Source organism: Bos indicus, chromosome 3, assembly GCF_029378745.1.
Source record: "Bos indicus isolate NIAB-ARS_2022 breed Sahiwal x Tharparkar chromosome 3, NIAB-ARS_B.indTharparkar_mat_pri_1.0, whole genome shotgun sequence".
Taxonomy (NCBI): domain Eukaryota; kingdom Metazoa; phylum Chordata; class Mammalia; order Artiodactyla; family Bovidae; genus Bos; species Bos indicus.
In genome coordinates this window covers 52,655,690-52,799,868 of record NC_091762.1, presented here as the reverse complement: position 1 = coordinate 52,799,868, position 144,179 = coordinate 52,655,690, and the positions used below count along the sequence as shown (strand labels likewise).

The 144,179-nt window shown below is 36.2% G+C and overlaps 1 protein-coding gene and 1 long non-coding RNA gene across 27 annotated transcripts in view; both read right to left on the bottom strand.

The window, feature by feature from the left end:
* Positions 1 to 35,441: 35,441 nt before the first annotated feature.
* On the bottom strand, positions 35,442 to 132,105 carry ZNF644 (zinc finger protein 644). Of its 26 annotated transcripts, none has more exons than XM_070786137.1 (9): positions 130,428 to 131,087; positions 99,160 to 122,286; positions 96,902 to 98,479; positions 94,444 to 94,504; positions 55,226 to 58,263; positions 54,439 to 55,044; positions 52,426 to 52,548; positions 37,938 to 38,040; positions 35,442 to 37,145 (listed from the first exon to the last, which is right to left on the bottom strand). In XM_070786137.1, the coding sequence occupies exons 4-9, from the start codon at positions 94,485 to 94,487 to the stop codon at positions 36,953 to 36,955; spliced, it is 4,107 nt and encodes a 1,368-aa protein (XP_070642238.1). In that variant the 5' UTR covers positions 94,488 to 94,504; positions 96,902 to 98,479; positions 99,160 to 122,286; positions 130,428 to 131,087; the 3' UTR covers positions 35,442 to 36,952. The 26 variants fall into 26 exon arrangements, with proteins under 26 accessions (XP_070642238.1, XP_070642240.1, XP_070642236.1 ...); XM_070786139.1 differs by having other exon boundaries at positions 130,970 to 130,984; XM_070786135.1 differs by lacking the exon at positions 130,428 to 131,087 and having other exon boundaries at positions 96,902 to 97,025; positions 99,160 to 99,214; positions 100,919 to 128,158.
* Positions 132,106 to 135,884: 3,779 nt separating this feature from the next.
* Positions 135,885 to 144,179, bottom strand: part of LOC139179997 (uncharacterized) — a 14,702-nt gene continuing 6,407 nt past the window's right edge. The window contains exons 2-3 of the long non-coding RNA XR_011564312.1: positions 136,895 to 136,976; positions 135,885 to 136,030 (exon numbers count right to left, since the gene is read on the bottom strand). This is a non-coding gene — a long non-coding RNA (uncharacterized lncRNA). The remainder of the gene's footprint in view (positions 136,031 to 136,894; positions 136,977 to 144,179) is intronic.

Genomic DNA, 144,179 nt, shown 5'->3' with positions numbered 1-144,179 from the left:
CAAGATCAATGTTAAGAAGCATTTTTGCCAATGTTTTCTTCTAATAGCTTCATAATTTCAGGTCTTAAAAGTATTTAACCCATTTGAATTGATTTTTGTATTTGATGTGAAATGTCCAATTTCATTCTTCTGAATGTGGATATTTATTCTCCACACCACTTACTAAAGAGATTATCATTTCTGCATTGTGTATACTCGGCACATTTGTTGAAGATTAACTGACCATAAATGTGTGCACTTATTTCTGGGCTCTTTATCCTTTTCTGTTGGTTTACATGTCTGTTTTTATGCCAACACTGTTTTGATTACTGTAGATTCATAATATATTTTTAAAGCAAAGCAGTGTGATACCTCTGGCTTTTTTCTTCTTGCTTCTTCTGCATCTATTGAGATGATAGTGTGGTTTTCACCTTTTATTCTATTAATGTGTTTTATCACATTTATTGATTTTCATTAAGTGGAAACATCCTTATATTCCAGGGATAAATCCTATTTGATCATGGCGTATAATCCTTCTAATGTGATATTGAATTCTGTTTGCTAGTACTTTGTCAAGGATTTTGCATCTATATTCATCAGGGATATTGGTTTAATTTTCTTTTCTTGTGACATTTTTGTCTGACTTTGCTATCATGATGCTGGCTTCATAAAATGAGTTTGGTAGTGTTTCCTCTTTAATTTTTGGAAGAGTTTAGGAAGGATTGGTTATTAATTCTTTGAATGTTGGCAAAATTCACCTATGAAACCATCTGTCCTGTGGTTTTGTTTGATGACTGATTCAATCTTCATATTTGTTATTGGTTCAGTCTTGATAGGTTTATGTTTCTAGGAATTTATCCATTTTCCCTAGGTTACCCAATTTATTGACATATGATGGCTCATAACAATCTCTTGATTTTTGAGACATGCACTATGATGTCTCTCTTTCACTTCTGATTTTGAGTAGTCTTTTCTCTTGGTCTACCTAAGGGTTTGTCAGTTTTACCTTTTCAAAAAGTAATTCTTAGTTTTGTTGATTTTTTTCCTATTCTTTTTTTAAATTTCTTCTGTAATACTTATTTTCTTTCTTCTGCTAACACTGGGCTTAATTTGTTCTTTTTCAAGCTCTTGGAGGCATAAACCTGGGTTGAGATGTTTTTCCTTATTTAATGTGAGTGTTCATTGCTATAAACATCTTAGTGCTGCTTTTCTGCACTTTCTAAGTTTTGGTATGTTTTCATTTTTGTTTATCTTGGATATTTTAAAGAATTCCCTTTTGACTGCATCTCACCATAGGTTCTTCAAGAATGTATTGTTTAGTTTTCTTGTACTTTTGAATTTTCTTGTAGTTTTATTCCATTGTGCTTAGAAATGATACTTGGTATGATTTTAATCTTTTTAAGTTTGTTAAAACTTTTTTGTGATCTTTTTGGGCCATCTATCTAGGAGAATGTTCCATGTGTACTTGAGAAAAACATACATTCTTCTACCATTGTCAGAAAAGTTATGTATATACATCCTGTTAAGTTCATTTTTTCTACAGTATTGTTCAGTTTCTGTTTTTTAACTGATTTTCTGTCTGGATGTTCTATCCGTTATAGAAAGTGGGGTACTGAAGTCTCTTACAGCTATGGCATTGCTCTCAATTTCTCCATTTAGATCTGTCAATATTATATTTATTTGAGTGTCCCGATATGCTTAAAATTGTTGTATCTTCCTTTGAATTGACCCTTTTATCATTATATAATGACATTCTTTGTCTCTAGAGACAGATTTGGACTTAAAAGTCTTATTCTGTCTGATATAAGTACAGTCAACTTATGCTTTCTTTTGGTTACCACTTGTATGGAATATCTTTTTCCATCTCTTCACTTTCACTTATTTGTGCCCTTGAATTCAAAGTAAATTTCTTGTAAACAACATATGGTTGGATCTAATTTTTTAAGAAATCCATTCAGCCACTCTATTTCTTCTGATTGGGGAGTTTAATCCATTTGCATTTATAGATAGGAAAGGACTTACTTTTTGACATTTGTTGTCTTATAATTATTTTATCATTTTTTTCTCTTGCTGTCTTCTTTTGTATTTCATTTTGTGTGTTTTACATTTCATAGGCTTTGATTCCTTTTTCTTTTGAGTAGCTTCTACAGGTATTTTCTTTGTGGTTACCATGGGGTTTACATAAAATATAGTCTATTTTAAGCTGATAACTTCAATTGCATGCCACAACCCTACATTTTTGCCTTTCTTTTCTCTGCACTGTATGCTCTCGATATCACATCTTACATCTATTTACCTTATGTAGAAGGATTTTGCCAAATGCTCTTTCTGCATCCATTAAGATGAACATGTGTTTTTCCTCCTTTATTCTATTAATATTGTGCAATACATAATTTTCATATTTTGAATCAACTTTCCATTCCTAGCAGAAATGCCACTTAGTCATGATGTATAATCCTTTTATATGCTGCTGGATGAGGTTAGGAAGTATTTTGTTGAGGATTTTCACATCTATAAGAAAACTGTTCTTTAATTTTTTCTTATCATGTCTTTGGCCTTGCTATTAGGATACTTCTGGCCTCACAGAATGTGTTATGAAGTATTTCCTCTTTTCCTTTTTTTGGAAGAGTTTGAAATAGATGCAAATTCTTCTGTAGACATGTGGAAGAATCCAACAGAGAGGCCATCTAGTCTTGGGCTTTTCTTTGTTGCAATTTTTTGATTACAGACTCTCTTTACTTTTTACAGGTCTATTCAGGATTTCTGTTTCTTCCAGAATCAGTTTTGGTTGCTAGGAACTTAACCATTTCATCTAGTTGCCTAATTTGTTGGCATGCCTATAGTATTCCCCTATATCCTCTTTATTTCTGTAAGGTATGTAGTAATGCTTTCTTTTTCGTTTTGACTTCAGTAATATGTCTTGTTTTTCTCGACTTATCTGGAGTTTTATCAATTTTGTTGGTTTTCTTCAAAGATACAACTTTTAGTTATGCAGATTTTACCTACTGTATTTCTATTATTTATTTCATTAATTCTCCATTTCCATTATTTCCTTCTGTATGCCTACTTTGGGTTTTCTTTTTCTAGTTCCTTAAGACAGAGGTTAGGTTATTGATTTGAGATCTTTCTTCGTTTTTTAATGTAGACATGTATAGTTACACTTTACTTTTTACTACTTATGCTTTTGTTGCATTCCACGACATTTGTATTTTGTGGTTTCATTTCTGCGTATCTCAAAGTATTTTATAATTTCCCTGTGATTTTTGTCTTTGACCCGTTGGTTCTTTGTGTGTGCTCAGTTACTCAGTTGTGTCTGAGTCTTTGCAAACCCATGGACTGTAGCACACCAGGCTCTTCTGTCCATGGAATTTTTCAGACAAGAATACTAGAGTGGGTTGCCATTTCCTACTCCAGGGAATCTTCCCCCATAGGGACTGAACCCACGTCTCTTGTGTCTCCTGTATTGGCATGTGAATTATTTGCCACTGTGCCACCAGAGCAGCTTAGAAATGTTAATTTTCATATATTTGTAAACTTCACAGGTTTTTTCCTATTACTGATTTCTACTGAATATGATTCATTCTTCTAGCTGAATGTTGTTGAGCCATTCCACTAAAATTTTATTATTGCACCTTTCAACTGCAGAATTACTTTTTTATAATTTCTATTAATACCCTTCATTTGTGAGACATCATTTTCACACTTTTCTTTAGTTCTTTAAATGTAGTTTCATTTGAACACATTTTTAAAAGCTGATTTGATGTTTCTGTTGAGAAAGTTCAATATGTGGGCTTCTTCTGGACACTTTCTATTGATTACTGTTCTTCTGAGCAGTTAGTTATCCTTTTTTATTTCCTGACATGCCTCATCATTTGTTTTTTTGAAAACTGGCAGTGTTGAATATTATAATGTGGCAAATCTGGTAATCAGATTCTCTCTCTTTCCTTAGGGTCTGTTATTATTTGCTTAGTGACTTGTCTGAACTAATCTAGTAAAGCTATACTCTCTGTTGTGTGATGCCACTGATATTCTGCTTGTTTAGTTTAGTGGTCAGATGGTAACTGCACTCAGATTTCCTTAAATGCCTGCAACCACAAAGTATTGGTCTTTGCTGAGAGGCTGTGTGTGTTGAGGATAACTTCAGGACTCAATCAAGCAGTTTACAACTCTGCCTCAGCCTTCACGTTCTGCTTGTGCAGTCTCCAGATCAGCCAGAAGTGATAGCCTAGGGTCTTCTTGGGTGTTCCTGAGCATGCACACAGCCCTATGCATGTGTGGCCTTCTAGATTTCCAGAAACATGTCAACAGCTTTCAAAAACCCTTCTGGACATGGCATTCCCCAGCCTTTTCTTCCAAGCTTTTTCATTAATACACTGTTTGTCTGAACTGTTATCACCACTGTCTGAATCAACTAAAAGCTTTGCCTATACATATTTCAACAAACATCACCAGTGTAGCAAATCTAGCACTGCTCAAGCTCTGAGTCAAGTTAGAAGCTTGTATCTAACTAAGTAACCAGACAGTTCAAATAATGACAGTTCTCTGGGAATGGAGTCTGTTTTTCTTCCTGAGTTACCTGGAATGTGGGCTATTGCTTTCAAGGCTGCTGCTGAGCTGAAGAATGGGTAGATACGGTGATACAGTTTCCACCAGGCTCCTTCTTGAGACACAAATTCTTGGACTGGGTGATAAATGGTGATAGCCAACACTTTGGAAGAACGTCCAGAATATATGGAAAGGCTACATGATGGTGTTCAAGGCAACCCCAGCCAAAGTTCAAGCTGCCAGCCAGTATTAACCACCAGACATGTGAGTGAATTGAGACTTCAGTAGCTTTGCCACTGAGGAGCCCCAGCTAACACTAACTGGAGAAGGGGTGAGTGTTCCCTGACTGAGCCCTGCTCAAAGTGACATTTCAAGGCTAAAAACAATGCTTTATTATGTATTTATTTAATAAAAATGATATATGTTTAAGGTGTACAACTTGGTGTTTTGAAATACATATACATAATAAAGTGATTACTACAGTCAAGCTAATTAACATGTCCATTTCTTCATATAGTTACTTTTCCCTGTGGTCAGAGCACCTGAAATCAACTTTTGTGGCAAATTTACAGTATTCAATACAGTAATAACTATAGTCATCATATGGTACATTAGCTCTCCAGACTCATTCACCCTACATCACTGCAACTTTTTAGTCTTTGGCCAACATCTCCCCATTTCCCCCACCTCTACCATTGTTCTCCACTCTGCTTCCATGAATTAAACTTTTTTAGGTTCTACACATAAGTGAGATCATGTGGCATTTTTCTTTCTGTGTCTGACTTATTTCAGTTAGTATAATGTTCTCCTTTCATCCATGCTGTTGCAAATGGCAACATTTTTGTATCACAATAACATTTATATATCACAACTTCGTTATCCATTCACCCATCAAGAACGCTCATGTTTTGTTTCCATATCTTGGCTGTTGTGAATAATGCTGTGATCAAGATGGAAGTGCAGATATCTCTTTATGACACTGATTTTATTTCCTTCTGATATACTGCCCAGAAGATGCATAGCTAAATCATATGGTCGTTCTACTGTTAATTTTTAAAGGAACCTTTATATTGTTTTCCAATGGAATCAACAACTTGATGGACATGAGTTTGAGCAAGCTCAGGAGTTGGTGATAGACAGTGAAGCCTGGCGTGCTGCAGTCCATGGGGTCACATAGAGTCGGACACAACTGAGCAACTGAACTGAAATTAACTGATACTGCTTTCTTTAATGGCTGTACCTATTTACATTCTAACCAACACTGTACAAGCATCCCTTTTCTTTACATCCTTACCAACACTCATGTTGATAATAGCCATCCTATCAGGTGTGAGGTGACAGATATCTCATTGTGATTTTTACTTGCATTTTCCTGACAATAAGGATGGTAAACACCTTTTCATGTACCTTTTGGCCATTTGTATGTCTTTTTTAGGGAAATATCTATTCATACTCTTTGCCCATTTTAATCAGGTTGTTTGTTGCCATTGAGATATATAATCAGTGTTCTTGTTTTAAACCATTAAATCTTTTAGTGGCTAATACAACTATAGATATTTGGGATTCACCCAGGGACCTAAAAGAGATGTGCTGCTATAACCAAAAACCTAAATTTTGGTAGTGGCTTTGGGTGGGAGTGTTAATAAAAGACAAAATAACTTCAAAGACAGTCCTAGTGGAAAGCTGATGACCCTCAAGGATGCTGCAGTGAGGAACTAAAACAAAGCGAGAAATGTTATTGGAAACTAAAGAAAAGGGGATATTTGCTGTATAGTGCTAAAAGTTTACTCTCAGTAACACAGACCAGGAAACACACATAGTAAACTGGATGTCCTAGCTAAGAAGATTTCAAGGTAAAGTGTTCAAGTTGCTGCTTGGGTTCTTCTGGCTGCTTCCAGTAAAATGCAAGAGGAGAGCAAAAAGCTAAAGAATGATCTTAACTATACAATAACAAAGATGGGCTCAATAAAGGACAGAAATGGTATGGACCTGACAGAAGCAGAAGATATTAAGAAAAGCTGGCAAGAATACACAGAACTGTACAAAAAAGAGCTTCATAACCCAGTTAATCACGATGGTGTGATCACTCACCTAGAGCCAGACATCCTGGAATGTGAAGTCAAGTGGGGCTTAGAAAGCATCACTATGAACAAAGCTAGTGGAGGTGATGGAATCTCAGTTGAGCTATTTCAAATCCTAAAAGATGATGCTGTGAAAGTGCTGCACTCAATATGTCAGCAAATTTGGAAAACTCAGCAGTGGCCACAGGACTGGAGAAGGTCAGTTTCATTCCAATCCCAAAGAAAGGAAATGCCAAAGAATGCTCAAACTACTGCACAATTGCACTCATCTCACACACTAGTAAAGTAATGCTCAAAATTCTCCAAGCCAGGCTTCAGCAATACATGAACTTCCAGAATACGTGCAATACGAGCAATACGTGAACTTTCAGAAGTTCAAGCTTGTTTTAGAAAAGGCAGAGGAACCAGAGATCAAATTGCCAACATCCAGTGGATCATCAAAAAAGCAAGAGAGTTCAGGAAAAACATCTATTTCTGCTTTATTGACTGTGCCAAAGCCTTTGACTGTGTGGATCACAATAAACTGTGGAAAATTCTGAAAGAGATGGGAATACCAGACTACCTGCCCTGCCTCTTGAGAAACCTGTATGAAGGTCAGGAAGCAACAGTTAGAACTGCACATGGAACAACAGACTGGTTCCAAATTGGGAAAGGCCATATATTGTCACCCTGCTTATTTAACTTATATGCAGAGTACATCATGAGAAATGCTGGGCTAGATGAAGTACAAGCTGGAATCAAGATTGCCAGGAGAAGTATCAATAACCTCAGATATGCAGATAACACCACCCTTATGGAAGAAAGAGAAGAACTAAAGAGCCTCTTGATGAAAGTGAAAGAGAAGAGTGAAAAAGTTGGCTTAAAGCTAAACATTCAGAAAACAACAATCACGGCAGCTGGTCCCATCACTTCATGGCAAATAGATGGGGAAACAGTGGAAACAGTGTCAGACTTTATTTTGGGGGGCTCCAACATCACTGCAGATGGTGACTGCAGCCATGAAATTAAAAGATGCTTACTCCTTGGAAGGAAAGTTATGACCAACCTAGACAGCATATTAAAAAGCAGAGACATTATTTTGCCAACAAAGGTCCATCTAGTCAAGGCTATGGTTTTTCCAGTGGTCATGTATGGATGTGATAGTTGGACTATAAAGCAAGCTGAGTGCTGAAGAACTGATGCTTTTGAACTGTGGTGTTGGAGAAGACTCTTGAGAGTCCCTTGGACTACAAGGAGATTCAACCATTCCATCCTAAAGGAAATCAGTCCTGGGCGTTCATTGGAAGGACTGATGTTGAAGCTGAAACTCCAATACTTTGGCCACCTGATGCGAAGAGTTGACTCATTTGAAAAGACCCTAATGCTGGGAAAGATTGAGGGCAGGAGGAGAAGGGGATGACAGAGGATGAGATGGTTGGATGTTATCACCAACTCAATGGACATGGGTTTGGGTAGGCTCCGGGATTTGGTGATGGACAGGGAGGCCTGGAGTGCTGCAGTTCATGGGGTTGCAAAGAGTTGGACATGACTGAGAGACTGAACTGAACTGAATACAGTAACAAGGGCATGTTGTAAAAAATAAATCTGCTAATCATTTTCAGATTTTCCAGATGTAAATATTGCTAAAATTAAGAAGTGACTTCTGGGCAGAATTTAAACCTGGGGTGCTATCAGGAAAATATGATATAAATTGCAGCTCAGCATATAAGACTTTTGATAAAACCACAGAAAGGCTTAAATGATGTTTCAAACAGACAACAAAAATCCTTCAAATAAGAGTGTACCACAAGCACAGACCCTCTCTGTTAAAAAATAGGTCTTTAAAGCATCTCATAGTCATTGTTCCATGGGAGACTTTTAAGAAGTCCAAGGCAGAAAATAGCTTCTTGTGACATGATTTGTGAGTGCTGCTTTTGTATAATGGATTGACTCATTACAATTTGAAAGAAAATGTGTGGACCCCTGAACTAGTAAGAGCAGGAAGCAGGGTAGGAAATCTACCCAGCTGCATTATGAATCATTTCTTATGTGTAAGAAAGGATTACTCTTAAGTTCAAGAAGATACCCCCCCAAAAAATCCAGTGGGAAAAGTCCAAGAACTGTGTAGAATCATTCCCATGTAGTATGACTAAGCTCTAATGAAGAAAGAACACGTGCCCTGCTGGATTTCAGAATGGCTACCAAGCAATGGTTAGAGGCTGCAATCACAGAAAGCTAACCAAAATGATCACATGGATCAAAGCCTTGTGTAACTCAATGAAGCTATGAGCCATGCCGTGCAGGGCCATCCAAGATGGACAGGTAATGGTGGATTCTGACAAAATGTGATACACTGAAGAAGAGAATGGCAAACCACTTCAGTATTCTTGCCTCGAGAACCGTGAACAGTATGAAAAGGCAAAAAATATGACACCAGATGATGAGTCCCCTAGGTCAGTAGATGTCCAATATACTACTGGGGAAGAGTGGAGAAATAGCTCCAGAAAGAATGAAGAGTCTGGGCCAGAGCAGAAACAATGCTCAGCTGTGGATGTGTCTAGTGGCAAAAGTAAAGTCTGATGCTGTAAGACTAATGTTGCATAGGAACCTGGGATGTTAGGTCCATGAATCAAGGTAAACTGGACTGGTCAAGCAGGAGATGGCAAGAATGAACATCGACATTTTAGGAATCAGTGAACTAAAGTGGACAGGAATGGGCAAATTAAATTCAGATGTCTCTTATATCTATTACTGTGGGTAAGAATCCCTTAAAGAACTGGAGAAGCCCTCACAGTCAACAAAAGAATCCAAAACGCAGTACATGGGGGAAATCTCAATAATGGCAGAATGATCTCGGTTTGTTTCCAAGGCAAACCATTCAACATTACAGTAACCCAAGCCTATGCCCCAACCACTTATGCCAAAGAAGCGGAATGGTTCTATGAAGACCTGCAAGTTTCTAGAACTAACACCAAAAAAGGATGTCTTTTTCATCATAGAGGATTGGAATTCAAAAGTAGAAGTCAAGAGATACCTGGAGTCACAGGCAAGTTAGGCCTTGGAGTACAGAATGAAGCAGGGCAAAAGCTAAGAGTGTTTTGTCAAGAGAACAAACTTTGTCATAGCAAACATCCTTTTCCAACAACACTGGATGACTCTACACATGGATATCACCAGATGGTCAATACTGAAATCAGACTGATTATATTCTTAGCAGCCAAAAACAGAAAAGTTCTATACAGTCAGCAAAAGCAAGGCCTGATGTGGACTGTGGCTCAGATCATAAACTCCTTATTGCAAAATTCAGGCTTAAATTGAAGAAGTAGGAAAAATCACCAGACCATTCAGGTGTGACCCAAATCTAATCCCTTTATGATTATATACTGGGGGTGATGAACAGATTCAAGGGACTAGATCTGGTAAATGCAGTGCCTGAAGAACTACGGAAGGAGGTTTCTAACACTGTATGGGATGCAATGACCAAATTCCAAAGAAAAAGAAATGCAAGAAAATAAAATGGTTGTCTGAGGAGGCCTGACAAATAGCTGAGAAAAAGAGGTAAAAGGTAAAGGAGGAAGGGAAACATACACCCAACTGAATGCATAGTTCTAGAGAATAGCAAGGAGAGATAAGAAAGCCTTAAGTGAACAAAGTAAAGAAATAGAAGAAAACAATAGAATGGGAAGGATCTCTTCAAGAAAATTGGAGATATCAAGAGAACATTTCATGCAAAGATGAGCACAATAAAGGATAAAGACGGTAAGGACCTAACAGAAGCAGAAGAGATTAAGAAGAGGTGGCAAGAATATACAGAAGAACTATACAAAAAAAGATCTTATTGACTCAGATAACCACGATGGTGTTATCACTCACCTAGAGCCAGATATCCTGGAGTATGAAGTTAAGTGGACCTTGGGAAGTATTACTATGAACAAAGCTAGTGAAGGTGAAGGAATTCCAGCTGAGTGATTTCAAATCCCAGAAGACAATGCTGTTAAAGTGCTGCATGCAATATGCCAGCAAATTTGGAAAACTCAGCAGTGGCCATAGGACTGGAAAAGGTCAGTTTTCATTCTTATCCCAAAGAAAGGTAATGCCAAAGAATGTTCAAACTACATTACAATTGCGCTCATTTCATATGCTAGACAGTAATTCTCAAAATCCTTCAAGCTAGGCTTCCACAGTACATAAACAAAAAAATTCCAGATGTACAAGCTGGATTTAGAACCAAAGATTAAATTGCCAACATCTGTTGGATCATAGAAAAAGCAAGGGAATTCCAGAAAAACATCTACTTCATTAACTATGCTAATGCCTTTGACTATGTGGATCACAACAAACTGTGGAAAATTCTTAAAGAGATGGGAATACCAGACCATCTTAGTTGTCTCCTCAGAAACCTGTATGCAGGTCAAGAAACAACAGTTAGAACCAGACATGGAATAATGGGCCAGTTCCAAATTGGGAAAGGAGTTCATCAACACTGTACATTGTCACCCTGCTTATTTTACTTATATGCAGAGTATACCATGTGAAATGCTGGGTTGGATGTATCACAGGCTGGAATCAAGACTGCTGGAGAAATATCAACCTCGCTAATGGCAGAAAGTGAAGGGGAACTAAAGAGCCTCTTGATGAAGGTAAAAGAGGAGAGGTTAAAAAGCTGGCCTAAAGCTCAACATTCAAAAACTAAGATCATGGCATCTGGTCCCATCACTTCATGGCAAGTAGATGGGGAAAAAGATGGCAGATGGGATCTCTGATCTTCTTGGATGGCAGATTTTATCTTCTTGGGCTCAAAAATCACTAAGGACCATGACTGTAGCCATGAAATAAAAATGTTTGCTCCTTGGAAGAAAAGCTATGACAAACCCAGACAACATATCAAAAAGCAGAGACATCACTTTGCTGACAAAAGTGCATATAGTCAAAGCTATGATTTTTCCAGCAGTCATGTATGGATCTGAGAGTTGGACCATAAAGAAGAGTGAGTGCTTTAGAATTAATGCTTTCAAACTGTGGTGCTGGAGAAGACTACTGAGAGTCCATTGGACAAGCAGGGAGATCAAACCAGTCAATCCTAAAGGAAATCAACCTTGAATATTCACTGGAAGGACTGATGCTGAAGCTACAACACTTTGCCAACCTGATGTGAAGAGCCAACTCGCTAGAAAAGACCCTCATGCTGGGAAAGATTGAGAGCAAGAGAAGGGGGCGACAGAGGATAAGATGATTGGATGGCATTACTGACTCAATGGATGTGAGTTTGAGCGAACTCTGGAAGACAGTGAAGGACAGGGAAGCCTGGAGTGCTGCAGTTGATGGGGTCGCAAAGAGTCGGACACAACTTAGCAGCTGAACAACAACAGAACAATAATGTCTGTGTTCCTCCTGTTTTCTCTTTTTGAATGGGAGGGTCTATAGTTATCCTGCCCCATCACTGTAACGTTGATGGGAATGGGAAAGATCACTTTTCAGCTCACAAGTTTTCAGAGCTGTACTTAGGGAACCACATTCAAAGAGCCTTGTCTGCCTCTGGTTCTGACTTAGGTGACAAAATCCTGAACCTGAACCTCATCCTGACATTGTAATAAGATGAAAGGCTTTGGGGGAGTTCTAAAGAATGATGAAGATATTTTACAAGCAGTAGGAATGAAGTAACTTGTGACACACTGTGTAAATCCTCTCCCCTTGAATATGGACCATCTTTAGTGACTCACTTCTAATGAACAGAGTAAGATAGAATGCTGATGTGTAGCTTCGACTTCTGAGGCTAGGTTAGAGAAAATGATTACAGTATCTACCCGTTTCTCTTTTGGAATTCTTGCTCTTGTAATGTAGCCGTATTTTAAAAAATCACAGGTTATAGGGTGAGGCCTTATGCAGTATTTGGTCAACAGGGTTGGCAATGGTTCCAGCTGATACCTACTATCAACTGCCAGACAAGTGATTGATAACTCACAGGTATTTAATGGTTTCTACCGTTAATGAAGACACTGTAGCAAAGGTATTAATAGAAAGTAAACTGGTGGTGACTGAGAGTAAGAGAAGACAAGAATATTGAACTGAATATATTAAGTAGAAATTTTCCATTTCTTTACCTGGAAATGAAAGGTTAACATTATATTTTCTTTTGTTAGTGTAACTGAAGAACTGACTTAAATTTAACTAATTTAAGCTTCAACCGTCATATGTGGCTGGTAGCCATTATATTGGACACTGAAGCATTATACAATTGTTTTTTTCTGGGCCCCAAAATACTATGGTTTTAAAATAGTTTGATACTGTTGTTATTAACAGGTTTGTGATGTTAGATTTCCTTCATTCACTTTATTAGTTTGGAAGCTCTACAAAGGAATAGTTGGCAGAATTTTGTACTCCTATGAGTGAAATGCCAAGAAAAGTAGTTACCATTTTTTGAGTACCTATAATGATCTAGGCACTCTCTTACATATTCTTTTTAATCTTCACAATGACTTTCTAAAGGAGGAGTTATCATTAATTACTTTTCAGATGATGAAACTGAAGTAGTTAATCTGAAGATAAGAAATGAAGTTAACAAAAAGAAAACAATACTGAGGTGGGTTTGATTAACAAAGCACAGATTTTTTGCCTTCCATCACATACTAAACTTCAGCAAAACCTGGATTTGAAACTTGTTTGTTTGGCATACTGTTTATGACACTGGAGAAGTTATTCAAGCTCTAGGAATATACCTCTATTTGTTACTCTATAAAATTAGAATGACTCCATGTCATAGGAGCACTATAAGGAGGGTTATGTAAACTGTCAAGTACTTTATAAATACATATCTTTAACAGAACTATTCTAAGGAATTAGTGTGTTTTCATAGTATTTTCTCATATTTTTGAAAAATATAGTTTTTCCCTTTTTACCCAATAAAAATGCCATTAAGATACCATTTTGCCTCTCCCTTTATCATCAGATTATCCTTAAATTATATAGAAAAAATTATGTACTTCTACTCAATATTCCTTTCAAATGGTAAGCCTACTTTCCTATGTTTACAACCAAAAAGTACCCTTCATTATTTTCTGTGGTCTTTTATGATCTGTTAGCAAACACAAAAGTTAGTCTAAATGATCCAGAAATCATGGATGAAAAATGACAGGAGTCCACATGCCACTTGTGCCCAGGGATGGACCAGGGCAGGCTGGCACAGCCAAGCCCAGCCCTTGGTTGCCTGCAGACACCCATGAAACTGTCAGGTGGCAGAGGACCTGTGGATGGCATCACAGGTCAAGGCTACATTGTGGGTGGGAAAGTCCACAGCCCAGAAGGTTTTGCACCATCAGTGCAAAAAGACTAATACTCACCAGCACGTGACCATTCTTATCTATTCTATAGCTAGAATTTTAAAAATGAAAAACACTGCTTGGTGTTATATTTCTTTGGGGTTAATAGAAAATACTTGCTTAACTAGACTTGCTTTCTCTCTCTCTCCAAAAAAAAAAAAAAAAACCTTGCAAACTTGCAGTTTTCTTATATCATCCCTGGGTATAGCATTTTGAATTAGAATTTTTTCAAATTGAAGAACTGACTATAGTGTTTTTAAAAAATTTATTTTGGATTATTGTCTTTCTAGCACCCTACTACTAGTAAGTCATGGAATATTTTAGAGTGTTTTTTACATATTTTACAAATTTACCCTGTGTCCAATAGTTTTTCGTTTTAAGTTGAACCACACGCAATGATCATTTTTGCAGGTCACAGATCCTGAGTAGCATAATTTTTGTATGGCTCCACCTGATTACACCATGAGTAAGAAGTGATCTTCTCTTCTTAGATAAATGGGTTACATTAGTATTTGGTAGAAACAATTTTCTTCCATATTTCTACCTTCTGATGCGTCCCCCTGGTTCACCCCAATTTAGTATTTAATTTTTCTTAGGATCTCTCTGTCTCTTCCCGTTCCTTACCCCATGTAATTTAATTATAAATGGGTTTCTGGTAGTTTCAAAGCTTACAAAGGTAATTTCCACCACTGAAAGTAAGCAATTATTTTTCCTTTTCCTTCTTGATCACTGGGCTGAGATGTTAAAGAAAGTCCTTAAGAAACCAGGACAACTTAAACTAGCATCCATCCTGCAGAGGATATAAATGCTCTTTCATTCTCCACACACTGCCATCTGGTGGTTCTATACACAAACCATACCGTTTGCTCTGGCTTCTGTTTGTAACACAGAAGAGAGAAAGTCACAACAGGGGCTCCAGATTTGGTTCTCCCTGGAGACTGGGGCTACCCTGGTGGCTAGTGCCTGCATTTAGCCAGAGCGAGCCTGGTGCGCTACAGTCCATGGAGTCGTGATGGAGACAGATACGACTTAGCAACTAAACACATGTTTGAAAATCATGTATCTACACCTACACATCCCAGCAGAGGCCCAAGCCTGACCATGCATCCCAGAAATCAGGGGAAAAGATTTTTCTTGGAAAAACTCTAGTGAGGATATTTTGGACTGTGAGACCATGACACTGAGCAGATTTCTGGGAATATCTGATTCCTTTAAAGAGCTTTTCACTTCCTAACAACATCCTCTGAAGATTTGGAGAGTACAGATATCCCAGAGGAACACCTAGGTTGTCAGTACATCCCTTGTCCTCAAGGAGAGTCACTGCTTCATCATGTTCCAAAGTTCATTGGTAACAGTGTCACTTGAATCAGGGAGCCCATCACCAGTCCCAGTAAGATGATTAAGGAGCATTATGGTTTCCCCAATAACTTTTCATTCATATGTGGAGCTTACAACTCTAGATGTCAAAGGTACCTTAGCTATTTTCTAGTACCACAGAGTGGACTGAGCAGGAGGTCTGACTGTAAGATTTATAGAAAGCTTTACTGTGAAGCTTCAAAATAATGTAATTCATAACTCACTTCTCCCGTTGATTTTTTTTAATATCAGAGGAGAAAAAGTACCTAATGTTACAGCAAATGATTAGGAGGTGCTCTGTAATTTTTTCATTTGGCTCATTTTCCTTGGGCACAGACTGAAATATTGAATTAGAGTGTCTTAATGTGTTGACTGAAGTTTGCTTTTCTTTTGCATCTTCCCTCTCCTTTTCCTAATCCTTTTCTACAATGTCACACTGTCAGTGACATGTGATGTCAGCTATATGAGAATCAGCCAATGAATCCAATTCATTATTAACCCACAGCAATGGAGGAGAACTGTGCTAACTCATAGCAATTACGATGACTGCGTCACACTGTCATTAACTGTTACTGTTGGAGAAAAATTAGTGAAGAAATAAACCCTGAGTATGACCTTAGACATGTGGTATATCAAGTTTGTTGACTTAGGGATGTGTTGATCAACTGGGATTGAGTTATTATATACACTAAAAAACAACCAGCCAAAAACAAAAGCCAACCAACCAGCCAAACCTAAGAAGAAAAGTCTTATTAGGACCATGGTAATGACTTATTTAAACTTAAAAGTCTCTCCCAGTGATAAATGAAAGGAACTAAGAACTTCATAGTCTAAATATGTGTGAGCATTTCCAAATCTTGACCACCGTGAGTCAAATAATAATCTTAATTCATTTTGACAGACTCCATAATGCCTCACCACAGAAAGCACCTATCACCTACTTACTGAATACATACATGCTAATCACTGGTAGAGGCCCTGAGACTGGACAATGACATTTTGTTACTAATGTTGTTCAGCATTATGTAGCGGGAGGTACATACATGCAAAAAGTTCATTCACTGTAAGTGGCAATGTGTTATTATCAACATTACCACTAATTTATTAACCGTATCATGATTGGAACTACTGTGTCCTAAGAATCCATCTGCTTTCTCCCCTAATAGTCAGGGGAAGTTTTTGGCAATTTGCCAAATGGTTTCCGCTTTTTAAATACACAGTGCAGAATTTATAAGTAAGTGTGAATATATTTTATGGGTAGGAACCCAAGCCATTTGGGCATTTTGGCACTGGGGAAGCTAATGCCGTTTTGTTTTACAAGAAATCTTTTACAGAGAGATTCAAGATAAGAGATACATGTATCCTGGGGTTACAAAGATATGCACAGGTCTGGGAATAAAGATAGGAGGTGGGCCATGAACTGATATTTTAATGTAATATATAGTTCTACTGTTTCAAAAATAAGCAAATGGAGACTGCTGTCAAATGTTTGTTTCCAGTCAGTTTTTCTATCAAATGGTAAGCAGTGTTTCTCAGTGTGTTATCAGCCTTTTTAACACCCAAAATATTAAAATCCAAAATAAAACATGCCTCAAAATTATTTTTCTGATCTGAAGGAACACTTACTGCCCCTAAGCATTTGTTCTGTTGACTTGTAAATATTTCATTTTCTGATTATAAAAGCCAGAACATATAAGGAACTGGGTAATATTAGTACAAAGGGCATTATGGGGAAATCTGTTAAATATTAAAGTGTTTAGGACTCAAGTCACAGCTCTCAGATGGAGGAGAAGCCATATGCTAGGTCTGCTTTTAGAGCATTTGTCACAAGGTGGAACAGAGAAGTTCTACTTGATAATGACAATGATGGCTGTCATTAAATGACACAAACTGATGCTTCTGAACTTCTGTGCTCTACATGCATTTGACAAGGATCACAGGTCTGATGGAGCAATGATCAATGATTCTGCACATCTCTTCCCAACTTTGCTGACACTGATGTCAATCTGGTAGCTGGCAATTGGCTATGGTGGAACATACATTATAGAAATTGGCAAATGCTACAAATCAGACACCTGTGTACTCCTGCCTTCCCTAGCAACACACACACTCCTTGTGAGGAAAACCAGATATTTTAACTAGCACACCACTGCACAGGGCTAAAACTTTTTGAACATGTTATTCTTATGTTGAATCTGTGATTCTATAGGCACAGGAGGTATATGATTTTTAATGAGTTGTGTGAAGTTCCAAAATTCTAATCTAAAATACCACAGATATCTTCCTGTATCTATTCCAGCAGAAACAGTTCAATCTCAGTCAGGGCAACCTAGTTCTCAGGATTCTAGTTGCCCAGGACCCAAGCCCTCAGTGTAATTCACGTGGCATTGGTCTACTGCCCTAGGATTCTCAGAGTCTTTAAGATAGACAATATTCTGGAAGTCGAAGGCTGTACTATGAATAACACTGACAGTTTGATTAGAAACATTCTGTTGATGCCAAATGTTTGTTTGAAAACTTTCTCTAGAAGGCTGTTCTACAAACTGTATACAGATCATAGTTGCTAATGAGACTCTGACTCAGTTCAAAATTATGTTAAATGACAAAGCTAAAAATGCAAACTCCTATGCTATCCAAAAGCAGAATGTTTTCAGAGAGCTTAATTAGCTAAATGCTGTTATTATGTAGATCTATGAAAGAGTTAGTCGCTCAGTCGTGTCCGACTCTGCGACTTCATGGACTGTAGCCCACCAGGTTTATTTCCATGAAATTCTCCAGGCAAGAAATACTGGAGTGGGTTGCCATTCTCTTTTCCAGGGGATCTTCCCGATCTGGAGATCAAAAACACATCTCTTGTTTCCCCTGCATTCCCAAGTGGGTTCTTTCCCACTAGGGCTACCTGGGAAGTCTATGTCTCATTTGTGTGGCTTTGTATTTTTATGCTTTTATCTTATGTTATTTGGTATTTGCGTTGAGAAAGTCTCCAGTTCAGAGACTTCCTACTTCTTGCATTAATTCATCACATCTCTTTCCACCAGGCTACTTACATCACAAACAATAACTATTTGGGGATAGACAGTAGATAGTAATAACTTTTTTTTTTTAAGCCAAGTAGTAACTTTTGAAGAGAATAAGATTCCTTCAGTACCCCACCTTCAATGATCAATATTCTTTCTTATTCTCTGCCCAGATCCTTCACGCTGAAGCTTATGCTCATTTCTTATTATTTGAAACTCGGGAGAAAAAGAGCAGCTAGTTCGTCACCATCTTCCCTAGAGTGACCTTTAATATTCAGATGTGGTTTACATTCAAGACAGAAGCTTACAGTCCAGTATCAGACTGTCCGAATAGGTTTCATTCTTTAAAAATGTTAACACTGCTATTTCCCAGCCTGGTGCTCTTTTAAATGAGTTTATGAATTAAGGATTTTTTTACCTAGCCTAAGTTCAGTGTTTACCAGACTATGAAGTCTAAGAGACTATAGACATTTGAAATGTAACATTATGAGGCTTTTCTGCCACCTTCAACACCTCACTGCCCTTCAGGTCAATTCTTGAAACATGAAATATTATCAGTGCTGTAGCCCTGAAGAGGTCTAGCTTAAGTAGGCTTTCCCAGGATTTTACATTATTTCTTACCTTATTAGTCATGTGCTCTATTTCCACTGTAAGTTTCTAATTAACAGTTTACATGAACTTTGCATTAATATTAATATTTCTTCTTTCTCACATCATTTAAAATTTCTGCTCCTCATTTATAAAGATATGCTTTTCCTTCTTTGAATTTCCTGTGTCTAAATAATGCTATCTTATTTCCTGTTATATCTATTAATTGCACCTCAGTTCCTAAGTAAAGTTTTCTCATATTATTCCGACAAAGGGTTGTACTGGGGTAGCCAAAAAGTTCATTTGGGTTTTTCTGTAAGATGTTACAGAAAAATCTGAGTGAACTTTTTGGCCAACTCTATAGTTTTATATAACTTTGTGAGGAAAAAATGGTTACTTTTAGTTATTTTTAGTTCCAATTTGCCCATAATGCTCTTGCTTTAGCATTTATCTTTGTCAGAGAGGATGCCACAGACCATCAAAAAGTCTTGAGTATTAACTAGGGATCTGTAGAGTTGGGGTGCTTTTTAAATAATAGGAGAGGCTACAATATAGTCTCCTTCCCTCCCAAGAATCAGTTAAAAAAAAAAAAAAAAATTAGCAGTCTGAGGAATGCCAAAGATGCACTTAAAAGAAAAATACTTTCTGTAGGCAAATCATACTGTTTCTCCTGAAATGTGAACTATTTCCAAAGTAATACAGAATAAAAGAAGCCCAGTAAACTCTCTCAGAGACTGAAAAAACTGGATCTGATTACCTTTATTCTGGAACATGCCTGAAACTGAAGTTGAAAATATAAACTAAAAAGTCAAAATTTTTGAGCAATTTTTCTTCAGTGGTGCTCATTTGGCACACTTCCCAGAAGCTTGTGACAGGGAACAGAAACTCTTAATTTTTGGAACGTTCTGCTCAAACTCTTGTATTAGAGGATCAGATTACCTAGTCACAAACTGATTCTTTTTCATTTGACATTTTACCATATAGAGAATGAATTTTAAAGACACATTTAATTGGCTTCTCTATTTAAACTGAAATCTGTATTGCGTGAAACTGTGGCTTTGACAAAGTAATCAAAATCAGTATATGTTTATAGGCCTACCCAGAAGACTTATTTTAATAATTTCTACAACATTGTTTACAGAATACAAAATTAGGGTCATGTCCAGCCTTTGTTATGAGAAGAGGATGTGCTCATGTTTAAGTAAATTTGGTGCATCCCACCGGGTTATGTGTCATTCAGTGAAATGTGCTCACTGAGTCAGGGGCCAGATGGTGGATGCAGAAGTCTTTTGCTAGACTACATCTCTATAGAAGATGATGTCACACTGGACTTGGTGACCAGGCTGACACTGAATGCAACTCAGTCACGGTATTTAAATCACATTAAGATTCTCTTTTATTTATGGCTCTCGTTGTGATTTTTGTCTGGCTTTATGTCTAATTGCTAGCCTCCATGTGGTGATAGGATACGTTATCAGTTCTGCCTTTATCTTTGCCAAAATGAACTCTGCAAACCTTTCTGAGGTAAAAATCATTTACCTCGGGGGAAAAATCATTACATAAAACTACAGTTCAGCATAAAGTTAAATAAAAGGACACTATACTCTATAAGCTATATTTCATATTCTTGATACTGTTGAGGCTATTTTATTAGTGTTAGCATGGATACTTTCTGTTATAACTACAAAATTTTAGAGGTAGAAGGACAAGAGATCATATAGTCCAATCTAGTGACTAAAAACAATATGAATTCAGGGTTTTGTGTTTGCTAAAGTAGGGAACAACTCAGGTCTAAAGATCAAGTTACAATACTTGATTTGTACTTTTTTCGCTACTCCCAACTTCCTTCCTCCAACCACTAACTTCAAATATGCCTTCGACATTGTCATTGTCATTTCACCATCATCAACTGACCACAGTGGGAAATACCATCCATTTTTTTATTTAGGCTATGGAGAAAGGTATTCTGTCTTCACAGTACTGTTATTTCTTCTGGTCAAGGGAAAACTGTATTTATTCAGTAAAAGTAAACATTAACTGAAGTTGTATTTGTCATCTGAGTGTTTCTAATAGTGTTACAGAATCAGAGAATTATGTGAAAATTAGTGGAAATGTGGAGAAACAGAGCTACTCTTGAAACTTAAGTTCTCTTTCTTCTTGCATCAGTTTTAACAATCTCCCTCCCACCCCCAGAATACCTCCCTTGCCCTCAGTCTGTAAGGAAGCAAAGTTTGTGTTTTTTTTTCTTGTTGGCTCTTCAAGCATATCCACTGGATTGAGTTTGAAACTGCTCTAAACAAAGTTTCCTTCCTTACACTCCCTAATGCTAGTTTTACTCTCTGATCTTCACTTTCAGAAATTAGACTCTGACCTGTTCAGCCTCGTCAAACCTCTTATTATTTTTTCTATGGATTCTACTCAATCCATAATTCATCTGGAGTATTTCTTAGTATAAATATGATTTTGTCCTCATCCACAGTACTGGCATCAACATGAAGGACCTGTTATAAGGATTAATATTTACATTTAACACACGTAAAAAGACCTTTCTTATATTAAGAAGTGGCAGCAGCCAACATAGATACAACTGGAGTCATCACAGTTGTATCTATGATCAAGCTGTATCAAGTCAAAGCTTTGGCCAAAATACTTTATTTACTAAAAGTAATTAGGACAAAGCTCTAAGACAGATATCTAGTTTAAAGATCAACTCACCCCAAAGAATACAGTATTTAACACTTCTAAGTCAAATCTCTATCAAGTTATACATTTTCTTTAGAACCAAAGAGGTAAATGTTTCAGATATTATCCCTAAAGGATCAATGGGGTTTGTTCATCAAGTTTAGGCCAGTGTGGCAAAATTATTCAGCTTTGTGTTTTCTAAGAAATAAAACTTCCACAGTGAATAGACATCACTTGGGAAATGATTGCATTTTCTCCCTAGGGACTGTGGCTGACTCTGCAACCTGTATCACCCAGGAAAAAAAGGGAAAAGTCAATCATAAGGATGGTTTCCCCTTGCCAGTTACAGTTTAGCAAAGGGCATGTGACCTTGGCCATTTCTGTCAAGGAGAATGAGGTTAGTCAGCCAGAGTGTTTCTGATGTTCCTTTGTTCTTAACTTAAAAACTTAACTGCTCTTGAGGCTTTAGTATTTAAAAATTTCTAAATCAGTAGTTATTTACAAAATATCCATACCAGATGTTTATCTAAATTCTTCCCTCTCAAAGATGACGTAAGACGTAACAAATAAATAGTGGATTACAAGCGATTATCTGAGCATGACGTTCTGCAGAGAGGACAACTCAAACAAAGAAATCAGGATCAGAAAGTCTTTTCTACAACTCCCTTTCCATGAACCCAACTCCGGTTCCTGTTTGGCATACAATGAACTTCTACCAGAGAGAGGCAGCCTTGAGCCCTTTATCAACAAACTTGGGTGCAGTGTAAAAGAGAAATGCAAAGCAAAAAGAAATTTTTAAAAAGGGTTAAAGCCTCAAGATCACAAGGGAGTGAGAGCCCTCAGCCTAAAAACAATTAATTTTAAACTTAAGGTTACATGAAAAACTCTACCTTAAACCACCACAGCCCAGCAGCCTCAACTATTACCACGACCACTCAAGAAGAATGAGGACTGAGGTGGGTTGTGGTCATTCTTGGAAACTCGAGTATGATGCTAACGTGTCTGACAACTGGGATTTAGAATATACTTTGGTTTGGTCTTAATAGTTAAAGAGCACAGGCTCTGATGCCAGACTGCCTGGAACTCAATTCTAGCTTCACTACTTGCCAGCTGTTGGGAAAGGAAGCTCTTCATGCTTTCTTTTCATTGTAAAAGATGATATTCTCTACTTCATTTTCTACTTTGCTATGACAATAAAATAAGATTAATATATGTGAAATATTTGGAACACTGCCTGGCACATAGCAAGTGCATGATAAATGTTATCATGATTATTGTATCTGGCTCTGACAAGGAGTTTTGCTTTAAAAGGAAAAGTAGAAATGGCTAGTAGACAAAAGAGGGTTTTTTTTAAAGATAGGGAGAAAAAAAACATGAAGTGTGGAAAGCTGGTTTAATTAGGGTTGGGATTTTGCCAAGAGAATATACAAAGTGAGAGAGGGACAAGGGATGAGTGATTACAAGAGTGATCTTGATAAATGACTGAGGAATAAAATTTGGGTAAGCACTAAGGGGTAACAAGAGGGGTAGTAGATGGAGAGACTGAGAATCAAATAAAAAGGTGGTAAAATCAGATTTTAGGCCCTGGTGGGGCTGAGGTATTACAGAGTCAGAGTTCATGAGAGAATAAAATTGGAAGGCAAGAAATGGTAATTCACAGAGTAGGAATACTGATACCAACTGCAGGCAGTTGGTAAAGAATCTACCTGCAATGCAAGAGACCCCAGTTTGATTCCTGGGTTGGGAAGATACACTGGAGAAGGGATAGGCTATCCATTCTAGTATTCTTGGGCTTCCCCTGTGGCTCAGGTGGTAAAGAATCAGCCTGCAATGTGGGAGACCTGGGTTTGATCCCTGGGTTGGGAAGATCCCCTGGAGAAGGAAAAGGCTACTCACTCTAGTATTCTGGCCTAGAGAAATCCATGGACTGTATAGTCCATGGGGTTGCAAAGAGTCAGACACAACTGAAAGACTTTCACTTCACTTTCAGGAATACTGAAACAGAAAAAAAAAAACAGAGCTGCGGTATGGACATAGAAAAGTTTAGGGTATGATCATGCAAGTGTGAGACTGAAATAGCAAAGGATAACTCATTACAGAGATCTTATGATCTTACATGCCTAATCGTGGCACAGAAGGGTCCTACATGAACCCAAATCTCCATTATTTCTCTAATGTTATCTCCTACTTCCCACTTGCTTTTGTCCAAACATAACTGGCCTTCCTGTGTTCCTGCAGCACACTGAACATGCTCTCATTCAGTCTTTGCACCTGTTTCTCCCTCAGCCCATACACTTTCCCTACCTCCCTCATTTTCTTCAGCAATTTGCTCTAACGTCACTTTCTCACGGACTGTAAGAGTGTTGCAGAGACTGACCTGCAGCTAAAAACCTTCAAGACTATGGCATACTGGGGGACTGGTAACTGCGACAGGGAGGAGGAGTGAGTAGTACAGTCTGATGGCGTGAGCTTCCCAGCTAGGGAGTTTTGAGAGAGAGAGTGAGAGAGAAAGCAAAGTCTAGAAGTAGCAATGAAGAACAAAGAAGATCAGACCTTTCTTCCCTCTGAAGAGTTAGATAAAATATGAAATTTATTGGAAGATCTTTTATAAGGTAAGCCCTGACTAAATCTATTCACTTCTTTAGTATATACTGCATTTTGTTTATATTTTTTAATTCAGTAGACCATCCAGAAAATGGGTCATGAGGACAAAATAAAACTTACTGTTGTGCCAATATTACCATTTAGAACCCTTTGATTTTACCAGTAATGACGTGAGGCACTGATTTGTGTACTCTATGTCACATAGCAGACTGTGCACTCTACTAGAGCTCCTAATTACCAATTCACAGAGCCATACTGGCTTTAGTCCCATGGAGAAAGCATCGCCTGTTGTGTTGTGAGAAGAGGAAATACAATAGTACCTGATGTCTAATAGAGAAAACGTATGTTCAGAATTACATATGCAAGAACATAAGTTTTTCCCATCTTCTCAGTGAATAGCCTTAATTCCTTTTTGTATTGGCCTTCTGGGTGAGAAGTGGTCTCATGATCTATGGATCTTCCAAAGGTCTTGCAAATATAAAATAATAGCACAGGTCTTGAAAAACCATGTTCACATAATATTTTTCACCTTTGGTAAATAATGCTCCAGTTCTGAAATGGCCCCAACAGGTATTTCAAATTAGCAGCTTGGTCACTTTGAGCAAACAGAAATGAATAACAATAAATGTCACTCCCTTATAACAATCAAATAAAAAATTAAAAAGCAGAATATAAAATGTTAATCACACATAAAAAATTTACTCATTTTAATCATCTATGTCTTAAATTAACTCCTAAAAAATGTTTTCATTCCTTATCTATTTCCATTTATCTTCATGAAGTGTTTATATATATATATAGTGACTGCAGTGAATATAAAGCACTGTTCCCCTTTTCTGGAAGAACTGACTTATTCATTATACACAGAAGAGAAAAATTTGAGGGAGCTAAAAAGAACAGTTTTCTGAAGCAGAAGTACCATGTCTTGTAATATGATTTCATAACGGTTTAGGGAAGTAACATTCCAGTTCAATTTGCATGAACTGTTCTATCAATCAAAAAAGGACTTTCATATAGAACTCTCTCTTCCAAACTGTATTATACTGAAAAGTTTACCAGTGACAAAAATTACTGGGGAAGAGATCTAGGGGAATCAAGAAAGTTATATATGCAATAATTTATGGATTAACTTCTGAAGTTTGGATCAAATATGTATTACAGGATCCTCTATTTCCTAAAAACTGACATAATGAAAAAATTTAAAGTACTGGAAAAGAAGAAAGTATATTTTGATTAATCATAAATTATGTGTAATTCCTGGAAAAAATACCAGAAGGTAAATGGAATCTGACTGAAGGAGGAAATATTAAGCCAGACTATGCATGGGAAGACAGTTACAAAAGGTGGCAAGGACTCCAGATGTTGGGATCCTTTTAAGGGAGAGGCATGATCTTGCTCTACAATACCAAAAAAGAAACAAAGTTTACACTTCTAGAAGACTTGATACTGGTCATAGTATTTCTCTATAATCACTAGAAACAGGCTGAATTTATAGAACATTTGCTGAAAGACTAACAAGAAACGTGAAACGTAAATGAGCAAACAAGCAAAGAATTACCAAATATTCGAGGGAAACCAACACCACAAAAGGGCATCAAACTCAACAGACAGAACTAAATCCCTAAGAAAACAATCAATAGGGTGAAAAGAGTCTTAAAAACGTGTACAATTAATATCCTTAGAAGGCAAAGAGGAAATCACAACCATGAGACAAAGAGGCCTTAGAACAAATAAAGATCTTAGAAAAAATAAGTATAAAAACAAACACACCAAGACACCAAACCTTAAAACAACTCAACAGATAGGCCAAGTAACAGAATGAACATAGCTTTATAGTCAGTGTGTTGCAAGAAGGAGCTAAGGAATTCTCCCAGGGCACAGTGTAAAAAAAAACAAGGGGATAAAAAATGTAAAAGAAAAAGTAAGAGACACACAAGATAGATTTTGACGTTGTAATATCTGCCCTAAAGAAGTTAAATCATGATAAAAATATATAATATATGTAAAAAATTCTGTACCCCAAAGGCCAGGTATTATACATTATTTTCAGACACAAGAGAAATTGGTTAAAAAGAAAATCAAAGTTTAAATGTACAATAATAAACAACAGGGATAACTTTATATACTGAGAAATACAGAGATAGGTAGATAGATAAAAAGCCTTCAGCAAGTTTAATTAAAGAAAAACAATAAAGTAGAAGTAAACACTGGAAATTCCCTGGAGGTCCAGAATTAGGACTTGGTGCTTTCACTGCTGTGGCCTTGTTTCATTTACTAGTCAGGGAACTAAGATCTCACAAGCTGTACTACACAGCAAAAAAGAAGAGTAAATGTTAGGAATATGAGTAAACAACGACAGATATGGGGACTAAATAACTTGTAAGAAATATTGTTGTTGTTTAGTTGCTAAGTTGTGTCCGACTCTTCACGACCCCATGAACTATAGCCCACCAGGCTCCTCTGTCTATGAGATTTTCTAGGCAACAATACTGGAGTGGATTGCTATTTCCTTCTGTACTGTATTTTCCTGATGCAAGGATCGAACTTGCTTTTCCTGAATTAGCAGACAGATTCTTTACTGCTGAGCCACCAGGGAAGCTCTGCATGAAATATACTATGTACAAACTATTCCAAATTTTTAGAAAATCTATAAGAAATGTATACTCCTTTAAGAAAAACAAAACTAAAATTGGCTCAAAGGGAGAGAAAAAAACCTAACAACCTTTGATTATAAACAAAACAGTAAAAGGAGTCAAAATATCTCTCTCTCAAAAGTTAACAGCTCATATGAGTTTATGAATAAGTACTATCAAATTCTTAAGAAATCAATATTGTCTGTTATGAAAACTCTTTCAGAGTATAGGCAAATTTAAACTTCCCAACTCATTTTATGAGGTTAACATAACTTGGATACCAAATCCAGAAAAATACAGCAGAAGAAAAGTAAAGGCTAATATCACTAATACACATGAAAAAATTCTTCAATGACACAAAAGCAAATCAAATTCCTAGTATTAAGCAACATGTCATGACTAAGGAGAAATTTAAGGATGGTCCAATGTTTAAAAGCCTATTAATAAATTTTATTGACATCAATAAATTAAAGAAAAAAAATCACATGATTTTCTACATATCAACAAAGGCAGAAGAAACAGAACAAAAGTCCATTTTTTATAAAATAAAATAAAATAAAAAAAATACACATAGGAATTCCCTGGTGGTCCAGTGAATATGACTCAGTTGCTTTCATTGCTTTGGCCTGGGTTGAATCCCTGATCAGGGAACTAAGATCCCACAAGTCATGTGGCACAGCCAAAAACACAAACAAACAAAACCACATAAAAACTCTTATCCAATAAGAAACAAATTGTTTTTAACTCAATAAACTGTGTCTAAAAGAAACTTCCAGGAAAATTATATTTAACGATAAAAGAAAAGTACTCCAGTTACAATCAGGAATATGAGAAATGCCAGCTATCACCATTAATGTTCACTGTTGTACTGGAAATCCTTGACAAAGGATAAATATTTGAAAGCAAGAGATAAATGTCACAATTTACAGATATTACAACTGGCAACTTAGAAATTTCAAGAGAACTAATTAAAAAAATATTAGAGATATGTAACAGAGTTGAGCAATGTGGAAAGATATGAATAAGACTGCCGTACACAGAATCAATAATTTCCCTTTACACCAGCAATTTCAATAAGAAAAATGTGAGAAAAATCCATTCACAGTAGCAACAAAAACAAATATATAGAAATAAAATCTTTAACATACAATTCTTTACAAAGAAATGGTAAGACTACTGTAAGACATAAAAAAATGAAGATAACTGGAAAAATATACCATATTCTTAAAAAGGAAGTCTCATGTTTTCCCATTTCCACAAATTCTTTCTACAACGGGGAAAAGAGGGGAGAAAGGATAAATTGAGAGATTGAGATTAACATATATACCCTGCTGCTAAGTCGCTTCAGTCGTGTCCAACTCTGTGCAACCCCATAGACAGTAGCCCACCAGGCTCCCCCATCCGTGGGATTCTCCAGGCAAGAACACTGGAGTGGGTTGCCATTTCCTTCTCCAATATATACCCTACTATATATAAAATAGATAACTAATAAACATCTATTGTACAGCACAGGGAACTCTACTCAGTACTCTGTAATGACCTATATGTGAATAGAATCTAAAAATGAGTAGATATATGTATATGTATAACTGATTCACTTTGTTGTACAGCAGAAACTAACACAACATTGTAAATCAACTATACTCTAATAAAAATTAACTAAAAATAAACTCAGTGCAGTTCTAGGTAAAATCTCAGGGTTCAAACAGAATTTGATGAACTAATTCTAAAATACATCTGGAAAAGAAAATCTCTTTAGAATAGCCAAATTTTATTTTTAAGAGGAAAAAAAGGGAAATGTACCCCTTAAGAAATTTAAATTTTCTTTAAAATAATAGCTTACTCACTTAATCATTCAATGAATAGTGACTGGATGCATAATATTTATCAGGACTCTTCTAGGAAAGCAGAAGTGAGCAAAACCTATAAAATACCTGCACTTAAAACTTATTTTATATTCTGATTCTGATAACGGTAGCCTAAATAATCTGGATAAATTCTCTCTCACTGGGGTCAACTAAGAAAGTTGAATAGAAAAAAAAAAGTCATATAAGCATTAAAGAAGTGTCGAGATAAAAAAGAATTACCATGCCAAACTCGAAGAGGAGACAAGAAAGTCAAGAGTATTACCCAATAATGAAAATTTTTATTCCTGCCCTGAAGACACGTCCTATATGGACGAGAGAGTTATGAAACTAAGTCACACATTCAATGGCCTTGGGCTAGGAAAATAAAACTATATTCACAGGGTAAAAGGTGAAACCAGCAGTATGCAAACCTTTCTATAACCTTCCCATGACACAGCTCTTACAACCTGACTTTGAGTCATCTGGATAGGCCAGAGAAATGCAAACCTTGAACCTGGACTAAGGTGTTCTAAACTGGCAGTATCTCGAGGCACCTGACAGGAGTAAATGAAAACCCTATGAGGGACAATACCAGACTTCAACATAGCTCTATAATAGTTTCCAAATATAATGTTCACTGTGTTGTTAAACATGAAGGCACACAAGAAAACAAGACACCATGAACAAGAAATAGAAAAGGCAACTATCAATAATCTTGGATCCATAATTATTTTATATTCTGGAATTATCAGAGGCAGAAGATAAAAGCAATCATGTAGACCATATTCAAAGATAAAATATCCAAGTAGGATACTAGAAACAATAGAAAAGCATATCTGAAAAAAAACAACAGAAATTCTACATCTGAAAAAAAATCATAACCAAAATTAAGATCTCAGTGGATGAGATTTAACAGTAACTGAGAAAATCAGTAAGCTGGAAGATAAATTAAAAGAAGTGATCTAGAATATAACACCAAAATATGAAGATAAAAGTAGGGAAGAGAAGATAAAAAATCCAGAGGATGCAGTGAGAAGGATTTAACACACATTAATTGGAGTTCCAGAAGAATAAGGGAGCTAGAAAGTGAGGCAGAAAAAATAACTTTATAGACAAGGTCTAGGAAATTTCCAGAAGCCCAGCAGAGTTCCCAAACTTGGCAATAACAAAAGGCATTCCCAACAGGACATCTCATAGTAAAAACTTTAGAAAACTAAAGATAAAGATCTTGAAAGCAGCTAAAAAAAATATAGGACAGGTTATTTTAAAATGAGTAACAGATGAACTTGCAAGAATGAGGCAGAAAATAGTGGATGATAACTTCAATATGCAGGGGGAAAATAACTGCCACTTTAGATAGAATTCTATAGCCAATAAAAATATCCCTCAAGAATTAAGAGAACATACACATCTTTAAACAGGAACATTCAAAAGGATGTATCTAATTATAAGAACTGTTTATCAACAGTCACTATAATTGCAACTGGAAAAATAGACTGACGAAGTAGAAGATACCTACAACACATAATAACCTAAGAATTAATGGAATTCCTAAGTATCAATATGAAATAATACAGATACTCCAACAGAAAAAAACGGGCAATTTGTCAACTTATTTCTCAAAAGAGGAAAAATAAACAAACATAAAAAAGGTTATTATTCAATCTGATAGAAATTTGGGGAACGTAAATTAAATTCACAATGAAATATCATTAACACTCACCAACTGGCAAAAATTTAAGTTTGACAATTGTATCACTGAAGACAGGGAGGAACAAGAACTCTTATGAACTCCTCATGAGAGTATAAATGTGTACAATCATCTTGGAAAACAGGCTGGCTTTGTCTAAGAGGCATATACTCTATGATCAAAAAACTCTACTCTTTGGCATATACCACCCTAGAGAAACTTGCAGATGTTTAAAAGACAGACAAGAATGTTCGTTCACAGCTTCACAGCTTTTAAAAGTCAAGAAACACGCAAAGACAACCTTAATGTTTACCAATAATAAAATGAATAATTAAATGGTGTCATATAAAGATATGTAATAATATACAACAAAATGAATAAACTACAGCTATGGGAAAAATAAAGATGAATTCCAAAGATAACATTAACCAAAGGGAACAAGTCACAAAAGAATACATATAGTATTAATTCCACTTCTGTAAAAGAAAAAAAAAACATGCAAAACTAAACTATATGCATTCCTAGATATCAACTTGTATATTAGAAAAGTCAGAATAACAGGAATGGGAGGGGGTGAATTTAATTGGGATGGAGAACTGGGAGTGCTGTCAATGTTCTACATTCTGTTCTTGTGGTGATTAAAATGGCTTTCCAGGTGGCTCTGTGGCAAAGAATCTGTATCTTTAAATGTTCATATGCTTAGGACTTTACATCAAAAAGTAATCTGGCAAGACATGTCAATGTATGGCAATACCACTACAATATTGCAAAGTAATTAGCCTCCAATTAAAATAAATAAATTTATATTAAAAAAAAGAAAACCTGGCCTATTAGATTTATAGTTCAACTTTCCAAATTTTACTTAAAATGTGTAGTTGAGTAGTCAACTTTGACTTGCAAGTTATATGAGGCATTGAAATATTCAAGAGAATTTAAGGTTCTGCATATTTATTAAGTTTATTTTATTTATAAAATATATTTATGTACTTAAGAAGGTTTTAAATCAGGGTACCAAGATTATCAAAACATAACCAATATATTGACTTTATAAATGAAATTTTAAAATTTTTTTAAGTTTTAAGTTATAAATAGGACTAAACATTATCTAAAAGCTCCTTACTTAAAGTATTTGTTGAAATCTGCCAATCAATAGAAAAATAAAAATCAGAGGATGACTTTAATAGTTTAAGAAAGAACTAATTCTCTAGGTTTATATCTTTAAGAAATCAAATACTAGTTTTAAAAAACAAATAATTATCTATTTTACCAATTTGTTCAGAAGAGGCAAAACTTCACACTATCTCTTCTTTCTACCATATTAAAAAAATCTATGTCAGAAAATTTTTGGGAATTTGCCTAAATTGTAATAAAAATATAAACCACTTGACAGTTGATATGGCAACACATAATACTTTCAAAATAGCTATTCTTTACTTCTGGAGGCGGGGTGAAGGGGTGGTGGTGGTGGTTGTGGTGGTCATGGCCCAATTTGAGTATCTGAGAAGTGCTGTGGAACTTACAGAAGAACTATATTGATACACAGACAAGCTTTTGGAATAAATAATAATCAAATATCTCTTGAAAGACTATGGAGTATAAGGGCACTTACACTCCCTATTATACCGCTGGTCTACTATAAAATCAGAGTTGAAGTAATTTTAAACACATCATCTAGTAGATCATATTCGCATATATTCTTATTATTTTAAATCAGAAAGTTAATGCCTTTGTGATAAAAAATTCACTTCCTTTGTTTTCATTTGTCACTTAAAGATGAACAAGATACTACTTTTTACCAAAATAAGCAAAGTTTTAAAGACTACAATGGCAAGGACAAGAGGAATTGTAAGCCATACTCATAAGCTGCAGGTAGGAGCATAAAGTTATATGGCCCTTCTGTACAACAATTTGGAACATTCATATATAAAACCTCAAATATGTGAGCCATATCCAACTCTTTAATCTACCAATTCTACTACTAGAAATTCATCGTAAAAATAATTTTGGATGTGTATAGTGTACAATGCACTATAGGAATGTTGATCAGAAGCACTCTTCATAATACCAAAGTCCTAGAGACAACATAAAATGATCAACAATGGAGGTGCAATAATATGTGGTACAATGGTACATTACGCAAAAATTTAAAGCATACTTAGGAATAATACTTAGTGGTATGAAAATGCTTATGGATCTACAGCTTGGAGAATAAATAAATGGTTAATTTCTACACAGCATGATCATGATTTCATGTTTTTTTAAAAAGGAATAGTCTATAAAACAGAAAAACAAGACTAGAATAGAAATATGACAAATTTTTAATGTGGAGAATGTAAAAAACTTTGTCTAAAACTTTAATAACAAGGAAAAACTCTGTAACATTAGAGTATAACCACTCTGTTCATCTTGACTTCTGACTTAATTTAAGAATGAGGTATCAATTAAATTTTACTTATTACTGTTCTCTACCTAAGCAATTAAAAATATTCAATTATTTGTCATCAAAGTAATCAAGAAAGAACAACGTTGTACCTATGTCTATAATATAGGCTAAAGAATCAAGAAATCAGTTATGAGCTATTGACTAAACATCAGTAACTGGCCCTCAAAAAACACCCACCAAATTCCCATTGTTGAAACAAATTGGATAGCTACCTTCCATACCAGGGGTGAATGCTAATTATAGTTCATGGTTTGAAATATTATTGATGTTGACTAGTTTTTGTCTCATAGAAGTGTTGCATCTGGTGTGATATAAATAAATATTTGGTCTTTGTCCCTGGTTCCTGGCACATATCTCCTAAAACTCTCAAGATCTCCAGGGTGATCAAAGTGTCTTTTAAATGCTAATGACATGAGAGGTGGCTGGGGGCCCCCAGATAGCTTCAGAATGGGAGTGGGTCACCAGAAAGACCAAGGCATGAGGATTAGAGGGTTGGAGTTTTCTGTCCCACCACCTCCCGAAACCACCAGGGAGAGGAAAGGAGCTAGAGACTAAGTTAATCACCAATGGCCAATTATTTAATCAATAAAGCCTAACAATGAAACCTCCATGATAACCCCACTAAGGGATGAGCTACTAGGTTGGTGAACACATCAAGGTGCTGGTAGGGTGGTACACCCAGAAAGTGCATAGAAGCTCCATGCCACCTTCCTTCCTAGCATACCTTGCCCTATGCATCTCTTCCATTTCACTGTTCCTGAGTTATGTTCTTTATAATAAACTGGTAATGTCAAGTCTTTTTCTGAGTTCTGTGAGCCATTCTAGCAAATTATCAAACCTGAAGAGTCAGTCATGGCAACCTTTGATTTATAGCCAGTCGTCTCAAGTATGGGTGACCCGATATTTGTGACTGGCATCTGAAGTGTGGGCAGTCTTTTGGGACTGACCCCTTTAACCTGCGGAGTCTGACATTAACTCCAGGTAATTAATGTCAGAATTGACTTAAACTATTGGACACCCAACTATTGTTTGGAGAATCAAAGAACTGGTTGTTGGTGGTGGAAAATGCTCAAGATCAAGTATCAGAGATTAGTCTATACAATGCAGCACTTATATTTCAAATAAACTTGGGAAAATGGGATACTGGGGTGGATACATTATAATAATTACATTTATAACTACACTGAAACAATAAGACAAGAGAAAGAAACATTAACAAGCTGTTAAAAGTATCAGATTGACCAAAAAGTTTTCTGGCTTTCTGTAAGATCTTATGGAAAAATCCAAATGAACTTTTTGGTCAATCCAATAAATGTGTTTGAGTAGTAGTACCACAATTTTTTTACCCATTTTTCATTTTTTCATTTTCTAAATATTTCTAAAATGAGCAGATATTACACTTTCTTAGTAAGAAAAAAAAAATCAAAGCTATATTTTGGATCAGTATGTTTCAACTGTACAGTCCCTGAGAGGTTATATGTATGTCCTTTAAAAAAATCTATCTAATTAAATTGAAATCTAAAATAGAGATATTAGCTATGCCATGGTTCTAATCTATTCTAAAGAAGCATAGTGGAAAATACTAATTTGAAAGGTTAACTTTTTTCATTTTAATGCTATTAAATAAATCAATACTATTTAAAAAAAGAAAAAGAAGCTCAAATATCTTAGGCAATGATAAAATAACTGTAAAAGACAATTTGGCAATACTGAATACTGAAGTAGCACATGCTTTAACATGAAAGTCTATCATATAACTTAAAACAACATTTCATAATTTTTTAGTGGAAGCCAAACGAAAATATATCATTAACTTTCTAGTTGCCAAATGAAAGGTGAACTGTGCTCCCCAAGAAATTAAAAAATTTCTGTAACCCAAGTATCTTTATTATGAGAAATGTTCTTTGTTTAATTTACTTTTCAGGAATCTCTCTGGCTTACTGTTTCCAATTTGAATTACTATATTTGATAATTTAATTCTTTCTTACATCCTGAAGAAACATTGTTTTAAAAATAGTTTAATGTAAAAAATTTAATCTGTTTGCTTATGAAAGCTGTGGTCAAACTACCTATTCTACTTGTATTTCTATAGCTTGACAGCTGGTTTAATAAAATCAAACAAAGAACTATAAAAATTAGAGTTGAAAGGGGCTCTGGTGATTGCTAGTCTTCCTGCCAGGATTCTTTTTTTCTTAATTTCTGAATTACTTACTTAATTAATTAAGTGTTCAGATACTTAACTTCTGAACACTACTTACTATGCAGTAGTATGACTTCCAATTTAAAAAATATATTCTATTTGAATATAGAATATATTTATATCAATGAAACCTAATACAAGAATACTGGTAAAAACAGACTTGGTATATTTTCAGTCAAAAGTTAAGAAATTTGATGTTTTAGTTAGACTCATCATTATAGAGACACACACAGTTTCTATTACATCTTTGGCAAAATGAAAATAATTTTATACAAATACTTTTTCCTATCTATTATATACTCCAGGGATCAGGAGACCATTGGTTGGGAATGATTCATTTAGTTCAATTTCCTAATTTTACATATCAAGTGTGTGAATAAAGTAACCAGCTATGTATAAACAACATAAATCAAATGAAACACAACCTCAAGTGGACAATTTCTACCAATGATAAAAGTAAGAATGTTTCACACTATAGACATTATAATTTTCTTAAGTCTTTTTTTATTTAGAGATTTTTCTGGTAAGGAGATATATCATAGGAAAGCAATTTCACTGGCAGTGAGGTATGTATATATACTCTACCAAAATACTCCTTATTTTAACTGCTTTTAACTTTATTTACATACGAAGAAAAGTATCAATGCATATCCTTGTTTCAACTATAGTATTAGCCATACTACATGAAATAAAATGAAATGGTGCTTGCATACAAAAACTGTTATTTGTAAAGGAATCTGATTTCAGATTAAAAGAACTAATCTGTTTTTGGAAGGAATTTAAAAGGAGAATCACAATTTATCATGACCAAGACATCTGCACCATATTTTCCATTCCTCACAGCACATTTATTTCAGTAATTCCATTAAGTCGGTTCTTAGCATGAGCAATAGTGTTACACGATTTTCGTACATATAATCACATCCAAAACAAGTTCTAAAATTTAAATTGTAAACATTCTCATCATATGTAGAAATATTTCGATTGGTGTATTAAGTTTTGTTAACTGATCAAATTTGGAAGAGACTATAAATGAGAAAGCCTATTCTAAACCGTGTAGTGAGCATTGTTTATTAATTACATTTCTACAACGTTAAATAAAGAGGCAAACCTGTCCTGTAAGCATGTCAAATTTTAGGTAAAACATTAAAAAGAAACAAATCTGTTAACAAAAGGATGTCTTGCAATAAAGAATATTAGACTTTTTTAAAATCTATTATGATACAAAAATGTAAAGGGTAAATAGCATCTTTGTTGACAAAGTAGGAGGTAGCATGGATGCACCACTTTATTGTCTGAGAAATGCAACTGGAGTAAAGAATATTTCCTTACCACAAATAATTTCCAGGACTATGTACATATTTCTTTTAGAAATACTTGTTTAAACAAATCTCCCTCCACTTTTTAGTATAAAAAAAAAAACCGTTCCATGTGATTTAAAAAAAACACTTACACGTCTAGATAGAATAGTACTCTGCCCTATTTGAGTGAACAGTCTCAAACTATGAAGTACATGATATTTAATGCCCTAAGTTGAGTAAATTTAGTTAGCAGTTCCTGGTATTATACAAAACACTAAATATATACAAACAAAATATAATATCTTATTTTTCAATACAAGTCTTGTGGGGAATAAACAGAACCTTGATTCTGGTAACACTGCAGAAAACATAATTTTCCAATTAGTCTGTCTTTATCCATGTGCAACAGTTTATTAATAACTGCTTACATGTATTGATCTTTCATTGAGTGAACACAGTTAACTGACTAAATGTAGTAAACCTTAGAAACCTCTTCCATCCTATATAAAATATAGAGACTACTTACTGTTTGAAGTACTCAATTTGCTCTGATGTCACTGTCATTCACTTTTCCCCATTTTCCTGCTTTAGTATTTATAAATGGATAATTTAATGTGGCTTTGAAAAAAAAAGACAAAGAATTTCAAATTTACATCCAATTCAAATTTTCTATTTAAAAGGTTTTCTTGTTCTATGAAGCTGCTTCTGCCATTAGTAGAGAAAATGAAGTTTCTGTAATGGAGGCAGGCTTTTTGAGTAGTGATGTGACTTCCACCATGCCAGCTCCAGTCCGTGGAAGATTAGCGTTTACAATGTGTCGTTGTAAGTGCTTAATCCAGTCTTCCTGAACAGACAATGGTCCACGAAAGACTAGGCCACAAAACCTACAGAAGAAGTTGATAACAGTTCTCTTAACATGACCAATTCCATTTAACAGTTCTCTTAACATAACCAATTCCCTTTATTTAAAACCAATTCCCCCCTCCCAAAAAACCCAATTCACATAAAATTCATAAACACAAAGGGCAAACTTTATACTGAAGATAGTACTAGACAACAGTTTCTAAATACTTGTGAGGTCAAAATGATTAAATGTAATATTAAAACTGCCAATTCATACTAACTCTAGTAATACCTGCAGAGATGGGAACATTACTATGAAAATTAATTAAAAGGTCTTAACACCTACACATCTTAATTCCAAAATGCACTACTTTTTTTTTTTTTTCAAAAGAAAAAAATGCACTCTTTAATTTAGAATTCCTTAAACTGCATGAGGATGAGTATGGAAGGAGGTGTGAATGAGTCTGTATATCTACACTCAGAAGTACAAGTGGAGAGAAAATATACTTCCAATAAGCAGGAACTCAAGACAATTTGAAAAACATCAAATTAAAGGAAACAAAGAACACGAATAAAACACAACAAAAAAAGCCACTTTTACAAATCACAATATCATAGAGGCCCTTAGCTAATATAAAAAACTTGATTAGTTGTTGAAGTACAGCATATTATGAGCCATATAAGATTTTAAGTCTGTCTCTGAAAGTTCATTTGTAACTTGATTTTTGAGAATGCACCTTCAGTCAAAAATTAAAAATTTCAAACAAAATAACTAGTACGTCTCAAAGCAAAATCTGAAGAAACTGAGCAGATTAGGTAATATAGGCATATACCTGCATCGGAGAATGTAAACCTCGTCAGCACCATGAGGTAATGTTAAAAGTTTCTTCTTGCTTCCGGATCTTGACCTTGATTTCTTTTGCTTACAATCTAAGGCTAAAAAGGGGAAGAAAAAGACTTAACATTTCTTACATATTCTAAGTACACATACATACAGATACTTCTTGGGAGGTCAGACCATCTAAATCAAGTTAGAAAATGTCTGCATTCATTTGTAGTCCCTGAATCATGCACTACCTTGCAGCTGGTTCTCTAATAGCAGTAATATTATCAGCATATACACTTCTTGTACTCATTTTTCAAATAATGCTTAACCATACCAAATCAGAACTGAAAGGATAAAACTAAAATAACTTGAAATTACTAAAGTGGTCAATTACCACAGCAATGGCAATCTTTTCTCTTACAATCATATATACATTATTTTAACATCTGGTTAAATCTTACTTCCAGGAAAACTATAACATCTTATATAAGATCATCAAGTTTGCATTTGATTAGTTCTCCATTAATCAGATTTCACATACTTTGAAAACTTAGTAAAAAGTTCAATGCAATTCATTTTGAATTTTACAATAGCTCTTAAAATTATAAGCTAGCCCTACATTTGAAAGGACAAAGAATGCTCAACTTTCATTTTTAAACTCAATCTGTATTGTATATACAAGCATATGTTCTATTTTACTAGAAAAATAGATCCAGATTATCTCACATAAGTTAACAAATGGACCACAAATTAAATGATGACTATTTGTTACATTATTTTCTATTTTAAAAATGTGATTAAAAAGGGGAAAAAGAGATTTTTATGTTAAAGTGCATCAAAATTCTAGTGCTAACTGTTCTTGAAATTTCTGTTACTTGACTTCTCCTTTAATCATTTATTTTAAAAAATCTAATTTAATAAAGAAAAAAGATTTTTTTTTAATAGGTAGGAACAGATGGGACATAACATTTTATTCTTTAAATACAACTACACCATTCCTTTGAACAAAGTGATGATAGTATTCCAGGGTGCTGCTGGTCAATTAGCAGGAAGAGATGGTAAGAATTTATCTCTAGGGGCCCAAGGGGGAAGGGAAACAAATGTAACAGAAGAGTTGTCCAAATGAATTTTCTTCTGTTAACCTGTCATGTGAAATGCCCCGGAAAAATTCTAGGGAAGAGAGAATAGGAACTGGATATTCAATGATTGTGTGAAATGAGTTTTCCAAGTCCAGGTTCCAAAAGAACAGATGCTACTATTACAAAACCAGTAAATAGACTACTGTTTCTTACAGTAGTCAAGTGGCAATGCTAAAAGAAATGTCACATAGAAAATTAAAAACCATGAGAAGCCTAAATCTCATTCAAGCCACTGTCTTTTGCTTCCTGTCACTTGCCTCTTTAAAAGAAAAATCTAGGTGTCACAGTCTTTCTCTGTTTATCCTCAGAAGAAGAATCTAGTAAGTAAAGAACTACAGGAATTCAAGTTAAGTATTTAAGAATGGCTGCTTCAAAGCTAAACAACCAACATCTGGAACAGAAAAACCTTACAAGGTTCTCATTAGTTAGCTCATTCAAGAGCCTGGCACATGGTAGGAACTGAATGAATACTTCTGCAACGAAAAATAAAGAAAAACCCAGTAATTTAACCTTTGACATTTAAACAGCATATGAACATAAATTTGTTCTACCACTGTGTAATATATACTATAGTTCCTGTAGAACACTTCTGCATCATTTGTTTAAATGAGCATGTTGCTAGCAGTCACACTTTTCTTCACTTGCCAGTCTAGCTTGCATGTAGAAACTAGGTTCTTCACAACCAGTAGAAAGAATGAGGTAACACATAGTCTCTAATCAGCACATTTTTCTTCGTAGTTGCTTCGGTGAGCAACTTGAATTTAGGTGAATTTCAAAGAAATTCATACACCACAAGAGTTTAAGGAACTCAAAAAGGGCTAAGTGCTACTAGATGTCAGCTCCTCTTTTCCTATGTATAAGGTAAACCACACACAATCCCTGTCTCTGTTACATGGAACAGGGGAACCATTTGGTGTATCATGAGATTACAGACAGAATCTTTGATGAGCTTCCTGTGTTGTCAAAATTGCCACACTGTATTCAAATTTTTTCTAAAATGTAAATAAATTACTGTCAGATACAAATAAAATATATTGTAACCATCCTTTATTTGTTTACAGAGTGCCATAATGTTGGGTGTGTAAAGCAAATTGAGGGAGAGGGAGAGAGGGTGATGGGGAAGTATGTAAAAGAATGATTTACCAGTCAGTTATAAAACATTTAAATTACATTTAGATGCTGTGATACGTTAAAAAAATGGAACTGGAAATATTTACTCAGAGGTGTAGAAATGTTTTTGACTTTAACAGAGGGAAACAAGAATTTTTCTGATTTTTTATATTATATGAATTCTAGAAACTCTGAAGTTTAAGCTGTCTTATGAATGATCAGATCTAAATTTTAAATGAGAATACCATAGTTTTTGTTGTAATTAATATTTGAAGGTATTATGACTTCAGAAAGTAGGACAACTCTGTCAGCATATGATTGAGAATCTCTAGTACTTAAGAGTTCTAAATAAGTTTAGGGAATAACAAGTATTGAGAATCCTTGGAAACTTGTCCATAAAGTTAAAATGTTAAAAACCAGAGGCCTCTGGTAATTACACTTAAATATCTCTATTATCTTAACATCTCCATCATCACTTTAAAATTTCTTATCCCCTGAAATGTCATTTATGTTAGAACATAAAATATGAATACATTTAACAGGAACATTTTTTTTTCTAATAACAACATCCAACTGTCACCCTTACAATACTGCCCAAAATTTTAGAAAAATATGTAAGAATATTTAACATATTATAAATATGCACACAAAAGGGACATCTATATGGTAATCTCTACATTAAAAAGATGATTAACACAAAATGTTCCACTAAATGAAAAAGATGATGTACAAACAAGACAATTACACAAATGTTCTCAAAACAGATTTTATTACCTCAAGGGAAAAGCCATTTCATTCTGGACTGTACCAGAAATCATTAGAACATTAAAACAACATCACTAACAGAAGTCAGTTTTAGTATTAAGGGCTCATCAATATTTCTGACAAACAAACTAAAAGTTTATTGAAGTTATTTATATGAATAATCTGCCATAGATAGTGTTATACTAATACAAAGGCTTTCTTTACAATTTTATTTGCCCTTATTTGTTACTGTCAAAAACCAAACCAGACATATACCGTTTTTCTCTTTCAAAGTATTTTAAATCTAGCATTGTTTGTATACTTGAAATTTACAAAAAATACTAAATTAGTTTTGGAAATTCTTAATTTTTTTCTCCTTGAGTATAACTGCTTCTTCAGAAATGAATAAACCCAATCACTCAAATCTTCCTATTTAGGGTGGCAGATAATGTTTGAAGTGATCAATTTTAACCATTAGACTGTAAAAAAAAAAAAAAAAAAAAACACTTTGCAGTTATCTGATTTATAAAGGATCCACATTGCTATTGGTAGTAATATTTTACTTTTAAGAAGAATAAATTGAGTTGAGCTGTAAGGCCATATAAATATTTTTTAGAATACACCTTTCAGTAAAACAGCTAGCTGTTATAAATAGGAATGAGACAGAAATACAACAGACTATGAGCCCTCAAAAAAGAACATCCAACTGCTATACTGCAAACTACAACAGTTGTGTCTAAAGAACCAAACCGGATCAGTGAAAAGCAAATCAATAAACAATATGATAAATTCAAGCCTGCTTTCTGAGACAGCTTTATACACAGCTTTGTACACAGATTAGCTTTATATACAGAAGAAAAGTAATTTACTTTGGGTTCTAACATAAGTCCTTTTGCCACTTCTACCTTTCTGCCCATTATATACATAATTGCTTCAGTAAATTTCATTTTCTTTTTAATTCACTACACAAATGACCTCAAAGAATGAAGTTTTTTTCTTAAAAACATCTGAAGCCTCTATGGTAAAGAACTAACACTGTAACTAAATTAACATTCATCACCAAAATATTGTTATCTGCTATCATCCTTCCCTACCCATTTAGTCAAAAGCCCTATTTCATCTGTTTTGTTCCTACCTGATTGTTGCCATATTTAGGGTAAAGTCAAACCTAATACAAGGGCCACATTACACACATCCAGAATAAGAGGCATTCTAGAGTGTGTGTATATATATATATACACACACACACACACACACACACACATATATCCCTTCTAGAGAAAATTTCTTCTCCATCTAGTTGATCTGTATAAGGTGGGCAGGCCAATGGTAGCTATGAGCTCATTCAGGAAAACAGCAGGGATTAAAATGACATGAACAGATAAGTCAACATTCCTGGCACCATTAACAAGCTGATGATGGAGGTAATGCCAGTGGTGATGTGGGAAGAAAATACATATGTTCCAAGAGGCGCAGAGGTGTGAGATGAATAAACAAACTCAATTCTAGTTGCTGCCATTATCCTTCAAGGCCCATAAGCCCCAAGCACACAAAAGACTGTGCAATCAGCATTTTCTTCCCCTCAGCCCCAACTAAGGGGGTGAAGAGAAACATTTTAGCTTGTATAAAATAAGGATGTGGGTTTGGGGAAATCATTTGTTGAGAACCTAAATTGTTTTTTTTCAGTGTATACTTTTCTCTTTGCAAAAAGTACTTATAAGACAGACTTCGTGTACAACTTGTGCAGTCACATAGCATCCCAAACATGGTTTAATGCTCTGTTATTACAGTCTTGATATTCCTAATAATTTCTGAACATGAAGTACTATAATTTCATTTTGTACTGTATCTTGCAAATTATGTAGCCAGTTCTAGATCCTGAGTAGCAACTACCCCAAATGAGAAAGGCTAACCTCAGTTCCACCTCTTGATCTCTTGGCCCATAAAAAAAAAAAAAATACCTATTAAGAGAAAAAACTGTTAAATCCCACTCTCTGTAGCCCATTAAAAATGGAAAGGACGTCCCTACTCCCAACACCAACTCTTTGGTCCTACCTACCAAAAACAAACCATAAATAAACCAGTGCCATAAACAAACCAGTCATTATTCCCAAAATGTACATATAAAGCAGCTTAAGTAGTTCATTGTTATGAAAGCAATGTTCCCCTTCCAACTGGAATTAAACATATATAATTCACAACTAGCAACCTCAGAAGTATATTTTCACCATCATTCTCCCTTGATATTTTCACTCTAAAACTGGATTTATTTTTAGTGCCCTAAGTTACTTCCATTAATTTTTAAAGTTTCCATTCTCAATAATGAAAAACAGTAACTAACCTAGGATCACAGAGCAATTATGGCAAAGTTAATTAGGTACTACACAATTTAACATTTTACTTGGAAGAGGATGAAGTGAAAAATATTTGAAAAACTGATTTCCTTTCCTTCAAGTTTATGGCTTAGTATCAGTCTAGAGGATTCAGGTGGCTTGAGTTTGCCCTACAAAGTACGAGGCTGTATTAATATTAATGGTAGCAACAGCCTTATGTGCTTGGTTCAGAGAAGTTATCTACTTGGGACGAGAAAAAGTACATATATTCAGTATCTAGAAACCTCTGCTATTTCAAAGTAGAGGGAATGACTAGTAAAATAATATTTGAGTATTATCAGTGCAAAGGGGAAAGTAAACATAAATATGAAACTTTATCACACATTTTTATAGACAGAAATTGCAGGCAGACTAGTCTTGCTGCTAAGTCACCTCAGTTGTGTCCGACTCTGTGCGACCCCATAGACGGCAGCCCACCAGGCTCCCCTGTCCCTGGGATTCTCCAGGCCAGAACACTGGAGGGGGTTGTCATTTCCTTCTCCAATGCATGAAAGTGAACAGTGAAAGTGAAGTCGCTCAGTCGTGTCTGACTGTTTGCGACCCCATGGACTGCAGCCTACCAGGCTCCCCTGTCCATGTGATTTTCCAGGCAAGAGTCCTGGAGTGGGTTCTTTCTAGGTTGCAAAAAGCTAAAAGCTAATAATACCCAGGTACAAATTGTTTATTGTTTAGTTAAGAGTAAACAGGAAAGCAAATATATTTTACCTCTCTGTGGTAAAAGATAAGAAAAAAACCTTAAAATTTCTCCTTAAGGTAGGTTGGATTTGCATGCTGTTTTACTAAACACAATAGGCACTTAATATCAATCTCTTATCTAAGACTAAGACATACCTAAAATTGGAATAAACATTAAAATAGATAATGACAAATCTGTTCTAAATCACGTTTAGAATCACCTGAATACAATCCCATTCCCTGGTCTCTAAAAGTGTCAGTATTTCCAAATTATCATTTCATATTTATTGGAATTAAGTGATTGTTCCTGTAAAAATGAGTTAAGTAAGGAAATGACCTTATTTAAAACTTTGTTAAATTATCTTTACTATAATCATGTTCAAATAGAGCTCAGAATAATTATAATAGTAAATCTAAATGTCACCAATCCACAATCTCAATAGATCTTTTAGCTTTTTATCATTTTGAAGTATTTTTTACACTCCAGCCAAAATCTAAACTATTATCAAACACAGTGTTGACTAGGTAATTTCTAGTTTAACTAACTTCTAGCTAAGGCCACAATTAAACACACTGCTGGACACAAGAATTAACCTTATTCCTCAAACTCCAGACACAACAAAGAAACAGTAAACCTCACTTTTCCACTTCTTACTTTAGTGAGGGACCACCAGTCTCAACAAGCCATCCTCTTGCTCTAACCTCCAAAAGAGAAAATCTGTGTATTATTTTACTATTTCCATAAAACCACTTAAAGTAGATTTATCTACAGTTTACGTCTGGCCAGGAACATACAGTGTTATTATAAAATCTACTACATTTTAATTCATATTCATATTATAAACAGCATTCAAGAGATTTATGTTAGAATAGAAATCATAGCAAACATAACATGAGAACTGAGGTTATAAAGATATCAGACAAGTTTAAAAATTCAAACATAAAAACTGTCAGATCCAGATTAAATCAACTGTTAAGAAAAATCAAAACTCAGAAAATGAGTAAGCCACAGAACTGACAGGAATGCTAGGAGACTAGTTAGGACTTTTATGAAAAACAAGATATTGGTCAAAAAAGATTATCAGTCAAACAGAGTTCCTAAACTGTATAACCTATGACCAGTAAAAAAGCAGGCATCATAAAACAGAAATATTTTATGCTGCTGCTGCTAAGTCGCTTCAGTCGTGTCCGACTCTGTGCAACCCCACAGACAGCAGCCCTCCAGGCTCCCATTTTATGCTATAATAATACAAAACTCTTAGGCTCCATTCTCCTAAAAACAAATGTACTGGTTCAGTTAAGTGTGATTGTTTGCTTTGTTAACAGTAGACAGCTAGATAATGATGTGTTACTAGATAAATGATGGCCAGAGAATGAAGGTTATCCTTCTCTTACCGAACTCCCCAGTAGCAGATTCATTAACTGTACTGGTATAACCATCTTCTCAATAACAAAGCTTACAACTCTGAGCCATCTCCATCTTTCCTCTTACTCTTCTAACTCTAAATAATCTGCCAAGTTCTACTTAATTAAATTCCACAATCTTATCCATGCATTTTTATTTCTCCTTTACTTTCCAACTGCCATTATCCTGAATCAGGACTCTTAAAATGAACTCATCTACAATTTCTCCACTTCCCCACCAAATCCTTTAATTTTTATTTAAAAAGGAGTTTTAAAAGTTTCACACAAATTCGTTTAAAAAAGTCTTTACTGGCTGCTCAACAAAACTAATTCCAACACTATGGGTTAGCATTCTATATTATCCTTTACCTGTCCAACTCTATTCCCTTTTTCTGTTTATTTCTGTTTATTTTCTGTATGTTTATTTAAAATACCTGTTTCTGGGTATTTTAAATAAACATCTCACACAGTTCCAAGTTGTTTCTTTGCAGGTATGCTCCTTCCCTTCCCCAACTCCCATTTCCGTTTCAGTTAACAATCTTTCAAGGTCCAAATCAGATGCAATTTTCAAAAGCCCTGCTTGGCCCTAGTCTAGTTGAAAGGAACTTCTTCATCTGAACTTCCTCAAGTATTTCATGTACACTTATAACTTGGCACTTAACATGTGTTTTACTTATACCATACTGTAACATCCAATTTATCTCTTTAGTACTTAGCATAATACACAAACCACCTTTAAGAAAATGTTAATTGAGTTAGTGAATAAATCAGCCAATCACCTTTTCGCATTGTGGGCAAATAGCCCAATTTTTGCTGGCCTATGGAACAATTAGCATCCATTAAGGTGATTCTAAATACTCAAATAATTAAATTATACTCAGGCCGAAATAAGAATAACCGTTTAGAAACACCACCATCGCAAAGTGGTTAGGATGAAATCAACTTTGACACTAGTCTTCCATTACCTAGAAAATTTTCTCAACTTGAACAATTCACTATGTGGCTAATCCTAAATAAATCATACATTACTGTGCAGACAAATATACAGATATATACCCTTAATGAAGAGTAGTACCGCAGAGATAAATTATAGCCAGGAAATTACAGAAATCCATCTTTCAGTGTCATGAGGAACACTTTTTTTAAAACAGAAATTGGAACATGTCATTTCCTTATTTAAAATATTCTTCAGTGACTTCTTAACATTTTTAGCAAGCACTCAAAGTATCAAACCCCACCTTTCTGGCATTATCATCTTCCCAAACACCTATAACTAATTCTCCCAAAAGAAAAACTCCTGAATTCCAAATTCCATCCCTTTATCCCATACTATGTTGTTCTCTTTACCTGGAATGTCCTACACTTCATCTCTTCTTCCTCAATCTACTCAGCCTTCACACTCAGGGTCTAGCTGAAACCTCACAAAGCCTTCTGTAACAGTGTAATTTGTCCTTGTCCTACCAGATCACCATCATTATGTTTCTGCAGTTGGAGTCCAAGTTCTTTATAGCTTCAGAGCTAGCACAGTCCTGGTACAAAAGTTAATGACTAAAATTTTTATTGAATGAATATGACTGCTGATTTTTTTTACCCATATTAAACATTATATACCAGCATGAACTATCCTTTCTTTTTTTCTTTTTCTTTCTTTTTGAGGCTCTATCTAACAATGAAACAAACAGTAAAGGCATCAAGGAAAAACAAACCCAATTTAATTCCCAGCTCCCCTTGAAAGGAGGCCTAGACTAAAGAACTTGAACTCCTACAGAACATGAAGTAACATACGACCCACTGGTTTGCTTAAAAGTGGATGGCATGAATAATAAAAATGACTTTACTAAAAAAGAATGTAGATACATTACATTAGTGGTATTGACTGAAAGGACTGAGTATAAATTCAAGTTATTTTTTTCCTCATTGGAAAAGTGATTCTTTAATTATAATGATGAGTCTGTTGTTGTAGAACAGCAACGATCATGCTTTATTTTCACAATGTTATCATGGGAAGTATTCTGAAGATAATGAAATGAAGCTTTCCTCCCAAATATCTGCATATGTAAAACTATTTTTCTTGCATTAATTTTAAGTATCTAGAAATTCCCAATTTATTAATACTTTAAATGCTAAAGGTGAGAAGTTGATTAAAAAACATGATCTACAGATAAACATTTGAATATGAGTAAAGAAAATTCACTTGCTGCCACAGAGGAGTGTTATGATTTCCAAACTACTATTATTGTTGATTCTAATCAGTATTAGTTTCTAAACGAGACACTTAAGAGAAGTGTTTTCAGTCTGTGGGTAGTGGCTTCTCACTGGGTAGAAATCAATTCACTGGGTCATGACCAGTATTAATTTTTAATGAGAAAGAATACAACAGAAAATATCAGAGTACATCAAACTCAATTCAGGTGAGTGAATGAGTGAACAAGTATATATATGTATGAATGTATATATGTATGAATATATAGGGTCAAGATGTAAAATGGAATTCCAATAAAAATACTGAGTATCACTGTTGTGTTTTCTTCTTTTTAGGAGATGACAGATTGCTGTTACCACAGAAAAGCATCATACAAACATGCATTCATCTTAGATATATTTCCTTTCACAACATTCTCTCTACCTGAACTCCAATTATTTTCCTTTCTTTATCTGTCAAAAATTCACTTTTACTTTGACCTCAAAAATGTTTTACTTCCAAATACAGATTAAGTTGACACAATTCACTTTATCTTGAATAATTTCAAATATTAAAAATTTTAATAACCAGAGTGACCCTATAATTTATTGTGCAATCCAGTACACTTATGAGTGAAAGAGGCACTATTACTCAGTCACTGTTAGTAGCTTAGTAAATATACCGTTTCAAATACTGCCAATATAAAAAAGATACCATTTAACTAATTAAAAGATTATTAAACACAAAAGCCAATAAAGTAAAAAAGTCCAAAACCATTTAAAATAAATTGCATGAAATTTCTAATTTTTAATGAAAATTAATAATGTTCTTATTAGACTATACAAAAAATCAACCAGGAAAAAAATCTCTACGGACATGTAGAACAATCTATAGAGAACAAAACCTGAAAAAGAAGTCTACCAATAATAGTACAGTCTATATTAACTGGAAAAAATTACTGAATAAGAAGTATATCTTGAATTTACCCACTCCAGTACTCTTGCCTGGAAAATCCCATGGGCGGAGGAGCCTGGTAGGCTGCAGTTCATGGGGTCGCTAGAGTCGGACACGACTGAGCGACTTCACTTTCACTTTTCACTTTCATGTATTGGAGAAGGAAATGGCAACCCACTCCAGTGTTCTTGCCTGGAGAATCCCAGGGATGGGGGAGCCTGGTGGGCTGCCATCTATGGGGTTGCACAGAGTCAGACACGACTGAAGCGACTTAGCAGCAGCAGCAGGATATAAAGTAACCCTTTAGAAATAGCCTCTTTAGACAAAAATCCACTAAAAAACAGTAAAACAGCTTCATGAATGATTATTCACAACTGAAGGCACATGGAAATCATTAACAATTTATTTGAACCTGCCCAATTGATGATAAACTAGGTCAATTCTGGGCAAAATTTAAATCTGTGAAGTTTACTCCTTTTTGACAACTGAACTCTGTTCCTAGTATGCCTACTTCTTTCATGTCCTTAATTTCCAAACTTTCCTACCTTCTTCATTATTTCCTTTTACTTAAATTAGGATTTATATCTGTGATCATTGAAATGAGTTTGGTGTTACATAATTCTGGCATCTTGTAACTGTTTTACACACACACACACACACACACACACACACACACACACACACACACACACACACACACACAAAGACTTCTTAGGGCTCCAGATTCCCCCAGTTCTGTATTCTTTGCACTTCATTTTTAGTTGGCATCTCCTCTTTCTTAGTTTTTACCAGAGGAAGGGCCCATGGATGAAAACCTTCAATGGTTATCATCTATATATAAAGCCTACATATAGAAAATATTTTATCTATGGATGATAAAATACATGTTTCTGGGATGGGGGTCAGAGTGAAGTCTCAAAAATGTCAATAACCACCTCCCCAAAAGAATAAAGAACTATCACATTAGAAGTATTTGAGTCATCAGTAAATAAATTTTTGAGAAACAGAGGAGCATCCTTTTCATTCTCTTCAGGATAGTTGGAATATTTCTCTTTCTCAAAAAGCCACCAGTTCCCAGAGACAAGGCCAGGAGCTGGTGGCTTCTAAGAAGGCTTGGGAGTTTATTCTACTAAAGGAATCAAAGCATGCCTTGATCATTTCATCAAGGATCTATGGTTTTTCTTCCAAAGTAGGCCACATAATTAAAAATACACATCAATCAAATCTGCTTGGACTAGGAGAACAGAGGTTTCAGTTCTACTTATTTTCCCTTTATGTTGTTTCAATTTTGTGATATACCTGGATTAAGGTAAATTAAAAAAAATTGATTCTGTAGTTTATTCCTCAAAACAGCATCTACGTATTCTTAAAAAATAATGCCTTTTACTTATATAAATTGATGAATGCCTTACTTACTCAGCGGAACCCTCAGGATAATAGGCTGGGACCATTATTTTATACCAGTGAAACTGATATGGAAGAAGAGAATAAGTATGTGGAGTTTATAAATGTAATACAGAATTCTCCACTTAGAACACAAAAAACAGTAATAAAGCTGATAAAAACTTCTTATTGGCATGAATAAGCAGCAAAAATATCTTCTATGTAGCTCTACTGGTCAAGATTTTTAAAAGCAGGGGAAATGTTTCAGAATTTCCAAGGGACCATGGGATTTTTATATTTTTTAAGAGTGGATGGGGGCTGTGGAAAATACCACCTTCCTTCATCTTTTCATTTCCCTTCTCTTTGCCCTTGGACTGCCTAATACACACTTTTATATTTTTAACACTTCTGATGGATATTTTGGTTAGTATTTAATAACATTTAAACATAGCATCCCCTTTCCTGATGCCCACAAAAATGTATCCCCATTCATCTTGTATTTTTTCCCAACTAATGAAATTTTTTAGATGATAAAGTGTTCATGAGAATGCACCCTCGGTCAATGGAAGGTTATGATCAGTTATTTATTAGCAATTAATACTATGTTCTGAAGGATTTTCAGATGAGATAAAGGCATTTTTTAATGGACTACAAAATCTAGACTGGAGAGACTCCCCCCGACCTCCATTTTTTGGAGGTGAATATTTATGTAATGTGCCCAAACAGTCAGAATGGAACATTTTCTAAAGTCATCTGAAATCTAATGCAGGCCTAACTCATTTCTTGGGATAGGCCTGTATTAGATTGCATGTTCTCTCTTTCTTTTTTTCCTTTCTTTCTTGATCATACCATGCAGCTTGCAGGATCTCAGTTCTTCAACCAAGAACTGAACCTGAGTCATGGCAGTAAAGCCCAGATTCCTAACCACTAGGCCATCAGGGAACTACTCTCCCTGCTCCTTCTAATTAGACTCTTCACCAGAATACTCCTCACCTTGAACCCAACTTCACTTTTAGGATTTTCCATTGCTGTCACTCTGTATATGGTAAGTAACAGTGATTAAAAACAAAGACCTCGGGATAACACAGCCTTGATTGAAATTTCAAGTCTGCTATCAGCCGCATAAGTTTTGGACAACTTGCTTAAGTTCTCTAAATCTCTAGTTTCCTATAAAATACAGATCATTACAACACGTACAACTAAAATGGTGGTTGTGAAGATTAAATGTTATGCATGTAAGTTGCATGCAGCATACTGTCTAATGCATAGAAGTGTTCAATATAAATTAGTGGCTATGATAACAATAATGATTTCCTGCTTCTACAGCCTCTTATTTTTACTGTCCCCTGCCTCTAATGTCTGCAATCACCTTTCAAGACTGATGAAGCTAGAAGTAACTAAAATGTCACAGTATGAGGACTAATCCAGTAAAGTAAAGCTCACTCTACTTCCCTCCTTTTAATATAAATGGTCAGTAGTCACCCCAAGTCAGTGATATATTAAGTCAGGATAAAGCAAAGAAGCAGAAGAAAGACACTAGTGTGACTACAAGTGCTTCTTTGGTGGCAAGAACATACTGAATGTAAGCCATAGGAAGACATGAGGAAGAATAAAAAAAGCTGGATAAACAACTAGAAGAAAGCAGAAGGCAGTGATCTAAAAGAGCAAGAGAAAAAGCCTGGAAAGAGATTTTTAGGCAAAAGGATTTATGTAGATCTATTTAGAAAAGAGAGTATTTTAAGATGTCAGAGAGATGGAGTTTGCTAAAGCAAGGTTGCTTGAAAGGCTACAAACAAAATGAGCAAGGCATTCCATAGGATTTAAGAAGCAGTATTACATATGAGTAAGCTAATAAAATTTTCACAAGCTAGCCATATGAAAAGGTATCTGCAAGGTTGGGCTAACCAACCAAAAATAACACAGAAATGTGCATGGTAACATTTATGTGCATAGCTATATTTATTAATGCTAAATATAGCTTAGGGGCATTAAATGAAAAATTTATTCAGTCATAAACACAGGCCATTATTAAGGCTAGCCCCTTCAAAAAGTTGATCTATAGATTAATGAAGACTTGTTCATTTGCTTATTTTTCTAATCTAGCTACGTATCTGAAATTTCACTATAATATCCTTGCCAAATAAAGCATTTCCCTAAGCTAGAATTCTTTTTTACCAAAGAGAGGTGTCTTACTAGAATCTACTAACAAAAATAAATGTAAAAATATTATAATTTAAAAATCAATAAAAAGAATGTAGACTCAAAAGTTTCCACACCTCTATTGGGTTACTTTTTCCTCAAATCAAGCCAATAAGAGCTAAATGAAAAAAAATAAATTAATTAAAATTATATCCAATAGTTTACAAGTTGCTGAAATTTAATGTGTGTTCAGACTCAACTGCTGCTTACAAAAGAAAGCTATAAATATCATCTGAACTAGCACCAGTCTGGTGAGGGAAAAAAAAGTGTATTGTATCAAACAGACTTGCTGTGTTATCTGTTCAAACATACCTGTACCAGTCAAAAGTCCAGCACTCTTCTTTCGTGCATAAGCGCGTAAGTGGTTGGACAGGCTAACAGCACTTGTAAACGTCGTATTGCAATGCACACATGTTCTAAGCTTCACAGGCATACCTATCATTCAAAAGAAAACTATAATCCAGTTCTCACTTCAAAAAGTGAAATTTTCTTAGGTAAAAGCGTGAAGAAAAGTACCACAATAAAGATGGTTTTAAAAAACGTTCAATGAATTAGCTTAAGATATGGAGGGGAAATTAAGTTAACTATTATTAGTTTGTAGTTAGTATTTAGAGGCAACCCATGCTCTTTTGGAAAGGGAGAAGAGGAGTTGTCTTGAACCCCTGAGTATCTTTGGATTTAATACCTATTATCACTTTCTTGCAGATTTCTGTGTTACGCAGATCATTTCCTAAACCTAAAATACAATCCTGTGATTTGAATTGCACAGTTCTGTTGAGAAGTTTCAAAGTTTACAACATTATCAATAAAAAAAAAAAAATTAAAAAGTCTAGTTGACAAAGTGGTAATTAAAGTGTTTTACCCACAAAACCGTAAAAGGCTCAATACTAAATTAGGCTTTCTGATGAAGGCTGGGAGAAAAGGTGGTAAAACACACCACTGAACAGCTGTTAGACACAACATTTTATTCAGGGCATTTTATGTTCATTACTCTGAATGCGCAATCAATAATGAAAGTTAATGATCTGAAGTTTTTTCCTAAAATCTTTGTGCTAAATAAATGATCAACAAGCTAACATCTCAGTCATCACAGTAAAGAAAACATGTTGAAGCAATAAGAAACTCCTATCTTCTCAGACAGCCCTCACGCTCCCAACACATTTCAACTGGTTTTTTTCAACAAATATTGTGATAGCCACAGATACACTTTCCCCTCTCTGAAGTGTACTACACCTTGGCCAACATAACTGCCGCATCTTGCTTACATTTTATCCCTCTGAAAAATGTTGAAATATTAGCTTTGAAAAGACTCTCTTTGTACAAAAGAAAGACCCCTATTAACCAGAAGCCCATACAAGATAAATTGTTTTTCAGACCACTTACGATTCAAGACAATCTTTCCTCAAATCAAATCTGCATTACAAATATTTAGAATATCCCAATGTCTGCCCAAAGTAAACAAATCAACATTATAGTAATTTTATTCATTATTAATTCACTGACAAGTTACTTTTACCTTCAACCTAGGGCTAAAATTATGGTATCATCTAAACTCATCTTCAGCATCCTTAACATCCAAAAGAAACCCATACAGACACAACATTTCTCTAGTCTAAAACCAGACTTAGCAATACCAAATAAAGCTTGGCAACTTTATCTGCCACATCATTTGCCAACTCATACAAAATATTCCTTTGAAAAGGAAAAACTATGGGTGCACAACCATTAGGTTAAACCATCTGTTCTGTTCAAATAGAACGTGTTGTTAAAATCTAAAATCCCAAATAAATGTTTTATACTCACAACAGTCCTCCAAAACCAAACTATCTCACAATACAAGGAGGAATTAGAGAGGGAGGAAGTTTCTTTGGGTTAATGGCAACACACGACAAACACCAATCCATTCTGTTTGTTTGACCTACGCAGGAGGAAAACCTGGACAACTACAATCTTGAAAACAAAAATCACTCTGGAGCACTGGCAAAAATATGACAGCCTTTTCAGTAACACTATGCTTCTGAACAATGTCAACCTCCCATCCAAAGAACCATCACCCGTCCATGACAAATTTTATTTTTATTGATCAGTTTTTTGTTTTTGCTTTTGTTCTCACCTTGCACTGTGACCAAGAAATGAGGCACAGAGACTCCAATGCTGATGAACATCAACTGATGATTTATCTAGAAATAACAGTGTAACCAATCTCTGTTCTGCAAAAAAGCAGCTTAAATAAAGGATTCTGAGAAAGTATTTTATATACATGTTCCACTAAGGTAAACATAATTGTGTTTAAGTTATGTAAGATAGTCATAAATGTCCTCTTACCTGAGTGCATAGTGAAGTCCATTTTTTGTGGCTGATACATCAATGGACTATCTTCATTTAGTGGAAGAACACATTTCTGAACAAACCTCTTTCTTGCAGTTTGATTATGGATCTTTTGAGGAGAAACAGAAGAATTCTTTTCTTCTCCCATCCTTTTATTTTTAAGCAGTTCTATGAGTGTAAGAGACTGATTCTTTTTTCCACTGGGCAGTTCTGGTTTAGTTTCATCATATTCATTTAAGAAACTCAGCCCTTCTTCCTCTGATGCAGACACTGATAAAGCTTCAGTCTTTAGGCCATTACGGTATGCTTCAAGAGGTATAACATTTTGAGATAGAAAGTCATCACTCGATGCAAGTTTTTGAGCTACAAATGGTCGAGGAATAATACGACGACTGTTCAATGCCTTTAAGATTTTTTCATATTTTTCTTCATTTTGCATCATCTCATTCAGAACACAGATTGGAGATTTGTGAGCATCCCACTTGGTCTTTCCAAGTCTTTTCAGGTGGCCTCTAACATGATTTGATAATCCAATTTTAGTATCAAACCAACCACCACAGAGCTGACAAGTGTGTTCAGAAGTGGTTTCAGACTTCTCTATAGCTAAAAAAAAATTTTTAAGAGTAATATCAGAATTTTTTTATAAATTGAACTCCTCAAAACAAATTAACTCTGAAATACGAAATTATGTGATTCTAATGAAGGTCAAATTTGAGCAAAACCTTCAAATCCTTTGAATTCGAATATGGACATACTAGCCCAAATTATCCACGTGAAAACTTACCTTTTCTAACTCGCTTAATAGGTGTTCCTGTGCCAGTTCTTTTGAAATGCTGCATTTTGTCACTTGTGGCTATTTGTTCTGGTGATACAACATGGCGGGCTTCATAGCTTAATCCTGCTCTGTGAAGATGTCCCCTGACATGATTTGACAACCCAACACCTGTTTCAAATGTTGCTGGGCAGTAAGGACACGATTTCTTCTCAAGAGACAAATCAGTCCAGTGAAAAACAGAACTATGCTTTGACAATGCAGTTTCTGCATTTTCTAAATGCTGAGGATCATGAATCTCATGCAAAAAGTTATTGGTTCCACCATCTTCATAATATTCAAAATAAAAGCCATCATTCTGATCATAACTAAGTGTAGCATTTTCCCCAGACTGTTGACCTTCCACCTTGCTTTTAAATAGAGGGAATATGTTTACATGTTCTTGATTAATATCATGATAGGTTTCATCTTCTATAGTCTGTGTAGTGTAGTCACCTAGCTCAACATTGTCCCAGGAACTTTCATCTTCTGTTTCATAGCTATCTTTCTTTTCGGTAGAATTAAGTTTTTGCAAAACAACAACGGTCATCTTATGCAAGAAATCTGGATAGCTATCCAAGTCTTCTCCTCCAACAGAACTTTCCTTCTTAGATTCCTTAACTACTCTCTTTACAGCTACACGCCTGTGGTCTTTGAAGCCTTCTGGCCTTTTGGTGTCAGAGTTATGAGGGTCTGAAATAAAACTATTGTTGTGAGAATTACTTGATGAAAACAGATGTAAAGAATTTAATGAACTAGCTTCCTCTTTTTTGAAATGCAGAGGATATGATTCACCTGATTTTTTGATCATTCTGTAGTTTTCATATTTATGTCTATATAAATAGTTGCTATTTGCCTTGGCATTAGATTTTTCTTTTGCTGTCTGATGGAAATACTTAGGTTTTTGGTCAATGCTGCTTTTAATCATAACAGTCTTGTGAGGAGAACTGTTTTGACTGCACACATTTACACCTGACTGGGCAATGCTTTTCCGAGCCTTTTGTATTCTGTGTGGCCGTTTATGGAATTTTGAAAAATTACTTGATTGTGAGGATGATCCAAATGTTCGCTTTACATCTTGTTTTAAAGCAGAGTTCTTTGGAAATGTTGTTGACTGTTGTTTAGTTAATGGTTTAGAACTATCAGTATCTATAGGTTCTTCAATTATGTCACTTTTTCTTTTATCAAGCCCAAGAGGACTGCCAAATGAATCAATGCATGATGATGAATGCAAGTATTCCATGTGTTTTTTAAAAATACTCTTGACTGAAGTAGTAAAAGGACACATCTTACATATATAGGTAGCCGATTTTTTGGATGATCCTATAATGGGGTCTTTCATGAATGCTTTTTTGTGTGTTTTTCTCTGGACTACATCAGAACTGACAATAGGGCATTTTACCACTGCTCCATGGGCAATTCCTCGATGGCATTCCAGCTCATTTTCTGTCACTGCCATAAAGTTACACTCTTCACAGCAGTAGTACCTTTTATCTTTTTCATGGGTTTTAGCATGTTGCACAAATGTTTTAGGGCAATTGGTACCAAACACACACTGAGGGCATTGTAATCGTGCACTTCTTCCTTCATCCTGAAGTTCTTTCAATTCACGTATTTCCTCCATCAATTTCTGTCTTCTTTCTTGGTGAATAATCATATGCTTTAGCAGTGAGTTACGATCTCGAAATGTCCGTCCACATTCTCTACAAGCATATGGCCTTGGGACATTAAGATGACGAAAGTGACTATTCCCATCTAAATGATACATCATATGCCTGTGGAGATGCTTTTTCTCCCTAAAATTCACATTGCACTTTGTACAGGGGTAGAATGATGGCTCTTCGGTGCTAAAAGTAACAGGTGACTCGGAATCACTTTCTTCACATTTCTTTTTTAAGGTATTTGAAAGAAAAGTGCTAGTATGAACAGGTGAACTGTCTTCTCCACACTTATCTGAGTTAAAAATTAGATGTTGAAAAGTATCCACGGATTCCAAGTCTTCATCAGCTGATTCAGGTTTCACTTGTGATAATGCATATGTCCGTGAGTCTATTGCTTGCACATCTTCATTCTGTTCCATAAAGTCTACTTCTAGCATTTTTGACTTATTGGGTACACAGTTAGAATCACTAAAGCAATCTTCGGTATAACGAGTTATCTTGCTTACATCCATTTTTCGCTTTCTCTTTTTTTCCAGACCTACTTTAGAGTGAACTGGAGCTTTATCTACTGTGTCGTCATTAGTTATAAGAAATTGAATGAACTCTTTTTGGGGATCCCAGTTTGTATCATTGTCTGACCTAAATTCATCTGTACCTGAGGAAATTCCTGTTAATGTACTGACACAATCATTTTTTACCAATAAATCTTCACTATCCTCACCCACCTCTACTTGATTTATTAAAGTGCTATCTGACTTTATACCACTCCCTACTGAATTCTGAATGTCACAACCAATTGAAGCAGAGGTAGGTAGTTTTTTAATGGAATGGGTTGGATTCTTAGCATGTGCTACATCTGATAATAAAAATAAAACTTGATGTTGACTTGCTTTCTGTGGTGTAGACAGCTGAAGATCGGCTGCCACCTTCAAACCTGAACAAGATTCTGTTGTTGGCTGATCCACAGGCTGTCCAGTGGTTAACGAAACACTGCCTTTATTCATATTGGAAGTCTTAGTTAAGGAGGAGTGTGAAACTGGTCCATTAACAGCAGCTCCCTTAGGCAAAATAAAGTTTTCACTAGAAACAGTAGGAGCACCAGCATGTATAAACAGAGTAGACTGGCCTCCACTTAAGGCTTTTTCAGATTTGTCCTTTGACAGTTCTTCAGGCAAAGTGAATGTATTGTTTTTCTGAAATGATGCTTGACAATCTTTTGGTTTATGAACTCCACTCTCTTTGTCTGATATAAAACTGTTGTCATCTAGGAGTTCTTCTTTAGCACCAGTAACATCGGTGTTTATCTTCAAATCATCCATATTGTTGGTAAGCCCATTTAACACATTTAGTCTAGAAAATGGAAAAAAAAATTTTAGATTTGCATGAAAGAAAGATTATCCTTAGAACGCATGGAGAGTTGAAAGTACACATTTTCAGTCGCTTAATTCTACTCATTATATTAAGACCCTAATAATTTTTCAAGAATGAAGAAACACTTGAAGAAACTGAAAGATTTTTAGTGTTGCAGAGGTTAATTTTTCCTTTGAATTAGGCAACAACACCCCCCAAACTGTATATATACAAAATGTGTAGAGCAAAGCAACATAAACACACACACACAGACACACACACACACAGACACACACAATATAAATGAATATGCTACAGACTGAAAAAAAATCTAAAATCTTATATATGAGATTGTTAATAAAAAGAAAATTATCTTACCTAAGTAAATTTACTGTGGACATTCTACACTAGAGAATAATGTAAAGTGTTACATATTACACAAAAGTAAAACTTTTGTCACTTAAAACTCCATAAAGGTAACAAAACAACAATCAGTAAAGAAGCTTACTTGAATGTACTTATGTGCTATCAACAACAATGACTAATGTATGAAACTGTATTTTTTAATTTAAAATAAGACTGTTCTGCTCTCAGTATTTCACATTCTCCTAAAATTCTACTAATTTAAAAAACATTTCATTCACTGGGTTTCATTCTATCCTTATGTAAATTATCCTTCATTCTAAATTTGTAAAGTTAAAATCAAGAAGCTTTATGCTTCTTTAAACTTTCATAACTTGAGTCCCCAAATTCAAAGCATTCCCTAATAGGAAGCTATCCCATTTTATGATCTGACAGTCTACTGCAATGATCTAAAAGTTGTTACTCTAATCTGAAAACATCATAAATGTATGGTAAATTCTTCCATTTATTTCATATAAAATGTAGATAATATTTTCGAGGCATTTAAAAAAAAATTTCTAATTGAAGGATAATTGCTTTACAGAATTTTGTTGTTTTCTGTCATACATCAACAAGAATCAGCCATAGGTACTAAATGCTTTTGATAATATATTTAACTGTTATGAGAGGACAGCAGAATATTTTAAAAGAAGACTTCTGAAAGTTTGGAAGACAAACATTCAATGGCTATAAATACTGCCCCCACTATTAAGAATTTCCTTGTAGTCTGTTCTTATTTTGCTTTTAGAAATGGTCACACTATATAGCCATTACCTTGGAAGAATGTAAGCTCTTTGAGGGTAGGGATAGTGAACTCTTAGAACCTAACAAGATACTTGGCATAGGTGCTCAGGAATATTTGTTGAATAAAGCACTAATGTGGTAAATGAATAAAAGCACAACTGCAAAATCAATTCAAAAGTTTCTGAAAACTAGTTTTCTTCTTATGAAATTTGGGTATCTCATTTAAATATTGGAAATTCCATCAAGTTTCTGATTTCTTAACTCAGCAGTTATAGCAAGGCTTTCAAAATATCTAATAATCATCAAGTGCAATTTACAAACCTGCTATTTGGCAACCCCACATATTTAATTATTTGAAGTACTGGCATAATATTCCATATTTCTTTTCCTTTTGCACCTAGTATTAAGTATAATTTATTAATGTTACAAATATTTATTGAGCCCCTACTATGTGCCACACACTGCTCTAGTAATAGGGGTTCAGTAGCAAACGTGCCAAACAAAGTTCCTGCTCTCATATAAAGAATAAAGTCTATCTTTTTCTTTTATAGTATTCTTATTTGTATAATGAGTAATTTTATTTAGAACAGCAGGAGCTTTAATTGCTATTTAGAAATGAAAACATTTTCAATAAAGTTTATTATTTCTAATTTATTTTATATACCAAATATATATTCTGTAAAACATTAAATCTAGTTAAAGAATCAAAGAACTGCTTCTAAGTATTTTCTTCTTATTTCACAACTTAAAGCAGCTCTTATAAATATGACCTTATACCTTCCACAAGATATGTTCTTTAATACAACAAATACTACAAATATCTTTCTTTGGCATTATCACTTATACCAACAATTATTTTTCTGACCTTCATAGGTCTTAGAATTCTGTTTTGAGATTGGCAAATTTCCACAGTAATAAAAACAGACTTCAAATAAGATCATATTCAATGATATCACTCCAAAATGGTGCTAATGCAGCACCCAGCAGGAGTTTCCACATCACATACACAGAAGTTAAAAATGGACAGCACATAAACATGTGTTAGGAAGGAGTGTGCAAATGTCAATGAAAAGGAAAGCAAATCATAATGCTATACTACTACTCATTAATGATGTTTCTTATTAAGTAGAAAAAGTAAAACGCCCAAATAGGAACAACCACATAAATCAGAAATGGACAACAAATCTTTCTTTTTAAAAAATTAGCCTGTAAGACACTTACTTTCTATTCCAACTTATTATAATCATAGAGGTAGACAAATATATGCTCAGTCAATCTGAAAGCCTATATTAGCTTTTCTCAACAGGAAGCAACGTTGCTAACAAAGTGGTAAATTCAGTGTTAATGAGTGGCTTCACTGTTACCACCTCAGAGGTAAAACCTTCCATGTTCCACGTTCCACCCATCTGTTCTGGTGTTAGAGGTTCAGAGATGGAACAGACGTTTCCCATTTAAAGCAACTTCACTGGTACCGCCTGAACAGCAGGGTGACAAACTATGAGAATATCCATGTCGGCTTGGAGATTGCATTCTCATTACTAGAATGGCTTTATAAGAGCTTCCATAAATTGGAAGATATCAAAGTGTTTTGCTCAAAAACAGAGTATATATGTATAACAAATTTTTTAACATACAAAATACATGTGGTAAAAGAAAAGATAAAATTGAATATTGTGAAAATATAAAAAGAGGTCTTTAACAATCAAAGTTTTCTTTTACATCTACTTAGTGAAATGTACCTTACTTGTCTCCAATAGACTATCTCTGCTCAGAAATAGAGGAGTCATTCTTTTTAAGAAAAAAATTTTATTAGTACATTAATATTAAAAATCACATCAGTCTAAAAATATGCTATAAGAAACTGAATAAGTAAGCTAGTATTTTAGCAACCATAAAAAATCTTCTTGGCTTAATTTTCAGAATATATTTCTAAAAATGAAAAGATACATTCAAGATACATTTTTTCTTAACAGCATTCAAGACTCAAAGCTATTGCACTGAGATACAATAAAGAATAATGGATCATCAATATGTGTTGCACTGATCCAGAATTTTGACATCATAAATTATTTCCCTACATTCAGGACATTTATGGAGGAGAATCCAGGCAAGAAAACATTTTTTGACCTATAAACTAATTTCACACACTCTCAAACAGATTTTTCAACAATCTCTATACAGTTAAATACATACAACAGAGTTATAAATACCAGCTTATGTCAACATAACAAAGGGACATATCTGAAGGTAGGCATTATTCATTAAGTTTAAAAAAAGAGAAACTACTAAATTAAAATAAACAAATTAATGTTATATTGTTTGGCCTCTCTAAATTTCAATGAAATTGCTGTATCAATTAGAATCTTTTTATTAAATGTTTAAATACTATCACTGTGTCCTCCTCCATGTAATCACATAACTATAGAATTTTTCTTTTAACTGAACTGTAAACTGTTATTTAAAAAATTCACACACTTAATGAAAAGCTGCAAATGGAATTTTAAATCTACATAAAACACATTTCAGGTTCTAGGAAATCATAATGAGTTCTACAGCTATAACTGCCTGTAGTTATATACTACTAAGAGCATTAAAAAAAAAAGTACAAAGGTCAGATCTGTCTTCAAGATGACAGATCATCACTTATATGCCTCAAGCTAGACTTATTGTCTCAGAAATCTCAAACATCAGTATTTTTGCAAACTATCAGCACTTGCTATAACACCCTCACTACACTACATCTTGAGGTTACTACAGAAGAAATGAGGTGATAATTGCATATTAACATAATTATTCTGTAATCCCTCTGAGCAAGCTTCCTAGGTCACTCAGTAATTCAGATTAGATACAACCTTCCTGTCATCAAATCTATGCTGTCCACTTTCTGTTCATGAATAATTCTTTTTTTGATAGAAAATTAGCTTAATTTCATTCTTTTATGTACATTATTAATTGTATTTATTGTAAGTAGGTTAATATTTTGTGGGTACTTATTACATAATGCCAACCTTTGTCATGAAGTATGATTTCTCACAAAATACAGTACAATTTGCCCTCATTTCTACATTAGTTCATTAATAACTATATTGCATAGCTATAAATAAATTATAATGTTGCCCATTAGCTGAGTTACAGTTAGGATCTGTCAGATTTTTACAAATCCCATGTTCATTGAAATTATCCTTGAGAACACATGACAACTTCAGTTAGACATACATGAGGTTGGGTCAACTGTCATTCTAACTCCATAACAAATCTCAGTTAACTGAAACATTAGACCTAAAATTACTTCAGTATTTAAGCCAGATATACTATACACAATATACAAATATTTTATATATATATATATATATATATACACACACACACACACATATATATATATACACCTGTCTCACCTAGTGTACAATCAAGTGAAGACAGAGTGTACTGTATATAACCATATCATCCAGGTAGTATCCTAAGTGGGATGTCACATTGAGAGGAAACTCTCAAAAAAAATAGTGAACATTCATAAGGGTATCCAGCATATAACATAATGAATGCAGAGAAAACTTGGTATGTTTAACCAATTTGCCAATACAATTAACAATCTTCAAATGTTTTAAGGTTTGGCATATAGAAGGAATAATATATAATCAATATGCTTGAATCATAAAGATGTGGTTTTATCTCAAGATTAAGAAGTAGAAACAGGATTTCAAACATTCAGCATTTTAAATGGCTGTTAAGAGTGAATTGAATGACTCAGCAGGCTAGATTATTTGTCAGAACACTGTGGAAGGAAACATGGCATTGGAGATGGGACAAGATGTTTTCTAAGGCCCTTTCTTATATATACTATGCATGTTTAATGTTTGGTTATTACACTATTAACACTTTACATTATTTGAAATAATGAGCTAAAAACAAAAGTTAAATATATACTGCTGTTGCTAATTCACTTCAGTCGTTTCCGACTCTATCCGACCCCATAGTCGGCAGCCCACCAGGCTCCCCCGTCCCTGGGATTCTCCAGGCAAGAACCCTGGAGTGGGTTGCCATTCCCTCCTCCAATGCATGAAAGTGAAAAGTGAAGGTGAAGTCACTCAGTCGTGTCTGACTCCTAGCGACTCCATGGACTGCAGCCTACTAGGCTCTCTGTCCATGGGATTTTCCAGGCAAGAATACTGGAGTGGGGTGCCATTACCTTCTCCTACTGAACTTTAAAAATATTCTCTAAATTCAAAATTACCTGAAATAATCAAGTTACCTTGCAATATGTTGATAAGCTGATTCTTCAACAATGAATTATGGCATTAAATGACTAGCACATTGAGGTCACAGAGCTATATGCATCATGAAAACTCCACTTACAGAGGTATTTTCTATTGACATCACCAAAAATAAAAAACACTGGTTACATAATGCTTTCTTGACAGCAGCATGTGGCACTGCCATGACAAACTAATGATCTAATTCTACCACCTAACACAAAATTACACTGAACTTGTTGAAGAGTTATGTTCCTGATACCATGTATTATCCTCATTATTTAATAGGAAGATGTTACAAATAGTAAGGTACTAAGCCATAAACACGTAATAATACAAAACAATTCTTATAGCAAAGTACACTAAATATTACACATAGCTTGACACATCTCAAGAAGCTGCTATATGGCAAACTGAAGCAGGTTTATGCAAGGAGGATAAAAGAAGAGGGCCCACAAAGGTGTAACTTTAACAACCTGGTAAAATCATATAATAATGAGAAGCAAGAGTAGTAGAAAAAAATGCACATTCACTAATAAAAGATTAATTCTGTAATGAGGAATTCTGCAACCGGAAGAGGCAAGGTAATAAACTGCAGCTGCAACCAAAGGAGAGCATTAAGTCATATTCAGCACAGAATGACTGTCATGTTTTTGAGCTTTCATATATAGTTAGAACAAGGTAAGTCATCATCTCAGTTTTGACAGGGTAAAGGACACACATATTCACATAGCTCCAACAAGAACAAGTCATGTCTTTTTAAAAATTAACATGAGCAAGTTCCTTCATATGACTTTCAAACCAATCAAACTTTTGACCACAGTTTTATATTAATAGTTAACAGCAGTCAAAAATGCATCAATGCCACACTACTAGATAATGTGTCAACTCTGTCCTCCACCAAAAGAGTGTTAAACTGCCATAAATCATTTTATTTCAGGTCTTTCAGTATTCTTCAGTCTATGATGAGCTTCCTATTTCTGCTTAATTTTGAGATATTTTATAAACCCACCATATCCAATAAGTGCAAAAGAAGTACAAGTGTTAGAAATCCTAGGAAGACAGACATACAATTATAAGAAGTGAAAATATAGATAATAAAAAAATACCCAAAGTGGTAAGATTAGTATTATAGATGCATATGGAATGCTTCAGAAAAGAATTCTTCAAGGGCAAAGAGAAATTTACCATTAAAAAGTTACTGTGCCTACACATTTGACAACAATCAGCAAGAGACAAGGAACATGAGAAAGGAAATTTTTGAGGACAGAATCATAATCAATGTCAGATGTCTTTTTGTTTAGTGGTTATTAGAAAAGGCTAGGAATTTGTTCAAAAACTCAAAAATTAAGAATATTCTGGACTTCCGTGGTGATACAGTGGATAAGAATCCACCTACTAGTGCAGGGGACATGGTCCAAGAAGATCCCACATGACGCATAACAAGTAGGCCCATGCGCCACAACTACTTAGGCTGTGCTCTAGAGCCCAAAACCCACAACCTACTGAGCCTGAATGCCAAAACTACTGAAGTCTGTGCACTCTAGTGCTCCAGAACTACTGAGCCTGCACGCTGCAACTACTAAACTCCTGAGCCTAGAGCCTGTGCTCTGCATCAAGAAGCCACTGCAATGAGAACCCTGCACACTGCAACCAAGAGTAGCCCCACTCACTACTGCTAGAGGAAAGTCTGCATGCAGCAAGGAAGACCCAGGGCAACCAAAACAAAAAAATAATAATAATAAAGACAAATAAGATAGAATGTTCTAAGGGCTGCTGTTGAAACTTCTACTCTAGTCACATACGACTCTACAGGATTAATGTCCACTGAAGTAAGCACATCAAAGTTAGTGACATGACTGCAAATGCAAACAACTGTGGCTTTGAAAGAATTCCTTACAACAGTTGAAGAAATAATTGTATCTTAATATACTGCCTGGAACACAAGAAATGTTACGTTAGTTTATTTCTAATGCTCAAACTAGAGAAGGGCATGGCAACCCACTCCAGTATTCCTGCCTGGAGAATCCTCTGGACAGAGGAGCCTGGTGGGCTACAGTCCATAGGATCGCAAAGAGTTGGACATGACTGAAGCAACTTAGTAATGGTCAAACAATTTTGGTAACTCTTTCAAATTCAAAGCTTCACATACGCAACTGATTGTACGTTAAAAAAATTTGTGGATTTTAATGGTTAAAGTAAAACTCTCATTATAAAAGTTCCATTAATTCATTTGGCAATAATATATTAATTAATCATATTTAAGAAGCACAAAATTATTTAAGGCCTAGTGGGAAGTAAACAGGAACATTTGTACCTCTGGAGAATAAATTATTTCCCTGAGTTACAATTTAATTTTATTGAAAGGGGAGTTCAGATCATAAAATAATTCTGTAATAAGCACTTAACCTTTCACCTATAATACATTTAAACGCTATTAAATAAATTCAAATTTACATATATTTAGATGGGAAACTGTCACACTTTCATTGAGAACTAGAAAAATGAAACAAAACTAGAAGTTTTATTTTCTATAAAATAATATTTTTATTAGACATAAATTACTGAATTTACCATTTACTCAACTTATCATTTTTCTTTTCTCTGAAATCAGCCTCAAGGGACTTCTCTGGTGGTCCAGTAGTTAAGAATGTGTCTTTCAATGCAGGGGACACAGGTTTGATCCCTGATCCAGGACAATTCCACATGCCATAGAGCAACTAGGTCAGTGCGCCACAACTACTGAAGCCCATGCGCCCTAGAGCCTACGCTCCGCAGGAAGAGAAGCCACCGCAATGAGAAGCTCATACAAAGCATCTAGAGAGCAGCCCTCACTCACCACAACTAGAGAAAGCCTACACACAGCAATGAAGACCCAGTGCAGCCAAAGGCAAATAAATAAAATAAAATCAGCCTTCAAGATTCCAATTATCTTCTGAGAAAAAGATTCCAAGGTAACCACTACTCTATAATTATCTTCATTCAGGATGGTAAAAAATCCAAATATAAGAAATTTGCTTTCCTTTAAACAAGGTATGCACCTCTATTTTTTTCAAATATTTTAAAAATTATTTTAATTGGAGGATAATTACTTCACAATATTGTGATGGTTTTTCCCATACATCAACATGAATCGGCTATAGGTAAACATGTGTCTTTCCAATCCTGAACCCCCTCCCACCCACCCCCATCCTATCCCTCTGGGCTGTCTTGTCCCAAAGCACCAGCTTTGAGTGCCCAGTTTCATGCCTTAAACTTACCCTGGTCTCTCTTATATCACTATCTTTAAAAAAGAAAAGAATGTATTTTTGTGAAGGCTGCTGCTGCTGCTGCTGCTAAGTTGCTGCAGTCGTGTCCAACTCTGTGCAACTCCATAGACGGCAGCCCACCAGGCTCCCCTGTCTCTGGGATTCTCCAGGCAAGAACACTGGAGTGGGTTGCCATTTCCTTCTCCAACGCATGAAAGTGAAAAGTGAAAGTGAAGTCGCTCAGTCATGTTCGACTCAGCGACCCCATGGACTGCAGCCTACCAGGCTCCTCTGTCCACGGGATTTCCCAGGCAAGAGTACTGGAGCATTTATTTACTGTGAATTTAAGTAACTATAAAATTTCACCAAAATGTTACAGAAAACACTACATTATATTTAGAAAACATAAAACTTATTAATGATCAAACACAGAACTATTTTCAAACAATTATGATTTAAAAGAGATTCCTGGGAATTTCCTGGTGGTCTAGTGGTTAGGATTTGGCACCTTCACTGCCGTGGCCAGATTTAGTTCCTGGTGAAGACTGAATCAGGTTCACTCATAAGGAAAAAGACTTAAGTCTTGGTCAAGGTAGTAATTTTGAACCATCAGAGACAGACTGCATAATTTCCAATTTATCCAAACCATTAAGCCAAAATGTTATCAATAGTACACTACTGTTTTATGAAAGGTGACTGAAACAGATTTTGAGGTATTTCAGGGAAAATTCTAATTATTCCTTACACTAACTAATCAAAACTATCAGTATTGCTGATAGTTTTTTTTTTAACTGCACTGTTATCTGAGGAAGATTATATGGAACACATACATATAAAAAACTGTTTGTATCAATAAACAGCAACACATTATTTCTCCAGTGCATAATTTGAATTACACAGTCTACAGTTCAAGGGATGTAGAAGGTTCTATAAAATAACATGGCTAAGAAAAGTCTCACAGAAAAGAGAGGGTTTTAGCTAAATTTTATACTGCGGTGCTGAGACAATCACTCTTTTGAGGCAGATCTGCCTCCGTTTGAAAAACAGCTCCACAGTGTTTAGCCTTCAGACAAAATTACTCCACTTACCTTCAACTTCATGTTGCTTTATCAATAAAATAAGTGTGAAACCTTCTGTAGGATTGTGAGGATTAAGTAAGACCATGTACATAAATTATGGCAGAAAATGAGGAACTAAAGAGCCTCTTGATGAAAGTGAAAAAGGAGAGTGAAAAAGTTGGCTTAAAGCTCAACATTCAGAAAACTGAGATCATGGCATCAGGTCCTATCACTTCATGGCAAACAGATGGGGAAACAGTGGAAACAGAGGCAGACTTTATTTTTGGGGGCTCCAAAATCACTGCAGATGGTGACTGCAGCCATGAAATTAAAAGATGCTTACTCCTTGGAAGGAAAGTTATGACCAACCTAGATAGCATATTAAAAAGCAGAGACATTACTTTGCCAACAAAGGTCCGTCTAGTCAAGGCTATGGTTTTTCCAGTGGTCATGTATGGATGTGAGAGTTGGACTGTGAAGAAAGCTGAGTGCTGAAGAACTGATGCTTTTGAACTGTGGTGTTGGAGAAGACTCTTGAGAGTCCCTTGGACTGCAAGGAGGTCCAACCAGTCCATCCTAAAGGAGATCAGTCCTGGGTGTTCATTGGAAGGACTGATGCTGAAGCTGAAACTCCAATACTTTGGCCACCGCATGCGAAGAGGTGACTCATTGGAAAAGACCGTGATGCTGGGAGGGATTGGGGTCAGGAGGAGAAGGGGATGACAGAGGATGAGATGGCTGGATGGCATCACCGACTCGATGGACATGAGTTTGAGTAGACTCCGGGAGTTGGTGATGGACAGGGAGGCCTGGCGTGCTGCGATTCATGGATTCACAAAGAGTCAGACACGACTGAGCGACTGAACTGAATTGAACTAATGAAATTTAATCAGTAATCAACTTCCCCAAAAGAAAAAGTCTAAGGTTAAATGCTTTCACTGGTAACTTCTATCATTTAGAGAATTAACATCGATATTTCACAAACTTTTACAAAAATAGAAGAGAGAATACATCTACTTACTCTCACATTCTATGAGACCGGCTCTATCCAAAAACCAAAACCAGACAAAAATATCAAGTGAAAATGACAGACCCTTATGAAGACAGATGTAAGAAATCTACAACAAAATACTACCAAGCTGAATCCAACAGCACATTAAAAGGATTATAAAGGACATTTGCTCATTTCCTCTGCAGGAGTACAAAATAGCAACTAGCTGTTGAACAATTATCAAAAGGAGGATGATTGAAATCCACCAAAAAAAGACACCCTACATCCAAAGACAAGGAGAAGCTGCAACGAGATGGTAGAAGGGGCACAATCATGATAAAATGAAATCTATACCTGCAGGGTAGGCGACCCACAAACAGGAGAACAATAGTACCAAAGAAGTTCTCCCACTGTTGTGAAGGTTCTGAGCCCACGTCTGGCTTCCCTGTCTGGGGATCCAGCAAAGTGACTAGGAATCCCCAGGGAATCTGACTTTGACGAGCAGCAGGATTTGATTGCAGGAGTTACACAGGATGGGGGGAAACAGACACTTCACTCTAGGAGGGCACAAACAAAATCTTCTGTTCACCAGGATCCAAGGTTAAAGAGCAGTGTCTCCACAGAAGACTGAACCAGATCCAGCTGCTAGTGTTGGAGGATCTAATACAGAGGCATGAGTTGGCAGTGGTTTGCCACGGGGATGGGAGCACTGACAGTAACAATCCTGGGAGGTGCCCCTTGGCGTGAGCCCACCTGGAAGCCACCATTAGCCCTACCATGGATCCTGTAGACTCCAGGGCTAGGTCACATTAGGCCAAACAATTAATAAGGAGGTGGTGCAGTCTGGTTTTTCCAGTAGTTATGTATGGATGTGAGAGCTGGACTATAAAGAAAGCTGAGCGCCAAAGAATTGATGCTTTGGAACTGTGGTGTTGGAGAGACTCTTTAGAGTCACTTGGACAGCAAGGAGATCAAACCAGTCCATCCCAAAGGAAATCAGTCCTGAATATTCACCAGAAGGACTGATGCTGAAGCTGAAACTCCAATACTTTGGCCAACTGATGTGAAGAACCGACTCACTGGAAAAAAACTCTGATGCTGGCAAAGACTGAAGGCAGGAGAAGGGGACAATGGAGGATGAGATGGTTGGATGGCATCAACAACACGATGGACATGAGTTTGTGTAGGCTCCAGGAACTGGTGATGGACAAGGAAGCCTGGCGTGCTGCAGTCCATGGGGTCACAAAGAGTTGGACATGACTGAGAGACTGAACTGAACTGCAGTCCCTCTCCTCAGCAGACAACTGGATTAAAGTCTTACTAAGCATGGCCCTACCCACCAGAGCAAGCAAGACCCAGTTTTTCCCATGCCAGTCCCTCCCATCAGGAAGCTTGCACAAGCCTTATCCACCAGAGTGCAGACAGAAGAAACAAGAATTACAATCCTGCAGTTTCCAGAACAAATACCACAATCATAGAAAATTAATCAGAATGCAAAGGCAGAGGATTGTATCTCAGAAGGAAGAAGATAGAATCCCAGAAAAACCACGAAGATGACTGTATATCATAATTGAGTGGAATTACTCCACAAATGCAAAGGTGGTTCAGTATAAGTGAAGTGATCAATGTTATATATTAATAGAAGGAATAAAACTAAACAATCAGCTCAACAGATGCAGAAAGATCACTTGACAAAATCCAACACTGTTTCATGATTAAAAACACTCAGCAAACTAGACTAGAAGTGAATTTCCTTAAAATGGTAAAAGGTATCCATGAAAAACTCACAGCTAACATACTCATCAATGGTGAAAGACAAAGTTTTCCTCCTAAGACAAGGCTGCCTGCTTTTACCATAGCTATTCAACATTGTACTAGAAGTTCTAGACATACCAATTACGCAAGTAAAACAAGTAAAAGGCATCCTAATTGGAAAGAAGTAAAACCACCTATCTGCAGATGACATGATTCTATACACAGGAATGCCCTGGAGATGTTTGGTGTTCAGTTCCAGACCACTGCTTAAAAGGGAATATTGTAACAGAGAGAGACAAATTTTTGGTTTCCCAGTAAATATAAAAGTTATCATTACACTATATAGCTGGCCCTTGAACAACATGGGTTTGAACTGCACAGATTCACCTGCATGCAAATTTTTTTCAATAGTAAATACTACTATTTACTAGTAAATACTACAGTACTACATAATTCAAGGTTGGTTGAATCTGTAGAAGAGGAACCTTGGCTATGGAGGTCCAACTATAAGTTATACTTGGATTTTCAACTGTGCAGATAATCAGCACACCAATCCCCTGGCTTTTCAAGAGTCAATTACAGTCGATTAAATGTAACACAGCATTATGTCTCAAAGAAAGCAATGAATATACCTTAATTAAAAAACACTATTGCTAAAAAAAAAAAAAAAAAAGGTAATCATCATCTCAGCCTTTATCAAACTGTAACCTTTTTGCTGGTAGACGGTCTTGTCTCAGTGTTGATGGGGGCTGACTGATCAGAGAGGTGGCTGCTAAAGGCTGACGAAGCTTCAGCCTTTCATGAACCATTTCTTCCTTTCATGAACAATTTCTCTGTAGCATGCAATGTTATTGGATAGTTTGAAAATTCCAAAAATGTAACAGAAACCTCAAATGAGCAAATGCTCTTGGTAAACTGGTGCCAAGAGACTTGCTCAACACAATGTTGCCACAAACCTTCAATTCATAAAAAAAAACACAGTATCTGTAAACACAATAAAGCAAAATGTAATAAAACAAATTATGCCTGTATAGAAAGTCTAGATTACACATGCACACACACAAATTTACTAGAGTTAACATGTTACAGAAATTCAGCAAACCTGCACATATAAGATAAACAAATATAAATCAATTGTGTTTCCCTATGCCAGCAATGTATGATCCAAAAAGGAAATTAAGAAAACAATACTATTTATAAAAGCATTCAAAGTAAAATATCTAGGAATAAATGTAACCAAGAAGGCGAAAGTCTTAATACATTGAAAAATTACAAAGTATTGCTGAAAGAAATTAAAGAAGCCCTAACTAAATGGAAAGCCATCCTATGTTCATGGACTAGGAAACAAAACATTGTTAATATGGCAATACTTTCCAAAGTCATCTACAGATTTAATGCAATCTCTATAAAAATTCTAATGGCTTTTCAAAATAGAAATAGATAAGCTGATCTTATAATTCATATTAAACTGTGAAGGGCCCTAAAGAGCAAAAACAATATTGAAAAAGAAATAAAGTAAGGGGACTCACAATAATTTTAAAATTTATTAACATAGCTAAAGTAATCAGCGTGGTACCGGAATAAGGGTAGACATAACAGACCAATGGAATACATTTGAGAATCCAGAAATAAGCCCAAACATCTGTGGCCAATCAATTCTTAACAAAGGTGGCAAGACCATTCAGGGAGAAAGAACAGTCTTTCAACATTTGGTCCTGAGAAAACTGGATGATCACATGTAAAAAAAAAAAAAAATGAAGCTGAACCGCTGCCTCATTTTGTGAACAAAAACTAAATCAAAACAGAACAACTATATAAACATAAGAACTAAAACTATTATGTTCTTAGAATAAGGCATAAGGTATGGATCTTTATGATGTTGTATTTGGCAATGGATTCTTAGATGTGACACCAAAAGCACAATGAACATATGAAAAAAAACAATAGGTAGTTTGGACTTCACCAAAACTTTTGTTGTGCAATGGATATTATCAAGATATATTTGATAAGGGTTTAATGTCCAGAGTATATAAACAGCTCAACAACAGAAAGAAAAAAACCAATTTTTAAAATGGGCACAGGACTTTATACAGACATTCGTCAAATGAAGATAAACAAATGGCCAATAAGACTAAGATGTTCACCATCTTGGTCATGAAGAAAACACAAATGAAAACCACAGTAAGATACCACTTCACACCCATAGGGCTTTCCTTGTAGCTAAGATGGCAAAGAATCTGCCTGCAATGCAAGAGACCCGGGTCCAATCACTGGGTTGGGAAGATCCCCTAGAAAAGGGAATGGCAACTCACACCAGTATTCTTGCCTGGAGAATCCCCTGGACAGACCATGGGGTTGCAAAGAGTCGGACATGACTGAGAGACACACACATTAGAATAGACAGCTTAATTAAAAAAAAAAAAAAAAAAAAAACTAGAAAACAACAAGTGTTGATGTGAATGTGAAGAAAGAGAGACCTCATACACTGCTGGTGAGAAATGACACAGTGCACCTGTTGTGGAAAACCATCTGGGTTCTTAAAAAAAGGTAACACAGAATTACCACATAACCCAGCTATTCAACTCCAAGATATATCCAGGAGAAGTGAAATTTACATACACAGAAAATTGTACATGCACGTTTATAGCATCACTATTCATAACAGTCAAAAAAAGAAACAAAGTGCATGCTACAACTTGGATGAACCCTGAAAATATGTTAAGTGAAATAAGCCAGACATCAAGAATCATTCTACGATTCCTTTCACTTGAAATAGTAAGAATAGGCAAATCCATAGAGACAGAAAGTAAAGAGTACATGGTGATACTGGAAGGAGAGAATTGGAAATGATTACTTAATGACTACAGGGTGTTGAAACACCTTTAAAATGAGAGAGCTGGTGATTGCATAACACTGTGAATATACTAAATACCACTGAATTGTGCACTTAAAATGATTAATTGTATGTTATGTAAATTTCACCTGAATTTAAAAAAAGATAGCAGTCATAATCAGAGAAGGCAATGGCGACCCACTCCAGTACTCTTGCCTGGAAAATCCCATGGATGGAGGAGCCTGGTAGGCTGCAGACATTGGGGTCGCGAAGAGTTGGACATGACTGAAGCGACTTAGCAGCAGCAGCAGTCATAATATGTGCCCATGTTCTGACAAGATCTAATTTAGAGCAAACTTCTATTTCCTTGAGTGAGTGAGTGAGTGAAGTTGCTCAGTCGTGTCCGACTCTTTGCAACCCCGTGGACTGTAGCCCGCCAGGCTCCTCTGTCCATGGGATTCTCCAGGCAAGAATACTGGGGTGGGTTGCCATTTCCTTCTCCAGGGGATCTTCCCAACCCAGGGATCGAACCCAGGTCTCCTGCATTGCAGGCAGACGCTTTATCCTCTGAGCCACCAAATTACCCACCCAAAGTCCAAACCTATAATAGTTTCTAATACCCTCTTAAAAAGACAGCCCAAAATTCCCTTTAGTATGAGGAATCTCTCACTTCAACAAACAAAAACCATGTTCAACTACAGGTTTTCTTTGCTAGTCCTTTTGGTTGGAAGGTATTGATGAGATGAGCAACTAATTTCTCAATAGAAATAACAGAAGCCAGAACATAAAGGAATAATAGCCTAGTTAAAAGAAAATAATGACCAACCTAGCATTCTGCTGCTGCTGCTAAGTTGCTTCAGTCGTGTCCGACTCTGTGTGACCCCATAGACGGCAGCCCACCAGGCTCCCCCATCCCTGGGATTCCCCAGACAAGAACACTGGAGTGGGTTACCGTTTCCTTCTCCAATGCATGAAAGTGAAAAGTACAAGTGAAGTTGCTCAGTCCTGTCTGACTCTTCGCCACCCCATGGACTGCAGCCTACCAGGCTCCTCCATCCATGGGATTTCCCAGGCAAGAGTACTGGAGTGGGTGCCACTGCCTTCTCCGAACCTAGCATTCTAACCAGCAAGAAAAATGTATCATTCAAAAGTGAAAGTGAAATACAGAACATGACCAGAAAGCAAAAACAAGAATTTCCCAGCACAAATCTACATCAAAGTATATACTAAAGGGAGTTGTTCAAAAAGGGGAAATGACTGCAGACAGGTAAATCTAAACTAGATTTAAAAGCTAAAATCTAAAATGATTCGGTCTCATGTGCTTAAAATATATATGGAGTTGAACACAGATGAATATCATAGCAAACAAATAGGTCAAGGATGCATGTTGCAATCTCTAAGGCAGCAGCTCCCAAAAGCATGCTCTGTGGACCCCTGGGTATCCCTTTCAGGAGATTCTCAAAATCATAACTATTTTCATAATATTAAAGACCTTATTTTACTTTTTCACTCTCATTCTCCCACGGGTGTACAACAGTTTCCCAGAGTCTATATATGATAGACTTCTGATAACCCAACAGATTAAAGCAGAAGCAGGTATGAAAATCCAGCTGTCATTCATTAAGCTAGACAGGAAAGCAATTTGAAATAAAAAAATGTACCTTTCTCACTAAATTTTATTTTAGAATGTGTATTTTTCACAAAATTGTATTATTTATGTTAGCATTTAAAGGGACATTCTTACTCTCCAAAACAAACCATTACCTGGCCCTAAATGTTAACTGTGCTGAAGTTGAGAAACACTGATACAACCACATTAAAAAAAATTTTTTTAGAGTTTAAATGGATCTTAAGAACACAGTGTTTGAGATTCAATGACCTAAATAAATGAAAGAATAATATGACATTCATGGACTGGAAGATTTAGTAACATAAAGATGCCAACTCTTTCTCAATTCGATTTCTGTAAAACTGATTATGTGACAGCAAAAATTATATGGAACTGCAATGAGCCAAGAAGAACAAGGTAGGAAAACTTGCCTTACTGAACATAAAGACTTGTTATAATACTATGTAAATTAAAACAGCATAGCTTTGGTGCAAGGGTAGATAAAGTAGACCAATGGAAAATGAAAAAAGAGCCCAGAAACAGACTTATACATATATGGTCATTTGATACATGAGAAAGGTAGTATTGCAGAGCAGCTGGGAAACAATCTTTTCAACAAATGGTGCTGCATAAAATACATATCCCATAAGAAAAAAAGAAAAAGTGACCTCTATACCTCATATAATACCCAGAATAAATTCCAAGTATCAGATAAATCTAAGTGCATCATAAACAATATACAAAATAATATACAATAATCAGTTCTTAGGTAGAAAGTAGAAAGCAAAATAATCAAGCCTCTAGGACAATGTCCCTCAACCTCAGGACTAGTGACACTGGGGCTAAGTTAACTGTGCTGTGCATTGTAGAATATATAGCATTCTGAGGATTGCAGAATGTTTAGTAGCCGACCCACTAGACGCCTGGAGTACTCCACCCACCCAGCTGTGAAAACTAAGGTCTCTGAACACAGCCAAATGTCCTACCCAGGGCATGGAAGGTGTGGGATGAGGGTGAGGGGAATTGTCTCTATTGAGAACCAGTTCTAGAAGATAACATAAGATAATATCTTCATATTCTTGGAGCAGAGAAAGCCATCTTAATTAGACACAAGGAGCAGTGACTATACATGAAGACAATGATAAAGTGGACTATATTAAAATTAAGACCTTCCTTTCATTAAAAGGTAACATTAAGAGGGTGAAAATCAGGAAAATAGATATATCTTTCTAACAAAGGATTTATACCTAGCATATTAAAAAAAAAAAAAAAAAAAAACCTCCTAAAAACAGAAGGAAAAGAACAGAAAGTCCAACAGGAAAAAAAGGCACTCATAGAATATGTAACTCATATAAATCAGTAATGTAGAGAACTCAATAGTAACAATAATAAAAAGGAAGATATTCAAGCAGCCAATAAATTTAAGAAAAAGTACTCAATCTCATTTAGAATCACAGAAATGTATCCTACAAAAGAACTAAAATTAAAGAGGCTATTAATGCTAAGTGTTGGTGAGACTACAGAGAAATAGGAACCTTCATATTCTGTTGATGGGATAGGTAGGAACAATGACTCTGAAAACAACTCTTTTTTTATCTCCTAAATTTGAACATATATACACAAATGACCCAGCTATTCTACTGAGTATATACTACTGGTACATACCCCACATAAATGTTGCATATGTACCCCAAGAAACATTTGTAAGAATGTTCATGACAGCATTATCTAACCCAAATGTCCAACAGTAAAAAAGATGGTGATTGAATAGTATGAGGGAGCTATAGCCATATATATCTGATAACATACATGAATCTCCCAAACATAACAGAATCAAAATAATACTATATAATTCTGTTTTTATAAAACTCCAAAAACAGATTTTAAAAAAGTTATATTTTTTGAAGCCAGGTAGTGGTTACTCCAAGAAATAGGAAAGGGAGAGTGCTTGGGAAAGGAAGCATAGGAGGCTGCTGGCAGTATTCAATTTCTTGAATCTATGGTGGTCATAGTGTTTACTTTGTGATGATTCATTCAGCTGTAAACTTTGTACAGTTTCCTTTATGTATTACATTTCAATTTTAAAAAAGACATGGAGTGTGGGGAGGAATTCCCTGGCAGTCCAGTGGTTGAGACCTGGCACATTCACTGAGAGGGGCAGGGGTCTGATCCCTAGTCAGGGAACTAAGATCTAGCAAGCCGCACAGTGTGGCCAAAAAATAAAAGATGTGGGGCATTATCTTTTATATGCTGTACATGCAACCCACAAAACAAATTACACAAATATTTCAGCTATTACAGTACTACATATCAATTATTTAAGAGTAAAAATCATGTCTGGAGACATCATAAACTTCTACATCTTACACTTCAAGATCCTTTGCCTAATTTAATAAAACAAATAAAATATATTAAAAAGGACTGCATGAGTTTTTAGTATGTTGCAGGAAGACAAAGTATATTTAAGTTTGTTTTCCTGTATGTGTCATTTATTTTGATCACCTAAAAAAATCTAATTTCTTAGCTTACATATGACAAAATAAAATACATGTCTTGGAAAATATTAATATTAAAGGAAAGTTGAAGATGTTTGTTTTTCTAATATTAAAAATATATTTTTATAACATTTAAACACATGGAGGTTTAAGGCAGAATATAAATAATGCTTGAGCAAAAGGAGGTTTCTATCAAAAATTTGCATGCTTCCCTCACCATCAAACTAAGACTTGGGTTGTTCTTATATTCCATGCAACATTTTAATAAAATGAAGTTTTACAACATCAATTATTATTTTATTTACAAAATAAGAATTAAACATTTATAATATTAAGTTGCTTAGTATCAAATAGAGCCCCTCTGAATTTAATCATTTAAGTGGAACTGCATACAGCACACAATCTGATTCAATTTTAAGCCAAGTAGTGCCACCAAGTGGTAGCAAATTCTTTTTTCAAAACACCACTCTGAAGCAATAGAAAATGTTATACTGGAATATAATACTGGTATGGAAAAATCAATCTTAATAAAGTAAATAAGACTGTGAAATACCTTAGTATAAAAGTTTAAAAACACAACAGGTCAATCTTTTAAGAAAAAAGTTATATGTATTACTGCAATGGTCTTACACTTTCAAACTTGTATTCTTCACAGAAAGCAAGGAACTGTGAATATAGGGCTGCAGACTTCCCTTGTTGTTGCTTCTTAAAAATTCTTATTGAAGTAGAGTTGATTTACAATGTTGTGTTAGTTTCAGGTGTATGTTGCTTGTTTTTTAATTCCATAATTTTTGAGAGACTTATATTGCCCTAGAAACTAATGAAAACACACACAGTAAAAGACCTGAAGGTTTCATCATCTGCTACCCTGTGATTCTGGACTTTCAGTCCAAACTCCCTCGCCTCCAGGTAAGGGAGTCGGGGCTGAAAGATGGATCCAAAATAATGGTGAATGATTTAATCAATCATGCCTATGTGATGCAGATTCCGTAAATACCCAAAAGGATGAGGCAGAGAGAGCTCCTGGGCTGTTGAACACATAGAGGTGCTGAGAGCAGAGCACCTAAAGCATGGAAGCTCTGTGCCCCTTTCCCACATACCTTACTCTATGCATCTTTTCCATCTGTTTGTTTCTGAGTTGTATCCTTTTATAATAATCTGGTAATCTAGAGAGTAAACAGATTTCCTAAATTCTGTGAGCCACTTTAACAAATTAATTGAAACCCAAGGAGGGGGTCATGAGAAGCTCTGATTTAGAGCCAGTTGGCTAGAAGAACAGGTAAAAACCTGGACTTGCAACTAGCATCTGAAGTCCAAGGACAGAATCGTGATAACCTCCAATCTGTAACTAAACAGGCTGCAGCACAGATGCCAACCTGGGCTTGCACCTGGCCTCTGAAGCATATGTGTGTGTGTGTGATCTCTGGGTAAATAGTGTCAGGACTGAACTGAATCGTAGAACAATAACTGGTGTCTGGAGAAATGCTCGGTGGTGTGGGGAAACCCCCTCCTCACACACTGGAATTAAGTTCAGAACTTTAATAATACTATTTTAATTTCATGAACTATTACTAGCAAAAGAAATAACTAAATTTTAGTATAAAGTTAATGTTTAAAATATCAAAGTGATAAGTGTTATGCAGTTCTTGTCCAACCCAATAATAATGCACTTAGTCCTAGACCACAGCTCCTAAATGCTCTCCCTTTTCTCACTGTACCTCACCTACATTGGCCTTCTTGTTATTCCTTGACCAGGCCCAACACACTTTGCACTTAGCACTTAATGTTCTCTGCCTGAAGTTCTTCCTCCAAATGTACGTGTAAATCCATTTCTTCAGTTCCAGTCATCTCCTTCTCAGTTCTTAGATCCATCCTTAATAACACAGCACTCTTAGTCACTCTTTATCCCCTTATCTAATTTTACTTTTCTTCACAATACTTGGGGCTTTCGTGATAGATCAGTTGGTAAAGAATCCTCCTGCAATGCAGGAGACCCCGGTTTGATTCCTGGGCTGCCCATTCCAGTATTCTTGGGCTTCCCTTGTGGCTCGTAAAGAATCCGGAAGCAATGTGGGAGACCTGGGTTCGATCCCTGGGTTGGAAAGAGCCCCTGGAGAAGGGAAAGGCTACCCAACTCTAGTATTCTGGCCTGGAGAATTCCAGAGACTGTATAGTCCATGGGGTCACACAGTCGGCCACGACTGAGCGACTTTCACTTCATACTTCTTCATACATACGTCACAATACTTACAAATACCTGAAAGATTATATAGTTATTTGACCATCTGTTTCCTCTTCCCCACTGAGGGTAGAGGCTAATGTTTTGTTCACTTAATACACCCCTGGCATCTAAAACAGTCCTTGAAGTGACTACTTTGTGGTCTACCATAAGCAGAATTTTACAAAATTAATGCATCTGTGCCTTCTAATTGGACTTGTTGGTTCATTTCTAACCAATTCTTCACACATATAGGCAAAATGATCTTTTCAAGCTTCTTACTCTTCTGTGGAACATGTCATTTTCCTCTCTACCAGGACATAGTCCCGAATCTTTAACAGCTAAAATGGCTACACTGGGTCCTGCCTACGTTTCCAGTTTTGTCACACATTCTCCTCGTAACAGTTCTTAGGGATTCAACCACACTGGCCCTCTCAAATTTCCCAATATCTTCCTTCTCATCACAGGACCTCTGCAGATGCAGTTTCTTTGGTCTTGAATTCTCTGCTCTCCCCCACCAAGCATGCTTTCACATAAATTTAATTAACTTTAGCTCATAATCTTCTTTCAGATCAAAGCTCTAAATATCACTTACTCTAGGAAGTTTTCCTCAAACACTCTATATGTCAAGTTCCTTTATCATATGCTTTTGAAGAACTGATCCTTTCAGAGCACTAATGTCTTTCAAATATTCTATTGATTATGGTATAGCACCCACTGAACTGAGGCAAGAGAATGTGCATCATGCCTTCTGCTATATATGCTGTGTTTTTAAACATTGAGAAGGTGCGTGAATACTGATAAAGGGGTACAGACAAAGCAAGCTAACTATAAGTGAACAATAAAGTCAGCAATCAACCAATTTTGGAAATTAAAGCAAATTTTCTTTTTATTAACTTCAATTGTCTTCTCTAGTCATATTGCATGTGTCTAGGTAGACTCTCCCTGGTCATCACTGTGTACACAAAAGATAAAAAGCTTACTGAATATTTCTACTAACAATTCTACTGTTTCAATTAAACATGAATAATATAAATCTCCACAACATATACTGCCCTATCATTAGCTTTCAGGTGCCTAAATAGTAACTATCTCTGGATTGAATTGTATAAATTTGGCCTATAGTACAAACATTTACTGTTTCCTTATGACAATATCATAAATGGTAATAGGGCAAAGTGCACTTTTAAAACAAATTTATATCATAAATGATATAAAAGACTACAACTCTCTCCCAGATTAAAGTACTTTGTTCTAAGTCCTTTAATATACCTCTCAGATGACACAGGTGCATACCTATCTACCTCAGATAACTGCAAGGTACCTATCTGACTTGATGCCTTACATCTTTTTATTACACTCTAAGAGAATGGTTAAAAATTCATTTAAAAAATCCAAGTAATTTCACTTAACTCTTTAATTCAGTTATAAAAGAGAACATTTGGAACTTACTGTTATAGACTAAATTACATCTCCACTCCACCTTCCTCTGTCATATACTGGAAGCCTTAAGCCCCAATATCTCAGAATTTAGCCATATTTGGAGACAAGACCTTTAAAGAGGTAAGTAAGTTTAAAAGAGGTAACAAGGGTAGCCCTTAATTTAATCTGGTGGTGTCTTTATGAAGAAAGATTAGGACGCACAGAAAGACATCAAAAATGTACTGGACACAGGAAAACAAAAAGGAATCCCTAAAAAACTGTTCTTATGTAAACCATAAGGCAAGGGAAGAAAGAAGAACAACAACCTGAGAAAACATATCAAAAATTACTTCACATGTAAATAATCTAAATATATCAGTCAAAAGAAAGAAAATGACAGATTAAAAGAACCACAACCCTACTATATGCAGCTTATAAGAAACTCATTTCAAATTCAATGACATAAGTAGGCTGAAAATATGCCATGCGAACATTAATAGCTGGTAAAATAGTATCAGAACAAAGAAAATTACCAGTGATCAAGAAAACACTAAATAATAATAAAAGGATCCACCAGGAAGACAATGATCCTAAATGTGTATATACCAAACAACAGAACCTTGAAATACACTAAACAAAAACTGATAGGCAGGAAAAGGACAATCCGTAATTGTTGTAGAGACTTTTAACACTCTTCTCCCACAACTGATACAACCGCTAAAAAGAAAATCAGCAAGAATAAAAAAACTCTGAACACAATCAACAAGTAGGATCTAACTGACACACTTAAAACACTACCAAGCAACAGAGAAATACATATTTTATCCAAGTGGCTATAAACCATTTATGAAAATAGACAATATCTTCAGCAATAAAATAAACCTGAACAAATTTAAAAGATTGGTAATCAAACTAGAAATTGGTTCTAGAAAAATAAAAGGAAAATCCCAAATAACTGAAAACTAAACAAAATACTTCTAAATAATCCATGGCTCAAAAATTCTCAAAAAAAATTTTTAAAAGGAGAACTTAATGAGAATAGAACTTGCCAAAATATGAGATGCAGCTAAAGCAATGCTGAAAGAGATATTTAAATTTATACCATGAACTGACAAATTTTAAAAGAAAAAGGACAGAAATATAAATCCAAAGCAAGCAAAAAGAAGGAAACAATAAATATAACAGCAGAAATAAATGAAACTGAAAACAGAAAAATCACTGAAACAAAAAGCTAGTTATATGAAAAAAAATCAATAAAATTAACAAATTTCCAGCAAGAATGATGAAGATTTTTAAAAAACAAAAATGATCAATTTAATAATGAAACAGGAGATAACACCATATACCCTACAGACACTATAACAATTAATAAGGGCATACCAGCATATTAAAAAGTGGAGAACATTACTTTGTCAACAAAGGTCCATCTAGTCAAGGCTATGGTTTTTCCAGTTGTCATGTACGGATGTGAGAGTTGGACTATGAAGAGGGCTGAGCACAGAAGAATTGGTGCTTTTGAACTGTGGTGTTGGAGAAGACTCTTGAGAGTCCCTTGGACTGCAAGGAGATCCAACCAGTCCATCCTAAAAGAGACCAGTCCTGGGTGTTCATTGAAAGGACTGATGTTGAAGCTGAAACTCCAATACTTTGGCCACCTGATGCGAAGAGCTGACTCATTTGAAAAGACCCTGATGCTGGGAAAGATTGAAGGCAGGAGGAGAAGGGGACGACAGAGGATGAGATGGTTGGATGGCATCACCGACTCAATGGACATGTGTTTGGGTGGACTCCGGGAGTTGGTGACGGACAGGGAGGCCTGGAGTGCTGCGGTTCATGGGGTGGCAAAGAGTCAAACATGACTGAATGACTGAACTGAAATGATGAAGAACTTTACAAAATTAACTTTAACAATTTGATGAAATAAGTCTATTATCTTGAAAAAACAACATACCATAACTCATTCAATATGAAATTAATTTTAAATAGCCCAATAGCTATTAAGGGCATTGCATTTAAACTGTAAAACTCCCCAAAAAGAAACCTCTAGGCCAAGAAGATTTCACTGGAGACTTCCAAACTGGAAAATTAGTTTAAATAACACTAGAGACTTCCAAATTGGAAATTTATTTTAAATAACATGAGCGTATCAACTGAAAACCTGACACTCATTCATGGTAAGAATTTTCAGCAGGTGGAATAAAGGGAAACTACTTCAATTTGAAAAAGAGCATCTAAGAACACCTACAGCTAACATATATTTAATGGTACAAAGCCTGAAGGCTTTCCTTCTAAAATCTTCTAAACCAAGAATGTCCAATCTTACCACTCTAATTCTACATATCTACTGGAGTTCTAACCACTGCAAAAAGGCAAGAAAAGGAAACAAAAGCATATACATTGGAAAGGAAAAAATAAAACTGTCCCTATTTGCACGTAACACCTCAATGCCTACACAAAAAATTTCAAGAAGTAGACAAAAAGAACTTGTGGAACTAAGAAGTGAGAATAGTGAGGTCACAGAATACAAGATTAAACACACACAAATCAATTGCAGGGTGTTAGTTAAAATGGAGTGATGGCTAATTTTACGTCAACTTGGCTGGGCCATAGTGTCCAAATATGTGGTCAAACATCATTCAGGAAACTTCAGTGAAGGTTTTATATATGAAATTCACATTTAAATTGCTATACTCTGAACAGATTATCTTCCATAATATGAGTGTTTCTCATCTAATCAGGTGAAGGCCTGGATAGAATGAAAAACTGACTTCCCTTGGGCACTAGGGAATTCTACAGCACACGGCCTTTAGACTTGAGCTCCAACATCTGCTCTTTCCCAAGTCTTTAGCCTGAAAGTCTTCAGATGTGAATCGTAACATTAGTGCTTCCCTGGGTGTCCAGCCTGCTAGCCTACCTTATAGACTTTGGACTTCCAGCCTCATTTTCAAATGAGCTAATTTCTTGAAATAAATCTCTTTCCATACACACACACACACACGCAGACTCTCTCTCTCTCTCTCTCTCCTGGTTCTGTTTCTCTGGAGAACTCTGATGAATACAGTAAGGAAATACAACTCTTGACAAATACAGTAAAGCAATTCAAGGGCCTGTCCTTTCAAAGAAAGATCAGAAGGAAAAATAAAATAAAATAAAAAACCCAAACTGTCAGAAACAACTTTTTCCAAGCTCTGGAAAACAGTAAATGGACTGAAGCAACAAAGTGAATGCTGAATCAAGAAAAACCAATTTTAAAATGGTAGGAGATGGAGAAGGAAATGGCAAACCACTCCAGTATTCTTGCCTGGAAAATTCCATAGACAGAGGAGCCTGGTGGGTTACAGTCCATGGGGTCGCAGAGTCGGACACAACTGAGCTCACAAGCACAGATGGAGCATATCTGATACTGTAAGTTAGCTCTATGAACTTGCAGTACATCCTCTTCTAGCTCAGAGACATATCCAGAATTCTATTCTGTTAAAAAAAAAACAATGCTCCCAAATATCTATCTTTAGGATGACAAAGATAAAATAATGGCTCCTCAAACTCAACTGATCAATTGATTTTTAAATTAGGATTTTAATTTAAAATTAAAATCAATTATAAATTTAAAATTGAGAATAAAAATGACTTTAAAAAAATGGTAGGAGAGCTTTGTGACATTTAAACTTAGCTTAGCTCAAACCTCTTGCACAGCTAAAGTCAAAAAGACATTACTCAGCATTACTGTTCTGAGGACCTGGTTCTCCAAAGAACAGAGCAGACCTTGTTCCAAAAGAGTATGTATATTTGCTTCGGCCAGTCCAAGGGTTGGATAAAAGACTGAGGAAATGTCCATCTTTGTTTCATCTAACTCAAAAATGCCTCAAAACAGAAAAGCAGCAAATCAGAGGATGTTAGAAGATTGGGAGGAAAAGCTGAAAAGAAATACATTGGTGAGGAGGGCTGTGAAAAGTCTGTGTATAAAGCTGGGAATCCAGAAACTCATGCCAATGCCTAGAGCAGAATGCCAGTTCAGAAAAGACCTGAAAAAACCCTAAGCTTCCACCTCTAGCTAGTCTTCAAGTTCAATGGGAACAAGAAGTGAAGGCTAATGCAGAGTTATAAGTAACCTGGCTAAGAACTGTAGAAGTATCTAAAAATAAAGTCAATCTGCAATGACTAGAAAAAGTTTTATCTTCTTACATTTTTTTCTCTATTTTATTTTTTTCTCTTTTCTTGGTTCCAGGCATTTTAAGGAAATTTTTGTTGGACCAGCAGGTGACCACAAACTAAAGGAACAGTGACTTCAGAGACACATGACAAAAATACAGTTAAAAATTTTAGAGAAACAATATAAATCAAATTAAACAACAACAAGAAGCCATGAGAGTAAGGAACCTGATTTCTAGAGCTACAACATTATGTTATTTCAAAAGTCCAACTTTCAAGAAAAAAATTACAAGGCATGTTAAAGAAACGAGAAAGTATGTCCCATTCAGAGGGAAAAAAAATCAATAGCAATTGTTTATGAAGGAACTTATTGGACAAAGTTTTTAAATTGGCAGTTGTAAACATGCTCAAAAAGATCAAAGAAATCATGGTGAAAGAACTAAAGGAAACCAGGAGAACAGTGTGTCAATACAGAAAATATCAATAAAGAGAAATAAATAAAATAAATACTTATAAAAAGGAACTAAACAGGAAGTGCACTCGGCAGTCCTGTGGATCTGTCTCGTTTTAACAGTGCTTGGACAGAGCAGACCCAGGGATGCTCCTGTGCTCCAGCCTCTGACCACCCTCTAACCACTTTTCCATGTGTAACCTTCAGAAGCTGTCCACAATTACCATGACCAGCCACCATTTTTTGAGCTTAACGCCTTATCACCAATCAACCATGAGTTCCCAGATTCATCAGAATTATTTCACTGCGGTGGAGTCTGCCTTCAACTGCCTGGTCAACATGCATCTGTGAGCCTCCTACAATTACCTCTCTCTGGGCTTCTATTTCGACTAAGAGGATATGGCTCTGAAGGGTGTGGGCCACATTTTTCACAAATTGGCCAAGGAGAAGTGGGAGTTCATGGAGCATCTCTTGAAAAGGTAAAACCAGCATGGCAGTTGCACCCTCTTTCTGGACTTGCAGAAGCCATTTCCAGATAAGTAGGGTAAAACCCAGGGCACTATGGAAGCCGCACTTCTCATAGGAAAGAACCTGAACTAGGCCCTTTTGTATCTACGTGGCCTGGGTTCTGCCCGCACAAACCCCCACATCTGTGACCTCCTGGAGAACCACTCCCTAGATGAGGAGGTGAAACTCATCAAGAAGATAGGTGACCCCTTGACCAACCTCTGCAGGCTGGCTGGTCCCCAGGCTGGGTTGGGTGAATATCTCTTTGAAAGGCTCACTCTCAAGCATGACTAGAAGCCTCTACAGCCCAGTGGCCTCTGAGGAGTTTCCCTCATATCAGGGCTGCCTGAAGGCCCTCTCTGCAGCCATTATGCAACATTTTAACACCCTGGAGCCCTCTCAAGCCTTGGACCAAATGGAAACAATAAAGCTTTTTGCAGTGGGGGGGGGGGGGGGGGGGGGAACTAAACCAAAATTCTAGGGCTAAACAATGATTAAATTGAAAAATTCACTAGTGGGCTTTCAAAAGTAGATTTGAGCAAGCAGAATAAACATTCAGTGAATGTGAAAGTAGGTCAACTGAAATTATGCAGTCTGAGAAGTAGAAAAAAGAATAAAGAGAAATGAACTGCAGTTAAGAGACCCATGGACACTGCCAAGTATATCAACATATTTATAATGTGAGACAAAGAAGTAGATGAGACAAGAGGCAGAAAGAATATTTCAAAAATTAATGGCCATAAACATACAAAACCTGAGAAGCAATGAATTTAATCAAACAATAAACTCAACAAAATCCAAACAGGATAAATACAGAGATCTAGACAAAGTCATATTAACATAATACTGTCAAAATCCAAAGACAAGGAAGGAATAATAAAAGCAGCATGGAGAGGCAGGGGTCATATACAAGAGGTCTATATTAAGATTAGAAGGTAATTCCTCATCAGAAACTATGGAAGCCAGAAAGCAATGACATGATATTTACAAAGTGCTGAAAGAAAATACTTGTCAATCAAGAATTCTATCCCTAGCAAAATTATACTTCAAAATTGAAAGAGGAAGTAAGACAGTTCAAGATTAAAAGCTGAGAAAGTTCATCACTGTTAGATCTACCCTATGAGATATGTTAAAGGGAGTCTTACTTAACTTCTGGATTAAGAATGTCACACACAAACACTAATTGATTATTCAACAAACATTTATTGAGTTCCTCTGTGCTAAGAGCTGCTACAGACGGTGAGTATACAATGGTGAACGAAGTAGGCAAAGTCCTACTGTGACATATACCTTTTTCCTTAACAATTTGTTGAATCACAATTAACCTAAAGACTTCATGACCATTTTAACCTAAACTGTTACACAGGCAGGAAAATACTTACATTATCAAATATCAGAATTCACATTTATATATTAGACACTATTAATGGAAACCCAAGATTCAACATGTTTAATATATCCTTAGGCTGTTCAAGTATCTTTGGTAAGACTATTGCAATCAACAGTATGATTAATTGTTCATTAACGATATTAAATCTTATTTAATTAAGAATAAGCACAGATCAGAATCTCTAATAAAAAATCTCTAATAAAAATACAGAGCAAGTCATTTTCAAAAAATTTTAGGTCAACTGAAATATTTCATATACAAAGATGCTTTGCAGAACTATCTTACAAAGAGATATCAAAATAAAAAATTAATTTGTGAAATATTATGAAAATTTAATGCTGATGACTCTCAGATCTCTTTAAGTTACAGGCCACTTGTAACTAACTGCCACATGACATTTCCACTCAAATGTCTTGAGCTACTTAATGCTCTTCAGGCTCAATATAGCTAAAATTTCACTCTTGTTCTTTATAAACCTGCTTTGTCTCCACAGTTCCTATCTGTGAATATTGTACTACTGCCAGGCCAGAAACATAGATACTATCCTCAACTCTTTCCTTACTCTCCTACCACCAAAATTTCATTACAACTAAACACCAAAGTTGACTTATTTTCTCCTCTAAATCTCTCTCAAATCGAATTACATCTTTTCCATTACCACCACTCTAAAGACAGGCCAGCAGTCTCCCCCTGCAAACTGGTCATTCTGATTCCAATCTAGTTTCTCACTAATTTGTTCTCCATTTTAATTCTCCATATTTCAAAAACCCAGATCTGACCACAGCACTTCCTCATACTTAAACTCCTTGAATAGGAGTCTGCTAATCCAAATTCCTTAAAGTGATTTGTAATACCCTCAATAAAATAGCTCATGTGATGCATATATGAAAAAATGTCCACGATGTATCGGTAAACAGTCAGAAAACAATGCAGAATACATACCAGCCATTTTTAGTATGGGGAGTATGGTGCTGAATGACAGGAGAGTTTAACTTCTTATTTTAAGCATTGCTCTACTATCTGTTCACACATATAAGCAAATGTGGCTTTTATATACAAAATAAAGCTCTGAAAATACTAAATGTTACTTGCAATTTATCTGGAAAAGGTCTGATGTATATTATGCAATCTTATTTAGAATGAGAAACAATTTTATTAATTAAAAAGTTTTCTTTTCCACAGTACAACAATGGGAAGCACATCTACAGTGCTACTAAAGAAAGGAAGCACAGAAAGGTTAGTAACAGAAATAAAGCTAATATAAGACATTCATAAAGAACTTTAAATCTATGGATTCAAGAATTATGCAAAATGAAAAAGCTTAGCACTATCTGACTGTGTTAAATATTGAAGTACAAAATGAAAAGGAAGAGTCTGAACCTGAGGTATACCTATCAGCCTCTGAGAAGAAAAGCTGGTCTAATACCTCTAGAGACACATAAATCAAGCAATCTCAAGAGTAAACTTTTATCAATAACAAAACTAAACATACTTCACATCCAGGGTGAAATAAAAGAAACAGCCAAGGTTCTACATTCAATAAGAATCTGTGTCTAAGAAAAATTCTTACAGGTAAGAAGACAGAAGGAACAGCATGAGATGGGGTCAATGCCCAACCCTGTGTTCAAGCTTAATGGCAGAAGCTGCAGAAAGAGAAAGCAACAAATTGATCCCAGTGGGGGAGAACCTCTCCTTCCTTTGGACTTGCTAGAAGGCAATGAAGCTTCAGGCATAATAACCCCCCAGGTGACTATGATAGCCAACCCAACTAGCCCAATTTCAAACCTCAATTAAGAAAACTAATGCAAAATGCTTTAAATTTTTTTACAGTTTTATTTAAGAAAGTAAAATGTTTATATAAATTACCAAATATAATGATAAGACAAAATCTTTAAAAATACTTCTCAGCAAATAACAAGCTTCCTAAGCCACAGGAATCAATAATGTTATTACAATTCCAGACTATGATTCAATTTTTTTCCTCCTCTCCAGTAGTTTTTTACCCTCAGGAACATGAGGAAAACTTTTCTTCACTTCTTAAAGATGTGATCAGGATTTCTAATCTTCTATTTGTATTAGTCTATCTAGCAGAAACTCACAAAGAAAACATTAGTAGCAAACACTCCAATTTCCATAACATGTATTAATGCCTTTATTTGGAAAGAGTAATCAAAATCAACAATGACACTCAATATTCCTTAACATCTCGACTAAGAACATTAGCCATTTTATTCCAAGTGGACTGAAAGGAGACTAGGAGAATATTTTATTTCTCTTTCCAAAATATCTTTCTTCGGATTGCCTTCATTGACTCCTTCTTACAGTCTAACAGCAACTGAAGTGCAATGCCCCCATCCCATTCCAGCCAGTACTCTGAACCCTTATTTGTTAGAGAGAGAACTCTACTGGCTGTTCTGTGAGTAACAAATCACTAAGTTCACATAGCATTCTGACACTGCACTACTAAGATAAATAAGATATAGATGGTTCAGTTCACTTCAGTTCAGTCGCTCAGTCGTGTCCAACTCTTTGCGACCCCATGAATCGCAGCACGCCAGGCCTCCTTGTCCATCACCAACTCCCGGAGACTACTCAACCTCATGTCCATCGAGTCGGTAATGCCATCCAGCCATCTCATCCTCTGTCATCCCCTTCTCCTCCTGACCCCAATCCCTCCCAGCATCAGGGCCTTTTCCAAAGAGTCAACTCTTCGCATGAGGTGGCCAAAGTATTGGAGTTTCAGCTTTAGCATCAGTCCTTCCAATGAACACCTAGGAGTGATCTCCTTTAGAATGGACTGGTTGGATCTCCTTGCAGTCCAAGGGGCTCTCAAGAGTCTTCTCCAACACCACAGTTCAAAAGCATCAGTTCTTCAGCACTCAGCTTTCTTCACAGTCCAACTCTCACATCCATACACGACCACTGGAAAAACCATAGCCTTGACTAGACAGACCTTTGTTGGCAAAATAATGTCTCTGCTTTTCAATATGCTATCTAGGTTGGTCATAACTTTCCTTCCAAGGAGCAAGCGTCTTTTAATTTCATGGCTGCAATCACCATCTGCAGTGATTTTGGAGCCCAGAAAAATAAAGTCTGACACTGTTTCCACTGTTTCCCTGTCTGTTTCTCATGAAGTGATGGGACCAGATGCCATGATCTTCATTTTCTGAATGTTGAGCTTTAAGCCAACTTTTTCACTCTCCTCTTTCACTTTCATCAAGAGGCTTTTTAGTTCCTCTTCACTTTCTGCCATAAGGGTGGTGTCATCTGCATATCTGAGGTTATTGAGATTTCTCCCGGCAATCTTGATTCCAGCTTGTACTTCATTCAGCCCAGCATTTCTCATGATGTACTCTGCATATAAGTTAAACAAGCAGGGTGACAATATACAGCCTTGACACACTCCTTTTCCTATTTGGAACCAGTCTGTTGTTCCATGTCCAGTTCTAACTGTTGCTTCCTGACCCGCATATAGGTTTCTCAAGAGGCAGGTCAGGTGGTCTGCTATGCCCATCTCTTTCAGAATTTTCCACAGTTTCTTGTGATCCACACAGTCAAAAGGTTTGACATATTCAATAAAGCAGAAATAGATGTTTCTCTGGGACTCTCTTGCTTTTTTGATGATCCAACGGATGCTGGCAATTTGATCTCTGGTTCCTCCTAAAACCAGCTTGAACCTCTGGAACTTCACAGTTCACGTATTGCTGAAGCCTGGCTTGGAGAATTTTGAGCATTAATTTATTATCATGTAAGATGAGTGCAACTGTGTGGTAGTTTGAGCATTCTTTGGCATTGCCTTTGGGATTGGAATGAAGACTGACCTTTTCCAGTCCTGTTGCCACTACTGAGTTTTACAAATGTGCTAGCATATTGAGCATAGCATTTTCATAGCATCATCTTTCAGGATTTGAAATAGCTCAACTGGAATTCCATCACCTCCACTAGCTTTGTTCGCAGTGATGCTTTCTAAGGCCTATTTGACTTCACATTCTGGGATGTCTGGCTCTAGGTTAGTGATTACACCATCATGATTATCTGGGTCATGAAGATCTTTTTTGTACAGTTCTTCTGTGTGTTCTTGCCACTTCTTTTTAGTATCTTCTGCTTCTGTTAGGTCCATACCATTTCTGTCCTTTATCGAGCCCATCTTTGCATGAAATGTTCCCTTGGTATCTCTAATTTTCTTGAAGAGATCTCTAGTCTTTTCCATTCTGTTGTTTTCCTCTATTTCTTTGCATTGATCGCTGAGGAAGGCTTTCTTATCTCTCCTTGCTATTTGAAACTCTGCATTCAGATGCTTATATCTTTTCTTTTCTCCTTTGCTTTTCGCTTCTCTTTTCACAGCTATTTGTAAGGCCTCCTCAGACAGCCATTTTCCTTTTTTGCATTCCTTTTCCATGGAGATGGTCTTGACCCTCAAAGAACTCACAGTCTAGTAAAGAAAACAGACTACTGTGGAATGGACAGGTCTGGCTCAAACGACAAGATGATGCTTGAGATGAACTATTTCAAAAGATAAGCTGACAACCAGGAGAAAATATATTGACAGTTGGGGAGACAAGAGGGTGGGGGAACAATGACAACATATACATGGAACTAAAACTAAGAATATAAACATCATGCTTAGTTTATTCAGATAATTCTAGAATAGCTGCAATGAGATAATTATATAACATGTTATGAGTTTACATTTTACTGTGCAGGTGATGGGGGACAAAGAAGGAGACAACTAGCGGAAAGAAAGCAATGCAGAAAGTTGGCAAGTGAGGTCAGAGACATGGAGAATACAAGAAACAAAATTATAGAGAAAACCTAAATTTATGTTAACACAATAGAATATTACTTAGCAATAAAAAATAATAAACTGCTAATGCAACAATATGGATGAAACATTTGTGTTAAATGAAAACAGCCAGGTATAGGAGTATATATTATATAATTCTATGTACATAAAATTCAAAAACAGGCAAAACTAGGCTATGCTGACAGAATTTAGAAAGATGCTCACCTTGGGGGAAAGGCTACTGGATTGGAAAGGAAAGAGCACGAGGAACTTTCTGAGACAATGAGTGTTCAACATCTTAAACTACACAGTGATTATACATGTAAAAAACTTATTTAGCTCTATACTTTAAATTTTCCACATTTTACCATACATGATCTAATAAAAATGTAAATTATACCTTAACAAAAAAGAAAATGCATATGTAATTGTGCTGGAATAAAATGGTGGTGCAGTGGTAAAGAATCCGCCTGCCAATACAGGAGACACAGGAGACTTGGATTCAGTGCCTGGGTGAGGAAGATCCTCTGCAGGAGGAAATGTCAACCTACTCCAATATTCTTGCTGGAAAATTCCATGGACAGAGGAGCCTGACAGGCTACAGTGCATGGAACCACAAAGAGTCAACATGACTGAACAACTGAGCACACACAAAACCAGAGTTAGTTAAAACCAGTGTCATCCTATGAGCAATATCTAACTTGTAAGAAATCAGAATAAACACCCTAATAAACACTGTATTCAACTAACTTCAGAAAGATATACAGGCAAATGTTCCTTATAATAAATGCTGTGAAAATAGTTTCTTAAAAAAAAAAAGGAAATAGTTCACTATTAACCAAAAAATTAAAGTTTTATAGACATCAGTATCTACCTTATAAGATGTACTGTAAAGACTAATAAGGCATGAGAAGCACTTAATATAGTAAGTATTCTCCAAATTACCACTATTACTATAGCATAATACCAATAAAATGGAAACGTCCCTTCAAATTATGACTAAACCACTAATTGAGAATACACTATTTAACTGCACATTACTCAACTACAGCACTTCTCATCCTAGGCTTTTTTTTTAAACCACTGAGATCAGCAAGGTTTTGACAGCTGAAACATCTAGTTAGATTCAGAAAGACCTGAGTTAATTTTAATGTAATCAAAGTATTCTTTTTCATCTGTTTATATCCTGAAGCCATGTTTACTTACCAACAGATTAGTAAATGCATCCTTTTAACATCTTAATTTATATTATTAAAAAAGCAATCTTTCACATATCAGACCAAAAGTACATGATCACAATTCAATTCTAAAGTTGACAGTCTTAAAAAATTAAAATATGAATGCTAAATCAGAAGTTATTCAGTAGAAATACAAAAAATATTAAAACAATCATTTATAACTCTGAACATTACATTAATGTAAGTCATAATTTGACAAATTTAAATAACTGTGGAAGTGTTCTGTTAATGGAAATAAGAAAGTAAATTTTACAAAAGCAAAGATGACTCAAGAAGTTTAAGAAGGGAACACGGAAGAAATCTAAGCAAATGTCTTATTGAGCTGGATTCCAAGTAGCTAAACCAAATATCAACTGATTTTCAAACATGTTTAAGGGTCACTGGAAACCGCATACTTAAGTTAATCACAATATAAAAGGAGGAAAATTAAGAATGTAGTTCTACTATTTGACAGCTGTGTTTTTACTTCCATCAAATCAAACGGACCAAGTGAATAAAAAAGCTGTTTCTTTGTATTTCAAAATTTTATTTAAAGACTCATTGCCTTGGATTTGGAGGTATGCTTTTTAAACATAAATTTTTGTATTATTCCTATTTTGATTTGTAATATTTAACAAAGTCATCTTCTACTTACCTAGATTTTGTCTTATTAACATCTCGCTGCAAGAACAATCTCATTCGAAATTAAATCAAACCTGAAAGAATACATGTAAAGGCAATCATTTAGTTTTTCTGCTTCAGGTATGAATAATTATATCTATGATATACTATTTTTTAAATTAACAACCATAAATTAAATTATTACAGTAACTTTCAAGAAACTACTGCCAGCTACCTTTGAGGAATAATTATCTATTCAACTGAGAAACAAACTTCTTAGTGCTGTTTCCATTAATATTAATAGTATGGCAAATAATTAAAATATTTCTGAATAAAACACACACTTCTATGTCAATGCTTATCTAATATTACATACATGCCAAAAATACACCAAAAAGTTTAAAAAAAAGAGATGTCATTAAAGTATATATTAATAGTGGCCATAATAATGGCTAACATTGATTAAACATTTACTAAATGCCAGGGAAGATAATTGTAGAGAACAGTGAATACTGATACACTCTTGCTTCCTCAATTTAACCTTCAATCCAGTATAATGTGACCTTCAGTCTAACACTCCACTGAAAATTTACTTGTCAAAAATCTACCTACCCCTAAGTTTATCACACTCCACAAATTCTGAAACTTAATATATACTACTCTGAATTCTACACTTCAGCTCTCACCCTTCCTGAAAATCAGCTTGTTACTCTTCTGAATTTTTATTCTGTCACCACCACAACTACTACTATTCTCACCTAGATTACTGTAACTGTTGTATTTCTAGACTCACTATGCACTCAATTTATCCTTCCCAAATGCTATAAGTAATCATTTCCCAATGGCTACCCTGAAGAATCACATCTATGCCTCAAGTCTTTCATAGTACTCATCAGTGACCTCAGTCTCATCTATCTCTCTAGTCTTTACTCTCTTCCTCACTTCATATTTCTACGAAACCCCTTCAACTCCCAGAAGAGCCCCTAAGCTCTCTCAGCCTTTTCGCATGGTGAACTATACTTACTTTTTATTTCTCCTTAACCTTGCTAACACCCTTATACTAGTTTTTCAATATTTAGTTTAGTCACCCTGGCAGATCCTTCTTTAATTTCTTCAACTATGTGAAGCTGTGTTTCTCAATTACAACTAGTGATTTCTCAAATAGCAACTAGTGATAGCTCTATATAAACTATTTACTTGTGGGTTTTCTGAGCTACACTGTGGACACATTGAGCAAAATAATTAATCTCACTTCAGCACTTTCACTGGATAGCACATAATAAAAGCCTAACAATGTAGTGTAGGCAAGCTGAAAGATTAGAAATTTTACATTGTATCCCCACATGTACATAGGATACAGAAGGTAGGAAAGTAAAATTCAGTCTAATGAATTCAATTCACATGTTTAAAGACTAGAGAAAAAATTCCTATCATTTCTGGATGTCAGTAACGTTACTTTATAAAATGACTACATCTAAGTAAATATACAACTGACAATGAGTCCGGTGCAACCTTTTATTGAGTAAATGAATTAATTTCACTGAGGAACAGTACTAAGATTTGGTACTATATGTTTCTATCTCTACAGAAAACAGTTTGTGGACGATGATGCTAGACTAATTTAAGTGTTACCATTAAGCACAAAAAACATTGTAGAGGAAGGTGAATATGGTTTTAACATTAATAATGTCTACAGTCTAGAAAAGTGGTTCTCAAACTTCAATGTACATGGGAATCACCCAGAAGGCTTATTATGCAAACATGGCTAGGCTCTACTCTCAGAGTTCCTGATTTAGCAAGTGTAAGACTGTGAAAGTGAAAATCACTCAGTCCTTTCCGACCAACTCTTTGTGACCCCATGGACTCTATACAGTCCAAGGAACTCTCCAGGCCAGAATACTGGAGTGGGTAGTCTTTCCCTTCTCCAGGGAAATCTTCCCAACACAGGAATTGAACCCTTCATTGCAGGCAGATTCTTTACCAGCTAAGCCACAAGGGAAGTCCAGCTGACCATTTTGGATTTCTGAACTTCCTAAGGTCATGCTGATGCTGATACTTCTTGGACCACCCACTGAGAACACAGACATCCAGTTTCACACATAATGTTTAGAAGAGATGAAAATATTTTACCACCCACTGCCACCAGCCTTCACCCACCCAAAACTGTAGAGACCTATTACAAACTAAACTATAAATCAAACTGAGAACATCACAAGTCTACTATGAGATGCTCAGTATGACAGGCTAAAAAACGGTCCTACAAAAGATATCCACATCCTACTCCCTCAAATCTGTGAAGTTTATTTTATATGGCAAGAGGGAAAAAAAGTCTTTGCAGGTGTGATTTACATTAAAGATTTTGAGATGGAGAGACTATCCTGGATTATCTACGTGGGCCCTAAATGCAATCACTTATAAAGTGGGAGACATGGAAAAATTTGACGACACACTGAGAAGGTGAAGTCAGAGCACAGAGATCAGAAAACACTGGCCTTGAAGACTGCAGCCATAGCCAGGAATTGGGACAAAGAAGAGATTCTTCTGTACAGAGAACATCACTGATGACACCTTGACTTCTGCCCAGTGATACTGATTTCAGACTTCTGGCTTTCAGAACTGTGACAGAATTAAATTTCTGTTATTTCAAGCAATCTAGTTTGTGGTAATTTGTGAGAGCAGCCTAGAAAATAAACATACTGAAGATGCCAAGTTCTCTGGGAGATAAATCAGAAACACTATATAAAACTTGTTACAGACTGAACTGTATCCCTATAAAATTTGTGTGTTGAAGCTCTAACTCCCAATATAATTTATATTTGGAGACAGGGCCTGTAAGGAAGTAATAAAGGTTAAATAGGGTCATAAGGATAGGGCCCTAATCCAATATGACTGGTGTTCTTATATTAATTAACAAGAGAGAGATACCAGGGATATAGGCACAGAGGAAAGGCCCTGTGAAGACGTAGTGAGAAGACTGACATCTGCAAGGAGAGAGGCCTCAGGGGAAGCCAAACCTAACGATCAAATCTTGGACTTTTAGCCTCTAGAGTTGTGAGACAATGTATTTCTGTAGTTTAAGCCACCTAGTCTGTGGTCTTTTATTACAGTAGCCCTAGCCAACTAATACAAATAGATATGCTGCTGCTGCTAAGTCACTTCAGTCGTGTCCAACTCTGTGTGACCCCATAGACGGCAGCCCACCAGGCTCCTCCGTCCCTGGGATTCTCCAGGCAAGAACACTGGAGTGGGTTGCCATTTCCTTCTCCAATGCAAGAAAGTGAAAAGTAAAAGTGAAGTCGCTTAGTCATGTCCGACTCTTAGCGAACCCATGGACTGCAGCCCACCAGGCTCCTCTGTCCATGGGATTTTCCAGGCAAGAGTACTGGAGTAGGGTGCCATTGCCTTCTCCCAAAAAGATACACATGTTTGCACAAAAGCATATACAAATATTACACACAATAACTAATTTTTTGAATTTGTGTGCTAGTCACTCAGTCGTGTCTGACACTTTCCAACCCCATGGACTGTATGTAGTCCACCACGGTCCTCTGTCCTTGGGATTATCCAGACAAGAATACTGGAGTGGATAGTCATTCCCTTCTCCAAGGGGATCTTCCCAACCCAGGGACTGAACCCAGGTCTCTTACATTGGCAGGCTGATTCTTTAAGAGTTTAACAGTTTAATTTCTTTATCTTGCTCTGTTCACAGTTATATTTCAAAGTCTGGGAAAAGCCCACTTTTAATTGTATTTGTTCCTCAAAGAGACAAACCAGGCCATTATAAACACTATCTTGTTTAAAGGGAGTATCTTATAAGAAAGTTTGATAGGAAGTAGGCTTCCCTGGTGGCTCAAATGGTAAAGAATCTGCCTGCAATGAAGGAAACCTGCATATGATCCCTGAGTTGGGAAGATCCCCTAGACAAGGTCATGGCAACTCACCCCAGTACTCTTGCCTGGAGAATTCCATGGACGGGGGAGCCCGGTGGGCTATATAGTCCATGAGGTCGCAAACAGTCAGACAGGGATGAGTGTCTAATACTAGACAGGAAGTTCCCTTTAAATCCATACCTAAAGTATAATATAATTAGGATATTCTTTAGGTGAATACTGGAAGGAGATACAGAAAGAACACTTAAGTAACTAATAGAACTGGTTTTATTTCACTAAAATGTCAAATATATCCTCCCTAAAACCCACAATCCCACTCTAATCTTAAGAAAAACATCAGACAAATTCTGATACAGGAAAATCCTATAATATACCTAACCAATATTCCTCAAAACTGTCAAAGTCATTAAAAATACAGTCTTAAAAAGTCTAATGAGAAATGACAACTAAACATAATGCAGTATCCTGAATGGGATCCTGGAAGAGAAAAATAACATTAGGTAAAAACTAAGAAAATCTGAATAAACTATGATCTTTAGTTAATAATGATGTAACAATATTGGTTCACTAATTGTAACAATTGTACCATATTAAGGTAAGTTGTTAATACAGAAAACAAAGTGTCCACGGGGGAGGAAGGGTAGAGTGGGAACTCTATACTTTCTATTCAAATTTTCTATAAATCTAAAATTTCTGATAAGTAATGTCTTCATTTTTCAAGTTATTTTCAGTGTACAGAAAAGGCATGAACATATTTCAGAAAATTAAACACTGACAAATTAGAAACAGCTTCAGAATGAAACCCCAAATGCAGATAACAGCAAAAATATATGTAAAGTAGGCCACAAAACAAATCTTACCAAATTTAAGACCGAACTCATGCCAACTATCTTCTCTCACAACAATGGAATGAAACTAAAAATCAACAGCAAAAGGAAAATAAGATCCATAAATACAGCAAATGAAACAACTAACTCTTAAACAACCAATGGGTCGAAGAATAAATCACAAGTGAATTTAGAAAATATTTTGAAAACACAACATACCAAAACTAATGGGATACAGTGACAGCAGTACTAAGAGGAAAGTTTATATGCTCACATTTAAAAAAGAAGATCTTAAATCATCAGCTTAATTTTATACTTATATAAGAAAACCAAAAGTTAGTAAAAAATGAGTTGTTTTTTATAATCAACAAAACTGACAAATTCTTAGACTAAGAAAATAAGAGAGATTATTCAAACAAAATCATAAATAAAAGAGGGGACATTACAACAAATGCCAAAGAATTATGAGATTACTATGAACAATTATATACCAATAAACACACAATCTATGATGACCAAATCATGAAGCACTAAAAAATCTGAACAGATCTATAACTAGGTAAGGAGACTGAAGCAATAATCAAAACCCTCTCAGTGAAGAACCAGATGATTTCACTGAGTAATTCTACCAACTATTTAAGCAAGAATTCTCCTCAAACTCTTCTAAAAAACTGAACACAAAAGAACATATGCAAACTCATTCTCATTAAGAGTAATGAGATCAGCAGTATGTGATACCAAAGACAAAGACACAAGAAAACTACAGACATATATGAGTATTTGCAAAACTCCTCAACAAAACACCAGCAAACTGAATGATATTCACCGTGACCAAATTGGATTTACTCCTGGAAGGCAAGGATGGTTCAACAGACAAAAAATCAATTGATGAAATACATCACATTAATAGACGGAAGGACAGAAACCAAGTGACCATCTTGATGGGGAAAAAAACATTTGACAAAACTCAAAATCATTTCAGGTAGGAACATGCAATAAACTATTAACAGAAGGAAACCACTTCAACACAGTAAAAGTCACATGAGAAAAATCAACCGTTAACATCATACTCTAGCGAAAGATTGAAAGCTTTTTGAGAGCAAAAAGGTGGTAAGGATGCCCACATTTGCTACTTCTATTCAACACAGTACTAGAAGTACAAACCAGAGCAATTAGACAGGAAAAAATTAAAATAAAAGGCACACAAATTAGAAATAAGGAAATAAAGTTACCCATTTGCTGATGACATGATCTTATACATAGAAAATCCTGAAGATTCTTTAAAAATGTTAAAGCTAGTAAATGGTCTCAGCAATTTTGCAGGATATAAAAACAACACACAAATATCAGTTGTGTTTCTACATATTAAGTCTCACACTTCCTCATTTCAAAACATATTACAAAGCAACAGTAAGCAAGACAGTGTGGGACTGACATAAAGTCAGACATATAAACCAAAGAAAGAGAAGAGTGAGTCCAGAAATAAACTCATGCATGTGTGGTCAAATGATTTTTGATAATGATGTCAACAGTACACAACAGGGAAAGGACGTCTCTTCAACAAATAATGCTGGGCAACTGGATCAAAACATGCAAAAGAATGAAGTTGGATCTTTACCTAACATGACATTAAAAAATAAACTTAAAACAAATCAAAGACCTAAACATGACAGCTAAAATCCTGAGAAGAAAAAGGCCAAAAGTTTCATGACACTGAGTTTTGGGCATTGATTTCTTGAATATGACACCAAAAGCAGAGACAACAAAAGCAAAAATAGACAAGGCAGACTACCTCAAAATTAAAAATTCCTCTTCATCAAAGGAATCAACCAACACAGTGAACAGGCAATCTACAGAATGAGAAAAAATTTTTACAAATCGTATTTTTGGTAAGGGGTTAAATACCCAAAATATGTAAGTAACATTTACAACTCAACAACAAAAATACAAAAACAATCCTATTTAAAAACAGGTAAAAGATCTGAATAGACAAATATACAAATGTCCAGAGAATATATGAAAAGATGTTCAATGCTGCTAATCATAAGAAAAATGCAAATCAAAACCACAATGAGATATTTCATATCTCAATAAAATGGCCACTACCAAAAGAATAGAAAATAATAAGTGCTGGAAAGGATACAGAGAATTGGAACTCTTGTGTAATGTAGGGGGGAATGTAAAGTGGTACAATTACAGAAAATAGTAAAGCAGTATCTCAAAAAATTAAAAACAGAATTAGCATATGACCCAGTAATCTTAGCTTTGGGTATATACCAAAATAATTCAAAGTACAACAGGATCTCAAAGAGATATTTATATACTCATGTGTCCTGTAGCATTATTCAAGAGACAGAAGCAAACTCAATGCTCAGCAGCAGATGAATGAATAAAGGAAATATGGTATATACATACAATGGAATATTAAGTAGTCTTTAAAAATGAAGAAAATCTTGTTACATGCTACATCATGGATGAACTTGAGAACATTATGCTAAGTGAAATAAGCCAATTACAAAATAAATATTGTATGATTTCACTCATATGAGGTATTTAACATAGTCAAGATAACAGAACAAAAGAGCAGAAAGGTGGCGGCCAAGGGTTAAGGATGAGGGGGATAAAAAATTGTGCTTTAATGGTAGAGTTTCAGTTTCATAATGCAAAATTCTACAGATCTGGATCATACCCAAAAGGGGGATACAGCTGAAAAGAAAGAATTACAAAATGGCAAGAGGAAACTTTTGGGGGTGATAAATATATTCATTATCTTGGTTGTAGTAATGACTTCCTGAGTGTATGTTATGTGTGTATGTGTGTGTGTATATATATAAACTTATCATACTATACACTTTAAACGTGTCAATTATATCCACCAATAAACAAATCTGTTTTTAAAACCTCAATTATAACAAAAAAACAACTAAATTATAAAACAGGCAGAAGATTTGAAGCAGCATTTCATCAAAGATACATGAATGAAAATAAGTACATGAAAACATGCTTAGTATCATTTGTCAACATGGAAATGCAAGTTAAAACCATGAGTTATCACTACACAACTGAAATGCTAATACATACATGCAGGAAGATAAAATGGTACAATCACTTTGTAAAAACAGTACCACCATATCTTAAAATATCAAACACTTAGTAGGTGTTTACCCAAAGAAACAAAGCATATGTTCACACAAAGGCTTACATACAAATGATCATCTTTATTTGTAACAGCCAAAAGCTGAGGGGAAAATATCCAACAACATATAAAGCCTTAAGTTATATACAATGAACAGAGTAGAATTTAACTAATGACACATGCAACACAGATGTATGTGAAAATAATCATGCTGAGTGGAAAAAAGCAGACAAAAAGATCTCACAATGCACAGCTTCATCCACATAAAATTCTAGAAAATTCAAATTAACGTATCAAGTGACAGAAAGCAGATCAGTCATTGTGCATTACAGAAGAAGCAATAAATAGGAAAAGATTACAAAGGGGCACAAGGAAACTTCGGAAGATAAAGGATATGTTTGTTATCTTGTGATGACTTCATGGGTATATACAGATATCAAATCTATTCAAATTGCACACTTTAAACCTGTGTGATTTAGTATATATCAATTGTACTTCAATAAATCTGTTTAAAATATCACAATATGCAAAGAATAATATGCAGGGGAAAATAAAGTCAATTAAGAAGGTTAGTATAATAATAAAAATGATAAACACAAGAAATTGTCATTTATAATCAAAAGAGTAACAGTATAATCATCTATTAATACTTACAACTGGTACTACAACAGGCATTTCAATTACCTACAACTGATAACTCAGTCCATGAACAATGCTTACAAAACCCCATCAGACACATTCCATGAAACAAGTATAAGTCATCTTGACTACTGGACAGATCAATGTATTTAATTTACACTTGTAACAACGTCTACTCTTAAACACAATTCCTACTGAAATATAATGGGGAGCAATTTAGAACAAAATAACATCAAAAATTCTACAGCATGAATCAAAAGCCTGTCTGCAAAAATAACCCCAATTCTGTACCATCCTATTCATTATTCATGAGGTACATGAATAATGCACTTGGCAATGAGACTTTGCAGTTTCCCCTACCAAGAGGTGGGTTTCCTTGGTCACTCAGACTGCCTGTAAAGAATCTGTCTGCAGTGCAGAAGACTTGGGTTCAATCCCTGGGTCAGGAAAATCCCCTGGAGAAGGGAATAGCTACCCACTCCAATATTCTTGCCTGGAGAATTCTATGGAGGGAGGAGCCTGGTAGACTACAGTCCATGGGGTCACAAAGAGAGTCAGACATGACTGAGCAACTAACACTGCCAACAGATCTTTCCATAGCCCTGTTTACTCCAGGCTTGACCTTTTAAGGAAGATCAAACAGAATGTAGCAAATGTCACAGTTTGCCAGTTCTCAGCTAGGCTTCAAGAGGCCATGTATGTCGCTGCTCTCTTGCAATCCTGCCACTACCATGAGAACAAACCCACTCTAACCTGCTAGAGGACAAGAGGAAAGCCCAGATGTCCCACAACAGTCCATCCTAGAGAACCCCATCCAACAGTGGCAGAATCATTCTCCTGACCTGGTTCTGAATGCGGACTTAAACGAGCCCTACCAAGACGAGAAATACTGCCTGATTCATAGACTTACTCTAATAATAAATGTTTGTTTTATGTCAAGTTCTAGAGTAATTTATTACACAGCAATAGCCAACTGATACAGCAACCCTATTTTAAAGATAACATATTATACGGAGTTACTGCAGATTAACAACAAACGTAGGTCTCTCAACTTTTGAAAACAATGGGAAGAGGAGGAATAAAAGTCTCTTTTATTCTTTTACTAACAGTGACTCTAGAAAATATCTGTCACAGTTTGTCAGTCTCAGAGATACACAACTGAGCAAAATAATTTTAACAAGTTATCAGTCAACTACAATCTCTCACAAAATTGTGTTGCAAGGTAGTTTTACTGGATCCAACAATACAATCAAATCTTTCAGGATATGCTATAAATCTACAAAAACTGTTACAAAACAATCTGCTTCTTTGCCCAACATTCTTTTTCCTATTTATGCTAATGGTATCTTCCTTTGGGAAACAGTATTAATATGTAACTGTTACAACTGCACCAATCTTAAGCTCCTGGATCAAGGTATGAACAAATGATACCTAGACTGATCAGAGTGCCTTTTGCTCCTAGCTACCATTATTATATTATGGATGGCAATGTAGCCAGAATGGGAAATTTGGAAATACCTGCAAGGACTACTGGGAAAGGTATACTCTTCAGTGGAAATAATGGCTATGACAATGATGTAGATCACAGCAGGTAGTGCCCATCTTTGCCACCTCGTGGAGGTAACACACTTAGGAATGAATTCACCACAGGAAAAAAATCAAAGTCAAGGGATGGAGACATTATCCTATCATTTACATCCATTGATTCAAACATGTCAATTCAAATAGCTGCAATAACAGCAGAATAGGTAATATTTATCAATTGACTCACTGAGACCTACTAGAAAAAAACAGCAAAATATTAAAAACTGTCAATTTGGTGGCATCAAAAAGCTAATACAACAGTAAAGAATGATCAGGCCAAGATCCAAGACAAGATGGTGACCTAGAGATATAAACCTAGCACCTAAGGATGCTTTTACCTTGGGCTTATTTGCTAATCCAGATGATGCAGTTGAGAAACTGATCACTATTTCTGACATTGCTCTAGAGCTAGTGGGATCAAACTGAGATCGCAAGGTTCAGAACTGGTTAAAACCAAAGTAAATGTTGCCCACTCTTTGAGTCGAGTTCCTAAAAGATTATACTCTAGTGAACCAGAAGTAAAAAAAAGTTCTTGCATACACTGCAACCCCACCTGAAGACATTTAAGTAGCCAGATTAAAAAAAAAAAAACACACACAAAACTCAATCCTTAACACATAATTAAGGTAACCCCAGAATGTTAGAGACTCCAGGAGTAGCATGAGCAAACAAAAATTATCTCTGGAGAAAGATAACATCATCTCAGGGCTCAGAATTGAGGCATGGAAAAACAACTGGAAATTTAAATGGAGAAAGCATGGCAGGGAGAGAACCAAAAGAGAAATGTAACAAAAATTCTCAGGATAAACTTTGCCTAAATCACTGGATGACTGATAAAACTATGTATGCACAGAGGAAAACTGAAGAAGTTGAGGGGAAAAAGTTGACAGAGGCTGGAGAGAAAGCTTACACTTGAACAGAGCTTTACTGTGAGTGTGATGTTTTTTCAACAGGATACATTCCACTGTGCACAGTTTTGGCAGCAAAAGCTGAAGCCCTACAAGGTTGAAATGTCAGAGGACAGAATCCAAGTCCAGCAGAACAGTTGGGAATCAGCAGAATCTCTAGAAATAGGTAAACCATAAGCAAGCTTCAAAATCTGTCTATAAACTTCACCCAAGAATTCTCAGAACGTTAAGAGTCCAGACACTAAAACATAATCATAAAGTTCAGTTTTCAGGCAAAAACTGCATGATTTACAAAGAAACAGGAAACAGTGATCCATATTAAGGAAAAAAGGGGTGTTAAGAGATACAATTCTGAGTACTCAGAATATAGAATCTAAGTGTTAGCATATAAAGAACTCCAAGCAGCTATTTTAAGTATGAGAATTAAAAGAACACACATTCAAAAAGAGACTATAAGAAAGAAAAAGCTGACAAAAATAAAAATAAAAATAAAAATTTACCATAAGGAGGTGATTAGAGATGGAAGAAGAAAGAATTGGTGAGCTTGAAGATAGACCAATAAAACTATTCAATCCAAAAAACACAGAGTTAAAACTACTGAAGAAAAATTAAGAGTCTCAGAGACCAGTATAGAACACTATGAGGCAGTTCAAAATAGATGAAACTCAATTCAACATGTATGTACAATAAGATGTAACAGAAAGAGAGCAAGAAGAGTAAAAAAGGTACACAATAGTTTTTCCTAAAGAAACAATGAACAAAAACCTCTCAAATTTGGTATAAAATATTACCTTGTAGATCCAAGAATCTCAACAAACCCAAGCATGATGAATATGAAGAATCACTTCTACAGTATATATCATACATAGTCCATCTACTAAAGGCCAAAAAAATACCTTAAGTGCAGCCAGAAAAAAGTGACTGGTTATACATGAGAAATGACAATGCAACTAATGGCTGACTTATCACCAGAAAAAAAGTGGATACTGGAACATCTTCATGTTCAGTGATGCTACTCTTCAAAAAAGAAAAACAAGTATTTTCCAATAAACAAAAATTAGATTTGTGGCTAGCAGACAAAATAGTTTAAAAAAAAATGGGGAAAGGAACAAGTAATAAAATTAGTGAACAAAAAAAAGAAAGCATTCTTGAGAAAAATAATACAACAGTCACAATAGAAAGCACATAATAAGATAATTTAAATCCTGATAACCATTCATTTATGAAATATGAATGAATTCTTATGTTATAATTAAAAGACTAAGTGTTAGATGGGACTGAAAGTAAAACAACAATGATATGGTGTATTCATAAAACAGTTGTAAAACATAGGGGGCAGAAAAATTTTAAATAAATGGTTGCAGGGAGAAAACAAACCACACAAACATTAACTATAAGAAGGTTTGTGTAGCTATGTTATTAGCAATAAAAGCAGACTTCAAAGCAAAAAGTATCACCAAAGGTAGTAAGAATCAACAATGATAAAAGTTTTAACTCATCAGAAACATGAAACAATTCTAAATTTATGTTCCCCAACCATACAGATTCCAATATATAAACCAAAAATGGACAGCAAAGCAAATCCATAACCACAGTAGAAGATTTTAACATCTCTCTCTAATAGACCCAGTATGCAGAAATTAACCAGGTAGGGATGTAGAAGTTTTGAACAACATGATTAACAAAATGACTTAACAAACACATAAATACTGCACCCAAAAAACTGAAGATTACACATTCTTTTGAAATACACACAAAGTAATTATGAAATCTTGTCAGAAACATATTAACAAGGTATTCAATCACATTTGCAATCAGGGAAATAGAAAGTAAAACCACTAAGAGACAGTGCACCATACCCTCTAGTATGACTAAAATTAAATATTAACAATATAAAGTGCTGCAGAAGATACAGTACAAAAGGAACTCTGCTGATGATTATAAACTGTTACAAACCCTTCAGGAAAAAAAATGTTGAATAGCTTCTGAAATAGAACTTATACTCTGTGTGCTTACTCACTTCAGTCATGTCTGACTCTTCGTGACTCTATGGACTACAGCCCACCAGGCTCCTTTGTCCATAGGGTTCTCCACTCTAAAACCAAGCTATTAAATTCCTAGGTATTTACTAAACATACAGGTGTGCATGTGTGTACTAGGAGACATGTATAAGTAAATGCATAGCATTATTTACAACTGTCTAAAAATGGAAACAAGTCAAATTTCCACCAAAAACAGAATGAACTACGGAGTATTAATATACTGTACAGCAATGAAAATTAATCAGCTACAGTCATATGCAACAATAGGACTAAATCTCATAAAGCTGGAAAAGCCAGAATCTGTTTGTATAAATTTCATTAACAGAAAAAAATGTCAAAAATGTGTTTTTTGATGGCAAAAATGTAAGGCAAAAAAATTAGTATCAGAAAACATAGGAGGTAATTCCCCAGCAGAGAAGGAAAGTAGAGGATCTGGCAATGTTTTAATTTTTGACAGGGGTGATTAAGCACACATGTACTTTTGAATACTTAAGTTGGACCTTTTTCCATGTACTATTCTGAGCATTCTTTCCACAGTAAAAAATGTTTCAAAACTGAAAATTTAGACATTTAAGGCTTTGGACGTTCCCCTAAGTAAGGTGTTAGCATTATCCTACAGTATTTTGTTTTTATTTTAATCAAAAATATACAAATACATATTTTAAAAATCAAATAAAGCATGTTATGAAAAACAGAACCAGTGAAATCCCACCCCAATTTCTGCTGCTGCTAAGTCACTTCAGTCGTGTCTGACTCTGTGTGACCCCATAGATGGCAGCACACCAGGCTCCCCCGTCCCTGGGATTCTCCAGGCAAGAACACTGGAGTGGGTTGCCACTTCCTTCTCCAATGCAGGAAAGTCAAAAGTGAAAGTGAAGTAGCTCAGTCGTGTCCAACCCTCAGCGACCCCATGGACTGCAGCCTACCAGGCTGCTCCATCCATGGGATTTTCCAGGCAGGAGTACTGGAGTGGGGTACCATTGCCTTCTCTACCCCAATTTCTAAATACATTCATATCTTTATTTTTCATTTTTGGATCTTATTATTTTCCTATATAAGAAAATGATTTTTATCTTCTTATATCCATCCCTCTGAAACCTCCCCCAAATTATACTACAGTCTACCTGAAGAGTGCTAACTGATTTCTTGACAAAATTGCAAACGCAATTCAATAAGAAAAAAAGTCTTTACAACAAATGGTGCTGGAACAACCGGATATATGTGAAGAGAAAAAAAAAACACTGACTCAAATCTGACATTCTATATCAGTGTTTATTTCAAAGCAAATTATAAGTTTACATGTAAAATATAATAGTGTTAATCTTGTAGAAGACAGAAAAAAATCATTGGGCTCTAAAGATAGAAAAGTGTTCTTAGAAATAACAAATGCATGACCCTTAGAATTAAAATCTGATAAACTAGACTTCATCAAAACAAAATATTTTAGTTGGTGAGAGAGTCTATGAAGAGGATTAAAAAGCTAGTGACAGATTTGGAGAAAATGTGTACAAGTCACATACCTGACAAAACACTCATATCTAAAATATAAAAGTACCCTGAAAATTCAGCTGTAAGACATCAGTAAAAATACGAAAATAAGGACATTCGAAAATCATCTCCATAACACGAAAAAGAAAACTGACAAAAACAGTCAACATTTTCCTAACACTAGAAATTAACCAAAGGCTTGCAGCAATCTGGGGAGAGCTTATTCAAGAAAGATGGCTAATCTTGATGAGACCAGCAAACTCTGTGGCATCGATTCTGCCCTTTTCCCATCCTCCCAACACAGTAGACTTGAAAACCAACAGTCCACAAGTCTGGTGAAAACTAGCAGCCTGGTAGTTACCCAAGAGGGGCAGATAAGGGCGACAGTTCCTTTACTACTGCATCCTCAGAGGACTGTTCATTATTTGACATGTCTGGTGGTTTCCTGGAAGACCCCACTCCCAAAGCTATCCTAAGAGTGTACTCAGTGCAAAAAAAGCCTTTTCCCCAAAGGCATTTGTCAAAAACAACTGTAAGCAATTGTACCATGTTATAGGTGGCTGAGGCAGAGGATAACAGATGAGACCAACAACAGACTAACCAAGAAGTTTAAAAAGAAAAAATGGGGCTTATAAAAGCTCTAAAATATTCCTGACAGTCTACGCGGTCAAATGTATGCCCAGAGCCACACACAAGCTGCAGGCTGTGCACATGATCAGGAAGGGCCTGAGAAAGCCCTAAGTGCACACCTCTGGCTAACCTGGAAGCTCTGCACATCAGGAAACAAAGGGTAAAGCTAAGGAACAAATTTCCTGGTTGAGTGTTAAAGCTGTGCCCCAACAAACATACACACAGAGCCTCTAAACAAAACTGGAAACGTACTCATCTCAGGCACTGTCCAATTATCGGCTGACCACTAAGCTAACTGAGTAGAGACATTTCAGTGGCCACACAAGGAAAAGAATATATATTTTACAGAATTAGTTCTGAAAAATCACTCAACTAGCTAACAGCAACAAACAGTAACAAAAACAAATGCTGGGAAAGAAAGAGTATCTAATCATCAGAGCTGCCATATTATTTAAAATGTAGCTTTCAACAGCAACAAAAAAATGACATTTTAAAAATGTATGGCTCATACACATGAAAAAAAGGCAAGTGAAACTGTCTCTGAGGAAATGCAGACATTGGACTTAGTGAACAAAGCTACAAATCAGCCATTTTAAACATGTTCTAAGAACTACTAAAGGAAATCTATGTCAAAAGAACTGAAGAAAAATATAAGATGGATGTCTCACAAACAGAAAATATGAATAAGGAGATAGAAATCATGAAAAAGAACAAAATAAAAGCCGAAAAATACAATCATGAAAATGAAAAATTCACTACAAGGTTTCAGCAGCAGATCTGTTGTACAAGAAATACTAAAGAGTATACTTCAGGCTGGAATCAAAGGACAATGGTGAGTAACTTGAATACACATGAAGAATTAATGAGCATGGTACCCAATGTTCACTGCAACATTATTCACAATAGCTAGGGCATGGAAGCAACCTAGATGCCCATCAACAGATGAATGGACAAAGAAGCTGGTTTATATACATATATATACATATATGTATATGTATACACACACACACACAAAATGGACTATGCTGCTGCTGCTAAGTCACTTCAGTCATGTCCGACTCTGTGCGACCCCAGAGACGGTAGCCCACCACGCTCCCCGGTCCCTGGGATTCTCCAGGCAAGAACACTGGAGTGGGTTGCCATTTCCTTCTCCAATGTGTGAAAGTGAAAAGTGAAAGTGAAGTCGCTCAGTTGTGTCTGTGAAAGTGAAGTTGCTCAGTTGTGTCCGACTCTTAGCAACTCCATGGACTGCAGCCTACCAGGCTCCTCTGTCCATGGGATTTTCCAGGCAAGAGTACTGGAGTGGGGTGCCATTGGGCTATAACTCACCCATAAAAAGGAATGCATTTGAGTCAGCACTAATGAGGTAGTTAAACTTAGAGCCTATTATACAGAGTGAAGTAAGTCAGAAAGAGAAAAACAAATATCACATACTAATGCATATATATGGAAACTAGAAAGATGGTACTGATGAACCTATTTACAGGGCAGCAATGGAGATCCAGACATAGAGAACAGACTTATGGACATGGGGGCAGGGAAGGAGAGGGTGGGACAAATGGAGAGAGTAGCATGGAAACATATATACTACCATATGTAAAATAGATAACCAGTGGGGATTTGCTGTATGACTCAGGGAACTCAAACCAACGCTCTGTGGCAACTTAGGGGTGGGATGGGGTGGCAGATGGGAGAGAAGTTCATAAGGGAGAGGACATATGTATACGCCTGATTCATGTTGATGTATGACAGAAACCAACACAACATTGTAAAGCAATTATGCTTCAAAAACAAATTAAAAAAAAAAAAGCATGGGAAAGGTAACTTGATAATATAGAAGTCTAATTTAAAAAAGTGTTGACTGTTTCTTCTCCTGTTGGAGTTAAAAGCCATGGAAAAACAATTTGCATGGCACAATGAAAAGCAACAATAGAAGAAGAAAGCCAGGAAAAAATTTTAAGACATATAGAGAACAAATAGCAAAATGAAAGACATAAATTCTACATTACTGGAATTAAATGCAAATTAATTGAGTATTCCAATCAAAAAGCAGACATTTGGTAGAATGGGTAAAAGAACACAATCCAACTATATGCTGCTTACAAGGGACATATTTTAGGAACTTCCCTGGTGGTACAGTGGATAAGAATCCACCTGCCAATGCAGACCGCACCGGTTCAATCCCTGGGCCAGGAAGATTCCATGTTGTGGAGCAACTAAGCCCACTGTGCCACAACTAATAGAGCCCGCCAGCAGCAACTACCAAGCCTGTACACCACAACTACTGAAGCCCCTGTGCCCTGAGCCTGCAGACCACAACTACTGAGCCCATATGCAGCAACTACTGAAGCCCATGAGCCTACAACCTGTGTTCCACAAGAGAAGCCACCACAATGAGAAGCCCTTGCAACACAAAAAAGAGCAGTCCCCACTCACCACAAATAGAGAAAGCCCACACAAGGCAAGGAAGACCCAGTAAAGCCAAAAATAAATTAATTTTTAAAAGGAGACAAATAAAAAAAAATAAAGAAAGAAAAATATATAAATAAAATAAAAGGAGACAAGATTCAAAGAATTTAAAAGTGAAAGGACAGAAAAAGATATCCAGTGCAAACAGTAACCAAAAGACAGCCACTCTAGCGGTTATATTATTTTCAGACACAAGACACGAAGGGAAAAAAATCATTACTAAAGACAAAGAACGTTTTATAAGAAAAAAGGTTCAATTCATCAAAAATTATGGATAAACTGTAAATATATATACTCCTAACAAAGCCACAAAATACATGAAGAAGAAACTTACAGAATTGAAAGGAGAAATAGACAACAGACAAGAGCAAAAACAGATGGAGACTTCTGTGCCTCACTTTCAGTAACAGAAAGAACCAGATAGGAGACCAATCAGAAAACAGGACTTAAACACTATAAACCAACCAGATCTAACAGGTAACTACAGAATACTCAAAAAAAGCAGAAAACACTTTTTTCTCAAGCATATATAGAACATTCTCCAGTATACAGACCATATGTTAAGCCATAAAACAACACATTTAAAAGGAATCAGATCATACAAAGTATGTTCTCCAACCACAATAGAATGAAACTAGACATCAGTAACAGAAGAAAATTTGGAAAATTAACAAACACATGGAAATTAAGCAAAAGATTCCTAAATATTCCTTAGATCAAAGAAATCACATGAGAAACCATAAAATATGTTGAGATGAAAACAAAAACACAACACACTAAAACTGATGAGATGAAGTAGCAGCAGTGATTAAAGGGAAATTTATAGCTATATATATCTACTTTAAAAGGAGGTATCAATAATCTAACCATCCATCTTAAGAAACCAGAAAAAGAGCAAATTAAACCCAAAGCAAACAGAAGAAAGGAAACAAAAAAGACTATAGCAGAAATGAAAGAGAATTTTTATAAATAAAAACAATGAAATCAAAAGTTGGATTTTTAAAAATACCAACAAAATTGACAAACCTTCAGGGAGGGCTTGATCAAAAAAAAAAAAAAAAGACAAATTAAACAAGCTAAACCACCACCACCACACCCTATTTTATTGAGCTTCACAGATACTATCTTTTTTTTTTTTAAACAAGCTGAAGGTTTATAGTGACCCTGCATGAAACAAGTCTATCAGCACCATTTTTCCAACAGCATTTGCTTACTTTGTGTCTCTGTCACACTTTGGTAATTCTTGCAGTATTTCAAACTTTTTCCACTATTATTTTTTGCTACCTTTGATCAATCACCTTTAATGTTACTATCATAATTGTCTGGGGGCACCAGAAACCATGCTCATGTAAGACAGTAAACTTAATACTGTGTATTCTGGTGGCTCCACTGACTGTTCTCGTATCTCTCTCCCCTCAGGTCTCCCCATTCCCTGAGACACAACAATATTGAAATTAGGCCAGTTAATAATCCTACAATGGCCTCTAAGTGTTCAAGTGAAAGGAAGAGTCAATCAATGCAGCAAGCTTCACTGTTATTTTAAGAACTGCCACAACCACTCCAGCCTTCAGCAACCAACCTCCCTGATCAAATTGAGGCCAAGACCATCAACACTGAGGCAAGACAGTCAACCAGCAGAAAGGCTGCAACTTGATGAATGATAATGCTTAATAATAAAGTTTTTTTAAAGTATGTATACTGTTTCTATGGAGAAGGCAATGGCACCCCACTCCAGTACTCTTGCCTGGAAAATCCCATGGACGGAGGAGCCCGGTAGGCTGCAGTCCATGGGGTTTTGAAGAGTTGGACACGACTGAGCAACTTCACTTTCACTTTTCACTTTCATGCATTGAAGAAGGAAATGGCAACCCACTCCAGTGTTCTTGCCTGGAGAATCCCAGGGATGGGGAGCCTGGTGGGCTGCCGTCTCGGGTTGCACAGAGTCGGACATGACTGAAGCGACTTAGCAGCCAGCAGCAGCATACTGTTTCTAAGACATAATGCTGTCACACACTTAATTCACTTCAGTATCGTATAAACATAACTTGTATATGCACTGCGAAACCAAAAAATTCACATTACTTGCTTTACTGTGGTGATCTGGAACCAAACCTAACTATCTCAAGGTATGCCTGTATTACAATCAAGAATGAAAGGCCAGTTTTAATACTGGCTTTATAACAAGAAATACAAAGGATTATAAGGGAAGGGTACAAAAAACTGAATGGCAAGGCATAAAGTAACCCACATGAAATGGACGAATTTCTGGGGGTAAAAAAAGCAAACTGCCAGAACTGATTCAAGAAGACACTGGAAATCCCAAATGTCAAGAGATTAAGTGATGAAAAAACTTCCCACTAAAAAAGCAAGGACCAGATGGCTTCTCTGGTGACAGCTACCTTTAAACCAAACACGCAAAGAATTGACACCGATCCTTGTCAAACACAGGAAAACAAAATTACAGATAATATCCCTTACAAATAAACTCACAAAAATCTTTTTTCTTGTGTGTATGTTTCTTGAAGATATATCATCTAGACCCTTTTGTCCTCCTGATGAACTGATTATTCTTCAGACCTGCTGCACAGCCACCTTCCTTGCATCTCTCTGCACCATCATCGTTTTCCTGTGCTAAATCTTATTTCCTGGATCCCTCCTTTTTTTGATTCACCCAATCATTCTGATAGAGCCCGGGTCCTCTAGTAAATTACTGAGAGAGATGGTGCATTTGAAGTAAATATTCGAACAACCTCATATGTTCTATGTATTTACTCCCACATTTGACAGCTTTGGGAAGGTACAGAATTAGTAGTTTGGAAATAAATTTTCCTTTAGGATTCTGAGGCATTATTTCATTATTGATTATTTTTCCAAAGATACTGATTCCTAATCTCTATTATATTGTCCATAAACAAAAGTTTTTAGGAATTTCCCTGTTTCTGATGCCTGAAATTCTATCATGTTGCTTGGTTTTTTTTCGAGTCACTATGCTGTGCATGCTATGAATCCTTTTAATGTGGAAACTCAAGATTTTTGTGGAATTATTCTTAAATCCTCCATCCATTTCCTCCCATTCTGTAATTCTGATTTTTCATATGTTGAACTTGCCAAGAGTGATCCTCTAGCTTTATTTTCTCTTACAACTCACAACTCTTTTGTCCTGTTTTGTGAAAGCTTTTCTCAATTTTACCTTTCAACATTCTACTAGAAATTTAACATCCTAAATTTCTAACTCTTCTGTTAAGTATTTCATATTCTAAATGTCTAAGAGCTTATTTTCTAAGGATTGACTCTTCATAATATCCTTTCTCATTTCAAAGTTATAATTATCCCCTTATTTCCAAAATTATCGGTAACTTTTTAAAGTTTTCTTTTAAAACTTAAGTTTTAAAACTATTAAAGTTTCTACCCACTTCCTCTTAGTCATCCTTAATCTCATATTTTAAAATGAAAAAAGGTTTAAAATGAAAAACCTAAAAGTTGTCTAGTCAATGAACCCAGAGACTATCACACAATTATAAATGAACTCTGACACAGAAAGACTGATACTATCACTTATATATGGAATCTAAAATACGATACAAATGAACTCACTCCCAGAAACATTAAAAGAAAAAAAAAAATTAACAGGTTGCAGCAGGGAAGGGAGGACTAGATTGAGTTTGGGGTTGGCAGAGGCAGGTTACTATGTATGGAGTGCATCAACAGAGTCCTATACTATGCAGCACACAGAACTATAGCCAATATCCTATGGTAAACTATAACGAAAAAGATTAAAAAAAAAAGTTGCCTTGGAATTCTCTGTTAATAGGTAGTATCAATGTAAGATGATCAGTCTGATGATTTCCCTGGTGGATCCTCGTCTATTATTATCTGTTGGTCCCTCTTCCTCATCAGTTTGCTATAATAGAATGACTCTTCCAATCTTGCCTTTGGGGGCAGAAGCTTGATGTTAGTATTTTCAGAACCAGGAGGAAAGAGACTCCATGATTCCTAGTTTAACATGTAAAATTTTTCTCAATTCTGTTTCTGAGTGTGACACTCTTAACCTGAGCTTGCCTACTGTTCAAGAACAGAGTATCAGAGAGGAAACCTTGATAAAGGTAAGAAATATCTTCTTGGCACCATGAGGGTTGTTAATTTGTTATTAACTCTTAGACAATTCTTTTATTGTGACCTGCAGCCACTAATTCCTGAAGCACCACAGTGTTCAACAGCACAATTCTAGACCATTCTAGGCCTTTCCCACCAAAAGTGGAAAGTTGAGTTTTCTTAGTGGTACAAAGTTGCTGCTTTCCAGCTTCCAGAGTTTTACTTCTGTGATCAACTTTCCAGTTTTTTCCTTGATACCCTATGATTTAAAAAAAAATTATTATAATTCTACAAGGGGGTTGATTTCAAAATAAATGGTTATTTAATCCACTATGTTTAAAAAGATACGCATCTCACCAGTTTTGATGTGGCATGTCTTCTTCACTGTTGCTCCTTTTTAAATCGTATGAAATTTAGGCTCAAGTTTGAGTAGGATACAGTTTTAATCACCCAAATAGTTAAAATCACTTTAGCTTTAACAACTAGCTTTTCTATAATGTAGTCAAAATATATTGACTTACACAATTTCTCTTATTTAAAATTTCAAATTCTCTTTGAAGCCCAAGACATTAAAAAAATTTTTTTAATTGACATAAATTGGAAAAAATGTGTATTTATTGGGAACAAAGTTTGACATATACCTGTTAGATAAAGCATATTGCTATCCAAATCTTCATAGCCTTAATTTTTGTTTACTTAATCTATTAAATTCTGAGAAGTAATTTAAAATCTCCTGAAAAAGACTGATGTTATCAATTTCTCTAAAAACACTACTTCATGTTTCAATGCTATTTGAGTTTATCACACAAACGCTCAAGCCTACTATTGTTTAGTGGTCTAATTTTTTATTAATTAAAAAAAATTCTCTTTTTCTCATTCAAAGGTTTTGGACTAGAAAAGTTTTAGCCTTTGCTTGATATGAATGTCTAGTATTATTTTTGCCATTCATTTCAAACATTTGCTATTTTTACTTAGATAAAACTCTTATCAGTTCTGTTCAGTTGCTCAGTCGTGCCCGACTCTTTGTGACCCCATGAATCGCAGCACGCCAGGCTTCCCTGTCCATCACCAACTCCCGGAGTTCACCCAGACTCACGTCCATCGAGTCAGTGATGCCATCCAGCCATCTCATCCTCTGTCGTCCCCTTTTCCTCCTGCCCCCAATCCTTCCCAGCATCAGAGTCTTTTCCAATGAGTCAGCTCTTCGAATGAGGTGGCCAAAGTACTGGAGTTTCAGCTTTAGCATCATTCCTCCCAAAGAAATCCCAGGGCTGATCTCCTTCAGAATGGACTGGTTGGATCTCCTTGCAGTCCAAGGGACTCTCAAGAGTCTTCTCCAACACCACAGTTCAAAAGCATTAAGTCTTCGGCGCTCAACTTTCTTCACAGTCCAACTCTCACATCCATACATGATCACTGGAAAACCATAGCCTTGACTAGATGGACCTTTGTTGGCAAAGTACTGTCTCTGCTTTTGAACATGGTATCTAGGTTGGTCATAACTCTCCTTCAAAGGAGTAAGCGTCTTTTAATTTCATGGCTGCAGTCACCATCTGCAGTGATTCTGGAGCCCAAAAGAATAAAGTCTGACACTGTTTCCACTGTTTCCCCATCTATTTCCCATAAAGTGATGGGACCAGATGCCATGATCTTCATTTTCTGAATGTTGAGCTTTAAGCCAACTTTTTCACTCTCCACTTTCACTTTCATCAAGAGGCTTTTGAGTTCCTCTTCACTTTCTGCCATAAGGGTGGTGTCATCTGCGTATCTGAGGTTATTGATATTTCTTCTTCCAGCCCAGCGTTTCTCATGATGTACTCTGCATATAAGTTAAACAAGCAGGGTGACAATATACAGCCTTGACAGACTCCTTTTTTCCTATTTGGAACCAGCCTGTTGTTCCATGTCCAGTTCTAACTGTTGCTTCCTGACCTGCATACAGGTTTCTCAAGAGGCAGGTCAGGTGGTATGGTATTCCCATCTCTTTCAGAATTTTCCACAGTTTATTGTGATCCACACAGTCAAAGGCTTTGGGATAGTCAATAAAGCACAAATAGATGTTTTTCTGGAACTCTCTTGCTTTCTCGATGATCCAGCAGATGTTGGCAATTTGATCTCTGGTTCCTCTGCCTTTTCTAAAACCAGCTTGAACATCTGGAAGTTCACAGTTCACCTATTGCTGAAGCCTGGCTTGGAGAATTTTGAGCATTACTTTACTAGCGTGTGAAATGAGTGCAATTGTGTGGTAGTCTGAGCATTCTTTGGCACTGCCTTTCTTTGGGATTAGAATGAAAACTGACCTTTTCCAGTCCTATGGCCACTGCTGAGTTTTCCAAATTTGCTGGCATATTGAGTGCAGCACTTTCACAGCATCATCTTTAGGATTTGAAATAGCTCAACTTGGATTCCATCACCTCCACTAGCTTTTTCATAGTGATGCTTTCTAAGGCCCACTTGACTTCACATTCCAAGATGTCTGGCTCTAGGTGAGTGATCACACCATCGTGATTATCTTGGTCGTGAAGATCTTTTTTGTACAGTCTTTCTTTGTATTTCTGCCACCTCTAACTCTTATAAAACCACATAAAAAATTGTAATGCAATTTATAAAGGGGAGGAGAGTGGGAAAGAAATCTATTCCAATTAAATTAAGAAAAAGCTGTTAGAAGGGTACTGGGTAACCAAACTTGACAGAAAGCTGGAAAATAAGGCACGGAAAAGGAGATAAGCCAGGAGATAACCAGGCAAGCAATATCACACCAAAGGACATCTACTTAGGATACCATTTGTATCACTCTAATGGCAATGCCACCATTAAGACATTCACTGCCATAGCGTAAGACTTTGATTCCACCACAGCCAGAGAGATACCTCTATCTCCTCTTCTACCTCCCTCCTGTATGAGCTGTTTCAGTAGGATCAAAATATATGGAATAGTCAATTTGGTTTCCTAGTTTCCATCCTGTTTAAACTGCTGGCTCTCCTTGTTTATGTTGTAATTTTTCGCTGCTTATGAGCATGCAGAGGCCTATGGCAGAGAACACAGGTAAGGATGGGTCTATTTCCAGTAAGTTTGCAGCCACAAAAAGTATAAATATGGAGCTATTCAAGAATGAGGTTCAGGGCAAGGCTTTCAGGCAAGTTTCCTATTCCCAAACCACTAGATCATCCAATATTCATGGAACAGTACATAGTTCTGCTGTCATCCTTTACCACTCTGTCTACATAGAAACTCCAATCTCAGCGATACAGATAAAAAGGCTTTTCCCACTGACTGCTGCTGCTGCTAAGTCGCTTCAGTCGTGCCCGACTCTGTGCGACCCTATAGACAGCAGCCCACTAGGCTCCCCCGTCTCTGGGATTCTCCAGGCAAGAACACAGGAGTGGGTTGCCATTTCCTTCTCCAATATCCTTTCCCATTGGAGTGGGTTGACATTTCCTTCTCCATTTCCTTTCCCACTGACAGCAGGGGACAAACTATTGTCCTTTGCTTTACCTGATTTGTCTCAACAGATAACTTGGATGAAGTCAAATGTACCTCCCTGTATTACTATGGTGCCAGAAACCACAGTAACTTTACTAACTAAAGTTAAGCCTATATTAACTATGAGAATGGTTAAAATATAAACTTGTTATAAGACTAACATACTATCTTAAAACTCCAAGACTCTATTAACTCCTAAACTCTGTTGTATTTATTAACTCTAAAAGAGACAGAAATATACTTTTAAAACTATATTATTTTTATATTTTTTCATATTTTATAATTCTATTTTTCATATTTTCTAATAATCATACTCATTGTAAGACAATGCATGCATGTTTGGTCAATTGTATCCAAGTCTTTGCAACCCCCTGGACAGTAGCCCGCCAGACTTCTCTGACAATGGAATTTTCTAGGCAATAATACTGGAGTGGGTTGCCATGCCCTCCTCCAGAAGATCTTTCCCACCCAGGGATCAAACCCATGTCTCTTGCATCTCCTACACTGGCAGGTGGATTCTTTACCACTGAGCCACTGGGGATGCCCCTTCTAAAACAACAGTATACATTCAACTTAAGAACTCTTAAAAACTCCAGTAAAGACAAACATCTCACATCTTAAATACCAGAAACTACTATTGCCCAGCAGGAACTACATTTTAGGGATTCCCCCAATAAGAGCAGTGCCTTCACAACTGCTTCCGAATTTTAAAACATCTATTTCTAAAAAATTTAAACACTGGTAGTCCAGATTATTCATTTTTATTATCTTCTGTTTTCATACCAACTCCCATTCCAATTAGAATATTTCTTAAGACATGCCTTAAATGTACTATTATAACTGAAAACTCAACAATACAATTACAATCTCTTACTATTCATCTCAAATATTTCTATAGTTGACAGTACTAACAATTTTTAAAACATACCACTATAGCATAACTTTCTTGGTCTTAGTTGTCAAAGTTTTTTTTTTTAAAGCTCATAAGTTAAATTTTAAAAAGCTCCTAAGTTTTTTAATATAAAGCAAATTTTATCTCAATTAGTATTAGTAACTTATATGTAAACTGTGTCTCCACATAAGTTTATTTTCAACACCAAAAGATAGTATTAATAAAATGGCTCCATTCTTATATTAACTTTATACTACAAACTTAGGAGCCACATTTTCACCTGTTTTATTTTAAAACTATCCATTCTTTCTCTTAATATACCCTCTCTACCATTCACCAAGATAATGACCCCTAACTGGCCCTTCTCACTTTAATCTCTTCTCTAATCATATCATATCTGGCTGCTGATCTTTCTCATTTTTCTTCATGTATTTCTGTTCAGTGGCCTTTAGTAGAACTCCTTATTTCTAACACAAACTTTTTTAGATTCCTCCAGCTCAGGTCACAACCTTATAAGCTTTACTTTTTATCACATTCATTTAAAACAGTCTCTACCTCAAACAAGGAAAATACTTGCATTCCACAATTCCCATCTCTGTGCTTTTTAACAAACCTTCACCCTAACTGATACTCCCTTCCTTCTCCACCAATCTATAAATATCACTTACTCAAAATCTAGGTTAAAAAGTACTTTTCCCAGGAAGCTTTCACAGTCTTACTACACACTGGTCATATCATCTTGTGTAAATCCAGTAATTTAAATGTTTCATTATTAAGCACTCTTCAAGTTGTATCTTAGATAATGACCTCTCTGGAGCAGGAACCACATCATTTGCTTTATATATCTGCATTCTCATCCTAGCGTGATACTAAATGAATTTTATACAGTAATTAACCCCGTTAAAACAAGAGAAGGCTGGAAGAAACACAACCACAGTTAAAAGGTTTTTCTGAATACAAAAAAATTACATCTCCCAAAACCAAATTCAAATATAACATTCATTTTTTCAAAACACATAGAACTTTCCCTTAAATATTATTTTTCTACACACAGAAGTCAGGTCTTAAAGCTATAACAGCATGCTAATTATTTTGTTTGTAATATTCTAAATCTAGTCCCCAAAAGCTATTATATAAATTCTTAGTATTTTAAGGATAATATATTTTTCAATGTCTAATCAATTTTGACCTCTATACTTCACAAATACAAAACCTACATAGTAATAGTTCACAGATGAGTTTTATTTCTTCAAGATAACAAAATGCTTCGAGCAAGAAATTATTAAGCAAACTTGGTACAAATTCCAAACAACAAAACTTCATATAAATACTTTCATTCATAAGCTCAAAAATATTCATAATCCAAACATTAATGAGAAAGTATTTTCATGTCCACATCTGCACAATTTACAAAACACATCTATTCCTCAAAACTCAGCATACTAGAATGTGAAGATACATATTTTCATTGTTATGTACTTTTTATAACTTTATTATAAGAATACATGTTTCAGAAAAAAATCTTTCTCCCAAAAGCACCAACTGTTACACTACAATAAGGTTTACAGTGCTCAACAGTCATGAAAAATCAATGCTGTAACCGTTAATCCCATTTGCAAAAAAATTATTGAAGCACAAGTGAAAACCATGATCAATAATTCCATTGCAGATCAATTTACAAAGTATCCTTCATAGATTTTAACCATTCAAACTTTTGTGCAACTCTCTGAAGGTAGCATTCTCGTTCTTTACACTTTTTAAACAGCAAAATCTTTCTGGTTGAGATTGGATACTTGCCTGTAAACGAAAGTACAAAAATTTATTTCTACCCCTACAATCACAATCAGAAATACTCAAATACCTTATTAAGCAACCTGAAATGCCTGAAAGCTAACTTACATAATGCCTAGAAGCTACTAATAAAGAGGTTCCAAAAAGCAGCTATATAAGGAGGTAATCCAAGACCTCTTCTACCTATTTCTTGGCTATATGCCTAGAGGATACTGTAATGAAAGCAAGCCAGACAACTATGTTACCTATGGAGGAAATTCAAATCTCTGCATTCTAAACAAATTTTCTTGTTATAAAACCTCTCAAGGGTTACTATTAATGAAAACTGAAAAACATCTCTGATGTTGATATATATCACACTGGGGAAAAAAAGGCCTACAGTACAAACTACCTATCATCTAATTTATTTCCAAATTCATCCAACAATGCCAATAATAGTACAGAGACAGATTCAGGCATCAACTCTCACTACACTGGGAAAGGACGAATATGCCATTAGCAAGTTTGAAAACAAGCCAAACCTATTTCTGATGATGGCGGTCAGAAAGGTTACTTCTTTGAGGGAGAATTAATAGGAAGGCCACAAGGCACCTTTTTCAGTGCAGAAAATGTTCTATACCTTGATCTAGGTTGAAGTTACTGGGTGTATTTATTTGTGGAATTTCATTTACTTGTATTCATAAGATTTGTGCAGTTAAATATATGTAAATTATATATAAGTAAAACATTTAAAAACAAGTCACCAATAACGGTAAAATCTAAAAACCTTTTCTCAATTCTCATCCTTTCTCCAGCATATTTCTAATCACAGAACACCAGTAGTCCCTAAATGCAACTCTTTCCCGCTATAAGACCCACAAGGCTTTGTTAGCATTCTGCCAGCACTTTTCTTAAACTCTGCCTCATATTAATTCACTTAATAATTCAATATTCATTAACTGCTCATGTGCAAAACACGGGATTAGGCAACCTCCAACATTTATCTAACACACACACACACACACACACACACACACACACACACACACAGAAACCAAACTCCCTAAGCTGGATTCAAGCCACCCTATTATTTGGTTCTAATAATGTCTCCTCTTTTAATTCCCATCACTTCTTTACGGGAATGTTCTTTCCCCAGCATACTCTTTTCACAACTATCCTTAAGACACAGTTCAGTTTCTACTTTATCCTTTCTCGGTACTTGTATAGAACTTACTACCTACATCTGCACTGTCCAAAACACGACTAATGAGCACCTGAATCCCATTGGTCTGAACCAGGATGTCCTTTAAGTAGGTAACACACTGGATTTTGAAGACTTGATGTGAAAAAAAGAATGTAAAGTATCTCAATAATGTGTACATGCTGAAATGACAATATTTGGATATATGGGGTTAAATAAAATGAGTCAAAAATGTTAATTTTACTTATCTTTTAATGTGTCTATAAAAAAATTTAAATCACATTGTGGCTCAACATATTTCTACCTGCCAGTACTGATCTATACAACCTATTTATAGATTATAGATTTATTTGGCATCCACCCAATGAGTGCAAGAAATTCAATATTAAGCCCATTCTCTTTATATATACTAAAGATTATATATACACACTAAATATTATATACATATTATATAATAAAATCAACTAGTATTCTGTTGATTTAAGTGCCTATTTAATTTTAATATCAATTTTAAAGATTTTTAACAAGGAAGCTTAAGACACTTCAGAGTATAAAAATATTTTAAAAGTTTTGTTTTCATTTGGCTATAAACTGTTAAAATGTTACCTACATTTTATACATATCCTGCTGCTGCTGCTGCTGCTGCTGCTGCTAAGTCACTTCAGTCGTGTCCGATCCTGTGCGACCCCATAGACGGCAGCCCACCAGGCTCCCCCGTCCCTGGGATTCTCCAGGCAAGAACACTGGAGTGGGTTGCCATTTCCTTCTCCAATGCATGAAAGTGAAAAGTGAAAGTGAAGTCGCTCAGTCGTGTCCGACCCTCAGCAACCCCATGGACTGCAGCCTATCAGGCTTCTCCGTCCATGGGATTTTCCAGGCAAGAGTACTGGAGTGGGGTGCCATTGCCTTCTCCTTATACATATCCATTTTGTGTTAAATGTCTCACCAGACAGACAGTACTATTAAACTCATAGAATTTCTAATCCCAGAGTATTAGTTCTAATTAAGCTAGATTATTTTTCATCTTAGTCACTCACTAAAGAAAAAAGCAGCTTCCATTTTGACCAACATCACTGTACCACGTCCAGCACCCAAGACAAAGAACCTTTATTTGGGGGTATGAATAAACAATGTGAGCAATAAGACACCAACTGAAATGAGGGTAGGCAGAAAAATGCTTTCATAAGGTTAAGTTTCATAAGTAGGAAACAAAACTTACAAATTATATAATAAGGTAAAATGGCAGATATACGGAATGAAAGGATAGGAAGACAGAACAGAAAGGTCTCATCTGTAGCCAAAATATACCTACATTCAAACTTGGCTGCTCTACTGTTTACTGTCTATATGACCTAAATCTGAGTTTGTTTCCCTGCATATGAAATGGGAATATGTAATATAAATATATATATTATAAAGTAGCATCATTATAAGGAATAATAATAGATGCTTAATTAATGTCAGTCTCATCTTCCTTTCCTTTAATACGAATGATTATATAGTGGTGACAAGATTATGGGTGACTTCCCCTGTCTTCCTTTTCCAAACGATTGAAAGTATTTTTTTAAACAAATACTAAATTTTTAATATTTCATACTCGCACCTCTCCTCATGTGAACTTAAAAAATACTTTTACTAGCTGCCTTTTACAATTTCCTTTAAAGTTTAAAATTTGTATTGGTAGTGGGGGAAGTAGGTGGTATAAGAAAAACTTAAAGACTGGGAAATAAGTTTAAGACTAAACCAGCATAGACATGTATAAAACAAAAAGTGTGGAGAGGGAAACAGCAAAAGGAAATGCTACTTGAGGGAATTCCCCTGACTAAGTCGGACTAAGCAGTGAGAAGGTTAACATTCTTCTTCTCAATCCTGCTTCTGCTTAAGCCACTCCTCACTCTCATCTGGGGTTTATATGTACTTTACACACAAATATCCATAGCCACTCTCGCCCTTCTCTCTACTAATACTTACCACAATCCTCATGGTCAAAATCTAAAGTGGAGTGAAGAAACTGAGGATGTTGTAACAAAGTAAACCAACACACTGGCTGGGAAGAACTAAAATGCACTCATTCCCAAATGCATTATTATTATTTTCATCACTTGATAGTCATAAAAGAAAACGTGTTCCTGAAATATTAACGCTGGTTACAGCTTTAAATGCTAGCACTGAAGATGCCACACTTTGGTGCCTATATTCCTTTGAAGACATAAGCCTCAAAATGGAACACTAAAAAAGTATACAGCTTCAGATCACTGACAGGTGAAAATTTCAAGATACTATTGTTTAGTCGCCAAGTTGTGTCCAACTCTTTTACCACCCTATGGACTGCAGCCCGCCAGGTTCCTCTGTCCAAGGGATTTGCTAGGCAAGAATACTGGAGTGGGTTGCCATTTCCTTCTCCAGTCAAGTTACTGTAGTGAAAACAATTAAACAATGGTGATAATAACTATTATTATTATTTCAATAGTTAATATTTATTCAGCATTCATTGCATACCAGAAAACTAAGGGCTTTACTACATGAATTATGTAATATAAACCCAAACCTCTACGAAGATATTATTATTCAATCTACTTGCCTAGTGCTCACAGAGCTAGATCTTAATCCCACCAGTTTTACATCAATACTTCCTCTTTTTAAACCTTATCCTCCCATCCCGCACAAACTATTCAACAATAATTAGGATTCATCCCCTTCCCCAATAATTGTGGTGTTTTGAAAGTACTAGTTATGTTTAACATCTTCCTCAAGAAACTGATGAAAAAAATATTATGCTTTCAAGTAAAAGGGTAAATACTCTGGAAAAAAGGGTAAAATTTTTCATCTTTTATAAATATTAGAAAAATAATTGATATAAAACAGGTAAATACACTTTAAAAACGGTGCTTTAATCACAACACTTTATTAGGCACTTTATTTTAAAATTATCCTTTTGACTCATAACATATTTAGTTTCCTGACTTTGTACAAAGTCTTTTAAAAGCTGTGTTTTCAATGCCATTCATATGTAAAATATCATGTATGAAACGAGATGCCAGTCCAGGTTTGATGCACGATACTGGATGCTTGGGGCTAGTGCACTGGGACGACCCAGAGGGATGGTATGGGGAGGGAGGAGGGAGGAGGGTTCAGGATGGGGAACACATGTATACCTGTGGTGGATTCATTTTGATATTTGGCAAAACTAATACAATTATGTAAAGTTTAAAAAAAAAAAAAAAAAAGCTGTGTTTTCTCATAGATACAGAGAATAGAGTGATTGCCAGAGTGGAGAAGGGCATGGGCAAAATAGGTGAAGGAAATTAAAAGGCACAAACTTCTAGTTATAAAATAAGTAAGTCATGGGGAAGTAGTATATAGCATAAGAAATATGGTCAATAATATTATAATAACTTTGTATGCAGTCTGATAGTTACTAGACTTATTGTAGTGATCATTCCATAAATGTTGACCACTATGTTGTACACCTGAAACTAAAATACTATGGTACATCAACTACGTTTCAATTTAAAAAAATAAATAAAACTGCATTTTCAACCTCAATGAATGACATACATACTAAAAAGGCTAATATCTAAAACCTTATATTCATTACTCTAACCAACATCACTTATACCACAATAGGAATCAAATTTCAAGAACAAATCACTCATCTATACTTTTCACAAAGTTACTTACAAAATCAGAGTTCCAAGAATTCCAAATGAAATGGGAAGGTTACAGCTTACAGACAGGTAGAGCAAAAGACTGGTAGAGGAAGAGTGCACGGGCAATCGCTTTGAAACAGTAATCTCAATACAGTCTCACTTTCCCTCATCTAAGAGAAGTATGCACTGCTGCTGCTGCCCTAAAATTCTTCTTCTCTTCCTCTTGAAATCCTCTTGGAAATTCCTCCTGACTTTTCTCCTGAAATGTTATCTCACAGGACTGCTAACATTTCTCAGTAGTCTACCTTTTATTTTTAACCTAATGGAACAAAAACACACTAACTCCTAATCACATAAGAGTTCCTAGTAAATTCAAAGAAAACAGTTAACTTAGCACTTTAGCTTCAGCAGATCTAAGAAAAAAATTAAACAGAACAGCAAGTGAGGCCCTAGAGAGAAGAATACACTTTTTTCATGTAGACTTCATCTATCTGAAGACCACGAATTGAATTTAGTGCTCTGGCTTTGAGATTTCAAGGGATCTTTATCTTGGTGTTTCATTTTGTTTTAAGAGGGGGAAGAAGAGAAATACTTTAGTCAACCAGCAGGGTGAGCTAGTGCTAGAATCAGTTTGATTATTCTCAATTTCATTACTCAGTTCTCTCAAAATTCAATGGTGCAAATGGCACTATCAAAAGCAGCTATTCCCACCTAATAAACCCAATTAAAAGACTTTACTTCTAGAACTGCTTCAGTCAGTGCTACATAATTGTGTTTAATATTTACAAAGCAGACTATACCAGAGAGATTAATAACAAATGTTAAAAAGAGTTTATTTGAATATCTAAAGTATTATACTATCCATCCTTTATTAGCATGTTTTATAAACTATAAATTAAAAACTCTAAAAAAAACTGCTAAAACTAGTGTTCAATCAGAGAAGGCAATGGCACCCCACTCCAGTACTCTTGCCTGGAAAATCCCATGGACAGAGGAGCCTGGAAGGCTACAGTCCATGGGGTCGCTGAGGGTCAGACACGACTGAGCGACGTCACTTTCACTTTTCACTTTCACAAATTGGAGAAGGAAATGGCAACCCACTCCAGTGTTCTTGCCTGGAGAATCCCAGGGACGGGGGAGCCTGGTGGCCTGCTGTCTATGGGGTCGCACAGAGTCGGACACGACTGAAGCAACTTAGCAGCAGCAGTGTTCTATAAAATTAGGGCTAGGTAATTCAACATTCCAATTTATGGATTCAGCTTGCTACAGCTAGCTGCCTTAATATATGCCTGAAAAGCAGTCATGAGAAAAGCATCTCCACAAGAATGAGATCCCCTGCTTTCCCTTAGAATCACATTGTGAGAAGAGCCTAAATAAGTAACCCTATATACTAGCAATGCATTTGGGGTGAAAGAAAGATGAACCTGATCTCTTCTAACAACCAATTTCTTTAAACTGTTTAAATGACAAGTAACTCCACCACTTCAAGTAACTGTCCTTGAGTCTGTATTTTCCCCTCCTGTTACCCAGTACAGTCTCAACTCAACTACAATAAAATTCTCCCTTTCTTATAACTCAAATGACAAATTAAACCTGCAAAAAGTTTGATGTTTGCGGGCAACAGACTCACTTCATAATTACAAATAATCCAGAAGTATTCTTAATTATCACAAGACCAAAGTATATATAAATCCACTCACATAGTGTTGCAAATTAATATATCAAGTTTCTGAGAAGAATCAATAATTTAAATGAGCCTTAGCTGCTGCTAAGTCGCCTCAGTGTGTCCGACTCTGTGTGACCCCATAGACAGCAGCCCACCAGGCTCCCCCGTCCCTGGGATTCTCCCGGCAAGAACACTGGAGTGGATTGCCATTTCCTTCTCCAATGCATGAAAGTGAAAAGTGAAAGTGAAGTCGCTCAGTCGTGTCCGACTCTTAGCGACCCCATGGACTGCAGCCCACCAGGCTCCTCCGTCCATGGGATTTTCCAGGCAAGAGTACTGGAGTGGGGTGCCATTGCCTTCTCCGAAATGAGCCTTAAATGACCCATAAAAGCTTTCAAACCTAAAGACAATGTACCTATTGTTGTTAAACATGATATCCAAAGATGTTAAAGATAACTGTGGGGCCCCATCATAAATGATTTTACTACTTGTTGAATTTCCTAACAGATCTTACAGATTAACTATTCAACAGTACACTAGTTAGTCTTAAGTTGCTTTTAACGTGGTCAAAGTGGCATGTCCACTTATCCAACTAAAATGCTATTAGAAAATGAAAGGCATTAGCATCTACCTCATTTCTTATGTAATAACTGGTAGTAACTGCAATTATTTCAAACTTTCCAGAAGTTTATCAAGCTACCTGTTTTGTTAAGTTTCTAAGTCAAGATTATTTTGAAAACCTCAAAATTCAAAAGCAACATTGCTTTGAAATTATCTGATATGCCTGTATTTTGTATCTGAATTTGTTTCACTTTGGAAGTCACTTTAAAACGTCACCATATCAAGTTAAATACACGTTTTCAATTACCATCACAGAATTTCTCATCAGTATAACAGTACCTAAATAACAAGTACTCTCAAACATACTCCCTTGTTTTGTTTTATAACCATGATTAGTTGCAGATGGTCACCTCCTTATCCCAGCAATGTGACCAATGAAAAGACCAATGAGATGGAAGTTGAGAGACGATTTTCCATTATGCCCTTAACGCAATCATCTTTGGCCCTCAAAATATTGTAAAAGAGGGTAACACTAGTTGTTCTCTAAGATTCCTTCTAAGCTAAAACTATATGATTCAATAATAATTTTGCTGATAATAATGTATCTCTCATTAATACAAGATTGTTCTCTATTAGGAGAAAAGTTAAAAGAGGGGGCAACATAAAACAAGGAAAATCAAAGTTTTAAGAAATGCTGACAAGTTCAAATTTCAATTCAAACACATCTAAAGTTAGTTATATAAGTATGTTTAACTATCCCTTCAGTAAAGTAATTTAACTTGTTAATGTGACCTGGCCAAAACATTAGTTGTTTCCAAATTTTGTATTTAGAATATTACAAATATACAAAGTATGCTATAGATGTAGGTGCTGTATAATTTTAAATTATGCTAGAAATTAAAACTCACACCACCACCATGATTTTGACAGCAATGTAAATATATACTAGCAATGTACATTAATACTAGTCAAGGCTTCATGCTTTACCTATTAAAATAACTAAATTGTAATTTCTTTATAAACACTAATTTTTCCTTACAAAAATCTATGGATGTAAATATTGCTGCCATCAAGTTTCCTGGATACTTACACATATGAATGAAGGCAAACAGCAGGTTTCCTTTCTTTGAGAAATTTGAGTTGTCTATTTTTTGAAATGCTTTTTCTTGTGGGACCAAAACTATGTAACTGAACTACTGCAGAGAGGCAATATACTATTAAGGCAAATCTAATCTATCATCCGGATGCAACAAGCCTGGCTTTAGTTAGGACTGGCCAGAATAGATGATGGTGTTTTGGTTATTTCTGCTGACGATATTATTAACTTGTATAAGAAACAGGACCATCAACGACCTCAACTGTGTTTCTCTCGTTGAATACTTCTCAAGGACCACACAAAATCTTAACTCTAGACATGAAAGTTTTCTAACAACTAAATTTGTATCAATGTTACTTAAACAGTTCAAGAAAAGTTTTCCACTAATGTTGCTAAACCATGGATGGATCCCAACACGAAAGTCGTCTGTGGAAGTCTCGTAACAAGAAACCGTTAGTTCCACCACCTAAGTTTCCAATCACTGAGAAGGGTCTGGGACAACTCATCTTCAGGTTCACGGGAGAAGTGGAGCACACCTGCTTTCCTCTGGCAGAGATTAAGCTCCCAGGGACACAAAGGCCAGGGAATCAGACCTGGAGAAGCAAAAAGCTTTAGCTGGACACCCACCAAGCCCCTGGCAACCCACTTTGAGCGATTTACCTCTTGCTGTTACTTCCCAGGCACCTAGCGGCATAAGATCTTGCAGAACACGGGGAGGGGAGAGCTATGCGGTCCTGGTCCCACGTTAGGGGAGGGGTGTGTACAGTTAACGCCAGAGCCTACGCTTCTGGCCGCGACGGAGCAGCCCCGAAGAGAGGGGGTTGGTGACTGCTCTCGGACCGCCCCGTTACTCAGTGCATTGCAATGGCGACCGCCAGGCTCCCCAAGCCGCCTGATCTCGGCCCCCTTCCCCCTACTGCTCACTGGCTGCTCGGCTTCATGTGACTAAACAAAACCCCCAAGTCTAGTGCCCAGCTCAACCCCTTTGTGTCCGCTACCGGATCCTCCGACGCCGCCGTGGTAAAGTCCCCCCTCCCCACCTCCGCCGAGTCCCGCCCCGCGGCGGCGACCGCCGCTCACCTCAGGTTCCGCCGCCCCCCGCGGCCGCCGCCTCCCCGAACCCGGGGCCCGGGCTCCTTGTGTAGCACCAACTCCGCCTCCTCGGCCGCCGCCGCCATCTTAGCCTGTGCGGCAAAATGCGTCCTTTTGGATGGTTGGGACCCAGCCTAGGGCGTAGCTCCCCGGGCCCGAGCGCCGAAGGCCGGGTCCCCCAAGTTCTTCCGCCACCCCCAGTCCCGCGCCGCCACAGCCCAGAGGCCCCAAACCCACACGGGTCCCGGCGATTCCGACCAAATAACCCCTGAAACTCACAGTTTGGTGCCGTGTGCGTCAAACCGGGGCGACGTTGGGAGCGCGCGGCGTCCCCGCGTCACACGCCGCTCTGTACGCTTCTCGGCTCCAACGGCCCCCCTCCGCTCCCCGCTTTTCGCCTGCGGCCCCGGTTCCCACGGCGCAGGCGCGCTGCTTTCCCGCCTCTTACCGACCTACGGGCCGCGGGGGCGACCAGCGAGGAGCTCCTGGGCGGCCTCGCGGTGGTGGAGCGTCTGGGCCAATTACACCAACCCGGGCAGCAGAAACAGTGCACTACTGTTCTCGGGTGCCAGAAACCCAACAAGGTCACCTCCCCCAGCGCTGACCTAATCACTCTCAAGGAGGTTCCCGCCCCAAAGTAGGCACGCTCCAAATATGGTGGTGCCCAAACTCTGCAAGACCCAAACAAGCCTAGGCCCTTTAAGGTGGAACAGACCCATATTTGAGTTCCACGATCACGAGAGTGGCACAATTCCTTTTCTCTTCCTACTGTTGAGGAAAACAGCTAAAGAACCCAAGATTGCAGGTCACAACTGTAGAGTCATGGCAGAAGAAGTTTTCTGGATCTTAAGGGGACCAATTGTTGGGAGATGCTTGATGAACAAGCAGAGCATCAAACGTAGTATCTCAGTTAGGGTAGGAAGGCCTGCCCTAAAAGGTGCCCTGGCTTTGGTCCAATTTGATTCTGTGAGGATACTTTCTCCCTGCATTACTGAACTTGCTGTGAGTCTCCAAATTAAAGTTACAAACACCTGATACACTGGTTACCCTTCAAACAATTAGTAGCCTAGGGAGTTCTAAAAAGCTTTAAACAAGTATCCACCTCAGAGTCTGAGGACAGCCTCATAAACCACACTTTGAGAAACACTGATGAAGAGTTATTCTCTTTGCTTTTAAACTGAGCCAACAAAAAGTTGCTAACATGTTTGACACGAATCAAAAGTCCCTGAGGAATCTACTAGTCCTGCCTTACTACTAAGTTCTTGGGCTGTTCTGAATCTTTAGGTTCTCACTTGAAAAAAAAAAAAAGAGCTTTCATTAGATGTTATTGGCATTCAGAGGAATACACTGTAATTGCAAATATTTGACGAGAATGAGAAACATTCTCTTTCCTATAGGATGGTGACTTCATCATTATCAGCAAACATAGATAGATTCCAAATGACAGGTATTTATACTTGCTGAACTAGTTAATAATAATAGCTAATACTCTGGAGTGCTTACTATTTACCAAGCATTGTTCTAACTCATTTAATTTCATTAAAACCTAATGAAGCAAAGAGATGTTAGGTAATTTTCTCAGCGTCACACAGTCTTAGACTGGACTCTTTCAAAATACAAATTTTTCTTCTTCATTTACACAAATAGATAAGCAATAAAATGTATATTTTTGACCAATTTGGGGGAGTTGCCTTGTGAGTTATTTTATTTGCAGAATCCATTAAAATTGGACATTCTCAGTTTACTATTGGACTTACAATAAATAAAATTATAATGTACTATGGAAATTCTTATAACATTTATCACTACCAAAGCAGTTACCAACAACAACAATAAAACTCTGTTGTGAATGTACACCCCTGACTGACTGATGGGCATCAGAGCACACTACCAGCAAATAGAGTCACTTAGAACTCAACCATGATCAGAAACTTGTCTCACTAATGAAACTTTTTGTTTATACTAGAATTAAGCAACTAAACTGTAATACTATAGAAATAATATTAGTAGTATAATAATAATTGTAATAGTAAAAGTAGTAATGGTTGGTGAAATTCTTTATAAACAAAATAGATGTCAAAAAACTTTCTCTTTGTGAGAGAAACCTTCAAAAGGGCAAACATTTTGAATAAGGTATTGCAAAAAAGAAAAGAAAATTGCAAGTCGAAAAATCCAAGGATCAGTTATGTGGCTCTAAGCCAAAATATTTAAAGACATAAAAAAAAAAAATGCAGTTGAGAATGAAAACCAAGATGTGGAAAACATCTCGAGAGAAAATTCACAAAGCACAGATGAATACACCTGGTGAAGAATCCTTGAAAACAAGAAAGAAAGGAAAAGCAAAATTGGCTATTGGTAATTAGTGTTAAAACCTGACAGTATCAGTACAATATATGAATGTATTATTCCAGTGAATGGAATTACCCAATAAAAGATACAAAGTAAAGATACATATGGTCTCAAATGACCTAAGCAAAAAGAAAATACAATTTCATGGTAGATAAAAACAGTTAATTCTCCACATTCCAATACTTCTGAAATGTAGGCAGAGAAAAAAGAATGAAACATCAATTAATCTACTATTTATAGCAAAAATTAATACAACATTGTAAACCAACTGTAGTTTAATATAAAAAAAAAAGTATCCTAGTAATAAAATCAAGTCAAAGTTTGGATTTATCTTAGGACCTCACTCTAAGAGACCCTACCTCTTAGTACCAAAATTGTGAATCATTTCTGGAACTGCAAATGTTAGGAAACATTTGCTAATTGGGGTGGAAGTAGGAGGATGTTTGACATAGAGAGAGATGAAGAGAGTAAACAGAGATCAAGCCATCTATTTATTTTTGTCTCACACTAGCCCCAGCAAAGAGATTTTACATAGCAAGTATGCAATAAATGTGTGTGCATTCTTAGCTGCTCAGTCGTGTCTGACTCTTTGTGACCTCCATGGACTGTAACTCACCAATAATCCATGTGGATTCTCCAGGGAAGAGTACTGGAGTGGGTTGCCATGTCCTTCTCCAGGGTATCTTTGCAAACCCAGGGACTGAACCCAGGTCTTCCGCATTGCTGGCAGATTCTTTACCATCTCAGCCACCAAGGAAGCCCATGCAATAAATAATTTTATTCAGTTCAATCAACATTCACCAATTGCCTGCACCATGCAAGACACTGTTCTAGGTGTCAGCAAGAAAGGAATAAGACAGTTCCTTGCACATATTCAATAAATAATAGTTGAGTAGATGAAGAGCTTTTATAGTCCAATAAAAGAACTAGAAAAAAGATATGATAAACTCTCAATTTATCACATAATGGGGGAGATGAGGAAATAGATAATAAAGATTTCAAAATCATTAAAACAAAACTTCATAAAATGATACAAAATAGATTTAGTATATACATATTTAGTAAAAATTATATCTAATATTTGGGAACATGTTTACTACTCTAACTCACTAGCATATCAGAAGTAAACCAGGAGAGTATGTGGACTTGTTCGCAGAACATATGTAGAGGAAGAAAACAGTGGGCTAGGGAAATGCAGATTAAAAAAATATTTAAGGAATGAGTAGAGCAGTCCAAGAAGATAAGAAATGAAGGGATAAATGGATATGAGATTTAGGCAAGGGTGTAGTATCACAGAAGCCAAGGAAGTATTGGTAACAGCTTGCAAGTACGATAATCTCAAATCTCAATGGCTTAACACAGTAAAATTTCATTTCTTAGTCTGATCACACTCTGCTGAAGTTATTAGGAAGGGGAGGGCATGCCTCAAAGAAGCTATTTAAATACCTAGATTCATTCTGTCATCTGGCTTTGCCCTCCTCTAAGGTCTTAGCATCCTCTACCAGATCCCCTGGAAAGAGAGAGAACACACATGGAGAATCATGAGTGTAGAAAGTTGAAGGGCCAAGCCCAGAAGTGGCACACATCACTTCTCACTTTCCACTAGTCAGCATCTAGTCACGTGGCCCCACTTAACTGCAGGCAGCGGCTGAGAAGTGTAGTTGAGCTGTATGCCCTGGAGGAAAAGGAAATGGGACTGGTGAGCACAAAGCAGGGTCTGCACGTCCTGAGTAAATGCAGCAGAGACGTTACATAAGTAAGCGGAATTTATTGGGTGTCCAAGATCATTGGTGACCTTGGTAAAAGCAAGGTCAGTGGAGTGGCTCAGTTCACTATAGTGGGTTCAGGAACAAATGAAAAGGAAAAGGGGGAAATAGCAACAGTCTGATCAACTCTGGAAACCTGACAAGATTAAGTGATTAGACTAATCTCAAGCTATAGGTACCACCATTTAAAGATTCTTGACAACTAACTTGCCAGAGTTCTCCTGGTAAGAAGGCTCTCTCTACATTGAACTTTCACACACATTAAACTTGAGAAATGCTTTTATTGTTTATTTTTTCTAGAGTGAGAGATTCCAGATGTTTCAGAATATTTGGTTGAGATCCATCCAAGCAAAAAGGGCATCCATAATTTCAGCCATCTCGTGTGTTTTACTAAAGAAAATGAACATAAAATAGTAAGCCAAAGTATTGTGTTATATGTGTTGATTTCCTTTATAATCAATAACTGGGAGATGTAATTATACAAATGTGTTTCTTTAGCTACATGGTAATAAATAGAAATTGGGCTTTGATATTTCTAGGCAACTGTGAAGTGAAGTCGCTCAGTCGTGTCCGACTCTTTGCGACCCCATGGACTGTAGCCTACCAGGCTCCTCTGTCCATGGGATTTTCCAGGCAATAGTACTGGAGTGGATTGCCATTTCCTTCTCCAGGAGATCTTCCCGACCCAGGGATCGAACCCGGGTCTCTCACATTGTAGACAAATGCTTAACCGTCTGAGCCACCAAAATGAACATTATAATCTCTATCATGTATCATTTACTTAAATTTTATAAACATGTAAGAAGGAAAAGAATGGTCATTACAACCTTTAAAAAATAGATTTACGAAACAGTAAGTTCAAATTAGAAATGCAGGTCTGAAAATAGAACATGATAGTGCTGTGCTCAGTCACTCAGTCGTGTCTGACTTTTTGCGACCCCATGAACTGGAGCCTGCCAGGCTCCTCTGTCCATGGGATTTCCCAGGCAAGAATACTGGAGTGGGTTGCCATTTCCTTCTCCAGGGGATCTTACCAACCCAGAGATCAAACTTATATCTCCTGCACTGCAAGCAGATTCTTTATCACTGAGCCTCCTGCAAAGTCCCCGTAACATGATAATGTCATCTTCATTTTTTTCTTCACTTTTTCATTCCAAGACATTAAAAACTCTTGTAAATTCATTTTCAGGTTCATTTCTGAGTGCCATACATCACCATCAATGTAGAATGACTGTGGCCGGCCTCCAGGCATACCTGAGAGATGCACTGAAATGTAGAGCCATCTCTCTTCTAATATCCATGTGGTACCTTCAGTTTCTGAGCATTATACTGGGCCCTGTGGAAGATGTGAAGGTAAATAGAACACACTCAGCTCTCAAATATCTTCTGGTCAAATAGATCAAAAGTCACATGCTCAAAGTGCTATTTGTGTTTTAAAGTTGACAAAGAAAGAGCTTCAACTACTGCCTCACATGGTGATATGGACTCGTTTCCTCTAGAGTTTAGCTCTTAGCTTTGCAGGTTGAAAATCAGCTAGAATAGAATTAACTGAGCTCAGAGGCATGAAACTTATGAAAACTAATGTATAAATCACATGGTGATATATTAATTTACAGTAAAAGTTGTGACTGCCAAGTGTAATGGAATACTCTGGCAGATTGGTCAACATAGTCTTTCCCCTGTAGAGAAGGGTTCCAGGAATACCAAATTACTTGTTCAATGAGCATGGAATTATATGAAAATGATCTTAACAGATGGTATTATGAAACTTTGATAGCAAACTGTACTCTGCCATGAAGATGTACCTGTCAAGGGAACTTGAACCGTTACTTTGCTCTCACAGGGAAATAATTTATGTTTTCCTTAAAGATATATAGCAGTGTATTAGAAGCACAAAAATGTGATTTCATAATCTATATTTTATAATCTATATTTCACCAGTTCTGTAACATTTTTTAAAAAATTATTATAACATTTCTGAAATCGAGATATGTTTTAAAAATCATAGTTTGTACTGGCATTTTTTCCTTGCTTCAGTTCAATTCAGTTCAGTCGCTCAGTCGTGTCCAACTCTTTGCGACCCCATGAATCGCAGCACGCCAGGCCTCCCTGTCCATCATCAACTCCTGGAGTTCACTCAGACTCAAGTCCATCGAGTCAGTGATGCCATCCAGCCATCTCACCCTCTATCGTCCCCTTCTCCTCCTGCCCCCAATCCCTCCCAGCATCAGAGTCTTTTCCAATGAGTCAACTCTTCGCATGAGGTGGCCATGGCACGCTTTTCAGTGAGTGATATCTTAGAATAATTACCAGACATTTTTTTAGAAATTCCCCTGTCTTTTTTGGTAAATCAACTTTCACAAATTTAGTTGCTGTTGCAGTATATTCTAGCTTACTGTCTAAGTTCAAATCTATATCCAAGTTTAGTCTCCTCAATTCATTCTCTGAACAGGCTGTTATAATTGAGCTAAATTCCCAAGAGATATAGAACATTGGAGGATAGTTTATACACAATTGCATTCTTTCCTTCTAAAGTAACCCAGAAGAAACCTTCACTGGCCTTGTCACACTTTTTACTGCAGGACTCTAAAACCCCTATAAATTTCCTTGAAAAATTTTCATGTAAACTAGGAACAGGTCCTACCAGCCACTTCATTACTTGTTGATATGACAAACTATCTTCAGCGGCTACTGGTGAGCCTTCTTCTGGACATGACTGCCTCCCATGTGACACAGCCATTTTCTGCCATAGTCATTAGCTGATAATACACATCTGGACTATACAATGGTACTAAGGCAGTACTAGGGGCCCTAATCTAAGCTTTTGTTTTTATGGGCTGCTTTTTAATATTTACCTGTTGTATGTCATGCCCTTTACTAGTCATTGCTGAGAATGTAGTGAAAAATCCACGGTCACTGTGTGCAGTTGTGGGGTTTCTGCCCTGCACAAAAATTCTTAGCCAAGGTGCATAGAGGCTGAATTCCAGCCTGTTCTCCACTCACCAGTTCTTGTCCCTTAGAACAAGGCTAAATTGCTCTTCAGGAAAGGATGCCATTTTCTTCCCACAAAGTGCCTTTTCTTGTGAAGCAATTCTTGCACAGGTGGGCCTGCATCAGCCTATGCCTAATTCTTCGGCACAGAGAATTAACTTTTTCAATCTCTTTGCTCAGACAGGATCTTTGTTGAACGGCTCTTTCCTATTTCATACAAAGGGAATTTACAGGCAACTAGGTCCTAGTGCCTTGAGAACCCCATGAACAGTATGAAAAGGCAAAAAGATAGGACACTGAAAGATGAACTCCCCAGGTCAGTAGGTGCCCAATTTGCTACTGGAGATTGGTGAAGAAATAACTCCAGAAAGAACGAAGGGATGGAGCCAAAGCAAAAACAACACCCAGTTATGGATATGACTGGTGACAGAAGCAAGGTCCAATACTTTAAAGAGCAATATTGCATAGGAACCTGGAATGTTAGGTCCATGAATCAAGGCAAATTGGAAGTGGTCAAACAGGAGACAGCAAGAGTGAACGTCGACATTCTAGGAATCAGCGAGTTAAAATGGACTGGAATGCGTGAATTCAACTCAGATGACCATTATATCTACTACTGTGGGCAGGAATCCCTTAGAAGAAATGGAGTAGCCATCATAGTCAACGAAAGAATCCGAAATGCAGTACTTGGATGCAATCTCAAAAATGACAGAATGATCTCTGTTCGTTTCCAAGGCAAACCGTTTAATATCACAAAAATCCAAGTCTATGCCCGGACCAGTAATGCTGAAGAAGCTGAAGTTGAACGATTCTATGAAGACTTACAAGACCTTTTAGAACTAACACCCAAAAAAAGATGTCCTTTTCATTAGAGGGGACTGGAATGCAAAAATAGGAAGTCAAGAAACAGCTGGAGTAACAGGTCTTGGAGTACGAATGAAGCAGGGCAAAGACTAATAGAGTTTTGCCAGGGAGAATGCACTGGTCATAGTAAACACCCTCTTCCAAAAACACAAGAGAAGACTCTACACATGGACATCACCAGATGGCCAACACCAAAATCAGATTGATTATATTCTTTGCAGCCAAAGATGGAGAAGCTCTATACCGTCAGCAAAAACAAGACCAGGAGCTGACTGTGGTGAACTGATCATGAGCTGACTGATCATGAACTCCTTATTGCCAAATTCAGACTTAAATTGAAGAAAGTGGGGAAAAACTCTAGACCATTGAGGTATGACCTAAATCAAATCCCTTATGATTATACAGTAGAAGTGAAAAATAGATTTAAAGGACTAGATTTGATAGACAGAGTGCCTGATAAACCATGGACGGAGGTTTGTGACATTGTACAGGAGACAGGGATCAAGACCATCCCCAAGAAAAAGAAATGCAAAAAAGCAAAATGGCTGTCTGAAGAGGCCTTACAAATAGCTGTGAAAACAAGAGAAGTGAAAAGCAAAGGAGAAAACGAAAGATATACCTATTTGAATGCAGAGTTCCAAAGAATAGCAAGGAGAGATTAAAAAAGCCTTCCTCAGCAATCAATGCAAAAAAATAGAGGAAAACAACAGAATGGGAAAGACTAGAGATCTCTTCAAGAAAATTGGAGATACCAAGAGAACATTTCATGCAAAGATGGGCTCAATAAAGGACAGAAATGGTATGGACCTAACAGAAGCAGAAGATATTAAGAAGATATGGCAAGAATACACAGAAGGACTGTACAAAAAAGATCTTCATGATCCAGATAATCATGATAATGTGATCACTCACATAGAGCCAGACATCCTGGAATGTGAAGTCAAGTGGGCCTTAGAAAGCATCACTATGAACAGAGCTAGTGGAGGTGATGGAATTCCAGTTGAGCTATTTCAAATCCTAAAAGATGATGCTGTACAAGTGTTGACACTCAATCTGCCAGCAAATTTGTAAAACTCAGCAGTGGCCACAGGATTGGAAAAGGCCCGTCTTCATTCCAATCCCAAAGAAAGGCAATGCCAAAGAATGCTCAAACTACCGCACAATTGCACTCATCTCTCATGCTAGTAATGCTCAAAATTCTCCAAGCCAGGCTTCAGCAATACATGAACCGTGAGCTTCCAGATGTCCAAGTTGTTTTAGAAAAGGCAGAGTAACCAGAGATCAAATTGCCAACATCCGCTGGATCATCAAAAAATCAAGAGAGTTCCAGAAAAACATCTATTTCTGCTTTACTGACTATGCCAAAGCCTTTGACTGTGTGGATCACAATAAACTGTGGAAAATTCTGAAAGAGATGGAAATACCAGACCACCTGGCCTGCCTCTTGAGAAACCTGTATGTAGGTCAGGAAGCAATGGACATGTAACAACAGACTGGTTCCAAATAGGAAAAGGAGTACGTCAAGCCTGTATATTGTCACCCTGCTTATTTAACTTATATGCAGAGTACATCATGAGAAACGCTGGGCTGGAGGAATCACAAGCTAGAATCAAGACTGCCAGGAGAAATATCAATAATCTCAGATATGCAGATGACACCACCCTTATGGCAGAAAGTGAAGAACTAAAGAGCCTCTTGATGAAAGTGAAAGAGGAGAGTGAAAAAGTTGGCTTAAGGCTCAACATTCAGAAAACTAAGATCATGGCATCTGGTCCCATCATTTCATGGCAAATAGATGGGGAAATAATGGAGACAGTGAAAGACTATTTTTGGGGGCTCCAAAATCACTGATTGCGGCCATGAAATTAAAAGATGCTTGCTCCTTGGACGAAAAGCTATAACCAACCTAGACAGCATATTAAAAAGCAGAGACATTACTTTGCCAACAAAGGTCCAGCTAGTCAAAACTATGATTTTTCCAGTAGTCATGTATAGATGTGAGAGTTGGACTATAAAGAAAGCTGAGTGCCAAAGAATTGATGTTTTTGAACTGTGGTGTTGGAGAATACCCTTGAGAGTCCCTTGGACTGCAAGGAGATCCAACCAGTCCATCCTAAAGGAAATAAGTCCAGAATATTCATTGGAAGAACTGATGCTGAAGCTGAAACTCCAATACTTTGGCCACCTGATGTGAAGAACTGACTCATTTGAAAAGACCCTGATGGTGGGAAAGATTGAAGGCAAGAGGAGAAGGGGATCACAGAGGATGAGATGGTTGGATGGCGTGACCGACTTGATAGAAATGAGTTTTTAAGTAAGCTCCAGGAGTTGGTAATGGATAGGGAAGCCTGGTGTGCTGCAGTCCTTGTGGTTGCAAGGAGTCAGACACGACTGAGCAACTGAACTGAACTGAAAGAAAAAGACATTATTATATGTGTGATGAGTGTTAGGTAGTAGAAGCACCAGGAGGGCCTTAGAAACATGGAGGAGGAACATCTAAGTTAGTGTAGAGGACAAAGGAAGGCTTCCTGGAGAAGTCTTTTTCTGCTGAGGGCCATCTTCCTACTCCACCTGGGTTAACTCCTACTCATTCTTCAAGTTTCAGTTAAATATCCCTCTGAGAGGCTTTCCCTCGCTTCCTTACCTCACACCACAGCTAGCACACATGCTCTCCTTTTGTTATACTAGTCTTGTGTGTATAGTAAGACCCACTAAAACTGAACAAATAGGGCCCAAAAATTCAATTTCATAAATTACAAGGTCATGTTATTATGAGGTTAATGAAATGACAGAAGTAAGCCTATTTAGTTGCTGGCTAGAATTCCAGGTGTCTGGCTGTGTGGTCAATATCTATCCTGGTCTCAGAGTTTGGAGCAAACTACTGATGCTTGACTGTTCCAGTTTAAATATACTGGGTATGATTCCAGGTTCAGTGACAAGCTGGGAATTCCAGGATCACATCTCTGATTCCAGTTACTTGGCAGCCAATTGAGCTGACTAATCCAGGAAGATTGGGTTGGGAGAATAATGAAGAATTATTCTGGGAATGCAGAATTTCACTTCTTCCCTTTTACCTTGCTTCTTTCCATCCCAAGGCAAGAACTTTAGCCCACCACATTGGAAAATGGGAATGGGGCAGAGGACAGGGTGAATGGCCAGAATTATGATAGTTGGTTTTGCATTATCAGGAATATGATTTTACTACATGATATTTTCATCATTGTAGATTTAGATTTAACTGTAATTATTGCTTAATGTCACTTCCTTCTTTAGACTACATACAATATGAGGGTGTATTAGATGTTCATATTATAGTCCTTACTCATAACAGAGTTCTTAACTCATATGAAAGTGAAAGTGAAGTCACTCAGTCGTGTCCGACTCTTTGTGACCCCATGGACCGTAGCCTACCAGGCTCCTCCCTCCATGGGATTCTCCAGGCAAGAGTACTGGAGAGGGTTGCCACTTCCTTCTCCAGAGGATTTTCCCGACCTAGGGATCGAACCTGGGTCTCCCACATTCCAGACAGATGCTTTAACCTCTGAGCTACCAGGGAAGCCTCTTAACTCATGTAAGTTACTTAATAAATATTTATTGAACTAAATTGATGTTATATCTGAACTGAGATCTAAAAGACTTATAAAAGCTAGCTGGGGAGAAAGAGTTGAGAGAAAGTATCCTATGCAGAGGAAGCAACATGAAAAATGTCTGAGTGAGAGATTGTGGCATATTTGAAGAACTGTAAGTAATTCACATGGCAAGTGTATACCACACAAGTGGAAAGTGGAAAGTAGTAAGTATTGAAACTGGGAAGGGAAGCAGAGTTGGATTGCAAGGGACAAGCACTTGGACTTTATCCTAAAGACAATGGGAAACCATTGATGGATTTTTCAAAAGAAATTGTATGATCAGATTTATATTTTAGAAAGATCTACAGTATTAGAAATTTATTAAAAGGAGTAAAACTGGATGTAGAGAATGTAATGTTTGCAGGATAGACTCTGATGCCTGTATAAGCATGACATATGTTAAAGAAAATTCCTGCTCTCAGCTATGTGGAGAGGTGGTCCTTAGCAGCCCTGCTTTGTACTTTGTAAGCCAACTCCCTCTAACATTCAACTGTAGCTGACTGGATCATGGATGGGAACCTGATACAAAGAAAACAAATTTGTAAACTGGCAAGTAGTCTATGATATAACTGTCATGGAAAATAATACTCAAGACACTGTGGCATTATAATAGACAAATAGATTAATGGAAAAGAATAGAGGACCCAAGATATACATCCATGAATGCATGGTCAATTGAATTTTGGCAAAGGTGAAAGACAATTCAGTGGAGAAAGAGTATTATTTTCAACAACTGACACTGAAGAATTGATTATCCATAAGCAAAAACTCAAACTTTGATCAGTATATAAAAATTAACTCAAAATGAATCACAAAAATATTATAAAATATAAACTGAAAAACTTTTAGGAGAAAAACATTGAGCTAGAGTTAGGCAAAGTTTTCTGGAATATGACACCAAAAGCATGATTTATAAAGGAAAAAATCTGATAAAATAGACTTTATCAAAATTAGAATTCTTTTTCATTCTTCAAAAGACTGTTAAGAGAATGAAAAGACAACCCACAGACTGGGAGAAACTACTTGAAAATAATTTAATTGATAAAGAACTTATA

Bases quoted from the DNA above. Each gene is read 5' to 3' on its own strand.
- ZNF644 (XM_019957084.2), bottom strand. From the start codon at position 94,487: ATGAGATTGTTCTTGCAGCGAGATGTTAATAAGACAAAATCTAG. The intron at 58,264-94,443 runs GTAAGTAGAAGA...TCCATTTTCTAG, and splicing joins GTTAATAAGACAAAATCTAG to ACTAAATGTGTTAAATGGGC. The intron at 55,045-55,225 runs GTAAGTTTTCAC...ATTTTTTTTTAG, and splicing joins TATTAAGCGAGTTAGAAAAG to CTATAGAGAAGTCTGAAACC.